This window comes from Trematomus bernacchii, unplaced genomic scaffold, assembly GCF_902827165.1.
Source record: "Trematomus bernacchii unplaced genomic scaffold, fTreBer1.1, whole genome shotgun sequence".
Lineage (NCBI taxonomy): Eukaryota > Metazoa > Chordata > Actinopteri > Perciformes > Nototheniidae > Trematomus > Trematomus bernacchii.
In genome coordinates this window covers 379,765-504,893 of record NW_022987735.1, presented here as the reverse complement: position 1 = coordinate 504,893, position 125,129 = coordinate 379,765, and the positions used below count along the sequence as shown (strand labels likewise).

Genomic DNA, 125,129 nt, shown 5'->3' with positions numbered 1-125,129 from the left:
GTCTTACTGACATCGCTTTCTGTTATATAGTCTTACCTCTGGAGTCAATCTTGACACTTCAATTTGTAAAAAAATAAAACCTTGGTTGCTTCATCATTCCATTTGGAAAGTTACCCCAAAATGATTCTCAGTCTCTGGGTAAAAGTGTTTGGATCAAGACTGAGCAGTTGTTATACGTTTGTTTTGCTAATGCCTTATCGTGAATTTCTTACACAGCCCTGAAGAAATCCAATCGCTACGGATCATCCAGCCAGCAAAATAAATTACAGTCAATTTGTCAAGTGGAACCAAAATCTAATCTGTTTGTTTAATGATACGAGGCCCCTTTCTACAGGGCCCACTAAACAGCCTGTTTATAAGTCCCTTTGCCTTCATTGCTTATAACAACCAACATTTAAATTCCCCAAGGATCACACCTAACACTTTCAGAGATATTAACATGGTGTTCATCACTGAATGGCTTTTAATGTGTATTCACAGAGAACATTTGTATTGTATAATGTCCCACATGATTTCAAATACGACAATGTGTATTTGGAAACTATCAAAGAGTTCTCTATATAATTTACCATGATAACGTTACCTTTTATTTATGCGTTTGCTTTTGCTTGCAATTGAGGGCAATACTGCAAATCAGTGGAGAAGACTGCTTCATGCACAGAATAGCCTGGTGCCGAATTGAAAATCTACCGCACATCATTACTTCCCAGATGGTTTGGTATCATGACTGTATGCACAGCCCAGTCTGCCAGTTTCCTCCATAAGGCATTGACCAAATAAACACAAATAGCATAGTTAATTGATAGGACAATAGATAATACAATAGATTCGAGTGGCAGTGCATTTTACATTACGTAGTGCTGGAGACATGGCCTGTTGAAATATTTCACTGTAAATTTAGATTTCAATCAGAATAAACACAGAATAATAAATAATGTCCATGTTTTTACTCTCGTTTGAATTTCAGCCCTTTCACCAACCACCTATTTTAAAGGGGACCTGTCATGCAAAATGCACTTTTGTACGTCTTTTATACATGAATATGTGTCCCCGGTGTTCCAGGGAACTCACCAAGTGTCAGAAAACACGACCCTCTCTATTTTCCTCCATACCCAAATCTCTAAAAAAGGGGCTGCAACGGATCTGATAAAAACTGATCCAGATTTGAACACTTTCCTGACGTCAGGACAGTGACGCTACGGCTATTGGGCCAACTCCACCAATCAGGAGGAGACAGCCACGGCCATTGCCGTTCGAAAGCGCTGGAGACGCTGTAGTACATATGCCAGGCCTGTAGGTGGTGCTGTTCTCACAGAATCAGCCCTTGCAAAAACAGGGGTAAAAAAGTGCAAATTGAGCAAAATGAGGCATGGCTAAAATGCATGATCTGTTTGGTATTTTGAAAAAAAAAAAGTATAAATATGCCTTATATAGGTATGGTCCTACACTATATTATTATAATATAGCATGATAGGTCCACTTTAAAATTCCTCCCCTCAGCTAAATGTCCAAGTCATCCCGCCTGGATTTCTGCCTGGATAAAGTACGATCAATTCACATTCTGCAGAGATGAGTAAGAGCCTGAGAGCATCACCATCCTGCGTGCTGATAGACAGAGTTATTCACAGTGAAGGCAAACATGTTTTAATGGGAAATGATCACCAAATAACTAAACGCCTCAGCAAGATCTGAATAATAATCTTGGTTCTTGATACTTTCGAATGAACTACTGCTTGATTTTCTAGTACCGGAAAGAAGTGTTTCATCAAAGGATCAAAAACTAAGCACACAACACGGGATGTGCATGTTACAGTGCAGGGTATGAGTCAGCCACTGTGGCATCTGCAAAGACGCATTGATTATATAGAAATAGTTTGGCAATCTACTTTACCATGACTCATCGTGATGCAAAGCAAAACACTTGGGCAGCAACATGCTCTATATAGCATCTTCCGTTGTACATGCATCTACGCACAAATACCCACTTTCAGTCACCCAGTGGTGTTACAGTGTGTGCCTCGTCAGTAAAAGGTGCTGACAGTAGTGACCAGCCCTGTGTTACCTTGACCCTGTGCCAGACCATCAAGGGCAACAGCCTGGTTTGCCTATAAGCAAGGCCACCTACTGCTACCACCCACACAGGCTGTCACACTCCTGAGCAACACTCAGCCCACTGACGCATGGTGGACTAAACCAAACCTGGTGTCTCTGCTGCTTTAAAAGGCTAAATATTCGGCTGTGATCTAAAGACACAAGACTAATATGGAAAATGGCAAAGAAAGTACTTTATTCTACACCTGTAAGAAGGTTGATGTATCTTCCCTTAGGTATAAGAGCTCGATTCCCTGCTACACATGCTCACTATAGCATACAGAATAAGAATGAGCACCTCAGTGTTGCATATAACTCCTGATTACACATGATTGACATCTATTTCCTTTCATTCACACATTTGAGGAGTAACAGGATCATAACTCCCTGCCGTACAGAATAAAGTTAGGATGATACCAAGGGTTTGCTTTTCCCTTCAGTTCACACTTTGAAAAGGGAAGGGGACTTGCGTCCAAGCGCGCTCCCACCATCCCACCAGGTGACAGACACTGGGATAAAGGTACTGATCTCTGTGCCACAGTAGCTCCAGGCAAGCCTTAATGAAGAGGTAGTGGCGGAAAAAGAAAGGGTCATTCTGGCTGTCAGAGCCAAGGCAGCGGCCCATTAGTGGAGGCCTCGCTGACACGGTGTGACTAGGGACAGGCACAAGACGACAGCTAGCACTGGCTAATTATTGTTAGGTGCTAGTGAGGGAAGAGAGAAGGAAGAGACCCATGCGAAGGCACAAGACAGGGGGTGGAAAGAATTGCAAATTTAAGGGGGTGGGGGACAACAGCAAAAAGCTTGTGTCATGTCGTCTATATTTACAAGGTGTGATACTGGAACACTTCCCTGGAGGCATTACATTTCATTTGCAATAGGTAAGTTGTCAAGCGCCAAATAAATCACGGTGTAGGGAATCTGCTCTTGGTGTGGAAACACGATAGCAGAAATACCATAGTTGGCTGTCTTTTCATTTTTGTGGGAGGGTCGAGCTTCCTCAAAAACAATAGTTTACTGTATATCTTGATAAGGATAACGTGTGACTGTTTATAGACAGTAATGTACAATATATACTAATTTAATTTGTTTGTCTGTAGGCCATTTTGTGAACACATGCGTACGTGTAGAAAGAAGAGTGTCTCAGCTTATAAGTGGGTCTAGTGTTGGTGTTCACTGGCCTATCTATTTGAGGTTGAGCCCTCCATCCCCCCAAAAGACTCAACTCAAAGGATACAGAATAGAAAAACAGGCTTGTTTGGTGCTAGTAACCACAAGGCCACAGAGTTCAAACTACAAAGTCTCCCTTGGATGTACATTATTGGAAGAACTGATCGGCTCGTATGATGTAGGCATCTTTTCCCTCCAGTGCAAACTCCCATCTATTTATCCTCATAGGACCTTTAAGCTGCTACATAGCAATCAAAATATAGGGATTTTCTAGATGATAGAATAAAACCAGACCCAAAATAAGAGATAACAATGTGTTCCTTAAGGTGATAGGGCAGAGCTAACTTTAAAGTAGAGAAACTTTAATAGCACGGACATTTTACTTGCCAAAACATGACTCTATAATGGCGTTCTAGTAAATGTCATTGTGCTCCATTAAGAAGTCCTTTGTCTATGTTGCTCGGGCCTTCAGTGCCTAATGGTCTTCGTGGTTCTCCTTGGCAAATTATTTCTTTCAAGACGGGAATTCCCTCTCCGTCGGGTCCCCTGTGGGTACTGAACACAGGGGTAAGGCTTTGTATGGGAGACAGTCAGTCAGAAAAGCCAATGAGGCAGACGGGCTTAAACCACAGACAGCCTCATGGTCTTTGTAACATAGACGCACCAAGACAGACATAAACACACGTGCACACAGATATACAGCCTCAGGGGTTGAAATGTCCTTTGCACAAAGCATGTATAATCAACATCCTGATATGCATTTGAAACATTTGAAACACAGGCAATTCACAATCTGCTGATCCATTTACATACAAGGTAGTCAATGAAAAATAAACTGGTTACTGAAGTCTTTAATCTAGTTGTCGAAGGCTGTTTTAAGAAAACTGTGGCGTTTCCTGTAACATGAACTCCCTGGGGCCGCCACATGAACAGATGAAATGAGATGACAAACACTGAGTGCTCTGATGGCCGAGTGCCTGTAGGGAGGAGCCACCATTTGTGTGTTTATCTGCATAGTGTATGGTTGTCCTCTACGTGCTTCCCCATGATTCAGCCTTCCAGTGCACTCGCACCTCCCTGTGGGTGAGTGTGGGGTCCCCCGCGCACTGCCTTGCGTTCCCACGCCTTGGCCGATGCTCTTTGACATGACTTGCGTAAACAGATGTTGCGCCTTGACAGGAAGTGGCCGACTTCTGAGGCGCTGATGGAAAAGAAGCTGTTTGTCTCCGTGACAGAGAACAGTGAGGAGGTCACAGTACAGCAGGAAACAGCAAAGAATGCATCCCAGGCGAGTGTGTGGTTTGAGGTTGGGGATTGAAAAGGCTACATTTTCAATCCCTAGCCCCATGGTCAGGGTTAAACAGCTGACTACACCTAGTTTGACTTTATGGCTCTAACCTTACTGACACGCAATACCACCAGGACTGTAAATCAATTGCAGAAGGCAGAGCTCATAACTAACCGAAGCAGAAGGCAGGACGAGTCATTAAATATGAGAGAGAGAGAGAGAGAGAGAGAGAGAGAGAGAGAGAGAGAGAGAGAGAGAGAGAGAGAACTATAACAATAAAACACATTAAATGACATGAACTAAGAATATTACAGCAAATGATAAGCTATATATGTAAGGTGCACTTTATAAAAGATAGGCAATACAAGGTAATTCAACACGGTTGCAGAAACATGGCAGCCTCTAGGGGGTAATGTTGTAAATAAGTCTTTTGCACTTCTTATCACACTCAAAAGCCCAGCCAGTTACTACAGGGCCAAGGTTAATCTGCTGTAGTGAGGTTGTGTAAAAAGCATGTTGTTCCTGTTAGTAAAGACAAAAAGGGTAAGAAGATAAAAAGTGTTTTCTCTGAAATGAGCAATACAATGTATTCTTATTTTTGAATGCGTCCCAGATTGAACTTTGACAAATAGGTCTCAATGTGCCCAAATAGGCTACTAACGAACTGCTGACCACCACAGGCACTCAAATCACTCACTATAGAAATACTATTGCAATGTTTGGAGACTCTGGATAAGACGTCACCATACAGTATGTTTTGTCTCTGTACTTCATGAAGGAAAGATAACATCTTTGTTTGGTTCAAAGAAAGGATGTGTCACATAACGGAACCAATAACCCCATCATAATACAGTTGTATTTATAGTTTGGGCCAATGTCCAAAAACAATCATAGTTGTCAATTGAGGTGAGATGAGGCAAAACAATTCTGACAAGTTAGTCTTTCTTTCGGGACGTCGCAGTGTCTCTTATGCTGTGATGGTTGTTTTGACTCTTAAACAACAAGCTTTTGTCTTGCTCAATATAGCTATAGTGTAGATATGTCAATGAAAATCTTAGGTCACAGGCTTCTCCAACAGTGCAACATAATAAAACAGATAAAATAGTGCAAGTAAATACCAATAAAATAGAAACTATCAAGCTGATACTGTGTAGTCTAAAGCCTGCATTAGACAAAGCTTGATAGGTTGAAGCTGCATTTGGCAATACTTATTGTACACATAGAAGTCAAATGCAAGCAGTGACATTAAGATAATTAATTATGTAAATAATTAAGATGATTACCATGGAATGTGTCGCAAGTAAGATATTACACCCATGGCTTCTTTGGCATCTAGTAAATTACCATTTTCTAATACAATATTTGCTCTTTACAGACTTTTCTTCTATATTAGTTCCTGTTTTTTCCACTTTTAATTACATTGTAACACCTCTATATTCCACAAGTGTATGACATAATTGAAAACTAATTACACAATACATTGAGGGCTCTAATCTTTTGTGTAACCAAATGAACTGTATTTCCCTTTCACAATGTACTGCACTAAATGTCACACACTAATAAAGCCACTTCAGCACTAATGAACCTGCATTGGGATCGAAGAGGATCCGTTAACATTTCGACATTAGGACGGATGTTGCAATTCATTATTAGCTGTTGCTCATCCATCTCATCACTGCTCAACATAGGAGGAGGCGAAGATGGGCTTCTTTTATTCTCCTAGTCTTTTATTCGATGAAGGTACTTTCATCTCTTACTGAGCATGAATGTAAAGGGCTCTCAAATGGGACTGAGGCCAAAGCAAACTGCCCTGTAATAAAACCATAGGCAAGAACCAGAGGACCTTAGAATATGGTCCTCCATTGTTTTCTCTGTCTCTTTCTTGTCTGAAATCAACATAGGAGCATCTCAAGAGACCTTGTTTTTCTTTTTCAATTCCTGTATGACTGCCTAGGTCCATGTGTGTTTGGACCTGAGGTTCTTCAGGGTCTGGGAAAAGGACAATTTAAATCGATCAAATGACAGCAGACCACTTCAATATTTGAAAGCAGCTATTCCATCAGTGCTGGGCTTGCACTATTCTAGAGCAATCCTGAGCAAATCACAGTGGCACCAAATGGAAGTTCAGGTCCCAGCTGCAGAGAGGAGATAAAAGTCTGAGTGCTGGGTCCTCAGTGACCGAAATTGCCTGCTGATGTTTGGCATACAAAGCATGGGCTTGAAATAAGATAGTTACTGACGGCACATCTGCATCTTTTTTTATCCTCTTTGACTTATAAACCACGGAAGGTGTGCAATAAGTGTTGGATTTGCAAAGAATCGCACACACTTTGACATGTACACATAGATAGAGCATATCCATGGACATCTACAGGCACTCAAGATTGAAGGGGGAGAAAAACTGTAGTGAATATCAGACAGTGGAGTCTAGGGACAGATTGAAAAAGCTGAATTAAATATTAAATGGGAATTAAATATTTACACCATTCTTCAAAAATGTTGGGAATGCAGTGTTTTTGCGGCAGTTTTTAACCCTTCTCTAAACTAAGAGGATTCCTAAATAGCAGTGAGAGGGCTGTCAAGTGGCCAGTCCTGTCTTTTCATAAAGAGTACATAACATGTCCCCTTTCTACTGACTTCAGGAAGCTTCTCATGAAACCCACAGTTATGAAACCTTGAATTGCAGACAGTGACAGAAAATCAGTTTTGAACGGATGTGCTGTATGATTATATTCTGACAGCCAGAGGCGTACAGATGGATCTCATTCAGGAAACAGGTACTTGATATTGGGTGCATACATAGAAGGAGGACAAGAACATGCAATCCTAAGGAATTGCATGCTTGTGTCCTAAAGGCACAAAATCAAATATTTATAAAAGCTTTGCACACACTATTCAACCCAACCTCCACGGATAAACGCTCTTTCTTCCCCGCCCCCTATCCGTTAAACTTCTCATCTTTCCTCCATCCATACTCACGCAATTCCTCTGGACATGAATGCTAAGCTCCGAAACATGCAACGTTGAGAATTAGAGTGGTGTACATGTTTTCCCTTCTTAATCCCCCTATAAGTGGTGGTGTTCGTATTGTCAAGTGAAAGAGACGCGCGTATCTGTATGATCTGGGGAATCCGATGCCCTCAATAGTACCAGGGTGTGATTGAGGTTTTCCCCTTGACCTCAAATGTGTATTACATTGGTACAGCACCAAGGGAATAAGCTGTTTCCTCACTGCCAAGGTAGTAGCTCGACAAAACCCTTGTCGACTTTTGATCCTTGTTCCGGCGCAGAAAGTCAATTTAGAAATGCCTTGAAGACAAACATCTGCCTGGCAAGTTTCAATGATCAATCTGCCACCATCAGAATAAAACCTGATTTATTTTCTGTTGGCTGTAATCATTTGTTTATCAAGTAGCCCTGCCAGTGCGACAGATGCCCCTTTATTCTTTACTGGAGGCTGGCAGGTCCCAAGATGCCCTCTGGCAATAATTGCACCTGACAAATGAGCCTTGACAAAGGAATGGAGGGTGGTCAACCACTTTCTGATCTGACAAGAGCAACTTAATTGAAACTATCAATCAGAAAGCCACTATCCTCGATCTCTTCTTTTCTGACTTTCATTGTCTCCTGCATAATCAATTTCTCCAATTCACAGCTGAGAGAATGTATCCCCTCGATGACAGTCTTGCTGCCTCTCAAACTCTTGCACATGCATATTAAGACCCACGTGTGTGCAAAATGAATACAACAAAAAGATTGCTTCCCTGAGTCTGCCCTCTATCCTCATCAATCCACCTACGGTGCACAAACACATTACTTGTCCATTACATTGAGCTAATTAACACATCAATCTGTACTGCTGTATTTTCTGCTGTTTTTCCTTCAGCAGTCTGCCTCTGCAGCAGGTTGTGTGCTAAGCGCAGTGTCATCTAAAGCTTCCGTGCAAAATCGTAGTAGAAGCTTTTTCTTTTTGCAAATCACTACAGCCACAACTGGGTTGTCACACAGTCACTGTCAGGGAAGAGAGGATAGTCAGAACAATAGGAAATACCTCCCCTCGCCGGAGAGTAAAGGGTTAAGCCTATTACAGAAGACCAATCAGGACTGGGGGAGCACTGCAAACCTCCGCAGTAAGAGAGAGAGAGAGAGGGAGAGAGAAGAGAGAGCAGAGCGGGAGATAGAGAGATACCATGAGTGGGATGGTTTGCACTCCTATCCAGACAGTTGGGAAGAGAGGCAGCGCAACAGAGAGTTGCTGTGATGAGTATTCACAAACCTGCCCATATGGATGGATAAGAATTAACAAGGAGAAAAGGAGAACAACAAGAATACAACATTCCTGTCAGGACTAATCTCTATGGACTTTTTGCTGTTTCTGTGTGGGACTCCGGTGGGAAAGAACATCTGTCATTTGTGTGACCCTTGTATGTTCGTCAATATTCAATCCAAATTGTGGGATTACTGCTGGAAGGAGCAGAAGATCAACCAGCAGTTTCAATCGGGCAACCTGGATTGTTGCAGAGCTGCACTGAGAGGGGACAGCGTGGTTTAGGGACCAGCTCCAAGGCATCTGTGTTTACCCTGCATGGTGAGCTCCGCTGTGTTTTGATGGGGCACTCTACTTATTGGTTTGATTTACAGCACTAATCCGAGTAGAATGTGACAGCTAACAAAACTCAATGCCAAACATCTCCACCACAACCAACACATGTGATTGGAAAACTAGCAGTTCCTATATACTGTCATTCATAATGTAATGCTGACTTTTTTTTTAGAAACGGTTGAGTAACGTATTTGTTACTAATAATATATATTTGGTCTTAATCTTGTAAATCCAAGTAGCTGTTACTGAAAACATCAAACTCTAAAATGCATTTTGGTTTATGCATTAGGATGCTTTACATACTGTGATAGCATCTGTTTGTATCTTACAGCTAAACACATGTACTATATTCCAAAGTGTCAGGCTGATAACAAACTTGATATGCAATTGTACACTTGGCTCTTCAACACACGCCTGGTGTATCATAACCTGCCTGGTACTGTAGCGTGGTGTCATTGATCATTTCTGCTGACATTGTGGCACAGTTAAGTATGGCATCCCTCACTGAAACAACCTTGGAGAATGACCGACCTGCTCCTCTGAAGAGAATAACACGGATCACATATTGTGATAGAAGGGGGGGCATCGATGTCCTTATGACAAGTTCCCCGTGGAATCACATTGCACTAAAGTCCTTAGCGGGTCTGGCCTATCAAGAAAATTGTAGGACCATTTAAAAGCACCACTGAGGGTTTTGAAGTGACATTCAATAATTATCATTAAGCAATTTCCTCTAATAATTTAAAAACAACAAGCATAGAAAGATATTACTACAGTTGATCTTTTATCTCAAATCAGGAGGCTTGTATATTGTGCCAGCCCTTTATTAGTGCTACTGTTATGTTAATGAAATTACAAAGATGTAAAGTGAATCAAGCGATGCACAGGAACATGATAAGACATCAGGGGCTTGTTGCTATGCTAATGAGACTTTCCTTGTCGCCTCTCTGCTCAGGATATGTTTATTTTCACTAACGCATCCCCCACTCTTCTCTCTCCTACTTGCTCTCTTCCCATCTCCCTCTCTATCATCCACTTTATCTTTTCTCTTTAGGTCACTGTGAGAGAAATATGTGGCATTGAAGGACAGACAGTGTTGTACGCAGCTCCTGATAAGTCCAACTCTTGTCTGGGATCTTCTTGCAAATCTATACAGGCTTTTCATCTGATTAACTCACTCCTATCTCATGAGGATGACCTTCCCCGTGAATTGCTGATTCAACCCCTATCCCATGCACATATAAAAACACATGTCATGGTGATTGGTCTCGCATGCTCTCTAATAATCTGCTCCACTCACGCCATCTCCAGTGATTTAGGGATCAGCATGTCGAGGGGAAAACTGGGGACCTTTGCTGGATTAAGAAGTCAGTGGCAGCTGGAGCCATGCGTACAGAGACAATGACAAACATGGAGAACGAAGATCTTTTCCATTAGTGCTCCGAGGGGGGACCTCGGCCTGGATGCTGCCCGGACTGATTTCTGGACATTATAATGTTTACACCGAGAACACTACATGTGCAACTGACACACTCTGCCTCTTGGAGTACGACCTAATGGATGTTACTCTTGTTCTGTGTTTACAGAGCTTCATAATATCTTTTCACTGAGGACAAAAAAAAGCAAAAGGCAAGGATTTGGATCATAGTACTATGAGCAGTACATTCCAGCCCTACTGAGGGGTCTGTATTTCTTTGTTTTCTTGGTTGGCTTTTTTTCTCCTGCCTGGGAATATCATGATTATAAACAGGAGGTGGCTCCGACATCTTATCCCTGTTCCACTCATCCATCAGAGCTCACACCATCACCAAAGCAAACGTACCAGAGGACAGAACAAATCTGCAGAGGACACTAGCGTATAAATTATTCTCTGAAATCCACTGCCTGTATTTGACTGATTCCTTAGCTTTCTTACCATTGAGGTCAGGAAGAAAAAGCTGGCAGCTCATAGATATTCTTTGGCGCGACGGACAGGTGTTTTTCTGGCTGTCAACCTCTCGGGGAGGGACTAGCAGTGAAGGGAAAAGCCTCGCTTTGGGGCTCTGCTGGAGCGGAAACACTTCCACTGGCTATGTTTGGATGCGATGCTCGTCTCTGTGGATGCAACATGGACTCTATGGCCTGATTACACAGCCCTGATACTCAGATAGTGCTGGAGGCAAGGGTAAATATTAAAATAAACATTTGTTTTTCTACATGTCATCTAGACCTCTATTCAGATTGAATGTATTTCATTGGTGTGGGTTGTTTGATTTCCATTTATTTTGAAGTACAAGTTTTTTAAATTCTTATCCTGAACCAATTATTAATTATAAATACCAACTGTTATTTTGGTGCACACGTTATTACATGAAATATTGAAGTCCTGTCTGAACAGACATCTCAGAGTTGGAAGCCTGCTGGTGACGTAGTAATCATAATTTGACTAAGTTTCTGGCAGAAATGACAAGTTTCTTATGTAAGACCATAGCACTCATTTTACTCATCTCCTCCCTATAAAATTAATCCCATCCAAAAAGGGTTTATATAATCCTTCATCATTGCCTTCAGAACTTCTAGTCTACATTTAGTATATTTACAGTAAAGGTTCATATATTAAAACAATGTCAGTGTTAATGTTCAGTTCAGAAGAGCCCTAAAGAACACCATGCCACAACTAGCCACTTCAAAGCCTTAACATACAGTACTCTGCTAAGCCTTTACGGCTAAGAGGTGATTAGACTTGAATTTGTTCCAAAGTGTTTCTGTTATGAAGCACTGTGGATAAAACCATCTGATCAAGGATGGTGATAAAAGAAGAAGAAGATGATTAAGGCACGATAGTTACTAGTCGTCCCATGTGCGTAGTGAGGAAATCTAATCAGCAGGGCATGGCAGAAAAAAAGTTCCAGCACTATTAAAGCTCTGCTCTCAGCATTTCTCATTTAAATCACAAAAGGCTTTCTAATCATTTGATAACTGGCACCATTACATCGGACAAGATTTCTCAGATGTGTGTTAATCACAACTTTCCAGAGATGCCACAACACACTTCAAAGATTCTCCTTTTACTTTCCCCCCTTCATAACGTATCTTCCTTTCTTCTCCCTACACACAGGATAATGCATATCCTTCCCTGCTGTGAACAAGAAGCCACCATGAGCAACGTCACGGTCACCGACGACACCGAGCCCATCAGCCGCACCATGAGTCCGGCAACTCCCGGCCCGTACCCCTATCCTGTTAGTTTCCAGGTCTCCCTGACTGGCTTCCTCATGTTGGAGATCCTCCTGGGCCTGAGCTCTAACCTCACTGTGCTTGCCCTTTACTGTATGAAGTCAAACCTCATTAGTTCTGTCAGTAACATCGTCACTATGAACCTTCATGTGTTGGATGTGCTCATTTGTGTGTGCTGCATCCCTCTCACCATTGTGGTTGTGCTGCTCTCCCTGGAGGGAGACACTGCACTCGTCTGCTGCTTCCATGAAGCCTGCGTCTCCTTCGCTAGCGTCGCCACTGCTGCTAACGTGCTGGCTATCACCCTTGATCGCTACGACATTTCAGTCAAACCAGCCAACCGGGTGCTGACAATGGGCCGTGCCCTGACCCTGCTGGCTGGCATATGGGTGTTATCCTTCATTAGTTTCCTGGTACCATTTATTGAGGTGGGTTTCTTCGCCCAGGGCCAAGCTGATCTGAACCAGACAGTGGTGGAGAATGTGGTCCACACTAACCAGTACTACACAGAACTTGGCCTGTATTACCACCTGCTGGCTCAGATTCCCATTTTCTTCCTTACTGTCGTTGTCATGCTCATCACCTACTCAAAGATCCTGCAGGCTCTCAACATTCGCATTGGCACGCGTTTCCACGCTTCACAGAAGAAGAAGGCTCGCAGGAAAAATCCATCCATGACAGCCATGACACCACAGCAGGAGGCCACAGATGCATCACAGAGCAGTGGCAGCCGCATGCCCACACTGGGTATGCGTACCTCCGTCTCTCTCATCATCGCCTTGCGAAGGGCTGTCAAGCGCCACAGAGAAAGGAGAGCGCGCCAAAAGAGGGTTTTCAGGATGTCCCTCCTGATTGTGTCTACCTTCCTGCTGTGCTGGACACCCATCACAGTGCTCAACACAGTCATCCTGAGTGTGGGCCCCAGTGACCTAATGGTCAAGTTAAGACTTGGCTTCCTGGTCATGGCTTATGGGACCACTATCTTTCACCCTTTATTGTATGCCTTCACGAGGCAAAAGTTCCAGAAAGTCTTGAAAAGCAAGATGAAGAAGCGAGTGGTGTCAATCATTGAGGCAGATCCCACTCCTAATAATGCCATTATCCACAACTCCTGGATCGACCCAAAGAGGAACAAAAAGGTGACATTTGAGGACAAAGATGCCCGACAGAAATGTCTGTCTTCTGAGGATGTGGAGTGAAGGAACTCCTTATCTTTAGGGTATACATTCAACAAATGCAGCTAAAACTGACATCAGGTCATGATGGAAAAGGGAAAATGTTAACCCAAAGCAGTAATGTAAATAATATGTGCAATAGAATGTACAAAAACAAGAGGTGGATAATTTATTACTATTTATTGAAAGTAGGTTTCAGATACACCATATACTGTACTGTAGATATTGCATGGCTTTTTGTAATGGTAGCAACATACGGTGCATTGTGTATATACATAATACATGTACAGCATAGGGTAAACAAGGTATATAAATAGAGAGAGCATTAGGAATTATTATGTTTATGTATATTTATAATAAATCTCGTGTTCACTCACCTAACGCAGCAAAAGGTTTCGTATTCTCCTCTCCACCAAGTAAAGTGTTTTGTGATTCTGTGACAACCGTGAGATTACTCCCATCCATCACCATGCCACTTGCTCCGACACCAGACCTGCAATCCCCACTGACCACTGACCTTATTGCCTTTGAGCCCTCTGAGGGAAGGCACACGGGTCAAACATGGAGACACAGGAATGGAAAGAAAGTCATAAGTAATGTATGTTGTGTTGCTATAGCTGAAAAGCTGCAGGGGTATCGTTCATAATCACTCTTTGAGAGTTAAAGAAGAACACTTGCATTCCACAGACACAACAGAAGACCATGGTTCTCTTCACCTGGTTTGAAATAAACCAGATGTAATCAAAGCCTAGTCTGTTTCCCTTTAACAGTCATGTCTTTGAGCCAAATGGAAAATCTACAGTTGCCTTATTTTGGTTTGATGCATTGAGCATTACTTTATGGTGGGACAGGGACTGTGACAGTAAGAACACATATAGAACAGAATGAATAAATAATAACAAATATTGTTATAATTCTCAAAGTGAATAGATTTCTCAGATGTTATGTTTTCACAAAGAAGTTATTTAATCAAACTGAAGGAACATTTTGAAAATGGTTGTATTATCAAATTGTCTGTTTTAATAACACTAGCCTAACGACAATACTCTCCAAATAAGCAAATACATAACTGCAATAAAGAACTACTGCAAAAATCCTAAAGCCTAATAAAAGATTCTGTTTACAATCCATAATAACAGATAATGAAGTTCTTCTTCCCTTCCTGTGTTTGTCTACTAATAGTGCGTGTCCTTTGTTTATCAAGGAATAAGACAGTGAAATTGTATTTCCCAGGTGGCCGCTGCTGATAGATAATAATTCAGACAGCCTTGTATTTTTAGCTGAACTTGTCTATGAACTAAGTTTGCTCTAAATAAATAAGAATAATTATTTCATATGGTTGCAAATAGGGCTGCTTGATTATGGCAAAAATCATAATCTCGATTATTTGGGTCAATAATTGATATCACGATTATTAAAAACGATTATCCATTTACTTTGAAAACATCCATTTATTTGACAAAAAAATGTGAACAGTATGTTTTGAACAGTTGATTACCCTGAACTTTAAGTATAAATCAACTGAAAAACCAATACAAAAAATAATTAAAAAATAAATAAAAAATCGTTTTATTTTGATGTTGTTGTTTTCATAATCGTTGCAAGCCAAAATCGTAATTGCGATTAAAATACGATTAATTGAGCAGCCCTAGTTGCAAAATGATTTCAGTATTGATAATCTACAAGAAAGAAAAACTAAAAGAGCTGTCAGCATATTACATTTAGTCTCTAATACCATATCTATATGCAAAGATACTTTATGAATTAGCATATGAAGCTACGCTCAGCTAGCCTGGCAGCTCACTTCATTTCAATCCCTGGGTCAAGGTTTACATTCTTTTAAGATCTGTAAAGTACATTCACATGCATGCATTAAAGCACATATACATACAAATGTATATGCACACTGTACTCCACGGTATATCTCAGTAACAAGCTTATTAGGCCTTTGCCGTCTCAGGTAGAGTAGAAAAATGAAGAGCCCTTTAGATCCTGAGAGCACAGGGCTGTTGGCTACCAGAGCGATAACACAACCTCAATCAGATGCTTCCCCGGCAGCCACCGAGTGTGGTTTGTAGCACAACAGAGAGGGCTGATATGGGAATATGGATGCAGGCAAGGTTCTTTATGACCCTGCTGTAAACAGGCAGTGTGGATGTCACGCTACCTCGAGGGCATGTCTGTGATTGAGAGTGGAGATGGGATCACAGCCAACAACAGATAAGCAGACAGGGGAGAGAAAAATATCCTGAAAGATGAAACATTGAGCCAAAGGATACATTTTACAAACATACCATACCTATATATATGTACTCTATATAACTTTACAGGAGTTGTATCAATACAGAAATCGATTTATTTCTGTTAGCAAACTAACAGTGATACAATACTACCCCGCTATGTTCCAGTCCTGAATACATAATTTAGACCACTGCTCGAATGTCAAGTACTTTTCCAGACTCCATCAGTGCTACTGACAAAAATCATTTGTATTGATTACCTTCTAAAATTACCTCTCAAAGACCAATACTATTTACACTAACTAGACTTTGAGGTCACAATTTGTTTTTATCCTGAGGTGCCAAAAAAGGCCTTTGAAGGACAACCGATTGTTCCGATTGAACTGCCATTTTGTTAACACTATTATTTAGTCCAACATCGGTTTCAAGTTTTCATTTTCTGCTTGGAAGGGGGTATTTTACTTGGCACTCACTTATCACCAAGACGGATGTATCCATTCTCTTGAAGTCATTTTCAGCCAAAACTGCAGCTGTGCGAGTACTTCATAGAATCAATGAGCCTCAAGATTAGAAAAGACTCACTACTTGGCCATGATAAACACTCTAGTGGAGAATGGTTCACACCTTCAATGGATGACATGGCGTCATTAAAGAGCTTTTTTCGTCCGTTTAATTTACAAGCTCGATAGCCACACCTTCTTTTCATCTACGCTTGTTGCTATATTTGTTTTGATCCGGCTCTGGCACAGTCAGATGATGTTCCTAACCTTGGTCCAACCTATAAAAAAGGCACTGGATCAGTCATTGATGAAAGAAACAACAAGTCTGTAGATCTTATGCCACAAATAACACAAAATGAAAATGAGAGTGGATGCACTTGTACTTAAAATATATATATATATATCTGTCAAAAAGCTGCAAAATATGCTGCAGTATTCATTTGAAATATGAATCTCTAATACTTGATATAAACCAAAACACTATCCAGATCTTTGGGTTATATTCTAAAATATTGAAGTAGGAAATAATCGGTGACCTCAATTTCGTCTCAATCTAATTATCATGCTAAAATGTAATTTAATTGTAATGCTTCATTAAGCAATTATTGACCACCCAAGACAAATGAAAAGCAACATAGCCTGGACATACCCATGCTTATCAAATAAATTAGTTTATTAAGGGCTTACAATTTTGTAAAACATAGGTTAATGAAGCTTCAAATCAATGTGGCGTGCATGACCATGCCCCGTTTGACTGATAACTTACAGAAAACAGGACAAATATACAGTTGGGCTAATCTTCTTTGTCCTTTTTAAAAATTCAAATAATCTAATATTCTAAGGGGCAAGCATTCATAGCATTTGTATTTACTGTGGCAGTATGAGCTCCCCTTATTGTTATGATTGCTACTATATTGACTGTATGCAGTATAAGTTTCATTTCGACCCCCATGGGACCATTTTATTTAAGAGACAGATTTACGAACAGCCACCATGTCAAGGTCAGCATTGCTGGTTAGCATATTGGATAGGCTAGCAGCCCACCACTACATCTCTAACCCGAGGTGACCTACAGAGAAGAAAATAGGTCAATATACTACCATACTCAACAGCAGAGGTTCACTAAGGATTCACTGCAAGCCTGATTATAATCCCTTGACCCTGATGTGTCCTTCTTTCCCCCCCCCCCTATACTGCACATCAGGGCTGCCACTTGCTGCCCTCCCCATCACATACATTAAGCCCCCTCCTCTCTCGCTCAATGGCAGCCTCTCTCAGGCAGCCGTACCCAATTCAGATGCCATCTCTTCAGGGCTCCTCTCTATCCAGCTGCAGACACAGAATAAAAGCTTCGGAAATCATATTACTGGGTCCATATGGAGCCTCTATTGCATTAGGTCAGCGAACACTCAACTGTAATTCTGCTATCGTGGAGAAGAAGAAAGTGAATTGAGCACACCAGCCAGCACAGCTTGACAAATTGTTGCTTGTGGTCATTTTCCAAATGTTACTCTCACCAAGCCACATTAAGAGAGATGAAAGGACACTTTACCGAGCTGGAAGATGTACGACTCTGATATGTACAACCTATAATCTCTGTACAAGAAAATGTATTTCCCGGGTAGAAACCAGGAATCAAATGGCAGCCAAATGGAGTATGACCTCTACCTGCTTTGACCTTAATGGCATCATTGTGTGGTATTGGAGAGAAATGGCACACCAGACAGCCTTTAAATCAATGCTGTGTAGATAACTGTTCTTATCAGTTGATAGCAGACGTTTAATGACACACAAAGTGCTCTTCTCTATTATCCAGTTTACAGTTGAAAACAAAATAATCCTTTGGGGGTAAACAGAGAAAATCAACTTTCCATGCATGACAAGTAGACAACCTGGATTATTGTAATTTAAAAAGAATCTTGGTTTTTCATAAAGACAAATTGGACTGGAAAAGCATATAATTTCAAGATTTGTTACTGAGATGTTTAGTGTGGAAGAATTTTTACATTTGTTGAAAAGAATGTGTGATTATCTTGTGCAATTATCTTTTAGAAAATGTTGCTCAGACAAAGGGACTGACTAAATGATTCTTATTGCACGAAAGCCAAAATATGAAGGACAAAAAGACATCAGAAGTGCCGGTGGCTGCATGCCTGGTGACGGTGTGACGGTGCGCACCTGCCAGTCAGTGTGTTTGAGCCTGCATCTATTCAGCAATGTGTGTTAACTCCAGCCCATACAGCATGTGCAGGCAGCTATGTGTGAGTCGAATTGTTTTATCAGGCAGTGACAGAGTGTCAACCACTGTGTCTGAGAGGGGAGGCAGCAGAGGGGAGGCAGCAGAGAGGAGATTGCTGCCCTCCAGCTCTCCCCACAGTGATGACTCCTGTCTGCCGATTATACCGCCACTCTTATCCACACATGGAAAGATATGAATGGGACCACCACAACAAAACTCACTACCACAGCCCGGCCTTTTGAGCCTGACACAACAGGGTGTAGATTTGTATTGAGATAAGACAAAATGTTAAAAGACTTTAACATTTAAACAGATTCCAATCTCCTCTAAGTGTCCTCTTATAACAAATGAAATGCAAAGAGGCAGATGTTAGTTTCTGTGTCCAGTGCCCCATTCATTTTCTGAATAGACAATATCGGGTTCAGATTAACTTAAAAGTCATTATGGTTGAATCATCAGTACAAAAGGTTAGCACTAGCTGGCTCTTCAATACAATGTCCAACACCAGCCTGTCCTGCATACTTAACATTCAAGCTAAAAAGAGGAAACTTGGTATAGATCCAGTAAAGAATTGACCAGTTTGTGGGATCATTTTGGAGAAATACTGTTACTATTATTTGGGCCACTGTTTTGTTCATGATCGGAATGATGACACATTTCTGAAAATTGCTGTAAAACATTTCAATGTTGAATTTTACAAGACACTTCTGCATTAATGCTAATATGTTTAATGATTCATACTCTATTCTTAGTTCTCCATAAAGCCTGGTGAAAACTACTGCTAGTGGCCAAAACATTTAGAAACAGTGTGCTGCTTTACCTTAAACCAGAAGTTTTTTTGTTAACATGTTCTGGGGAAAAAGCTATTCTCAGGGATCTGACCATATCCCTATATTCATATAAATCATGCACTCTGTAATGAAATGTGTTCATCTTTTCAATACCGAACAGTTACCACCCATCATTTTAACAATAACTCCCCCTCAACTCCTCTCACAGTATTTCTGTGAAACTTTGTTTACCCATATCTGTATGCACATCTTGAAATAGCGTTGCTGGGAAACAGTCAATAGCGAGTACAAGATATACTGTGAAATTATTATCTGGCATTATTTCATTATTCAAAAAACAAAATCTGTATATCACAATCCAAAGAGAGGCATTGTTTAAACTGCAACACCCACAGTTAGTGGGCTGCTTAAGAGTTTGGACACAGAATCTCAGAATCACTTACATCCTCCACATTTTAATACAAAAAGAACAAATTGTAACATTTGCCTGTGGTCTGTTCTAGAAATCTTCAGCTGTAGCTCAATATGGGGTTGCAACAGCGGTTAAAACTGTTAACTTACTGTTTAACTGCTGACACAGTACATTAAGTGCGTTGTTTAAACGTAATTATGCAATGCTGTAATTGTGAGTGATATGGTTTATTTATAGTTAACAAGGATATTATAAATAACAAGTCCAAGTCAAGTCATAAAATAAAAGAAGCCCTAAATTCCAATATAAAAAGGGGGTGTGTCTTATTTGTGCAGTGTATTAATAATATCTGGAATAGATTTGGAGTCACTGGGTCATATGACATGAAATATTTTAATAAAATAGAAGGAATAAAATCCAATAAAAAAGGGGGAGTTACCCCTCGTCCAAGTAATAATATAGTGCTGCATTGATTTGCACTCATTAAGCCACTTCACATGGAAGCTATTCAAAAAAACTGAAATGATCTTCCTATAAATATTTCATGACACATCTGTAATCAATAAGGGTGTCCCACATTAGACACATGATCATTTTCTAGCATAATATGCACTTATATGGGCAATTTATCACAGGGGTATTTAAAATAAACCATGATTTTGTGTAAAACGGTAATTTATTGATGGTCCCCAAGAGAAACCCAGATAATAATACAGTTCTGCATTGATTTGCACCCTTTAAGTCACATGACATGGAAGCTAGTAAAAAGATCAAGAATAAAAAAAGGTAACTTTATATCAAACTGAACCATTAAAACAAAAACACAATGTTTTTTTGTCCAGTGTAGTAATATTATCTGGTAGCCTATAGTCACTGTGTTACAGAACATGGAAGCTATTGAACAAAAAAGCAAATGCTCTTCCATTTAAATGTTTTCCTTAAATAAACTCATGACAGGTCAGTAATCAATAAATGTGTGCCACATCAGACCCATTACATATTTCTGCATAGTGTGCACTCATTTGAGAAAAAACCATCAAACAGTAATTTATTGATGGTCCCTAAGTGAAACCCAGTAGCTCAGAGAGAGGGCTAAGAGGTTTGCTAACCATCCTGACTTCAGACAATCTGTGAAACTGAGTAAGAAAACTCCAATTGCAGACAGAACTTTGCGTTTCTACAAACACAATTGACAACAAATATATGCTGAAAAGCAAGACTATTTAACGTTAAGCAAGCAGCCAACCAAAACTACAGTTAGCCAAACAGCTAGCTAAAAAAACACTCACCTGCATGGGTGCGTCCTTGATCCTGATAACCCTTGTGTTTTGGGATCTCAGTTCTTCCAGAGCAGATGCAGCACAGGTATTCTGTTGAAGAGAAGTTCCAGAATCCAAAGCTTAAGATTTGGCTGCAGCATGCATGAGGATCCAGCCCAACAAAGCTTGGTGGCTGTATCAGTCCAACTTCACCTGATATCTTCACACACCTGGTGTGCACTTCTAGAAATGCGCCACCAATAGTCAAGAAAGGGAATTACAGCGCTTATGTAGAATAAGGCCACAGCTGCTTTTTAACACTTGTATCGTGAAGAAATCAGTTTAAGTGTTTCTGTGGCTGTTAGTTGAGTTAGACCCCTGTAAATGTGCTGCAGGCAAAGAGGCCAGTCAAAGAAAAAAAATCCTCTGACTCTTCCTAAAGACTAAATATAAAGTCAGCTACATCACCAATGTATTAGTCAAAATTAGTCCATTAGTCCGAATTCAGATTCAGAATTTGATTTATTGACAAGTTGATTTTCACAACCAAGGCCTTTACTTTGCCGTAATGGTGCTGGCAAAAAAACAATAGGCTAAGAGAAAATGAAGTTAAAAAATAAGGGCAAATGTCGAAAATGTTATACACTCTATGGTCTATGGTTAAACCAATCTCTCTTTGGTTTTGTTGCCTCATTCCAGATATGTGGGATCATCCAGACAGGATTTTAATCTTCTTCCGACAGTAGACTCACTCTCACCTCTTCATTGTTCTCCCTGTGTGTGAATTATGTCCTTGTCTGACTCTCCTTCTCTGTGTATGGTTTCATTATGTCTTCTCCCTCTGTGTGAGCAGTGTACTTGAATTTTGCTTTTTGTGCAGTATGTTTGTTCTCTTTCCAAGTCTTACTCACAAGCCTCCAGCTGAGTGTTCAGGTACCAACAAACCAGAACACAACTTCAAACTCTGCAATTGCAGAAGCAAAAAAGCTCTAGGTGGTCATGTACTAGATGTCTCACGAGGGGACACTGTGCTCAAGCATTTTCTGTAAAGGTGAGAAAAAACTGACTTTGTCTGAAGTGTAGGCGGGAGAGTGCACTATTGAGGAACTTTTGTCAGTAGTTTTGGTAAGTGAACAAAACAGGAAGTATTTTTGAAACTTGAGGTTGTTTGCTCATAATGACCCAGCAGGTAGTTCACCCTTGGCAACGTGACCAATAGGGAGTTCATGATGGTCCTAACCCATGTGTGTCTGTGTTTAGCATTCAAGCAGGGACAGGCAAAAAGGGTTGCCAAATTGCATAAAGGTGTTGGATGCCGGGCCATTATAGCGACAACAAAAGCACCTGAGCCTGAAGGCAAAGCTCTCAATTTAGAAGTCGATTTACTGTCCAACCTTTAGCTATAGTCGCACGTTTGTGAAGTGACTGGAATGATGAGATTCAAGGATAAAAGCTGTTGAATTGAATTTATCCTGCAGGGTTGGAATCTGTGCTACCCCTCAGAGACAGGGTGAGGATCTTTGATATACATGACAAAAGTTGATGGACACTTTCTTGTGGAGGCTTTTTCTGGGCACAAACAGCAGTGTGCAGACCCCATGTAACCCACATTATACTTTATAGGGCTTATATTTTAGCACGTGGTAAAATGTCCTGAGATCCCAAAGCAGACAGTGGTTTGATCTGAACTGACAATACATCAAATGGATGGAGTTCTCAGGTTAAAACTATCCACCACCATCACTGTATGCCTGGCCATCTGCTTATTGCAGGCATTTTGCTGTAATGACTCTTCAGTCTCCTGAGCTGCGACCTCTGAAATGGTGAGGAGAGGAGAGCAATCAAAGCACATTCAGTTCTGCTACAGTCATTTGGCCACTCTCAAAAAGCTATCACTGGGTGCAGCTGTAAACATTTTGCTCCTCAGCACTCCTGAGACATGCAGTCAAAGAGGATAGCAGCTATCAGTCTCTTCCACATAGGAAGCCTGTGAATACACTCTGCAAGCCGAATGCAGTGGAGTGGGGGAAAATACACTGAATAGTCATTGGAGCTGAATTTGGTGAAAAGAAAACTCATTATTCAAAAGAAAGAAGAGTGTGCCGAAGGCTGTGCTCCAGAATTTCCCTCAGTCTCAGTTGTTGATGAGCAACACACCCATGCAATTTATATGTTTATAAGCTAGATGAGCAAGTCAATAGCTGTTTGTGTTCCTTTTTAAAGGGTGCACAAATAGACAAAAAGAGGAATCCTTTCAAGTCGTTTTGTATTGAATGAGCTTTTGAAATGAGTCTTTATCTGCTATTTCGGTGACACCTATTTATATTCAGCTGGTATGTAAACTAAACCCTTTCTCCACACTGTCGGCTGTCTGTATATCTCCTTGGCAAAGGGAATACTTGGATTTAATTCACTGCAATAACTGCAATACATACAGTACACGACTTCCTGTCCCCTGTGCAAAAGCAATATTATGTAATTAGATAACATCGCCCCCTTGTGGACCATTGTTTGGTTTCCTCTGTAGAAAATGGCCTGAAATAGTTATAATTTCCACAGATATTAAAAATACTAAGTATGCTTTGTTTAAAATGCTTTAGGATAATTAATAAACAACAAGGCTTAATTATTATAAAATAACTTGACTGAGTGTCCTTTCGTCACATGGCTATTTTTGTACCATGACATGAAATGTGAGAAGCTATCAGCAAACATGCTCACACACAAGGAATACAAAAAGAAAACACCTTGCACTTTCTGTAGACTGACAATAAAGCTTGCAGTTAGGTTGGTAGGTCAGCTTGTAATTTTTAACAAACCCAAAGGGGCTGACAAATGATGTCAACTCAGCCAGCAGAGATGTATTTAGATCTGCAGCTCCTCAGATGCTCACCAGCAGCTGTTGTGAACGTGTGTCAGCGCATGCGTGTCTTCACTTTCCCATTCTTCTGATCGTGCAACTTGGTCTGGTAAGCCAACAACTCTGTTTATTGCTTTGAATAGATTGACCTCCTTTGCTTTTAAACAAAATAAGGAGCTAGAATATATTTCAAAGTAAAAGCCTATAAATAGCAAATGGACTGAATGCCTGTCCCAGATTGCCTGTTTTATATTGTAGGCCTAGAAACGTTTTGTGTGTGTATGGACTTCCACGGCACTTGTTTGGGGAAATGTTTGGCCTATTTGAAGCCAGAGCAGTGGCACTTAGCCACATTAGTATGGCGTTTTGAAGGCTAATATACCTGCAGGATTCTTACTTGTTGAGCTTGTTTCTTCATGGTGGACAGCACTTACTGTAAGTCACTTTGGATAAAAGCTTCAGCTAAATGAAATGTAAAGTAAAGTAAAAACTGTGTTATTATTTTTAATGTACTTGTTATTATTCAATGGAAAATAGTATGATATCTCTCAAAGTTATAGTTGTATATTGCAGTCCAGGTCCAGTCATTCTATACATGGATTTAATTAATCTCCTCAGGAAATCACAGTCACAATGACGCTCCAGTGGACGGCCGTGGCTTTCTTCCTCTATGCAGAGATAGCATTGAACCTCATCTTGTGTATACCCTTCATATCAGCACGCAGGTACTGCAAAACAAACAAAAACCCCATATATAAATCAAAAGTTCATTCATCAACTCATGCCTAGCTTTCTGTGCAGAGGATGATGGTCTGAATAAATAAGACAATAAAAAAAGAGCCCTTTGCAAGAGTTGATTGTAAAATAACAAACATGAAATAGACACTTCACACAAACCACCAGCAGAGTGCATGCATGTCCTTTCTGGGAAGATCTATTATGTTTCACTCACATGTCCTTTTTACTTATTTTGCAGATGGCGTTCTGTTTTCAGCTGGAGAATATGGAACTGGTTAACTCCATATTGGAACAAATGCTTTTTTACCATGATCATGGTTCTTATTGTTCTTTTCCTTGGTAAGTGCCTTGCTGTGAGTGACAGACAGTGACTGACACTGAGTGGACTGACAGCATGTTGTCAGTCCAGCAGAGCCAGCATCATCATTCTGTCCCCCTGCCCACTCAGACGCTGTCCGGGAGGTGCAGAAGTACTCAGGTGCTGAGCCCATGCACGATGTCAAGATTAACCCAAATTTGTTCGACAACGTCCACATGAAGCTGTTCAGAGCGCAGAGGAACCTCTACATATCTGGCTTCTCTCTCTTCCTCTGGCTGTTAGTGTCATTATCTTATACATGTATTAACAGAATGTGTTTGGGACCTCCTGTCCACTTCTCTTTCTGATATCCTGTCTTGCCCTGCCTTTTTTTCTGTCCTTCATCACAGTATCATGCGCAGGACTGTCACCTTGCTGAACCAGGTTGCTGTCACCGTGGATAACAGTGCAGGTCTTCAGGCACAGATGGACAGTGCTGTCAAAGCAGCAAAGCAGCATCAGGATGACAACCTGAAGCTTAAGCAAGTGAGAATTAATCTGAGTCTGATGACAGAACTAAAACTTGTTGTAGTTTTAAAGCGTGTTACTTTCATTTTATTCCAGAAATGTGTAATATCTATTGCAGGGTACCTTCAATGTAACCTAAATGTGCATTATTGACTCATGTCCACCTTTTAAAATGTGTAGGCATTAATTCATACAGTATTTTTCAGAGAACTATTTCTGTGATTTGTAATTTGGAGCTCTGTGGTCTTCTGTTGGTAATTAAAGATAATTATTTGTTTTCTCAGGCTCTCCTAAATGAGGAAAAAGCCATGTCAGCAAAAAACCAGGTACTGAAGCTGGACAGTGAGAAGCTGGCAGATCAAGTGAAGACTTCTGAGCAAGGTAAGTAAGCATCACCTCTTTTATATAGTATGATCATGAGTGATACTTTTCAAAACCAAATAACTGTTCTTACTGTATAGTAAGGATTATGCACACTGTGACACTTTTAAACATTCATAAAGTGTAAACTTCTTCCGACCCCTTTTCGGACGTGTAATTAGCTAAAGCTTTGTTGTTTATTGATATCAGACAATGATACTACAGATTATTCAATTATTAATTAAATGTTTCGTTTTGTTATTGCATTCATTTGTATAGTACTGTATCATGTCTGTATCACCTTTTGTTTCATTTGTATTTTCTTTGGGTTTACACGCTCGAAAAAAAATAATAAACTAAACTAAGCTAAACTAGATCATGGACCATCACTGATCTTACATAAGCTGTAGTATTATAAAAGAAGCCCATTCTAGGGGCATTGGAGATATACAGAGCATTTCATAGATGTAGTGCTGTTTGTGTGTGTAGCTGTGCGTAAATCTTATGCTGAAGTGGAGGCCATGAAGAGGCAGGCTAAAGGTCTGGCACAAGAGTATGACCGACTTTTGACTGAACACAATCAACTCCAGGTAAAAAAGTCACACACAGCTCTACTTCATGTGTGCAAGTAGATAAAAAATCTAACTGTATATTAACCCCCGTAATACTGGAAACATTCTGTTTTTAATCCTCTGCTTGATCCACAGAATGTCAAGAGTGGAGATAAAAAGGATCTGTAACCACATGAACACAGAGACTATTGTTGTAAGGTTTCTCCTCAGTACAGGGATACCTTTTCTTCTCATCACATTAAAACTGTGTGTTATATGCAGAGTGTTTGTTTAAATATGTTTTTGTAGTTGCTTTGCATGTAACTAAGGATTAGAAGTGTACAAATGAGTTTAAATGTTGTCTCAGGGACCCATGCTAACGTTGGATTATGACTGAAACAACATCCAAGAAATACATTATGCTATTATGCTTAACTTTGTGTCACTGCAGAGAGATTGTTAACCGGTTTGTGAATTGCTATGCATTCTGACATTTGTAAAGGGAAGAGAGCACTCAACTTGTTTTAAAAGATGTTCAAATGTTTTGAATAAAGTGCCTTTGAATATTACTGAGCATTTTGGAATGGTAGATCTATCTTCAAGCCATAATACCTTTAATATACTAATTACATTTAAAATAAAGATTGCTGTTCTGGCTTCTCTTGACATTTTGTAATTTGTTGACAATTTGGTCCTGTATATGACACACAAATAAACACATAAAACCCGCAACAATTGCCATGCTGAGATCAATTATGACATTACTTGTTTATTTTTTTAAAGAGGCACATTGACACCAACAATGATTAAATGTAAGAGAGAGGGCAGAGGGCAGCTGTTTTCTGTGCTGCTCTTGCTCTGATCTGCTTATTGAGTCTATTTGTTCACAGAAAATATTGTCTTAGCCTGGGTGTAGCAATATCAACAGCTGTAAAAGTCTACAAACCTGTTCAATAACGTATCTCTTCTGAGCTAAAAGCAAAGCCACAACTCCCATGACAGCGTTTAACCATCTTATTCAGGCACCATAATACATCATGAATCCAAAAATCTATGTTATCAAGTTTAATCAAAAAAACGAGAACCAACATAAAAACACAGCACAATTACATTCTTAAGATGACTCATTGTCTAACAAATCCTGTACAAATATATACTCTGTGTGCTATGAAAAGAGTCCACAGTGTGTTTTCCTCTGTTCATCACAAGCGAGTCTCTCGGTCAGGAATGCAGTCCGAGGCCGGAATAAACTGCTCACAGTGTGTGGAGCTGTTCTCCTCTTTTCTTAAAGACTCCAACTCTGCACTGCCATTGGTCAAAGCATTTCTCTCCTCCATCTTAATGTGTCTTTTAAGTAGAGCAAAGCCTGGATAACATAGGAAGAAGGAGGCTGTCCGTAAGCCCAGAGTCAGGCCCAGGTACAGTGTCCTGCAGAAAAAAGGAAGCAATACAGTAAGGGGACAATCAGCAATTGGCAAAATATGGGTTAAACTATTATTTTTGAATCACTAGTGGTAAGGGTATAGCAACAATAACACCTTATATATTTCATCTATCTAATACTTTTTAAATAAGTATTGCAGCCTACCAGGACAGCTGCCTTGGTCATAGATGTTTTGTCTTGTTTGAAAGTGATCTCTGTACAAGATATTCGATTGGATATTCCATAAAGCGTTTAAATAAAGTTCTACTAATCAATTTACCTGTAAGCTGAGGTGTTATATATTCTGCACGCTCCTCTTCCTCCACACATCTTATTCCCCCATTTGAGGCAGGTTGTGTCGATTATGGCTCCAAAGTATATCGGGGCAGGTATTCCAGCTGTTTTGAAATTCAAAATATGTTGTTACTTCAAACAAAGAACACATAAAGGGTTGCTTCGAAGTGAGATATCATTTGTGACATTATAAAATGACCAATCATACTTATTGTATTGGTTATAATAAGGGTTCATATAAAGCTTTTTAATGGAAAATATGTGCCTAAAACACTTGGTGACAGAAAATAATCTTTAAAATATTTTTTTTCCATACACACACATTAGTCCATCTGCTTCTGAATGTCAGCTCTTAGGAGATTTCTGTTTGTTTGACATTTGCACTAACTAGACAGTAATGTACAGAATACCAAAAAGCTTCTCACCGAAGGTACGAGTGGCCAACGAGTGGATTCCAAGAGCAAAGCATTTCAGCTCAGGCCTAATACACCTATAGAGACAATAATGAGGCGGTTAAAAGGAAACTCAACTTGTAACCTTATAACACTTCAATAAGAATAATGATACACTTTTTGTACGAGAAGACATAAAAAAAACTCTAAGAAATAGCATTACAAAATGCTTTCATGCAAACTTCTAATTCCTGACTTTTTATTTTATTTGTGAAATATCTCCATTGATGAGACTGTATCGTATTCAAGTTTCAATCAATTGGAGATGTAAGAAAGACAAGATGAGGTGTTGCTCCAACGTATTGCTGTATGTGGATTGAGTCCAATGATTCCACAAGGGGTTTGAAGACGAACCTGACGAGCAGCATGAAGCCTGGTGTTCCTCCCAGAGAGATGATGAAGGAGCTGAGGACTGACAGGGCCAGGAAGTAAGGAAAGACTTTGTCACAGCTGTCACTGCGTGGACACTGTCCCAGAGAGGCCGTCAGGTTGACTTGTTGGGTGTCAGGCAGTGCTACACAACTGCAATTCGCAAACACCTAAACAACAAAAGTTCATGAATGATAGATGACACACTTTCAAGGGAAAAGTAGTGCAAATACATCTGAAATGTCATTTGTTAATCTGTAGGCCTCAGGGAAAATGGGTATGAGATGAATAAAATGTTGCAATTAGGGAGGGAGGCGTGTGGTTCAGTGGGTTGTGTGTTGGTGTTCGGATCAGGTGGTCACAGGTTAAAACCCCACTGCAGTCAGCATGTCGTTGTGTCCCTGGGCAAGACACTTCACTCCAAATTGCTCCTGTGGGGATTGCCCACAGTATTGAGTATGTAAGTCGCTTTGGATAAAAGCGTCTAACAAGTGACATGTAATGTAATGTAATTAAGCCAAAATATTGAGCTCAATTTGTAAATAAATTATACTCGGAAATCTGGATGTGACATGAAATCAGTAGTGGAGGTCCCACCGTATATTTGCCGGAGCCAGTGGACGAGGAGCATCCGGCCAAACAAGGGGACACGTAGGTGATCCCGTTCTCTCCGCACACTGGATCCCAATCCCTTCTGGAGCACAAGCAGCCCGAATTACATTCAGAGAAGAGAGACTGTTCCTGATAAGACAAGCCTTCGACTCTGCATGGGACAACATGAAGAACATGCATATATTATTGACAGCTCATGTGAAAAATTCATCAAATATGAAGCTACAACCATTAATGTGCAAGGAGTATGAAAATAAAGGCAAAGAAAGGCAACAAAACACGAAAGAGATGCGTGTTGGCTGTACTGAATAATTTTAGAATTTCCCCAAACTCAAACCCACTGTAGCTCCTTCTCTCTGATGTTACATATTCCACTAAGACATGAGGAAGTGTATCCAGACTTCACATACCCGGTATATGAGACTGTGACGCCTGCCACCTTGGAGTTCTCACAGCCCATGGCGAAGAAGAAGAGCGACAGGAAGAAGCCCAGCAGGGAGGTCCCAAAGGCAAATTTAGCTGCTCCCATGATACCCAGCTTGTACTTCTTCATGACAACCCCTCCAGAGAACATCCCAAGGGCCACAGCCGGGATGTTGATCATGCCTACACAAACCACAGAATATAATAGATTCTTAAAGGAACAGAGGAGGAGGATATAACATGAACTAGCAGTACCAGGCAGCAACATTGCTCCCTAAAAGAAATCAAAGTCAGAGCACTTATTCATATGATAGTAGTAGTCTCATTCATATGTAATGCAAAGTGTATTGAAGTCATGGCATGAAACATGAAAATGACATTTGATGTTAGAGAAAATAATAAATGCATTTCTACTCGTCTAACTTTACTTATGCTGTTATGTGGGTTGACTAATTAATGAGTCTTATTAAGAAAAAAGTGCTTTTTTAAATAAATGCCAATAAACAGAAGTACTCAATGTCCAATGGTTTCATTAAACCTGGCTGTCATTTAGAAGCTGCAGTGTTTACTTGAGAGGGATGTGGGAGTCAGCACATACAAAATTCATCAAACACTGGCTCATGAAACCATTATGATGATCATACAGCTCTCATTTCTTTGCATTCCTTAAATACTTGTCTTACAGTGAAGCAACACAGGCTCATCTACCAAGATGAAATGACCAGACAGACAGACAAAACATATTTTTAAACATTGGTAATAAACAGTCTGCTTACCCATGAGGAAATTGGCTTTTGATGCTGACTGGCCGTAGTGTTGCTCGATGTATTTGGGTTTGTAGGTCACCATCCCGATGAGAGAGTTGAACTGAATGATGGTCACGCATAAAAAAGTGACGTACACAGGATTTCCAAGGAGGCTCTTCAATGTGGGCATAAATTCTGTGTGGGGAAGTTAATGGAAACCACTTAAAAATAGGCTTTGATTTACTTACAACTAAGATTTTTGATGCTTTTCTAAACCTTTTAATCCTTTACAGATTACAAATATGTTGAATATAACAGACCTTAAGTTTATTTGAATAGTGTTTTGTTAATGGATATAAGGAAAATATAATTTTTGACAACCTTTAAGATTGACTTAAGACTCCATACAGATTATGGTGCCACTACTCACATTCAAAATGTACATCATTTTAACTTGGTGTGACTATAATCATACCTTTGGCCATCTGCTGTAGATTAGCCGGCTCCTCAGGTCTGAACTTGTGCTCCATGGTTGGGGAATCTTTGATAAACCTGGTTTGCTCGGGGGTGCAGCTGCTATCGTGTTTATCCACGGGCATGGGCAGTGATTTTGGCAGGAACCAGAAAGGAACTGCAGACATGAGGGTGATGATCCCAGCGATAAGGTAGCCCAGCCACCATGCACCCACCCAGCGGGCATCACTAGGGGTAATGGTCAGCGTCTCTGAAAAGATAAGACTCCTGTTAGCACATATGTTCATCATGAAATGTAGTTTGCTTTATGCGTGTCAGACGCACTCCTGCCTGCCTACTCCTTTTTAATACTTCAGGACTGAAATGGAAATATGTCATGGGACTTTATTGCGACATCTTGATGAATTTTAGTCCTGTTTTATTATTATTATTTTACATATATTATATATTTAAAAAGCAGAATTTATACATTTTTAAAGTGCCTTACATACACTTATAATGTTCAAAGTCAAAATGTCTAAACATGAGGTGTGTATTTGTTATTAACTGTAAATGTATTGTATGTATGAGTTGATTTGGAACCAAAAGATTTTCCGTATTGGGGATTAATAAAGATTTCTGATCTAATTGTGTTTACAACAGCTTTAATGCGTTTCCCAGTCAGAATGAACTGTATGACAGGATTTACTCTGCTCTAAATCATTTCCACTTGGCAGGTGTGTTGTGTCTGGCACAGCTCTAGCATCCCCATGTACAGCAACCTATTTCTCAATCCAATTCTTCACAGAGTGCATTTCTGCAGCGTGAAGAAATGATAATCCACAACAACAGTTTACAAATCTTAACATTGTCATGAATCAGTCACGGTTATCAGTCAGATTACATACCCAAGTCAACATAGCCAATGTCAACGTAGATCTTGGCACACAGAGACCCCAGCAGATACCCAAAGACAGGACCGATAATTGATATGGTTTGGACACATCCTAGAATATACAACAAAGAAATGTATTTTAATTTATCCACATCTAGCACCTACAAACATAACATCCTATGCCTAATTATTATTCTGTATTTGTACTGCAATACATTCCCTTTTTGAATACAATCAATCCAAGTCTGTTTTCTTTTAGCAAAAGCATGTACACTATGCATTAAACATGTAGTCATCTTATCCCCCTATAGGACTCATCATTGCAAACTGTATAGCCTAACTGGATGGTCCTCACTTACTATGCGTAGGATGCAGCATTGGTATTTATTATTGTATAAAGCCATTTTAGGTAAGCTTCCACTGTATATTTGTGCCAGATTTGCTCCAGTTAGTGACTCAGAACCAGTGCCTGGATATGGTTCCAGGTTCCTGCTGTGCGGACTGAGGCTGGAAAAAGGAGTCTTTTTTATTATGCTCCTTGGTCTTGGAATGACCTTCAATCAAGCCTCAAACTGAGGGCACTTGTCCCAATAGCCTGTTTTCAATTGAAGTTGTCTGAGGTCCTTACCACCAGCTGCTCTTGCAGTAATAAGTAGTGTACCTTACTGTCCCAAATGTGCACAATGTAGTGACTGCTTTTCGTCTTTCTGTTTACTTAGTTGTGTTTTCTGTATTTTATATGTCTGTGTTATGTGTAAGAACGTGTAACGTTGCTGCCTTCTTGGCCAGGTCAGCATTGTAAATTAGATTTTGTCTCAATGTTTTCATCTGGTTAAATTAAAAAAATCCCAATTCATCCTTAGTACATCCTATATAGCTGCTGAAATAGCCTAAAATGTAAAAAGCAATTGTTTCTTGGTTGCCTGAACATAAAAACCTCTTTTCTTATAACACAAATGTAATGGAAATCCACTTATTGAAGGAACGGCAATGATAATGAAGTGACCTTTATTAATGATACCACATGAAGCTACTAACATAGCAAATGAGTAAGGTGCATTACCAATATAGAGGGCAGCATTCTCTGTTTGTGCGTAATCATCAATATAGGAGATTCCCAAAGGCTGTACTGGAGTCTCTCCAATTCCCCGCAGGATATTTCCCAGAAGCACATAAATCCACATTGAAACACTGGACTCTCGCTCACAGCCTGCAGTTCAAAAAGACATTTGAAGTGGATTAAGTATTGAGAAGTCAAACCCTCTTGAAAATGGTAAAAAACTGACAATTAATTTAATGTATGCATTCTCTTCTATATTACTTCGTTTTTTTGTTAATTCATATTATCAACCATGATGAGAAATCTGGTTTTGGTGCATCATATCTCAATGACAAAACTCTAGGAAAGTCAGAGTAAAGTAGAAAGAAAGAATTTGCCAATATTCCCATTTTTGTGTTTTTTTTTTTTTACTAAGCAGCCTAATCTTACCTCTAGAGTTCAGTAACGAGGGTCTGTCACCTGCCCTGGTGGACTCAGGTGAGCTTGCTGGACATGGAGAGAGGTTATTGGTTGAATTCACTGACCATCTAACTGATGTTTCGATCTTATAGCTGCGTACAAAATACCAATGTGACTGTTAACAAGGGAAGGGAGAAAGCATCAGGTATCGTTAGATACTCACATAGTGAAGCACAAATACAAACATCATTTTAAAAATGCATTACAGTCAATACATTGGCTTTGTGGTGCTTGAATACTTAAATGAAATAAATACTGTACATGGGAGAAGTTTGTGAGCTACAATGCATGCATGCATACAGATTTGACATTTATCTTACCGGCCAATGAGGAAATGGGGCATGGCGATCAAGAAGGTCCCAAAGGACATCAACACACAACCAATTGCTATGATCTTGGGCCGGTGGAGTTTGGCACCAAAATAACTCACAAAGGCAATGACCAACAAATTCCCTACAAGGTTGAGATGATCAGTAAAGAAGACAGAGGTGAGTCAATGTTGAACAAATGTATACTAGTATAGTATTCTTCAGAGAGAAAATACAGAATAAATTATCTAAATGATACAAGTTGATGATTAAAACCTCTTGTGAACCCTGTGTATTGTTCTGATTAAGCTGCCGAACCGCATGAACGCTATCTTCAAGAGATTTCAAAACAAGGGATATTAATTTATATTTAGACAACCATAACAGACATTCACCTTGATTTAACCAAGGGTATATTAGTAAACAGCTAATTATACCTCCAAGGTGGGCACATTAATGCTTTTTTGTGCGTCTACATACCACTGCTAAATGGGTGTCTATAATTCACAGTATCAGTATTTGACCTACCAGAGAACTGTATAGGTTTTGATCAAAGCCAGTGTGAATAAACTTATGTATCTAGAGCATAAAAAGGCAGTATTTGAAGTCTAGTCCCCAGTCTGTTGTGCATTTGAACCAACCATCACAAAATCCCTCCATTTCCAGCCTACAGTAAATGTTCTACCCTTCAAAGGGTTTCTGGCTCATTAAGAGTCAACTAGGTACTCAGGTAAGCTCAGAGGGCGTTGTGCGGATGCTTTAGTGCTCTCAGGCATGCAAATACTTATTCTTGGTTTATTCGCATTAGCATCTTAATGCTCCAAAACTATTTTGTCAGTAAATAGAGAGACACATTTGCAATAACGAATTGAGATACTCACCTACTTCAAAGCTCCCGTCTATGATTCCGATCAGATAACTGGGGATGTCAAATCTTCTTTCTAGTTGTGTAATTGTGCTCTTCATGTAGCTGCCAGATAAAGCCTTGGCAAAGTAAGCGAAGGACAAGGAAGCAATGAACATCTAGAGAGATACAGAAAGAGGAAACACAACAATGTGTCAAACACTGTGGCCTTGAATGACTTATGACTACATTTCAATTTGAAATCGTATGTTTACCTGTTATATTACATTATTTTAAATCCTGTAGCCTAAACATCTCAGCGCAACAGTGGAAAGGAAAACAAAAAAGGAAGGTGAACTGAAAAGAGAATATAAAGACATGAAAAAACAATGAAGGGATAGAACGTATATCTAAGCACTGTGACATGTGTGTATGTATGTATTTATGTGTTTGTGTGTATGTGTGTATGTATGTTGGATAGGGCTGTGCGATTATGGCAAAAATCATAATCATGATTATTTTTGGTCAATATTGATATCACGATTATTAAATACGATTATTCATTGACTTTGAAAACATCAATTTATTGAACTTTTTAAAAAAAGGTTGTTCGTTGTTTTTAACAGTTGATTACCCTGAATTTTAAGTATAATTCAACTGAAAAACCAATAAAAATGAATTAAAATTAAAATTATACATTTATATCTACATTTAAATAAATAATATCAAAATAATAAATACCAATAAAGATCAACAAATATTTTGGAGCGCACTTCCACAACCTACTAAACATATATTATAAATATGATAACTAATGTCACTCACAACCTGTCATGTTTAATTATACTGCTACACGCAGTACTCTTATTTTGGTAACCCCTTATATTATCCGGAAACCGGAAGTAGCGAGCTAAGAGATGCCGGTTTGACGAGGTTAGTAAAAGTTGACTGAACGCTAGAGACCGGAGCATGGAGGACCGGAGAATAAAGACATGGCAACTAAAGCTTCCCTTATAACGTGTTATATGGATTTATTAAACAGACTGCAAGTCACAACACAACCTGGCCGAGAGGGCTTTTAGGGAGGGGTGAAAGCGCACGCGCGGGCAGGATGTATAACGCAACACAAATTGAGAGCATCATTGCGAAAGGGAATACAGCAAAATAATCGTTTTATTTCGATTACGCTGTTTTCGTAATTGTTGCAAGCCAAAATCGTAATCGAGATTAAAATACGATTAATTGCACAGCCCTAATGTTGGATGTGAATGAGTAAAGGGAAAGCTGGCTGTTAAAGCTTGGGCCAGAGAGTGTATTAAGCTAAGCCACCCATGGACACTGACAGTCAGTAACAAAGGGAGGATTAGAGAAGCCAACCCCACGAGGACACAGATTCATCCACTGCACTATGAGCCGACAGCCCCTGACTGACATGAAGCATAATTGGAAACAGGTGAGAGGAAACCATAGCCTGCACTCTCAGGGATGAAAATAGCCTGAGCTCTAAGGAGAAGCACAACCCTACAAACCACCTTTCTTAGTTAACTGAATGTCGTTTAGAGGCAACTATGAATTCACATATCACATCGTTTTGACATGGTGTTGTTATATATATTACAATTCACAGATGAATTTCAAGACATCAACATTGATGCCCTCTCTCTCTTCTCTCTCTCTTCTCTTGATCGCCCTCTCTCTTCTCTTGATCGCCCTCTCTCTCTTCTCTTGATCGCCCTCTCTCTCTTCTCTTGATCACCCTCTCACTCTTCTATCACCCTCTCTCTCTTCTCTTGATCGCCCTCTCTCTCTTCTCTTGATCGCCCTCTCTCTCTCCTCTTGATCGCCCTCTCTCTCGGAAACGGCATATGATGACACCCCATAATTGACGTAGAGCTGTTGAGGGCAGGACCATTAACCATTATCTGAAGTCTGCTGCTCTGAGCATGTCAGTTGGAGTTATGACATCATCGTGTTCCATAACACAGGTGTTTATATTTGAGCTAACGACGTGTCAACGTGCAGTAATCAGTGAGAGGAGAGCATTTGCATTGTTCTGAATGAGAGATAAACCTGTTACATGTGAACGTTTTGTTGAAGAACCGTAACAGATATCGGTGAAATTTCAAAGCGTGAAGCATCTCAAGGACCTTGAGTATCTGAAGTGTGCTTTTTGTGTACTTTCGGGTCAATAATGTGGCCTTTTTGGCAGATTAACTAAAGGTGTGCGGCTGCTGCTGTGAGGAAATATCAGCCTGAAATTACAATGGGCTTTAGACATGTTGAACGTTTTTGTCACTTCATGCCCTCAAGAGGCATTTTTTTAATTATTTTTGCTTAATTATTTGTCATTCTTCAAGCTACGAGATGTTTTCCTACGTTTGTCATGAAAAAGTATGTCTCAGGAATGTAGGGTTTGGGAATTATGGCAGTTTTAAAAAAAAATATGAAGGCAAATTTCAAGATTTCCTACACTCTAGCTGTGACATCACGCACTCTAGTTAATGTTAAAATCTGAAGAAGGCCTCTGTACCAAGGTCTGAACAATGTTTAATATCTCTAAAAGTAAGAATCAGATTTAAAAGTTGTGTTACACGAATAATGTCAGAAAGATGTGTAACATTTTAAAGTTGGAATGAGATTTCTGAGTGAAAGTATGAAGGAACAGTTAGCAGTTGAAGTCGCATGAAGATTGTTCAAGTCTGAAGATTTTCTCCATTGACTTCAATGGTTAAAAATGTGATGAATTATGGGACGTATCTCTGGAATTATGAAAGTTATGAATGAGAAAAGTAATAGCCATCGATTCCCGACCGAGCTGAACGTTTGGACGGAGTTTCTGCGATGTGGAATGTGGGAGAAGAAGACGGACAAAATAACGGGCGGAATCAAGATTTGGAATAACATATAGTTGGAATGCTGTATCAGCATTAACTTGCTAATTAACTTGACAGCTTAAGCCAGGATTAATACAGTGGCTCAAAAACCAGCCTGCTTATTAAAATCCCAATGACCCGAAATTCTGCAGCAGTCATACTGTGGTTGTGGGACACGGCTTGGATCTTACATCTTGGCAACACATTCAAACTTTAGGTCATGTGAACATTTGACCAGAGCACGGCAATCACATTACAGCTGAGCAAGAAGTTAACCCAATCAAAAAAACACATGATTCGTCTTAGGAGTAGTGCTGATAATAAACACAGAATGTTTTTTTTTTGTGGAAGATATTGGTCAAAGAGATGCAAAAAAAAAAAAAGTGTCTCTTTCCAGCAAACATGACCTACATGTAATCTTCAGTTGTTCTTGTGTGCAGATTTAAGAATGAACTATTTTTTGTATACCAAACTACCTGTGAACTAGGGAGCATTAGCTATTGTCCATGAGAAAATGCACACTTCCTGTGGCAGCTGTAGATAAATAGCACACCAGGTAATAAGAAAAATATGTATTTCTGATTTGGGGTGAACTGTCCCTTTAAAAAACAGTGGGGTCTCTGCGTAATGAGGTATCAGTGTAGCTATGGCAACAACCTGGGTGGTTTGCAGCTGAATAATAAGCCTCTCAATGTAAGAGCAGGCTTCGCTCTAATGTCAAGTGCATAATTACGATTTAAACCACAGTGGATACAATGCTACAGCAGAAAATCTGAAGCACAAAGCACACATTCATGATGTTGACTTTGGGCTCTACACTACCATCATGGTGTCGGCATTTTGCCTGATGGCAACATTTAAAGGAACTGCCTCCACTTTTTGACATGGGGATGGTATTGTACAACAGGGAACATCCTTCAAGATGTCTTCTTAAAACATACTTTTTTTAAAATTGTCATAGATCTGTTGCCTCATTGTTGCTATGGACACCACGCTGCTACGGCTATCTATGTGTTCATCCATTTATCTATAACTGCTATTAATAATGTTTACATTTGTTACACTGTTTTTCTCTTTTTAAATATGGTTGGACCAAATCCTTTGTATTTAGGAACCAAAAATGTCCTGTCCAGTTGTGATGATATAGGTGTAATTTATTTCTGATACTATTCACCAAATGTTTAAAGGTTCATTAAAGTGTTTTACTTTTAAAAACTTGGATGTAAATATCAGAATGCCTCAGGGTTCAAACATAAAAAAATAAAAAATAAATAAATACTATGTCATTCTCTCCATCTAAGAAATTGCTCATGTTAGAATGAAATACAATCCTAACACGGGCTTTACAAACCTATATTGGCAGCATTTATGTGCTACAAGTAGTATCAAAAGCACCTCAGTTAGGTTTATTGTAGGATTACCCCACACGGAAGGAAAACCCACAAAAAGGCAGCATGACTGAAATTCCTTGTTATTGTTGCCCAAGTATTTCACTAAGCAGCTTTCTAATGATCTATGATCTAATACTAATCCAATAAAGAGGTACAGACCCTTTATTCTGACCTCTTTTACTGGAGCTAAAAACTTTGTCCAAGGAATTTCTCACAGTGACTTAATCAGGTCCAAAGGGAACCGAGAGCAGCTGCACTCAACACCTCTCATGGACACCAACTAGGCTTCACCAGGAACATGCAGCACCCGTTACTCAAACTTTAAGTAGGTGTTCATGAATTAAAACACGAAAAAGATACCTAAAGTTTCAAGGCTCTTTAAATGACATCTATAGCTTTAAGATATTTACACACTTCATACTGTATGTACACTGTGTCTCTCTGACATACATGTGATCTCGATCATAGGAGTGGTATTTGTGTGACCCCCCTCTAGGCTAGTCAAATGACAGGCTTGCTCGCTGTCCTTTGAGGCTGAAACACTTCATACATGTTCTCACACAGTTCTCGAGTATATAATCCGGCCCCAATTAGCCAGCTGTGGGGTGAGTTTTTGCCCCTCTCTGCCACTTTAAATATCAGATGTGTGCATGGTAAAAAAACAATACATTTGACATAGATAAAGAATTTTGGAAATAAAGTTATTTCTAAGGAAGATCTAAATAAAAACCTTCTTATAATTGTGGTAGTCCTGTGTTGTCTTTACGAAAATGTAATTTGTTTTAACGCCACATTTTGTACTAATTTAGTATTAGGAAAGCCATTTATAATAGTGAAGTGAAGTACAACAAAACCCAAATTCAAAACATGCATCTGACTTCAGTTGAGGTTGTGTTATGAATTCAGAAGGGCTTGTCAGGGCAGAGCTAGTTATTTTATTATATTTTACAAAAACAACAGTACCTTCAGGTTGGGGTGGCAGGAGTTCTTCACTGTGGGGGGGGTGGGGTTGTCATCAGGAGTCCAGCTGCCTGCGGCCGTGTTGTCCATTTTCTTCATGGCAGCCTCCTTCTTTACTTCACTATGGCTGTCTTTACTCACACCTGTTGGATCAAATTTAGATTTAAAAAATATGTCAAGCTCATTTTCATTAACCCAAATTATTATTTTCATTAAAGGTACAGTAGGGTAGGTAAGTTTGAGAAACCGGCTCGAGATACACTTTTTGTTATATTCCATGGAACGCTCTTAACATCCCGATAGCAATGAATATCTTAAGTGCTTTGACAAAAAATCCATAAAAAAATGTCATCTGTGGAAGCCGTAGTACTGTAAAAAGCACGACCAATCATTTTAGCCGGGCCGGCTAAAATGATTGGATGGCCTACCTGCCTGTCAGCCTTCCATCTGTGCACAAACTTATCTCGTGCCCTCATTGGTCATGTGCGCGTTCGTGTGTGTTGGAGGAGGGGCTCTATAAGGAAGTGGCAGATTTTCTCCGGTTGTGTATTTTCAAATTCTAGCGATCTCGAGCCGGTTTCTCAAACTTACCTACCCCACCTTTAATAACAGTTTTTTAGTTTTCGAAATAGATGGAAATATCACTTGATGCAAGTCCAAACAAGATGAGCAGAGCATTACATGTTCTTAAACATCAGTGGCATTAGTGTTTTAGAAGTTTTTTTATTCTGGAGGTTAAGTACATATCATGGCATATAATTTACAGCATGACTCATATCAAATGTAACAGATGGCATACTCTAGAATCTTCCGGGAAATAAAAACAAGCCTTAACAAGCCAATGTGAAGCTCATTAAATACAGTAAATGGTATTTTTCATACCGGGGAGCAAACTGTATTTTCACAAAAACATTCTTTCCTCTAATTGCTAGTATAATTTCTCCTTAATAGCCATAATGATACTAAGAGATTATGAGATATAGTGAGGGTTGAGAAAGATCATTGAAAAAAAAGTAATGAGTGACAGAAAAATGTGCAATGAGCTTCGGGGCTTTGATCATCGAGACGTTTTCCTTCGGAAGTTCTGCTGAACTTGCCATGTGATGAGAAAGATAGAGGGATCAGAAAGTCAGAGAGAAAACATCACCATGTTAAAAGTGTATGTGTTTTCACTATGAAATGTAAAAAGATTTGTATACAAGAGAGATCAGAGCTGTGACACTGTCTAAAAGCCGGGGTGTTTATTCACTGACAAGAAAAGTCCCTATGGATCCCTCCACCAAACCACAACATGGCTTTGAACTGTGCATGAAAGAAAGGCAACTGCTGACATAAAGTATTTCATACTTATCTAACCAAGACCTGTATACCACATGCGGAGACTGTGAGGCAAGTATTTCAGAACAACAGTCAAAATATTTCATCAGAGTGTTTTGAAGCTTGTATCTCCCAGACAGCTACATAATCTAATGTATGCACCATTAAACTGCCTTCCTGGAGAGTCATAACAGGATAACCTATTCATGTCCACATAGGAGGTAATATTTTGCATATAATAATGACACTTATTTGATCATTGTGTTCAAACTGGAGAAAATACATACAGTACCTACCATTTCCATGAGCAGCTACTGTATAGTTCAATCTTAAACTCCCTGTTTCTTCAAAACACTCCCGGGTCTGGTTATGAAATGTTTTGTTGGTAAACTCATAAAAGAATCAAATGTGCTGTCTAGTGCCCTACTGTAAATATAATAATAATAATAATAATACTACATGTTATTTATATAGCGCTTTTCCTGGTGCTCAAAGCGCTTAATATAAAATGTGTTATCCAGTAAACCTTTAGAGCTTGGCTGCTGTTAAGAATAATCCTGCATATAAAATCAAAGAGGTGCATAAAAGGCCTTAGTACACTTCATGGGCGTAACTTAGTAAAACCCACTGATAAATACTTAGATTATTGGCAAATTCACTATGATGTTAACTTTGATTAACTATGAGGCCTACACCAAGAAACAGGGTGTAAACGTTGCATTATGGGTGATACCACATGCACTCAGGTCAATTAGTCAATGCATATTGAGTTACCAGATAGATAATGCAAAGCCCCTGCTGTTTCTCAGCTGTGTGCACTGTCTGTAGCGGTTAAAAGATGAGCAGTCAGTCGGCCGTTTTCTTCAGGAAGATGCAACGACATGACATATTGAGAAGTGTCAAACATAGAAAAAGTTTATAAAATAGACAGTGTGTTTCATACCCAAACTACCATACTATTTAGAAGGCTAGAAAAAATACTTGGTATCCCTATATGTCAAATGCACTAGGCAAAAAGTACCAGGATATCCTTAAGCTTCTGTCCCATTATATAAAATACATACGATAACTTTATTTGCAAGAAATATTGTTTAGGTTTTAGTTGTTTTCGACCGGAAAAGACTATTATAATGTGAAGTTTGATTTATATGTGTTAAATGTACCCAACAAAAAATAAATTAAATGTTGGATTTCATTTTGTCCATGTTGTTATTTTCAAAAATGAATCACTCCAATAAAGCATATTGAATTGACGTTGACATTGCTTTGACGTCAGCCGCCAATTGTTGTCCCTTCAGTGACGTTTAAATCACATGTTTTTTGGTGGCGTACGTCATAAATAATTGGACGCAGTTTTAAAAGTATTTTATCGCATTTTTGTGTTATTGATAAACACACTTTTCAACATCAGTCAAGCGTTGAACGTTTTTAATTTATTGTATCTATTTTTTAAGTTTTAGTTTTTTGAGCCATTAGTTCTAAGTTCTAATGCGCAAATGAAAATGCGCATAAAAAGCAGGTGCCCTCAAACACACCTGATCCCGGATAGTTCCTGTCTATCACTATCACATGCATTTTTAATCATCTCAAACCATATCGCAGCAACTTCACTTAACTGCAGTTTTGTAAACAAAGACGTAAACTGTAAAGTGAACAATACATGCGTAATTGTCAGTGACAGACAGAGTATTCACTAAAAAGAACATCATGATACTTACCCAACTCAAACCCTTTCCCCTCAAGGCGTCTTAAACTTCCTATTTTAAAATCGGTCTACAAATTGAGGCAGAATAATCCTGTTCTGTCACAAAAGCCTTCACCGGCACACAGTCTGACCGAGTCACCTGCTCATGCTGCACTACATGCTCCTCTGCCGCGGTGAAGAGTGGGTTTCTGGGAGGAAGCGACAGGGAGGGAGAGCCAGATTGAGCAGCGTGTTCACAGCGAGGCACGTGATGCTAAACAGAGCTGCGAGCACAATTTACCAGACAGTGTCCCACATTCTCACTTGGCTCTAATACAATTTAAGCCAATACATGTTATTCCAAAACATCTGCAAAGAAACGGTCAACAGATAATTATAAAAAAAAATCTGACAAACACCTTATTTATTTTTCAATATATACAGCCTGAAACGTTATACCAGCAGTGGCGACTGGTCATTAGGCACAGCCCCACCTAGTGTCAGCAGAAAGTATTACAAATAATGATTACAAAAATGCAAAAAAAAAAAAAAAAAAATATATAAAATATATTTTAAGATCATGTTTAATCATCTGATTCGTCTGTACATTGCTGTTTTAGTCTGTGTTCTTCTAATTAGTGTGTCTACAGTCACAGTGTGTGCCTATTGAGCTGTTTAGAGCCATGTGGGACAAAACCTGATTATGCCCCTTCCTCTCGCTGTGAAGTCAACGTGACTGTAAAAACTACACTGCGCATGCTCAGAGTATTTTGTAATGTAATGTGTGTGGCAAAAAAATAATGACCAGAGGGGCACGGAGCTACCATCCCCACCACACGTCATCTCAAATCATTCAGAGCTGATTGGCTGTAAGTACGTGTGCCGCGAAAAGTGTGCTGTGTGAAGAGGAGACGAGAGAGCTGCAGTGGCGCGTCCTAAAACCAGGAAGTAAGCACAAAAAAGCAATGAGATTTCTCCAGAGGATTTTAGAAAATAGCTCAAAATAAGATCTGTGGGAAACGTACCTGTTAGATAAATGCACGTTTTGATTAGCCGGATAACATCCACATGTCTACCCTACTTTTATAATTTTTTTATCATAAATCTATGGATTAGATTTATGATAGACTTTTGAAACTACAAGAAGATAAGGAGGACTTTTACAAAAAAGTAATAGAAATGTTTGTCCAGAAGGATAGGAAAATGGACTTCATCTTCAAGTCAAGGTAAGACCGCCATTTTATTGAAAATGGGATCTTACTAAGAGAGAACAATTCAATATTTAAATGATAAAATGACATTTTTTGGGTATCCTTTTGTTGAACTGTCTGTTTAAAATTAATCGAAGCATCAGACAAAAAAAGCTTTTGAAAATAATATTATATTTTGGTTTAGGTCAAAATATAATATTTGTAAACCTGAAGAGTCAGTGCCAGTGCCTCACCAGCCATGAACCTCACTGCACGTCACTGCAGAAGCTTATATATAGACATCTAAGTTTTTTGTGCCCCACCACTTTTGTACATATAAAAACGCCACTGTATACCAGGTTCAGGATTCGAACCCTCGGTCTCGCAGTGATGTGGATATGGAGTGCCTGCCTTAACTACTGAGCTACACAGCAGCTTGTGCAGGCAGGATTGATTTGAAGCGACTCGACCACATGACCTGTCACCTTTAGGCTGGCCAGGACACTAAAACTCGCAAAACATGAAAACTCAGAAAGATAATAAAGGAAATTATTTTTTGCAAACATTTTGAATTCAATTTGTATATGAAAATATAAAAAAACAAATTGATGTTTTAATGTTTTGAATTGTTATTATTATCACTGTATCTTTTTGTTTTTCATATTACATTTCTTTATATATATTTTTTCAAGTTAATTTTTATGATTTTATTTTATTATGATATTTTTCTCTCTCTCTCTCTCTCTCTCTCTCTCTCTCTCTCTCTCTCTCTCTCTCTCTCTCTCTCTCTCTCTCTCTCTCTCTCTCTCTCTCTCTCTCTCTCTCTCTCTCTCTCTCTCTCTGCCCACCAGTACACGTGACATGCCTGCCTGATTTTTGGTACCAACCGAGAGTTATTTTTTGTTACCAACCAAGAGTCCTTCTTAGTCCCAGTTTCACATTGTCACATCAGGTCCAGAGGTCTATGCATTGGTTTTTCATGCAGGTGCTTAAGGTTCAACACCCAGGGGAGGGGCATCTTTTGTCTTCTGCTATGCTGATGTTAAGTCTGGAGAAATTGTCCCCACCACTTTTTCGAACCAAGTGACGCCCATGCCTAAACAAAGGTTTTCCTCAACTCACCTGAAAGCGACAATTTTCATGAAAAAGGAAGGAATTCTTATAAAAATCTACAAAAACAAGAGGCTACTATTGCATCTTTATTTCAGGGTTTATTCAGGATGACGTCCCACTTCCTTGTTGGAGCCCACTGACACACCATGGTGGTCAGACCTCATGTCTCAAGTTTCTCTGTTGCCAAGGGGATACCAGTTCAATATGCAGCAGACCCTTTATAAATGAAACCACTCGAAACAGATGCCTATTAAGCACCCAGAGTAAGATGCAGAATTAGCTGGTACCTCACTAAAAGTGAAGAAAAATGATAATACATACTGTAGATTGTGAGTACATTAGGCAATATCAATTAACATGTTCTGCCACTGTACATGTTATTGTAAAAATGAATATTAAACTATGTGTTGGGATACATTTGACAGAATATCAATTGAAAGACATTTAAATAAAAACATTTAAATAAAAAATGTTTTTGGCAAATCCCCAAAATGTAATACATAAAAGAAGTTGTAGGTACCCAATACAAGGGTTTTTCATAGTCTTGGTCTTCTTGTTACTTCTGGCCTGGATTTCTTAACCACTGCTGTCTGCTTCAACTGGTTTTCCTTTAAAATAACATCAACAGTAAGGGTGTGTGTGTGTGTGTGTGTGTGTGTGTGTGTGTGTGTGTGTGTGTGTGTGTGTGTGTGTGTGTGTGTGATCCCTTAAGCTTCACCCTAGAGAAGGAATAATTCACGATTTCTTTATCGTAAATTTAACGTTAAAGAACTTTTTTCTGCAATTGTTTTTTCTGCAAACACTTACATTGAATATTTAAGAAATCTCTATAAACTATAAATAAAATAAAATTGTAATCAATTTCGGCAAATTTCTAATTTAAAGAAAATCTTTCTCCACTTTATTTTAAAATAGACAAACATCTGTGCTCAAAGGGGGACATGTGCATTACAAAACAAATATTTGAGGATTGCAAATAAATAACGCTTTAAAATACAATATAATAATAGAAAAGATAAAATGTTCAGGTTCAAGATCTAAACTTGATCGAAAGCGTTGATGGTCTTGATGAAGCAAAGCACCCAGAACTTGTATCAAATTGTATAATAATGTAGTTTGTGTATTTTAATGTAAAGCATATTCTAAATATAGATTAGAAGCTGAAAGAAAAACACAACACAGAGACGGGGATACCACAGAAATTATAGTCTTGTAATTCAATGTATTCACATTACAACATCCACATGGTTCAGTTTGTGACGACTTCTAATGATCTTCAAATATATTCACTGTATGATACATAATACCAATATAGGCACTTCCAGTAAGTCTGGCAATATTGAAGCTACAGTATAGTGTCTAAATTACAAAATGGTAAAAATAAATAATGTATATCTAAAAGAGTTTTTGAAGTTTTAAAATTTCTTTACTGTACAGCATATATGTATATTGTACAAAATGGAGCATCAACCTGCAAGAAAAGTAATTATTTAACGTTCACAAATACTGTGTATTTGGATAAAGTCTTCCTTGTGTAAGTATTAGTACATGTGGTAAGTGCAAGGTACTAGTGAGAAGAAAGCAATTATTTAATCATGTGTCAACTATATAAAAATACTCGTCTCATTTTTTTTTTTTTTTACATAATTGTAAAGCTCGTTTGGTTCCCATGGTTACAATTATGCTACACGTGTGAATAAGTATGACACTCAAATAAACCAATGAAAAAAAAAAGTACACGAACAAAACTGATATACTGGATCAGCTCAAATGCAAGTATTGACTTAAGACTGATGTGACTAGGGGAAAAATGCATATATAGTCCACTGAAAAAAGATCATCAACATACTATCACAGTGGACAGAATCCCATCGTCTTTAGTGATGAGAGACGTGGGATGAATGCTACTATTATTGTATTACTACTGTTGCCAGTGAGGATCTCTGATCTGCACGCTAAGCAGATCAAAGTGGAAGCACAAGGAGAAATATGCAATAGGTCCTTCTGCGAATAATTAGTTCATCTGAGAAGCATTGAAGAACTACATACTGCATCACTTTACCCTTCATTTTTTCACCACCTCTACTTGTGACTCATAGCCTCCTCTACTTAACAGTAAACGCTAGCTAAATACAGGAGTCACATTAGAGAGGCCAATGGAAGAATTCAAATGGACACAAACACACCATCTTTCTCTTTCACACACACTGTATACTGTCTCTATACATTCACAAAGGAGAGTTCGAGTTGATGTAATTGTATACTTTTAGAACCTGGTTGGTTGAAATATAAACAAGTGGAAGTTTCATCATCGCAAATAGTGATAGAAAAAAAAAGCGTTATTTTATTTTTAATGAATAAAATGTATTCATTGTGTCTGTAATGGTGATTATAGCTCATTAGAGAGGGGTTGCAGGCAAAACATACAAACAACAGCAGGCATGTTGTTTAGAATAAACAATGAGGGCGGCTACATGTGATCATTAGAGGCCAGGAAAAAAAGTCTGATTCAGCGGCTGCTAGCAAGTTTGGTCTGATATAAATGATTCTCTGTCCGATGTTTTTCTAATCAGTGAGTCGACTTCTGTGGCCTAAGCTGCCGTTCCTGAGTTCCTCCCCCCTCCCCACTGAGCCAGAGATAACAGGCCATTATGGATGAAGTGCGCTATTCACCACAGCCAGGAACATCGGGTGGTAAGTACGCTAATGCATGATCCGCAAGGACAAGATGTTCTACACCCAATGTTATTTCAATCACAGGAAGACTCCATTATGTCTAATCTACAGGATGTTCGATGTGCAGTTTTTAAAGAAATTCGATGATGGAGGAGAGCAATGGTACAGTGAGAGGAGATACCAGTGGATAATATATTCAGATGAGCATGTAGGTCATGAGAACTCGACAAGCTTATCACTGGATAATTAATTACTTATTGCCTCACTGCACTCGTGTGTGACAAAAAGTTGACCCACCAACTCAACTTCACTTATTCAACTCAAGATCTACCTACGGTTTCTCAAACACGTTTTTATATGCAACTGTGAATTATTAAAGCAAAGTGGAATACTCTTCAGAGACATTTTGAATGCTACTCCAGCTACTGCAAAGTTGGTTTTGTAATTGCTTTTCCTCATGGCTTCTCGTTGTTGAATGTAGGGTTTATGATTTGTGTTTTATATTCAATTTACCAATTATTAAGTCATGTTTTAGAAACAATGTTTTTATGTCTTTTGGAAACGTTTCAAGAGCTCTTTCTTTTTGTTGAATGAATCATTGATTTGAACAATTACAAATTTGGGGTAAAGATCGCAAAAACTAACATATTCACTTCCTTTTTCCCAGTGATAGTGAAACATAAGAAAACAACAACTCTAAAGATGTGCACATGTAAGTAAAAACTCTCAGGGAGTGAATGATTGAAAAACATTGGGTCATGGTTATTTCCAAGTGACAAATCTGATGCTTTAGTGCTTGAGTAAGTGATTCAATAACACATTATGCTGCAATTACCGTCAATTTGGCCATCACTGAAAAGGTAGCTTTTATTGCAATCCAATTAATGAAATAAAAAACATTATTTTTCTAATCGTTTCAGCCTTGCATGAGCACTTTGAATTACATTAACCTTGACTGCTGTACATGTCAAACTACATTTTTCTTGAGTGATAACATTTTTTTTATCTGAATGATTTCCCTCTGTATCATCACAGAAAAAATATGTGATAAATCAAATTGTAAATCCAGACGCTGGAGCTCTGAGAGAATGAATGTCGCCCTGAGGTGACGGGGGAAGAGTTCAATGTGTTTATCGGCTTTGTTGTGACATAAACTGCAGCCTTTTATGAACATATTCTAAACTCATGTACTATCCCTGCATATTTGTAACGTACTGTCCTCACAGGTGGTACAAATGTTTACTTTGAATTTCTACAGTTAAGGTTTTCCTGAGGGTTAACGGTCAGCATCATTTGCAGGTTTTTTTTACATAATGAGGAAAGTGTGTTGAGACTATAATACAGCACACTGAGTCCAAATACATAGTCAGAGAGTTATGGGTTGCAAAGATAATACAAAGGAAAGTGTATTAGTTAGTCTCCCTGATGTGTGGACCCTTTTCAAAGAATATTGTAGGATTTTCCATCTTAATTATTTTAGGTAATACATTTATGGTCCCTTTTTGTTGTTATCTCCCGTTATATTGTTCCTAGATACTTTGGTTGTATTAGTGTATGTTCTCTGTACTGACGTTCCCTTTTTGGTCTAGTATTGAGCACAAATTCATTTCCAGCCACCCTCTAATGCAGTCTTAGTGCAGGCCTTGGGAATACAACAATTAGGACAGTGAACCCTGTAAAGACCTCTATATCTATCTCGAGGCTGGAGACCAGAGATGGCACAAATAAATCGGATAAATATATCTATATCCTCTGGAGAAGAACTTATATAAACATGCAGACACACACACGCATACAAATACAGAATGTGAGGAGCCTCTTGTCTCTTTCCTTAAAGTAATATGACTATACCTATTGGTATAAAGTACTTACAGTAATTTGGCAACAAATGTAAAAAAAAAAAAAGATTAGTTTTCATATGCTTAAGCCTAAGGGTGAGTGATTTTTTTTGGCAGAAGTAAAAAAAAAAAAAGATGCCAATGTTCTTCAATCGATTGACCCTTTATAATCCATATATAGAAAAAGAAAACATAATATGGCCCATGTCTGACCTCAAAAACTCTTGCTAAAATTGAAACACAAGTACAAGTAACTGTGATGTCTATATATAATTGCATTCAGAAAATAATTATGTATAAATTGGCAGCGAATGTCTGCAGTCCCGTGTTACCACATTGGGTTGAGGTCTGTGCAAGCAGTCTTCCTCTTCTCTTGACAGTAGCAAAAGAGTCTGTATCCCAAAGTACACAAATGATCCTGTATTGCAATATGGAAGGCTCCTTTAAATGTTTGGTGAACCCAGATATTCAGATACAATGTGTAAAGCACATATTTCCCACCCTGTCTTTTGTTATGTATAGGCACACATTTCCCAAACATCTACAGTGTTGTGTCTAAGTGATGTGCTGGCAAAGATAGGAGTCAGTTGATAGGATTGGAAAACAAGAAATACTTTTTCACATCCTTGCCCTGACTGACGCCATATTTCCCATGAGCTGTTTCACTGTGGGTCCTCCTCCGCTCGTTCCTCTGCAGGTTTACAGTCTTCCTGCTCAGTCACGGGCCACTCCGGTTCCTCCACTCCCTCCTCTGGATCCTCTCCTTCCAGTAACTCCTCCCTGCTGCCTGGCTCCTCTTCCTCCTCGTGAATAGCCAGGATTGGCTCAGCTACATTGTTTAAATGGACGGTTTCTGCTCCCTGGCCCTGTTTCGGGGCCTCCTCTGCAATCACCTTCTTCCACATCTCGTGGTTCTCCATCAGATGGTGAGTGATCTGGCAGAACACTTTCCTTCTCTTCTTGGAAATAGCTTTCTCTGAAGACAATAGAAAGACATTGTGAAGATTTTCTTTTGATGAATTAATGTAAGTCAATGTAAGTCAATTATTCAATTGCAGATAGCAGCAAACCCACTGCATTGACTCCCTGAACATTAATTGTTCTCTCTGTCAAACTATGTGGTCACACATTTTGACAGAAGCTGCACAATTACAGGAGACCACTGTCACAGTGTCACACACGCACCACTCTCAAAGCCATTTAAAGGTCCCCTATTATACTGTTTTTCATCAATATATTATAGGTCTCAGATATATATAAAACATGTCTCTGAAGTGTTTGGCTCGAAATACCAAACAGATCACGCGTTGTAGCATCCCATAATCCCCTCTGTTTCAGCCCTGTTTCAAAAGTGCTGATTCTCTGTCTGTTACTTTAGATGAAAATAAGGAGCCACGCCCCTCTGAGAGATATTGGGTTTATAGTTTTTTTTTTTTTCAGACAGGTTTTTATATAAATGGATCAGGACAAAAAGAGTGTGAATCTTTTTTCCTGAAACTTTCAGAGTCTCTTTACACAGAGGGGGGGGGGACACATGTTGATGTAGAAGAGACATGAAAAAGTGGATTTTGCATAATAGGTCCCCTTTGAGATGTCTTTCCTCTCTGTTTCTTCATATGCTATGAATAATAAAGCTAGAAATCTAGATATGTTGCATAAATTATACATGCATACGACAACATGCAAAGTGTTGCTTGCAGGCTCCTGCAGAGGCTTACTAAAAATAAAACCTCACTTCTCTTCTGCTTTAATGTGCTCTCCTTGTTGCTTTGTGATCCAATGTTGAAGTGTAATGTATCTAAATCTGCCAAATAACAACATTTGTATTTTTAAGAGGGGAAACACTCTTGAATGTCCTGCTGTAAATTACATAATAAAATAAAATCCATACAAAGAGAATAAATGGCATTAATACAAAATGGTTATCATACAAAAGCAGGCATTCTAATTTGTTCTGGTCACTTCCAGAGCAGGCTTGGGCCCCTTGTTTAGTTATAAATCTTTGTTTTTGACCATAGTGCTTACGTGATGCCTCTGAGCTGGTCGATGCATCTTCCTCTGCAATATCCTCATCCTCATCCTCCTCCTCCTCCTCCTCCTCCTCCTCCTCATTCTCCGTTATCTCTGGCTCCTCTCCCTCTGGGTTGGGATCCACCCATCGTCCAGGAATGAGGAAAGCTGAGTCATAGGAGTTGCACAGCGGTCCCACAATGTGTGTGATGAACGACTCCTGGAGTTTGGCCAACTGTGGTGCCGCTCGGTCCATGAAGGGGCTGATGGGAAGGCCCTGGCTGGACTCCTCGTCGCCCTACATAAAGCATGAACCACATTAGTGCATGAAGGCCAATACATGGCGTGACACACATTTCAATACTTCAGTCATCAGGCCGGAGGGAACACGTGGGATAGATGTCACGCTTATCAATGTCCAAGCTGTTTGCTTTTCGATCCAAAACCCACAATGTATAGAAGGGGCCTGCTACACCTATAAGTAAGTATCAGAATGGCGTTATCATTTATTTACATGGTTTCTGACCGATACAAACACAAGAAGGCAGTGACCTTTAGCTGCTGTAGCAATAATAAAGGAAGTGAAAGAGGAAGTCCGGTAACTGTGTGTAGACAGATGAAGTCCAATTGGTTGGATCGGGAGGGAGAGGTCAAACTAACATAGCAATTTACCCAAGAGTTTTTTTTTTTAGCCTGTGTGAAAGCAACATTCTCAATTTATTTTAACGAACGTAGCCTTGGTGATCAAATGGACATAACATGCGTAATTGCTTTCCCTTACCTGTAGTGTGTTATACAGATTTGTGTGCATGTAAATGGTCTGAAAAACACTTAAATCCCAAATTTCCCCTCGAGTGAGTTTCTCTAGACATCACTCAAACTCTACAAAACCCTTTCATAAAGTTAGATATTTACCTTCTCACCTAATAGTGGGTGCAGTTTGGCTCTTTTGAAGAATAAGAATAGTAAACAATTGATACTGGAAATGTACCTGCCTGATAACATTTGAAACAGCTAAATAAAGAATATAGTATGAAGGCTGTGGAGCAGCAGCATGTGTGAGTCGGTGACGTCTGTATCGATGGCAATGAATAACAGCTATAACAAGGTTTCCTTGTTGTCTTGGTAACTGACCTCACGTGTCATCCCATACAGTTTACAGTAGCAAGCCTTTGTTCCTGTTCCTTGTAATGTACAGCACAATAACAGGCATCAAAAGGCGGTATCTGGGATTGATCTGCTAATTGTTGGTAAAGTGATATCAGTTGGATGTTGACTTGTGTTGCATTGCATTTATTGTTAAACTTTAACCCATGCATTTACCAAAGTATATTTATTTTAATTTTATAACAATTATTATAATTTATGTGGTTTGAGGGGGTTTAAGTATGGTTTTGTATGTTATTGTGTTTTACATGCATGTAGGGGCGTGGGGAGCTATGGCAATGTTAAGTGATAATACATCTCCCTTATATGTTGTTTCACTGCTAGCTTAATATGTTATTTTTCTCAATAAAACATAGGAGAAGCTGCTCTGAGATCCAGCTTCCTACTTCCTAAAAATATGTATTGCAAGGTTAGCTGTCTTTGAGATAAGCTATCCAAATAAATAAGACTGCTCATATTTGGTAGTAGGATTTACAATATATATATATATATATATTTAAGAGTAAAGCCTCTGTAAGCCCAGAGATTCATCCAAGATTCAAGATACCCAGATCTTAGGTCACACATCATAATCAATTTCAGAAAGCCTGGAAAACAAATCTTATCCTCAAGGCTCCGTCAACATGTTTTTTTGTGCTTGACGACCAAGTGTTTGTGTATGATGACGCTTTGTAAGCCTGAACAAGTTCTATATCGAGGGGGAGCTTAATTGTTTTGCTGGTTTTCTGAAGGTTGCTGGACTCTTAAGGCTGTCAGAGTAATCAGGACGCTGCTCCACCTGAAGGACAGTTGCCTGGGCAGCCTGCCTGCGTCACTACACATAGCAGCCCTAAAACTATTGTCAATGAAGAGCGTTTCCCCTGCAAGGCTCCTACAATCTGTTTGTCCTGTTTTTTAAGTAGCGGGGCACAAAATGGCCCCAGCTAGACTCAAAGGCCATTAGGAGAAATTAGCAAGTATTCAGAACCAAGTGGACAAAGTATATCGGAGGTCATTGAGGGCGGCATTAGGCTGAACGGATAACTATTCAGGTAATTATATAAGCACTGTACACTATGGCAACTTTATTGGGTACACAATGTACAATGTAAGGCAATCCAAGGCAGCTATTTTGCCATAAAGCCTTCTTTTAACATGCCTGTATAAGTAATTCAATAACACCTTTTAGCATTGTCGTCATTGTAAATGGTTGTGTTGTACTGCACTGAATACTTTTCGGAGGTGTTTCTGTAAAACCATTTTTTTACGTAGAATTTATAGCAGAGCTGTTGTGTTGAATTTATATAGATTGGACAGGTGTACGAAATACTGTGGCCATATCTTACTGTATGTTATTGTAGTAGTAAAATGAGGGAACACCTTATTCACTGACAACAAAGTCAGACATACAAAGCGTCCATGTGAATCCCAAGCCCATTCTTACAGCCAAAACTAAGACTCCTTTCCTATTTAACCACTGCATGGCTCATGTAAGTAACATGGACATTCATAAACCAAAAGTAGAATACATAATGAACAGATGCATACATTTCATCATGAATTCATGACAGCTCCTCACACAATAGCAGCTCTCGGGGGGAGCTCTGCCATTAATATCTTAATACGTCAAAAAGATTGAATGGAAAGAAAACGCCTGAAGCCAAAAGTCTACAGGGAGGAAGAAAAACATATAGAGGAGGTGTTTCAGTTTTTACTGTCTTCTATGGAGTCTGAGGAAGAACAATTATGTTGTCTGTAAAACTTTAAATGGTACAGTATTTGACACATTTGACATTTGTCAAAAATGCAGTTCTGCTCCTCTGCTCCAAGAGAAAAACGATTTGATACATTCAAGCAGTCTAAATACATTTACCAGCTGTGTAAATATGTTTGTCACCAGTTAGATTTTAGGTCTGAAGAATTATGTGATCTGAATAAGGGTGTTCTGTTTGGTTCTCATTAAGGATCTAATTAAGATGAAGGTTCAGAGGTTGGCTTTAGGGTTAAAAGTTCCAATTATGTTTAAAGTAGGAATGTTAAGTGTAAGCCTCCCTATATGATACATATGTTTTACTCTTTTATATAACCGTAAATATGTTTTGACTACAATAGCTTATAAAATTGTTTATTTGTTCAACATATTTTGAGTTGTGGGCTATGACACATGGGTTAGTCAGTATTTGCAGCACGAGGAAGGTGTGTTGTTTGCGGGATGGACTAAAAATAAACTCTTATATATCTTAGTGTTGTAGGAGTACTGTTATTGATCATGTGTAACAGTATACTGTGCAGGTGTTTGTTTTGTTGTGTTCCCCCCTGCACCTAAACATGACAGGCCATTGATCTTTAGTTTACCAAATACATTGGGTCCCCATCAGAGACGTTTCACACACCTGTTCGTAGAATTCGTTGACGATGCCCTCTGTCCACTGCAGATGCAGCTCCTTGCACTTCAGAGGCCCGTTGATGTCGGCCAGTTTGATGCACATCTGGCACACCAGCAGCCTGTCATTCTCATTAGACCAGTCAATACCCGTGGAGGGATCATCACCCACCTAAGGGATCACAAAACACACATGTTGACATGTCACAAATTCAAATGTGTAGGCAGACGAAGCATGTGATGTACAGATGTTATGTAAATGTGATGCCATTTATCTGTTGTTCAAAGATTGTGTATTCATAGTAATGTCTGGAGGGTTTATCAATCAGGGAGAAGGCACACAGCAGCACTGGAATACAATTTAAAAGACAAAAGCAATGAGGACAATAATATGTGCATACTTTCTTTTAATGCGCTTAATCCAAAACTGTAGAGGTTTTAATTAATATGCAATAAATATGTCAAGACCATAGACTGTTTATATAGGTTATGACCAGTTCTTATGTGTATGAGATATTATTAATGATGAATTCCTCTGAATTGAATCAGTGAAATCTCTTATTATCAACTCTACCGATGTGGCACGCTCACACACATGAAGTTTAAGCTTGCATTTATCTTAACAAGGTTTGAATCAATTTGTTATCTCTAGTTATCTTTAATGAGCTTCAGATCTGAAGAAGGAGCAGCCCTGACTCCCAGAGTCTTATCTAACCTAATAATCCAGTAGCTAAAGAGATCAAGTATGAAACTTAGTACTTCACAGAAAGCTAATTTGCTTCCAGGAACAGCAGAGTGGGGTGCACAACAATGAGAGAGACATCGCTGGTACTTTTGCTGCCAAGGCCGGAGAATCAATGCTTTCTGGCAGGTCCTGGACATCGAGCACCACGACTGTACTAATGCTCACAATGGAAAAACCCAAATCCCTCATCCAAAGCCAACATTCTGTCTGCACTTAAATGAGTTCTTGAAAAGCTGCAGGGCGCTTTGTGTTGTTGACGTCAGCTTAACATACTGGAACTGCTGAAATGTTCTGCACAAACAGACTTGTTCTTTGGAAACCGCTGGATATTTCCCCTTCAATAACGTTTATTTTTTAGTAAAATAGTTGAGGTATGAATGTATGGCAAGCCCCTCTAAAGGATACATTTGACTCAACTAGAGAATACTGCTGCCATGTGAAGCTACATGACAATTCGTTATGCAATCAAATCTTGTTTCCAAGAAAAATAAAATAAAATCACTATTCAACGTCAATAATTCACTTTATACTATGTAGACCCAGTGTTGGCTTAAAACGACTGTATAATCCCTAAAGTACTTATTAGAGGCCAAATCAACTAAATGAGAAGTTTTTAAATGTATGATGTTGTCAAAATGAACATTTTCCAGTGATTTTATCAACCAAACCCGTAAACTCTTCACACCAGAAAGTCACATCTTTTCAGTACTTAAAGGTGGGGTAGGTAAGTTTGAGAAACCGGCTCGAGATACACTTTTTGTTATATTCCATGGAATGCTCTTAACATCCCGATAGCGATGAATATCTTAAGTGCTTTGAAAAAAACCATAAAAAAATGTCATCTGTGGAAGCCGTAGTACTGTAAAAAGCACCACCAATCATTTTAGCCGGCCCGGCTAAAATAACTGGATGGCCTACCTGCCTGTCAGCCTTCCATCTGTGCACAAACTTATCTTGTGCCCTCATTGGTCATGTGCGCGTTCGTGTGTGTTGGAGGAGGGGCTCTGTAAGGAAGTGGAAGATTTTTTCCGGCTGTGTATTTTCAAATTCTAGCGCACTCGAGCTGGTTTCTCCAAAATGTCCTACCCCACCTTTAATGTCAAACAATTGTGTTTTTAGATCTACCTTGGCATTGAACTCAGCTAGGAAGTCGAAATGTTTCTTTAGATCAGTGGCCAATATGGCCTCAATGACCAGGAAACGGAAACGCTTGAACTCCCCATGGTCCAGGTTGACGAGGAAGTTGAACTCTGGCCGCGACATAAAGAGGTTCCAGGCTGAGGCTGCGTGGTGGTTTTCCAGAACCGATCGATCATTGTAGAGCACTGCCTGCAAACACACAAGCACTTTACATAAGCTTTGACTAGTATAGAAGTTCCTTTATTTGAATCCAGCAATCCTGCACATATATTACTAACAAAGAGGGACTTGATGATCCAGATTATTTAAATGTTGCTGGAATGTAACTCAGGAGACATTGAATACAACATAAGAATTTAAAAACACATCACGCTTGTACCATGTTCAAGAACATTATAGCCACTGTGCTATATATATATAGATGGATGGATGGATGGATGGATGGATAGATAGAAAGAGCAATTTTTCTTTCTTTGATTTTATGACAGCTTTTTTTTGGGTGATATGTCTAGACAGATATCCTATAAACTACTCAATAATAGATCTAAACATAACGTTACAAACACAACCACAGCACCCGTCAATTTCTGACAAACAATGAGCAGCTACTGTAACTGGTGATGGTTTGATTATGCTGACAAAGATGATTTGCCTCAGCGTTGCCAGTGCATTTTGGTGGTGCTAGTCAAAGTGGAGGAAAAACGGCCAATGAAATAATCATCTTGTTGATTACAAAGAAGAACTGAATCTAACAGTAAATCAAGCAAATTAACTTCTACTGTCTTTGATACATCTGTTTTCTACAATAGGGTGCGCACGAGTACCTGTGGGGCGCTGGTGGCCACGAGGAAAGCGTTGGTCCGCCCAGGGTGGTCGTAGTCGTGCATTGCGGCAGCCACGTAAAGGGCCATGAGCTCCAGAGCAGGTATGAGGCCTGACAGGCATCCGTAACCATCTTCTGACACAGTGTAGGTCTTTGAAACCAGGAAGCCCATATGACTGTGTGTTATTCCACTGTCGGAGTCTAGCCGCGGGGGAACAGACAAAGGGAGGACGGTGAAGAGCAGGGTGGAAGAATTTACACAAACACAACTGCACTTGCATGTGCCTTACCACACACGCACACAATCTGGAGCACAGACACACACTTCAAATCCACTTATATGTGGATCAAAGGGATGCCCTAGTAAGGCATACAAATGAGGTTATGGAAATATGGGTGAGAAGGAACTCTAATCTGCCTGCAATTTCATGCTGTTCTAGACTTCAAATAGTTTGTGATACATAAATGCAAGTGCCAAAAGCCTGAGTAAGATAAGACAAACTGTGAGAAGGATAAGAACACACACTCCTGAAGGTTTGATGCCCAGACATAAATAAGATGGCTCACGGAAAAGCTGCAGGCTGATGGAAAAATCTAAATAAAAAAGTCTGGCCTAGATATAAACAGATTTTTATGGTATTAAATGGCTTAACAAAAGTTTAGAAAAAACAAATAAAAGGGCATTGAGAGCTCATGTGTTCCTATGTGACATTTTCCATCAGTGTGAACTGATAGATTCACATACACACACACACCAGCACCCCCACCAGGACAAATGAATGTATGTAACCATGGACACACCTGAGTCACTGGCTGATCCGTGGTCAGTGATGAGGCTCGGCAGGCCGGGGACAGGCTGCGTCGTGAGGTACCAGACTGCATGAAGCACATCTGTGGCGTGGATTCTGTTGTGATCTGGGTCAGGAAATACAAGTCAGTTCATTGTGTGTCATCTTCTCCACCAGGGTGCACTGTGAGGTTGCTTATGTAATTCCATAAACGCTGAACACAGTCGTATATGTTTGATGGTATGACATTTCCCTCTAGTGGCTGCACTCAGTGTTGCAGCTGCAGTAACCATAACCTGAAGGAAGAGTAAAAACATGAGCAGAGAGATATTAAAGCTTACATGGTATGTCTCTGTAACCATTCTCAAGGGCATGGAAGTAGTTCATGAATTCTTTTACTGGGATCTTGAAGGTTGCAAACAGGCCGGTGTCTTCGAAGAGCCTGTACGAGACCTGAAACAGGAAAATGAAATTGTCTGTGAACATCATCAGACGTGGATGATCAACAAATTACATTTATAAGGGGTAAAATCATACAAAAAAAGGAAAGAAAGGAGGAAATTGTAATCAGTAAATATTAAAATGTTGACAAGTCTATTCATTTATGAATGCAAAAAAGTCACTTTGTATCTTCTCACTTTTTATTACTTTCAAGCAAATTTCCCCATCATTATGCAAATATTAAACTGTTTTATTGTCACTCTGGCCGACCTCTGAGCTTTATCGTTGTCGCTCTTAGATGTGCTCACCTGACTGAGGATCCGTCCACATTTCCCGTTGGTCTTCTCCATCAAAGTGAAGATGGGGAAGTTCCAATTATTTAGCTGACTCATCAATGGCTCCAAGTCCTCCATTACTAATGGTTCTGGAGCCAGAATTGGTTTGTCCTGGGCCACAAGATGAAAAGCAGTAAGACAAATTAATTCAATGATAATACGTTTTATCTTTCTCGTGTTTCATTAGCAGAGTTATATTGTATGGGAAGTCATTTCGCCTGGCCTCACCTCTGGAGGTATTAGTGGGAGGAGGATGACGTTTTGCGCAGGGTTCTTTCCTTCTTCTGCGTCCTCCTCTGTGTGTGCTACATCACTGCTGTCACTGTGGTTGGCTTCGTGGGTGCTATCATAGTCTGATGACGCCACCATTGGGTCCTCTGCTAGAGAAAGAGAAAAAAACAAAGAGATGTCACACTGTAGCCCAAGGGAAAAAAGATAGACTGATACACAACATCAGTCTTTTAAGGGTGTTTAATCTAATTCTCTGGTATATCCACTTCCTCTAATCCCCCTTTGTTCTATACGTTTTCTGCAAGTCTGAGAGATGGTGAGGGCTCCTATTCATTATCAATGATGCATTTCAGTGATTGCAGGCCTCTAACTCAAAGCATGTGTAACAGAGTATCTGCTGGCAACAGTGCTTTATACAGTGGTCTGAGTATGTATCATCAGAAAGACTGGTATTTATGTATTTACAATGGTGGATCTTAAAATGTATTGGTTGTTGAATACTAGTGCAAATAATATAATAATGAATGTGATTGCTTGCCCTAACATTTTAAGTGACTGAAACCGAAATATGATGTTCTTCGTAAAATAAAAAAATATAATTATCTTGAAATTAATTGATTTGAATAAAGAAAATGATCATAATATAAATATATAAAGACATAATATAAATTGGTTATATAGCTTGTACTTTTCCTGTCACACCACTACTAATATAGAAGTTATTAATTAAGACAGACATTTGTTTGTATGTAGAAATAATCTGTATTTTTGCTGTTTTGAATATCTCTTATGTACAGCACATTGTAACTGGCACAGAAAGAGGGAGTTACAACAACTCTACAATTATTTTGTATGGACCTTTGTTGTATATAATTCCCCTACCCTCTTTCTGTCTTTCCATCAAAAAAAAAAAAGTAAAATACACTGTGTCGTAGTACGTATGCCAACAAACACTCTTGCACTCTCTAAGCAGCTTGGAGGTGGTGGTAGAAATAGTAAGGAAGAAGACTGAGAGCATACCTGACCGTGGTATCCTGTCTCCCTTGTCCAAAGACCCCTCCCCATGGCTCAGTCTGATGTACGGTCTCCCACAGCTGTAGACAAGAGGGGTTTAACAGGTTACAGATAAAGTGAACAAAAAAATGGTTTTCATGTAACTCCATAGCAAATGACGTCCCCTGTCGTAATGCTGTTCTTCTCCATGTTTGACGACTACATATATACAGTATGTCAGAATCAATACACTCAAATCATATTTTAAAGAAAAACATGTTCAAATGTATGGAGACTACACACTGAAATGTAAAAAATACAACAGTTTAAGCTCAGTAATTAACATCCAAACAAGTTTTCAACATATGCTAATGCTATCTTAAATCTGTTTTGTAGTTTTGAAGGATAAGATGAATTGTGGGTGTTTATTAAAAGTCTTAGTAATCTGTTTGGTTTGTCAGAACTGATGGTTTGAAATTCCAAATCACCACAAAATGTTAAAATACAAAGGAAACAGGGACAGATTATAGCAGAATGTGCGAGTTTTTGCCGGCTGTAGCTGCGCCAAAGAATTGGGAATCATGCCATTCATCACATCTGTCTTTGATGTCTAACCAGTCGGCAGAAACTGTCAAGAAAAAAAACCTAATGGGAATCCTACTGTGCTGTCCTCACATGAAACAGGCGTTGTACATATGCTTAAAATAAAATACTCATTAATGAACTTAATGGATGAACACATTAACACGATGCAAAGACGATAAACAACACAACACATTTGAAACAGTTGTAATAAATGACTTCATAAATGGAGCCCACCCTCTTTGGGCTTTATGATATATCAGTGTCAGCCTCCCTCGCTGCAGATTTTCCATGTTCCTCCATTGAGGCCACTGTCAGGCTGTAGGTGGTTCCAATTAAAATACCTCTCCCTAAATGTTGTAAAACCTGCCTTCTCAGGGCAGGAAATGCCTGCCGTTAGAGCATGGTGTCACAGGGAGCACAAAGCCCTGTAGTGTGTCTATCTCCTTCTGATAAATTGTTTCTTGAACACTTTTGAGCTGTACCCACCCTGCCTAATGGTCCTGAGGCCCCAACAAAGGCTGTTCTGTTGTGTTTGCATGGCCAGGTTGGACCACTGTGTGTAATGCCTAGCAGGTGTGGAATATAAAATAGTTTGATAGTTTGGCGGGCGAACAGTTACTACATTATTGTCAGGGGGGTCTGGGCAGGCAGCAGCTCTTGGCTTAAAAGGTTTACTTTTAATGAAAGCTGAAGAGCTGGCAGACACTCTTCCTATTCTGCTAATGCAGCAGAATAACCTCGGCTACTGACATTGAGCCTTAAGCAGTGAATGTAAATAAAAAAGGCCGACTATTTTCACTCGGGGAATCTGTCAGTCACGTATCAAGTGACTCTGCTTTTATCACAAAAAGCTTCTTAAGAGTAGTAACAGTAGTTAGCACTGTGGTTACAGTAATGTAACTGACCCTGTGAGATATGCCTACAGTATGAAGACAAAATACACTCTGCTGTATCTTTTGTTTCCACCCTGTGTCAAAGAAATGGCTTTTAAATACTAAAGATTTGTTTGGATTAGAACCTTAGGGTTAGGAGAAGAGCGTGGTTTCAATTAGATACTGAGAAACTAAACCTGCCCTGTCTCATTTGTTAAATCAGTGAGGAGTTTTGAACCAAGGACACAAAGGTTTTAAGGGTCTCAAATGTATTGATTAACAATCAAAACATTGATTATGCTGTATTGATTACTGTATTTAACCATTAACCTACAATTTTCAGATACGTTGATTGTATTATTTCACTATCTTTTAATCTGCTTATTATTTTCGTTTGGTTCATTAAGTGTCAGATTATAAACAGGAAAATGATCCCAAGACTTTTCAAATTGCTTCTTTGTGATTTCAATACACCAACATAGCCAACAACGTACATTTAATTTTCAGCAAGAGGGATGTTCCAATACTCCGATTTCAGAAAATCATAAATACTATGTGTATTTCTGAATGACTTTTTCTGTCAATGGACTAGCTGATTTTTCATTAGCTCTAAATAATTTCGTTATAATCCTGTAGTGACTTGAAAGAGACTTTTCCAAAATAAAATAAACATTTTAGATTTAGGACGATTTTACGTTTGTTGTGCTTATGCTGACACAAATATCATCCTGCAATGTTCCGAATTGGTTTTCTTGTCTACACATTATTTAAATATACAGTAAATACATCCAAAGTGAACTGTCAGCAGTCTATTTGGAGTCTTTCTCTGAAGTAAATAATGACTCCTGTTCTCCTGGAAAAGCACCTTTCCCCAGAATAAACCTTCATCAAGTTAATTATCCTGCTAAAGGAAATACTGTGTAAATTGCTATATTGTCTGTTTTTTCAGCTTTCTCCTTCCATGTAGCTTATCTTAATAGTCTCGAGCCATGCAATAACCCGCTCCCTTCCCGCCACAGTTAACTCCCAGATATTAAACTCAACCACTCACGGCAGGTTGACAGATTAACTTTGGTTCAGAGCCCGAACGGACAGTGTCCAAGCCACGATAAACAAAGCAGTCATTATTTCTGCTTCCAGTAATCTACCTACTCTCAAGCCAGATGACGTGAAGAAGATAACAGCACAGTGGCCGGGGCTGAGAGAAATGGAAGGTATTCAATCGGCCCCCTTTTTACCGGCTGTGTGAGATAAAAAAGCAGATATTGTAGCTTTGAAGTTAGTGTTATTCCTTCTTAACAATGTACGTCATTGAGAGCTGACAAGATGGAAAAAGGAGGGAGAAAAAAAGAATCCTAATGTCCTAATTAAGATCGTACAGATTTGATGATGGAGCAGAGAGAAGGCAATTGAATCCATGTGTTCATTTTCTCCCCTCCATGTGTTCTCACTCTCAGTCCCTCTACCGCAAACCTCTCACTTTCCTAATGGGACTCTTTACATATCGAGTATGATAACTGGTGTTTTGTTTTGTCTGTATGAAAAATCACATGTTACTGTGTTTCAGATCTTAATTCCAAATAAAAGTTATAGTCCATCAATTAAAACAAAACTCCATTCTACTTCTCAAAACTGGAGAGATGTTGTGATGGCAGGTGGCTGATATTAAAGTAGCATCACAGGTTAACAGTAGGTTAAATAATTGTCAGTGGACATGAGACCTGTTTTTGTGTTTTCAAGCTGGACACTTGAGTTTTACCAGCTCTCTTTTTTATTTTAGACATCTGTATAAAAAGCCAGATGCCTGAAACTAAATTGAAATGAAGTGTTACTCGGAGGAGAGCCCTCTCAGCTGCAATAAACCAAACCCAGAGACTCTCTCTGCTCTCCAATTGTGTCTGTACAACCCCTGCCAGAAGAAGGAGCTGTGACAGTGTTTCTAAGTGTGTGTGTGTGTGTGTGTGTGTGTGTGTGTGTGTGTGTGTGTGTGTGTGTGTGTGTGTGTGTGTGTGTGTGTGTGTGTGTGTGTGTGTGTGTGTGTGTGTGTGTGTGTGTGTGTGTGTGTGTGTGTGTGTGTGTGTGTGTGTGTGTGTGTGTGTGTGTGTGTGTGTGTGTGTGTGTGTGTGTTAACTGTGTGATGTTCTGGTGACTGGGGAGAGGCCCAGGTGTTTGTTTATACTCACACCACCATAAGTGGCCATAGCTGGGGCCTGCTGCTGGGCAGTGCTGGGCTTTAAGACCAGGCGACGGAGCTTTGTGTACAGAAGCTGCTCAGTGTGCTTACATTTACAGAACGTGTTCAAGTATCACACTGTCATTGTGCAAACACACCCAAACAAGCCACTGGCAGACGCAGCCCACACAGTTAGATGGCTCGAGACGCAAAAGAAAAACAGTGTGCAGATTATTCTTTTTTCAGTAAACACACAGTTGCAGTGCACAATATAATAAAAAACTGAGTGTTGAATTTACCATAGTCATCAGTTGTATCATTTTCTATGAGTTGTCTACTATGTAGTCTCATTTTTCAATATGGATAAACAGTGAAATGTCTACCTCAAAATGAATGGATGTCACATGTCACTTCCCTTCAGAGAAAACATTCAGGAAACTTGAATGAAAGAAAGCCTTATTCAAAATGTTGTTTGGTGTTAAGTTATCTAACTTGAACCTTTCAAATCTGTGTAATGTGCTTTCTTAGTGGTCAGCAAAGAATGTCCTAAATGCACACAGATATGTGCAAAATATGCAGGGGAAATCCCCCTACAGCAGACTTCAGGCCAGATCATACATACACAGAAACAGAGGGAACATTGCATCTTTAATATGCAATTACTGGGTAGATGAAAACATACAATACATGGAGAAAAGTACATGGAAACTAGCACAAAGTACTTCATCTGCTGCGATATAGGTCACCAGGAAAGCTTTCCACAAGCTTTTTGAGTAGGATTTGCTCCTATTCATCCACTAAAGTTTTACTGATGTTGGGCACTGTCTTGAGAGATAACTCGCCATAAAGGTTATGTCGGTTTAATTTATCCAAATAGTCTTTGATGGGTTTAAGGTCAGGGCTCTGTGCAGGGAAACCCAGAATCCCTCCTCTGAAAAACATATATTTGCAGACATTGTCTGTGCATTGGTCTGCCATGCTGTAAAAGGAGGTTTTCCTCAAACTGTTGCCACGAGGTTGAAAGCAAACTACTGTCTGTATTTAGCTAAATGAAGGTTTTGCCATTTGAATAAAGGGACTCAAACTGCCACATACTAATGGCCTTATAGTGTATTTAGGGTATTAGGTACTGTATATCAAACACTTTGTATCACTCCTTAGAGCAGGACAGTTGTGGGCATAAGAGTCTATTTGTATTCCATACACATTATTTTGACAATCATTCACCTTCTACTGTATGTGCAAGGTAAACTGTCATGGAAGGAATATTGCATTTGCATCCAACACTACAAGGGTATCAGATGAGGGCAATAAACTGAGCAAATACTTGAGGTGTGTCTATCTACCATGAGCTGCAGGCATTGTCTCTCTCACATCTTGGCTTAAACAATTACCTTGGAAGAGAGGAACATCACGTTTTTACGGGAACAGTTAAGTCTTACGGAGCAGCCATAATCAGGTAATAGCCTCATGAAATACATCTCCTCAAAACATAAAAATACTTTGCAACACACAACCAAAGGCTAGAATCTTTTACTGGAAAACCCTGGATGAAGAAACTTAAGAAAGACATCATTTCATCAAGCTGTCACTGACTATATAAGCTTTATCAACTCAGTACAAAAAGTTCCCGTTCTTCATTTGGTCAACAATAACACCTGGTGCCCTGTGATTGGATATGCTTCTAAAATCCAAACAAAACAGAAACATATGGCAACTCTTCTGGAAACATCACATTTCCGCAAAACTATCCACCCAAAATGAATCTGTAGATTATTACGAGGTGGGGAAGAGGGCATGCAGTTGCAGAGTCATGCCTCATTTAACAGCAGTGGGCTAGTTTTTATCTAAAAGTTCACTCCCTGTTCTTGGAGTAAGTATGTGAGCGAGCTGATATAAAGTGAAAGTTCCAGACATGAAGCTTGTAGTAAAAACCAAGCTAATGAGATTTTAGTGTCTAAAAAATACGTTTTTTTATTTTGGTAATAAATGTGCTTGTAGAATTAAACATGTCTCAATACTATACTATATACTATAATACAAAAAAGGTTCACCTTTTGTTTTGATCTTCATGCTGTGTTTTGTATTTGCAGCATTTTTTATTTGCAGCATTTTGCTTATGCAGCGCTTTGAGTATGTTGGTGAACTTTCTCTAAATGCTGCACATGTGTTGTGAAGATGGTTGTATGTGTTCTTGCACTTTAGTGTTTTATTATTTGAAACCTTTTTTGAAACGGCAGCGTGTTTCTCCCAATGAAAATGTTTTGGGCCGTGACAATATACAATACTTTAATATACAGAAAGGGAGATACAATAAACATATATTGTTGTCATTCATGTTTCAAATAATACTTTCAACTGATTCTACTAAACAACATAAAGGTTGTAACTGAACTGCTTGAATCCATGCAGTAAAGGCTGTTTTCTGAGTTGTTTGAGTCAGACATCAGACATGGCTTTCTGAAGCTCTCTCTACACATTAATAATTTAGCCCCAGCCCCAGTTTAAAAATGTGACAAAAGTTATTTTGCAACATATGAAAATAAACTTTGAACAACAACAACACACACACGTTAATACACAAAACTACAATGTGTAACTGTCCCCCTATGTGGAACTCGACAAGCAACTGTGATGCTACATGGCAGCACAGAGACTCAGAAGCGTCAGTGTTTGCAGACAAGCGCTGTTCTCCATCAGAAGACTTTCATGCCTGTGATACACACTCGACAGGGGAGAAACTGAATAAAGTAGATGAAACACAAAGACACTCTTTCTTGTTGAGACACAGTTAATATTTAAAGATGTGGGGTATGTGCTGTCTGCTACAGCATCACATCATAAGAATATGTTATGCACAAACTAATATTCAAGTACACACCAACACCTTGAATGTTTTTCAGGCTGAATCTCCATTTTTCACCTCTTTGACATTCATAAAAGCAGAACAAAAGCTGTTCTAAAATAATCCAGACATAATGTCACAAAATTACAAAGTAATTGTAAGGAATGAAATCTCTGCACTGATCACAGTAAATGATGCTGAAATATGTTCCTCAGTAATCATCATAACGACTCTCATAAATTAAGACCCTGTGTTTATTCTAGATTGAACGCATCAATGTGAATTACTAGCCAAACAAAAACAGCAGAAACGAGATATTTGTTGTGTTTTCAACAATATGGGCCGGTCTTGTCTTGACATTTCTGGTGATTCACTGCATGTGCATTAGTCCTGTCTGAACACCATGAAATAACCAGGCCAGATTTTCTCAACAGCTTTTGCAAAACAAAATGCATCCAAGCATAAACCCCACCACACAAAGACATGCTTTCATGAACACAAAAACACAAATGCACACAAACACTCAGCATCACTCACACATATCCTGTAATCTTCTTCATCCCACAACAGCTTTCACCAAATCATAATGTAAGTTCTGTAAAGCCTGATCCTCATGCTATCATCAGCACTTCTGTGCTGAGAGTGGATGTGTCTTAGTTATTCAGGTTAATGCATTCGCCTGTGGGGCATATTCCCATTCTGGCTCCCATTGCACACACATCCTCTTCCGAACTGCTGCGCCATTACTGTTCACTCACGCTGTCTTTGGTATAACTACAGCCACACTGCTGGGAATAAACCTCTTAACCTTCAAAAGGATGTGTCATACTGGGGCAGCCATAGCAGGAGTCCCTCTTAAATCATTTGTTCCACAGTTAGACCTACAGTGCAGTGTTGCACAGTAGGACCTTATTAGTGCATTGAAATACAACATTTTAGGGATTTTATTCTAAAGAGCTACACATAATACAGCAAGAAAATAGAAGGAACAAATAGTACTGTATGAAGCACAAGTAAAAGCGTGTTTCTGAGGATAGAGAAGTGTAGGCTGAGAGAGAAGTGGGACATCAGTCATTCAGCTGTAGCTCAGGTACCTGCAGGTGAGTGCTTCATGGAAGGGTTTGATGCTGGCGCTGCGGTCCCTTCGGACAGGTCCGGGCTCGATGGACGGCAGGCCTGTGGCGGAGGTGGTGGTGGTCCACGTGGAAGAAATCCTCCTCAGAAGACCAGGGTGGAGACTCCGCCTAATACGCTGCAAACACAGAGAAAAATGTGTGAGATGTCCTATTTAACATTGTATTATGTATAACTTCTGTGAAATGCCTTGTAAACATGCTGCCGCAACAAACACAATGTAGACATTTGGGATCAATAAATATAATCTAAAGATATTGACACTTACACACACAGTTACTAACTACACTAATACACCCATCTTTTTATAAATAAATAACATCCTAACCCTTAATTTACTGCCGTAATAAACAAAAAAGGCATATCTGTAATTGTGTTGGCGCTGAAAGAGATAAGGTTATTGCTTTTACGCTTTGTCTGGAGTCAAATTGATCATCTAAATGAAACGGTTGTTTTCAGGAATCTGCCCAAGATGAAACAAAGGATTCAGCTGATAAAACCTTGAAAATGTTTCATGATTTGAGGCATTTTAATTGTTTTAGCTCTTTGGATCCAAAGGGAATCAACACAGTCATGACTGAATGGAGGACATTTGCAGGCAGCTGTGGCAATGATGCCCCTCATGGCACAATGTTTAATACTTTGTGAGTATTGCATTGCAGAGATACACTTCATCAAAGGGAATCTGCCTCTCTGCTTCTCATTCTCTTTGTGAGTTTCTTATGTTTTGTTCTCAGTCTCTTTCTCTATCTGTCTTTTCTGTGCTCTTTCTCTGGGGTTCCCACTGGTCTGTGCCCTTGTGCTGCCTCCATCTGCTCAGTGCCATGCAGCAGCTTGGCACAGCAGCGCTAAACATGGCAGGCTCTCTCCCTCAGTGTTCTGCAGGATGACCTAGTAAAGAACGCCTCAGAATCCTGAATGAGCCCATTCACAGCAATGCGTCATGTACTGAGTGCAAGCTTACACACTCCTACGCGCCGCTGGTTTAGGTCACTTCAACGGACATTTCACTGACTTCCATTTACTCTGGAGCCTTTACCATAACACTTGTTCATGAACAATAAGATGGCATGATTTTAATTAGATTTGTAGATTATCCAATTTGTAATGGCACACATGCGTGCAGCAGCCACACCTTACATAAAATACTGCACGAACAAACAAGATTTTAGACCAAGTTTCTCCCCAAAACATCCTGTGTGTAATGGTTTTGTGATGAGAAAATGTATTGTATTGTATTTTGTATTGGATATTAAAACTGCATAAAAATATGCCATTAACTCTCGACTTTCAAAGCGGAATAATGATGCTGTGGCACAATTTTGAAGCAGCATATTTATATCCTTTGATAAAAGCCCTGTAGACACACACCAAAAGTAGAAACACACGAGAGAAACACACACATACACACATCCCCATCGGCACCAACAGCATGGTAAAAACCAGGCCATCTTCATAAAAAAAGAAAAACAGAAAACAGAACTAAATCCGATTCCTGCTGCTGTCAGTTTTAATCAAGGTCAATACATGGTTAAGTGAGAAATTGTAAAAGTTTAAACATTTTATAATTAGTCGTGTGTTTTGTTATCCATGTTTGATACAGTATGGGCTTCAGATCTAGTGGCTTTTTTTACAGCACATAGAACATGCCATGTGTTTGGTTTTTGGAAAAGTGCTTGAATCAGTATGCATCACGATGGACATCAAACTCTTGGCCAGGAGGCAGAAAAGCAAGCGCAGGGCTTTCCACTCCGCACTAACCACCTTCACTCCTCCTGAGCCGGCACGTGGTCTCTGGGGAGCCGAGTCCTAATGAGTGCAGCCTCACTCGCCACTCCACAGGCACACTTTGTCTTAGCTACTTTTTACAAAGTTCAGACGTTGTAAAAAGGAAAAAAAGCACCTGTCAACCAAAAAGATTGGCTCGATTGCAGCGCAGGCATCGACCAATCGCCAGCTTACAAGACAGCCAGGACAGGAATCTTCCTCAGATTGATAACAGGATCCATAACTGTGGTGGGGGGTCTAGTGTTGTTGACACTTACTCGTCCCTCTTTGTAACCTTTTGAGAGATGTGTTCACCTTCATGTTGCCTCTCCTCTTTTACACGACACACACACACACACACTCATACACTCTGTCTGGCTCCTCACATCTGTCATGTTGACACAGCTGTGGCTATGAAAGGGAGAACAGGGCTCGGAGCAGTAGAGGCGCTCTATTTTTCTTCACTCAACTCTATGAAAATACACTCCTTTATTTGATGCTAAAAGGAAGCACTCATTAGCTGAAACATGGGCTAAAAGATTAACATGTGTGTGGAGGGCTGTGTAAATCATTTGTCCTTAATAAAGTAGACTTCACTTTTTATTTTACGATTATTTCAGCTGTTTCTTCAAAAAAAAAAAAGACTACTCTGAACAATTCTGACTTTTTATATTTTGAGTAAAATTCCTTCCTAGCAACTAGGCAAGGCAAGTTTATTATTACAGCACCTTTCAGCACACGGCAACCCAAAGTGCTTTACAAAATAAAATAAAAGACATTTAAGAATAAATACAGTGGAAGCACATAATAAAAAGGCATTTAAAAAAAAGGCATTTTAAAAAGCAAAGATAATAAAATAAACACAACAGGTATAAAATACATGGATAAAAGCCAAACTGCAGTTTGAATTTGAACAACTCATCCAAATGCAGCGTCAAAAAGATACGTTTTTCATCTCGATTTAAAAGTATTAACAGTTGCAGCTGACCTGCAGGATTCAGGGAGTTTGTTCCAGATGGACGGGGCATAACAACGAAATGCTGCTTCTCCATGTTTAGTTCTGACTCTTGTAACAGAGAGCAGACCCGTCCCAGAAGACCTGAGACTCCTGGATGGTTCATACTTTTGCAGGAAATCGTTAATATAATTTGGTCCTAAACCATTTAGTGCTTTAAAAACCAGCAGTAGTACTTTCAAATCAATTCTTTGGTAGACTTGAAGCCAGGGTAAAGACTTCAGAACTGGACTGATGTGATCCACTCTTTTAGTGTTTGTGAGGACACGAGCAGCAGCGTTCTGAATCAGCTGCAGCTTTCTGATGGATTTTTTTGTGAGACCTGTGAAGACACTATTACAGTAGTCGAGTCTACAGAAGATAAAATCCTGTTGTGACATTAGTCTTTTAATCCTAGATATGTTCTTAAGGTGATAGTATGCAGACTTAATAACTGTTGTAATGTGACTGTTACATTTCAGGTCTGAGTCCATCACTACACCTAGAGTTCAAGCTTTATTCGTTGTTTTGAAGTCTGCCGACTGAAGCTCTGCGATGACTTTTAATCGTTCGCTCCAAAAACAATAATCTCAGTTTTCTGTTTGTTCAATTGGAGAAAGTTCCTACTCATCCAGTCATTGATGTGCGCAATGCACTTACTCAGTCTTGTAATCGGAGAATAGTCTCCTGGTGAAATTTTTAAATAAATCTGGGCGACAACTAGGTGTCCTACCGGTGAAATGTAAATCATGACACTTCCTCTTCATTTCAGAATCACAAGGAATGTGCTTTGGTGTATAATGGCGCATTTAAGATGTAAAAAGATTAAACACATTTTAGAACTGTATTTATTGAAGTACAACTGTGAAAAAAAGAGAATGTGTTTGCAAGAAATCTTTACAAAATAGTAACTAACTACAGTACAAATATTACTACTAACTTAAAAATAAGACATATATAGTAATCAGAATATCAAGAGCTGTGCAGCTTCAAACAGGGTACAATTGAACAGAAATGTGAAAAATATACAGAGCAAGGTTCACAGTATGAATATGAGGAATTGCTCACATGATGTATGTTCACGCAGCATGTAGTATCTATTGGAGGAGTTCTGAGTTTGAAATGTATGTCCTTACCTTATGGATGGACGTTTTCCCTTCTTTCTCCGGTCCCTCCTCTGAGTCGGAGAAGGTGTAGGCATCGCTGGGGTTGAGCAGGGGAGCAGGGCGCGGCCGGTGCAGCGGCTGGAAGGTGAGCTGGGTGGTGAGCAGGTTGCTGACGGCCCGCAGCGAGGTGCAGGTGTTGGGGGGCAGAGAGGGGTCAGCCAGCAGGTCTGAGATCAGCCCGTGGGCCTCTCCCATCACTGCTATGTCCACCATCACAGTAGTGCCTGATGACTGTAGGGAGACAGAGAAAGGAGAAATGAACATCATTGCTGCTGGGGCTAATGTGAGTTGATGCTAATGAATGATAGCATCTGATAGTGGCTGTGTGCAGCTTATTGGCAGCAGTTGTGAAGAGCAGGTGGGTAAGCTATGTCAGCAGCTCCCATGTGAGGACATAATGTGGTTAACGGAGACATTGGCATCACTTGTGTTCTTTATCCTACAGAACTGAAGGTGAAAGTATGCTGAACTTATACGTTTTAGTTTAGGCACAGAGACAAACTTTTTTAACTCTTTCTATTGGAAAAGTGCAATGACTCCAATACTAATTTTTAAGTATAATCCTAACTTATTCTTAAACGTTCACCAATAAAGGTTTTTACATTCTATTTTACCTCAAATCTACACAGGATTTGGCATCTCAAGCATATTATTTTTGCGTTTCTTATTTTGATTTAGTCTCGATGCTCTCATTAGTGTTGATTTTGGCAACAGAAAGCTAGGAGTTTTGACAAACCGAAGGGACACTACCTACCCAGCGCCAATCCGCATAAGGACAAAGTTAGTGACTAGTAACTAGTTGGAGAACATGGAGCAGCTACTGTTAGATGTGTATTTCTCTGGTTGACAGAAAACATTGAACAATTAGCCCAAGTAGCAAAAGAAGGGATGAATGCAGGTTTGAGTATTTTAATTCAATGCGTCTTTTTACATCTCTTTGCTGGGTTTTGAAATGTGATGCATATCTACAGTACACTCCACAGAAAAATATCAAATTAGTTTAACCCACTGCCTGTGACAAAGAGTAACTTTACAGCAGCTCTAAAGGTTGTTATTCTGACCTCCAGTTGTCTAACCTCTCACCTTGCTGCAGTGAGGATGAGGTGTACTGCATCTACTACAAAGTGCGACGGAGCACACTCTGCAAATACAACTACACTCCTTACTGCTGCTGACTGTTGTTGTACACATTTAACACCATTTATAATAGTAAAACACATATGTGGTTCAGCCTGCAGAAGGACTACTAGTACATTTCCATTTTGCTGATATTTGAAACATACTTTTATTTACAAAAAGTTTTGAATGCAGTACTTTTACTTGTCACGGTTAGAGTATAGTACCCTGCCTTACTGCTACTTTTTCTTAAGTAAAGGCTCTGATTAAATATCTCACTTCTAATCTTTCTTTATTCATACAACAAAGACTTGGTTTAAAACTACCACAGAACACACACAGCCATTTAGCTCAGGGAAAAAACAATATGGAACAAATTAAAACAAATGATACCTATAAACAATTCCCAAACACAACAATAAGTAAGTAAGAAAACAATAGACACTTTACTTTGGATTCCTATCATAGGAGACATATTTAATTCCCCGTGTGGGACTGCGATCCTGCCAAGCTTTGTAGACTGTATTATAATTGTGGTATCACATGCACTGGCACACTTACATCCACTCGCACATCAAAGGCTTGATTCTGTACCTTATATGGTTCCTTTTAGCTCAGAGAAGCAACAACGTGAGGAGGAGTAGGGAGTGGTACATCACAGTTGTAGGAGTTGACATACTTTTAGACATCCAAACAACAACATGAGGTTGACACATGTTCAGAACAGCTGTGCAATACATAATGCTTAATGAATGGCCTCATTAGCACTGTCTCCGCTAGAATCTGACCTTTGACCTCCCCACTCCTGACCCCTGAGACATCTAACAGCCATAATGTGTTCCTGATCGTCTGCCCTAATGCTGTGAAGGCTTCAGCACGCCTTGTTTTTGCAGGGAAAAGTGAAAAGTTCACAACTAGGTCTTAATTACCAGTGCCTAGAGCAGCTCCACAATGACAACTACACACAGGTCTGTCTCGGCTGCCAAGAAATGTATCCAATAGGATCGCGAGTTCCCTTTTCCCCCCGAAGAATGTTATCAGATTTTTCTCCCCCAATGTCCCATTCACTCAGACACCAGCAGCCATGCACCAGACTTGTTCTGTTTACACTAAGTGGCAGGAGGTTTACCCCAACAACCCATGTGTGAACACCTTTCATTTGTCTCCAGCTGTGGGAGCAGTGCTGGTTTCGCATTTTATTTTCCTTGTGGTATCAGATAAGTCACTGTATTTATATTTTTCCTATCGGACTGCAAGATTACAAAAGCCATGTGTTCAGCGTGTGTCAGGGCATTCCTCCACACGCGGTGATCCACACGTGATGATGACGCACATTTATTGATAAACCTCACACATGGTCAGCACTGGGACCGAGCTAATCTCTTTTTAAGATGAGGAGAAGTCCTGTGGGATGGCTGATGAACGTTAATGGACAGACAACTATTGTACTCCCCTCATCCCTCATCCCTCCTCTTCTCCACATCTTTTACTTCTCCTCCCTATCCTCTGATGCATGCTGTGAGGATAACATATAAACACCTGTCTCTCAGCTCATTTACAGGCTGATTTAGGAGCTCACTAAAGAGGGGGTTTAAAAGAATATAGCTGCTGGAGAACATCTGTCTGTCCTCAGCATCTCCAAACACGCATGCGTGCACACACAAACAACTGATGTGCAACTCCTACAAACTTAAACCCCTAGTTTTCATAACACTGGCAATACAAAAGTTAAAACAAAACATATGTTGCAGGATATAGACTGACACTCAAATATATAGAGTATCCAGAGGATGCAGAACTAAGACACACATGTTTATCCGTTTAAGCACTTTCCAAGGACGACTAGAATTGTGTCACCAAGCTTGACTTCCTAATGAACTGGACCAAAGTGCCATACAAGGGGAGGGAATAATAAATGTGCTGGGTGTGACTATGCACTGTGAGTAAAAACGTAATACCTAAAACCTTAGGTTAAAAAATAAAACGCAATGAAAGTTCCAGGTGCATGGTTAGGATTTGAGATTTAGGGACACAGTGGGGACCTTGCTTCCAATGAATTTGTACTATACTTAATTAGCTGAAAAAATGGCAAAACCTGCTCTGCTACAAAAAAACAAGCCCTCTCGTCTCCACATTAAGACCCTCTCACTGAACCGCTCTACAGAATGTGAGATGATACAGAAGAGCTTTTAAAGAAAGCTGGCAGCAGGAAAAGCAGAAAAATGTAAAGTCCTGACCATCACTGGGATGAACTTTTATATGTATCGCTTTAAAAGTTGTGTTTGGCTGGAAGATACATCAAGATGTGCCTAATCTCCCAAAAGTCTGCAACCTAAAACTTGAGAATCATCAATGGACATCCTGCAACAGATCGAATTATAAGTACGTTACGATATCATAACGTTATATAAGCATTTCCTGTCAGGTTAGATGATCTTTTTCATTCATCAGCCACAGCTATCTCCGCAGCAGCAGGCTTCACTTGCTGAGAGGATAGATCTCATAGGAGCCCCATACAGTGACCTCTGTCTGGGAAAAACCACTGTGAGTATCCTAGAAAAAAAGCTTTTGGGCAGATGTTATGATGGAGCTTTTAAAATTCTTGATATTTTTCTGAAAACACCACGGTGCATGTGCTTACCTTGGACACTTCTGCAGTGTTTGTAAATTCTTTTAAACGTCATTAAAATCAATGTATTTTTACATTTCCTGTGAGGCTGTATATTCTGTGTGTTTAATTACTTATTTTTCTAAATGGTCTCCTAAGCATACATTCTCTTTTTACTGCTGCACTACACCACCTTCATAGTTACACACATTCACATCTGGAAACTGTCAACAGCTGTCTGCCACTGGCTCACACTCCTCTCTGTAGAGACTCTTCTGAGAAATACACCCATCACTGTTAGGGAGACTGCATCTCGGAATTGTGTGGAGGAGAGATGGGAGTAACCACTCTAAATTATAGAGAGGAGGCAAAGGTTGCTTCTTTGAACATTGAAACAACAGCTTCCTCGGTTTGAAAATGATTCATAATTCCTCTGTTTCTAAGTGAGACAGATCTTTGTTTTCAAAAGACATATACACACGAACTGTGGCCTTGAAGACAGCTGGCGTCAGCAGGCCTGCACGTTGAGAAAATTACAAATCCCTCTTCTGGTTAGTTAATATATACAGTAAGCACATGGGATGAGGGGCTCACCTGCAATCTACACTGTTTGGTTTGATTATTATGGTCAGTTTTGCCTTTGTGAATAGTGAAAACAACTAGACCCACTGTCCTGATAGAGTAACGCTTAGAAGGAGTTACTTTGACATTTAGCGGAATGACTTTTATTCACTTAATTGTATAGATATAAGAGGATGGTTTTTATTGTAGCCTAAATATAAAGCTACCATTATTAGCCAGTTAGGTTAGCACAGAGACGGGAAACTGTTGAGCCTGGCTCTGACTAACGCTGCATCTTTTTAAAGAAATAGGCTAGCTGTAAGATATTTGAGGCACCTTAACAGTTGGATCATTTAGAGAAATATTTATTAAACATTTTCTGTGCCATTGCAGATTTACTTGTGCTATTCAGGAAGTAATATTTTTGGAGCATGTGGATTCTTTCCTGCTTGCAGTCATTTGATATTTTCGGGGCTGGCCAATCTTTTGCATTTAACTGGAAGGAGGCAGACGGATTTTAAAAGGTTGAAAAGTTCCTGTTTCGGCTGATGCCAGCTCCTGACACACCCACTGATCCTCTCTTAATCCGGCCTCTTTGCCAGCACCGCTGGTCACACTTAAACCACAAATCTGTGAAATATTTGGTCACAAGCCCCCAGCTATGGTTGACATGCTACATTTGACAACACTGATTACCAGCATCAATAAGCAGACTTTATGACTCCTCAACAAGCCAAGCCATATATTAAAGCATGCATGAACAGGCTGTTATGACATCTTACTATGATTAACAGCAGTATGCATGACCAATGGTCTTAACTGCCTGTGTGAACACAGTTTGAAACAGTACGTCAATAGACATGCAATGGATAAGCACCGCGAAGCAGTTCATGTAAACCAAACCAAGGGCCAGTCAAAACAAACCGGCTATCACTCTGAAAAGTGAAACGCTGTTTGTCCACACAGCGTCTCTGTACTCATGGCCCGCTCCGCTGTATGTGCAGCTTCAGTTGCAGTAAGGTGAACCAAAGATTGATGAAATAATATTTGCAAATAAGTCGTGGTGCTGGTTTAGTCTGGATAGTGCAGAAGATTTAAAGACTGTCACTGACTAGAGACATTTTTTTTAAAGGTCCCATGTCATGGTCATTTCCACTGATCATAATGCCATTGTTGAGGTATACTAGAATAGATTTATATTGTGCAATTTTCCAAACTCACATTGGTTTCTCATACAGCATCTCTGTATAGTATGTGTATTCACTCTCTGTCCTAAACGGCTCGTTGGAGCTCCGGCCCCCCCCCCCCCTGTGAGCCCAGTGTGCTCTGATTGGCAAGGACGTTGTGACGTTCGCTGCTCAGTGAGCTGGCTTACTGGTGTGGTTTCCGGGACAGCGCGAAACTCATCCTGAGCACACACAAACACTCACAGCCGAAGTAAAAACAATAAGTGTGGCTTGATATTGAGTAAGAAAAAGGTATATAAACGCTGTGAGAATGGGTCTGCGGAGAGCATTTCTCCGCGATCCCAACTCGTCTATTACCAACCAGGGAGCTCTATGCAAGTCAATGGGACTCCCTGTTAGTTGAAAATGTATGCTAATGGTCCTGGTGTGTGAGGAGCTCCGCGGATTGGTCCATTTTGGTTCCCGGAAGAAACAAATGGAACAAGAGAAATCTCCAACGAGGCGTTCTGGGGCAGCATAGACAGGTATTTTCTGTGTTAGAGTTTTACTCGCTACAGGGTGTACTTTGAGGGTTTTTGACTCTGCACACCGTTTACATGCATAAAAACCTTCATAACACACAAGGGGACGGGTAATAACCAGAAAAGCATGACACCTCTCCTTTAAAACCTTATTAACAAAAGGTTTATGATAACTATACTCAAACCACACTGTGTACACAGTGTACAATGCAGTCGTAAAAATACATTAAATATGTTACATTCTGGAGTGCATAAATCTACAATATTTCCTCTTGTACCCATTTACTTGATGCAAACAACAACATCAAATTCATCTGTTGCAACAACACTGAGTCATTCAAATATGATTATTGTTATTTCTGATGTTTCCACATGTTTTTGGCAAATAGCTATGCAGAAGAAAGATTACATTTGTTTGATGTAACAAACAAACTCTGATCCTCCTGTCTAATGATGGTTATTAATGGTAAACACAACAGAGATCACATTTTTGTAATTTCTGAGATGGTCCACTTTATGCACTTTTAACCCCTTGAGCCTCATCTAAACATACAGCCCTTTTAGCCTCTAGTAAAATACCATTGATATGAGGACTTTTAAAATTGTGCAATGGTGAGAATATAATGTATCCCACCGGAGCGCTAAAGACTGGACAAATGCCTCAGGGGCCTACTCCAGAATGAAAGGCATTTCATTCTCTTAGTAAACACATTTCAATAATGTGAGCAACTCTGGCTCTTTCTAAAGGACAGCACACAGATACATACACTTATTTTACAATTAACCTCCTAAACACATCCTCGCACACTTCAAGAAATATGGGAATGTGCTGAGCAAGAAGCTGGGGAATTTATTATTATTAAAATAATTGTTATTTTTTCTTCGGTTGATTTAATTTATACAGAACCCTCTGCATGTTTCAAAAATCATTACTATGCAGTTTTCTGTTTCAGTGGCAGTGCAGTTAGTGTAATGGCCCTGATTACATCTGTCGAGATGGATTAGTTGAAGAGGAGCCTGGGAGATGATGATGTTCTCTACTTAAAACAACAGAGCAATGATATCACAGCGCAACGGTAACACTAAACTCCGCCGAGACACTGCTCGCTCCCTGCCTCAGCTCCAACAGCCAAAACTACGCCCACCAGCTTCCCACTTCCCAACAAAACACTCACCCCCACCGCGACCCGACAACCCTCACAACCCCTCCGTCAGCTCAGACCGAAGCTGTGCTGAGCCAGGTCCTCGGCTGCAGCCAGGATCCAATTACACGCTATTATATATTTTATTAAAAGGGGGTGTGGGGGGGGGGATCAAAACAAAACAAAAAAGAATAACTGCCTCATTAAAGATTTACTGGGAAAGGTCAAGCCAATTGACCCCTAACATGCAGCCATCTCATCTCCAAAGAGAGGCTTGTTTTTCCCTGAGCATATTTCAGGGTGTTTGATTCCAGAAGAGAAGCCAAGTAAGATAAGATAAAAAAAAATACTGAGTAACAGAAACAGACACAGGCAGACCAGTATGGGTAGGAGAAACGCCAGCATGAAGGACAGGGCAAACAAAAGACATGCATGAGGTAAAACAGATTGCTTTTGCTAGACGATGAATGGGCGAGGATTAACCGCATGATACTAGTGGTTACACATATTATCCAGCAGCAGCAGCAGGCATAGTCACACGTTTTTTTAAACATCTTGCAAACTGAATATGCATGCTATTAATTAAACCAAGTTAAATGTCAATCTATTCATCTGAGAAATGGCACCAGCTTAGAGATGTTATACTTTCTGCACTTCATCAAAAGAAAGAGGCTGAAAACTGCTAATGTGTCCGTATCATTTGTGGCAGATCCAATTATCTCCCAGGCAGAATACGCAAGTCAAACCTGTAGGTAGTCTTTCAGTATTGCCAGAGGACCCCATTTAATTAGAAAATACTCTAGCCTATCATGATAGATCCAACAAGAAAAAGGTCAGTGACCTATTTTAACCTCCTAACCCTCAGTTTGTGAAGAGCTTACAGTGAGTTTAAGAAATCTTCAACATGACGGCAATGTCATGGCTTGTCTGCCTCACAGACCACTCTTCCAGCCTTTCTGTGACTTAGAATAACAGCCACAAGATCCAGGCCTACAAACACTCTTTTCTGCGATAATCTCCCGGGGTAATGTTCCAAAACCAATGTGTTTCCAAGTCGAAAAACAAATATTTAAATAGCTCTTTCCATACATAACTTCAGTGTCAATTCCTGAGCTAAAACATCCACGCATGCTTTGGACAGGGGTGCTCGCGAAGAAAAATAATAAAGATACGTGGTTTGGAATATGAGCTAATGTGTGCATTACTATGACACGCTGAAGACCAAGCAAACATTCTGGTCACTGACTAAAGAGCGGAGTGTGTGATTTACTCTGCGAGGTGCCATGGCACAGCGCAGCGCTACCAGCTTCTCTGACCAACAACCTGGTCCAAAAGAGCAGAGCCAAGGGAAAATAGCCACGAGATGGAGAGTGATTCCAACATAAGCCTCGACTTCTTACACATCTTCTCAGTCTCTGGACTGTTACAGGATTCAGGTGACGAACGCAGAGCACCAATCCAAATGAAAAAAACCTTAATGGCAGCTTAGGGAATGCATCAATCAAAGGATATGTGCTTGCCTACTAACCACACATAACAAATTGATATGAGCCTTGGACGAAGTTTCAAAAGTGTAACCGGCTCTTTGAGAATGTCTCCCCTCAAAGGGGATAATGCTCTAAGGCCGATATTGGGAACAGATATATGAGTCTTAGCATCTCTAGGAAATTACAGTCTGTAATTTAATTTCAAGCCAAATTGTGTGCTGCACTATGATCGCTATTCAAGAAAAATCCCCTGATTTTCACCCCAACCACAACTTTGCAGCATTTATTGCTACCCAAGCACACAGTGTCAGCACAGACGTGTTGCCTATTCATCATTTCTAAAGGATATCCTCCAGATAGTAGAACATGAAGTACAGAACACATACTGCATATGGCCATGCCAAAGCCAAGGGCATTGTTTGTTTTTCCTGTACTACAGAGCCATGCCATGTCGCTCTGTAGCAGCTCAATACACCAGTTCCCAAACACACACGCATTCTCCCCCCGAAAGATGGGAAATGTAATCTCAAAGATGTGTCGGTGTGTGTCTGCCCTCTACAATCTGTGCCCTCTGTGTCCGAGTGCCTCTAGAATCAATTCCCTTGCCTTTAATGGCTCTTGCAGCACCTTACAGCCAGATCACAGACCTGTGTCCTTTAGTCCAACAGAGTACAACAAGGACTCCGGTGGGAAGTGACACCTCAGGACATGCTGTTTAACCAGGGCTAAAATGAGTGGGTGAACGGGCCTGTTAGTTGTTAACATTTCAGCCATTTGCGTCATTTATAAGGTGTGTGTAGGCGAGTGACGGAGATCAGGGAGCTTGTTCCTATGTGTGTGTTTTCCTGTCAGCTGTTTATGATTATTATTGTTAGTGTGTCTCTTCTTGTGTGGACAGCACTAACCTGTGATCCTCGGGAGCCTCTCTTGTGGTCCCACTCCGAGCGGGGGAGCATCTGTGGGAAAGCAGAGACAGAGACATGTTCAAAACCACAGTCAAGAACATCCTGTTTCTGTTTGCGTCCTACAACAGAACTTTAACACCGTAAGGGAGATACACTGCGCTGTGGAGGAGGAGAGGAGGAGCAGGAATGGTGATGCAAAGAGTCTGGGAAGTGTTGGGGGAATGGAAACGATCATAAAAGGCAAAAAAGGAATTTGTCTATTTTTTCCACTTTCCACTAAGCACAGACGTCTAATGCAATTTCACAGTCAGGTTTGGTTTACTTTAGCTCCTTTTCACTGCCCAAGGCCTGGTGGAGGCTGAGGATTTTTACGCTGTCTAATTACCAGCCACAGTGTCCTCCCACAGGCCTCGTAAACGCGCTTTCCACTTTCTTGGGAGTCACCGAAGGCATCAGTGCAGCTCTGTCACTGATTTTCGCGTTGCAGGAGAGCCAAGTCAACATTAACCCCCCCCTCCCTCCCTCCGCCTGTGTTTGGGCTTTCTGCCCCAGAACTGAGAAGCCCTGAGAAACCCAGCGTGTCGCTGTGACAAATTGCTGCTGCACAAACACAGAATTAGAGCCAAATTGATAATTCAGGTGTAATTTATTGTGTCAGAGGAGGTCATTGAATTGTGTCATGCTGTGAGTGAGAACATTAGGAAACAGTGGGTTTCCGTCGCCAGTGTGACGGCCTGTCTGGACTTAGCTGTTGTTTTGTTGAGTGTTTTCCAACTGTGCTGTTTTTGTTTAAAACAAAGTAGTAACTGCTCCTGTGGCCTTATTATAAGGTAGTTTAGTTTGTCTATATTTGACAGCTGAAAACACAGGTATATTTGTGCTGTTTATTAAATATGTAAGTTGACAATTAATCAAGGAAATGTCTTTTCACAGCCTTTAAATACCAGTATTGTAAATCAAGTAAACCTTTTGTATTGCATTTTTGTGATTTCTCAACAAAACTGTGGTGATCCTTACAATAAACAAACAAGCACCACTAAAGCAATCACACACAACACAATGTACACATATTCATTTCCAATGTTTGACATTTGGTTTAAATAAAGAAAATACAATAGATGAGGGGTTTGCCCTTTTTCATCTCCTTCACTTATCTTCCATTTTCCAGCACGTGGACTGCAGCTCTGAAGAGCTTGGATTCTCAGATTGTCAGCATGATAATATCTGTGAGTCACTGTAAAGCTCCATCAAGCGTGCATGTGCCTTCTCATGCATGAAAATAACCATACTAGATGGAAAAGGAAGACAACAAGCAATCAGCTGTGTAAAAGGCTCATGTATGAGATGTAAATGACTGTGAATGATAGTATTAACCAGCCAGTTGTGCTAGTTTACTGCTCTGACGACTGGGTTTTGCTTTTACAGCACCGAGCTGGCAGCAGCTCCTCCATGGTCACGGCAGAGTCCTGCTCCATTAGAAGCTCCTAGTATCAGTGAGGCTCTCCAGGCGCACTCACATAAACAGCCTTTTCGTTCTTACGTAACCCAACCTTTCATCTCCAAGCTCTGAGAGACAGAACCAGACTACATAGAAGTCTACATGGGCCCTTTGATGTGCCAAAACAAAAAACCCACACAAAATCAAGGCTGAGTGTCGCAGATAGCCTCTTGCACAGAGGGACTTTATAGGCCACAGTGGAGTTTGTTTCCTTTGAGACTCGGTCAAAACATTTGATCAACAAATACATGTGGATGGTGTACTACTCACTTACTAAACCAAACAGTGGATGCAGTCTGGTGCCACTGTGTTGAATGTTTGACAAGTGCTGGAGAATTCGTAAATAAAGCTTTGGTGTTAGGGCTTTCAGGCTTCAAACCCCTGGTGTAAGAATAAACAAGAAATTACTGTAACACAAACTATTTATTCACCTATTTTTCAAAGACAAAAAGCAATAATATAAATCACGAGATACAACATAAACCAAGCAGAACTTGACAATGAACCTACAATGTATATATCACTGCAAACAACCACATCAACAACAATACAAATACTAGTACTATACTGTAATGTGTGTTCAGCTAAAACTTTAAGAAACAACACTGACACAAAGCAAGGAAATACATTCGTTATTACCTTGTTTTGCCTCAGGAAGACAGAGGAGATTATACTTAAAACATATGATAGTTTGCTGCCAATATTATGTCTAAAGAGGTAAAACCACACATGAATGATTCCGTAGATGTCTCCTGGTTTTTCATGGACACCCTCCAGGAAGCAAAAAAAACACAGCCGAGGCAGTAACATTTCCAAATGGAATTGTTTTTGTCCTAAAGCTCCAGTGCACCTACTGGGAGAAATAACAACTTTGTAGAAGTTATGCCCTTTGTTTCACCCTCTGCTAGATTCATTATGACGCCCAATAACTAGGAATACTTCAGGTCTAGCAGTGGCTTTCCATGATTTACAGCAATGCTGGTAATTTATAGACTGTCTTTAGGAGATATGTCTTTCAATCACGGCACAACATGACACACTCAATAAGGTCCAACCATTTTTATGGGACTCTCGCTCCATTGTGAATGCATTGTGGAGATTTTCTCTACTTCTTTCCACCCGATTTAAACTGTTGAGAAAGAAACAAATAAGAGGAAAAAAATGATAACAGTGAAGTTCAGCTTACAGCAATAGAAAGTGCTGCCAAGTAAAAGGGAACCTTCCATAAAATAAATTGGAGATGATAAAATCATACTGAGCTCATTTGAACCATTATTTGTGTACCATATCATATTCAACATTCCTCAATTTAGTTTCATTTGAATACTGATACAAATATATTTATAATACAAAGTGATTGTGGCATTGTCTGTATTGAGGTTTTTATCATTTTAGTCAAGTTTGCATTCATGCTCCAACAACATGGAGTGTCAGAGACTGGAAGCTTGATCAATATTTTTTCTACTTTCCACTTGTTTTTAGACATTTGTATTCAATCAATTTACGACTGGAGTGTTACCTCCTAGAGTTGAACTTCCCCTTGTTGCGAAACAATGACTAGACCCCATTACGGTGCCCACAAGACTAGAGAATAACATTAAAGAACTTCAACAGCAATGTTTTTTTTTCCAGCCCAAAGAACTCACTGCCCACATATTTCTTTGAAACTATTTTCCACCTATGAAGCCTGCACAAAGTGAATCACCAAGTCAATGTTCCTGGAAAGACACATTGCTGTTGAACACAAACAAAATTCCTTTCACTGACACTGTATTGGGGTGAAGGTGGAAACTAAACCACAGTATACTGAATGGATACCACAACAAGTAAGAAAGAATCAGAAAATACTGCTATTATGTTTTTTTTATGATTTGGATCAATTGAATCCTTGAAGGAGACTCCAGTCTGAGCAACAAATAGAGTGAGTGTTGTTCATGCAAAAAATCTTCTTTGTCTTGTCCAGGAAAGTGATTAACTGCGAATCTGTGAACGAAGGATACTTCATAGTTGTTACAAAAAGGGTTTTTGCAGGAACCAAACACTAGAAATTGACCTTCACGTGCCTACCAGGACAGATATAGAGACTGATGAAACCTTATATAAGTTGAAAATGAGATTTAGCATCCTTTATTTCATCACACAAGGACACTGGATTTTGTCCCAAATATCTTACAAAAAGAATAGAATAGTTTATGGATAAGGGGATGTTTACAGATTAAGATTATAACCTGTGTGTTCATACAAGAAACCCTGTCTCTTACTGTCCAGCATGATGACAGTGTGTTTAAATGTATATGCAATAAGGTAAATAAAGGAAAGGATACTCCCAAGTAGATGATGTGAAAATGTCATATGAAGAAGCCAGCCAAAACATGCCTGCTGCCCTCTGTAAATGAGCACTCTCATGACTCAAAACAGTTGCAGCCGAGTAAACTACCTGCCTGCCTCAGAGTGTTAAGAGGGCAGCAGCGTGGATGCCAGTAAGCAGCCGGGCCCTGTCCACCACCATGGCTCCGAGCCACAGCCCACAGCAAGCTGCCGTGCCTCTGAGGTGCTGGGTAAACACCACGGTGTCAAAGCACAAACAAACTACTGGAACCTGCCTGTTGTTTGACTTGCTCCCGCCAGTAACCAGTTGAGAACCACTTCCCCTGTGGGTGTGAAGTGGTGGGAGCTGCAGCACCCAGAGAGGGGCTCCACTTTCACACTGATCATCCTGAAGCCTCCCAATGAGCCCCTGTCATCGACTTACTACTGAGCACTTTTCTAAATCTGTCTGGAAAGGGAACCGGAAACTGCCTCGTCCTAATATAACCCAGTGATAACTGCTAGCGATGTTTCTTAATCATTCACTCATGATCGGGTCTTCATTCTTCTTTGCCTCCTTCATTCTTTCTCTGTCTCCCAAGTCCTATTTTGTCCCTCATTACTGGCTTCATATGAGTGGAGTTGATGTGTGTCTCCTTGGATGTTCAGTATCTATGTTAGCTTGTTAGTGCACTGGATTTCCTGGGACCCAAATTCAGAGTCCATCGAGGACATAACACCAAGTGCAAAAAAGAGATCTCGTGGTTTAGAGGAGGGAAGGAGCAAAAGAGAGAATGCTGATCTTACAGTATGTTTGGGATAATTAAGGCAGTGTTGAAGGGCCAGCAGATCAGACTGGAGGATTTCCTATCAGCTTGACCCAAGGGTTTCATGCACCACCTCCCTGTCCAATTAAATTCACTATGCTCTCACTTACAATCGGGTCTGCAAAGTCATGAATTCACACATCTGCTTACTTAAGTATGTGCACACACACACATACATGCACTATGTCTCACACTTTCTGCCTCAAGGTCTTGGAATATTCTTTTACTGATTCCGCCTTTGTTCTTTTATCACTGCTCTCTGTCAAAGATATTCTGACGTATGCAGTGCTTGACTCAGAGAACCCCGCACCCACTTGAAAGTAGGTCAGATTTGACTCTTACTATATGAAGGCTTCAGAATTACAGCGGCTTAGCCGTGAGGACACCGTCAAAGCAGCAACCAAAGATCCTTGTTCTCACTTTCATGGTCGTTAGTGCCATGGTAAACTCTATATTGCTCATCATGGCTTTTCAAATCAGTTGTAATTTTCTTTTGCACCCACAGGTGGAAGCATTCTCATGACTGGTGTCACATCCTCTTTGGAAAACAGTCCTTTTTGTTTTATGAGTGTTCTTTAAAAGAATTATGACATGTATATTTACATGATTGCCTTCGTGGTTAATGGTTGAATTTGTATGCATCAGTTGGAGAAAGTAATGTTGTATAAAGTAGCTTGATCTGCAGGAAGCTGATAGATGAACCCTCTAGTCTACCTGGTGCTTTTCATCTATTTCTCACTCTGAAAAGAAGACAGATACAGACTTTCTGTCAGCCTTGAAGAATTCTATATTTAGCATATGGACTACAGAAACGGTCTATTTTATGTTAACTTCACTGACAATATAGCAGGCTAAAAAAAGCCTAGATTTCCACATAATGAGCAATATTAAAGAAGTGAATTAGTGTGTGTGTTCGTATTCTTTCTATCTTTAATGTTTTTACTCCCTGTATTTTCCACTCTTGCATTTACATTTGCGCCCTCTTTGGAAAATCGCTTCATAGGCTGTCCTGAATTTAATTGGACACAAGGCAATGGTAATGCTAGAAGGCAAAAGGAAAATAGACATTACAGTGCTGAGAATTAATAGGGCTGCAGTATTCAGTCAAACTGAAGGAAAAGACACTTAGATACAGGCAGCCAGAAATGTCTGACCCAAACTGTCTGGCTCTAAGTCCAGGTGACTCGGAAAGCTTGGCCACGCCTCCTGCTCTGCCACATCCACCTGGGGAACAGCAGCCGGCTGGCAGGACACTTATAAATCCTTCCCTGCCTGCTGAAGGGGTAGGGGGGGGGGGGGTAAGGAGAGCCATTCCTATTCACGCTGGCTAATGTTTTACAGGTTTTACCGCGGGGGTCAGTCATTGTGGGTCATTTGCGTCATCACCGGAGGAAAGGGAACTATTTAGGGGGGGCTGCCAATGCAGAGGAGGCCATGTGCAGGGAATGAGGAACACACTTGTGTGTTTGTGAAGATTAGCACACATAAAAGCTGGCTGGCATCCACACACACTCGCAATCCCTGTCTCAGGCACCGGCCTGTAAAGTTAACACTTAATGAAGAAAACCACAATTGCATGTCCGTTAACAATGCACATGTACATCAATATTATCCCATGATATATTTCACACTCTGCTCTCTGTTTTCCCCTCCCATACTCTTCACACTTTCTTCCTCAGACTCGGCTAATTTCTGAAGTGTGACTAATGGGATTTATCATCTTCACGTTTCCTGGGACAGACTTAGCCTGATCCTAAAAGCTCAGTGTTTGAGTCTCTACCAGAGATAGATCTGTCACTCTCCCAGGGTTAAAGCACGGGCAAAAAGGATGCCATGGCCTAGAGAAAACCACAATGGGAGTACTCCATATTCTGACCTCAAAAACGACGGCACGAAATGTGTCACAACCACTGACAAAGCAAATATCTTCCTATTGAAGCCTAAATGAACAGTACAAAATATTTTGTATAACCTCATGTGTTTTGTTTTGTAATATTATCTATGTATAAGCCGTTATTCCTTGCGTATGCTCTCTGGACGACTCCTTCTCTAGCACTTTAGTTCCCAGCTCTGCACATTCAGCAGGGTGAAAAAGAGGGGATCTGGCTGGGTAGACCTGGCAGCCCACCTCAAAACAGCATGCCAACGCCATTAGTGTATAATGGTCCAGTCAGGATAACTGCTGGGGCCTGGAGAGCGCAGAAGGGAACACAGCACTCACTTGTTTGTTTGTTTAACAAGACTCTGCTCATTTCAGTCTGCAAGGTGCCAGTGGGCTTTGTGTGGTTTAATTCCCAGGTGATTTAAACAATGCACAGTATGACAACAATAGCAGCCACTCTAAGGCCACAGCACACTTGTTTGGAAGAGTTCTGTCAGAATAAATAGGTTATGACACTACAATTTAGTAAGTCAAATCTAACATAACTTGGCGCTGTCACTCATCCTGTGGTCCAGACATTTCCCCAAAGGTAACTTATTTGTTGATCGGCTAATTATGGTAAGGGCTCACTTTCTGTCTACTTTTCATATGTCATTGGATCATGTTCATCAGAAAACATGGACAACATTAACCATACAGTACATTGACCTGGTACATTTCATAAAGAGTGCATTTGCCCATCATCCACCAACTCTAATTTAACCACTTGAAAAAATGAAATGTTAGTATTGATGTATATCTCTACTTAAAGACCTTTTGTCACATTTATGAATTACATAATAAAAGGCCATAGGATCAGTAGCGTACATTAATAAAAAAATAAAAAAGGTTCGAGCCACATTTGTCTCTATTTTGTTGCTGACACTTTAGGTCTTATTTAAGCGATGAGAATTTGATAGATGTGTTCTGGTTCAGTGCACAGTGCATGTCTCAGACAACAGGGCTGGGTGTAACAGTTCCACTGTAAAATGTTTTTATGAAGCCATAAGTCTGACTGCGACAGAAGGCAATATTTCTTTTGGAGCAGGCGATCTACGTCAAAGAGGGGATTTAAAAGTTAATGAACAGTTGAATAACAAAACAATTTGGACCTGACCTTGGCATGAGAACTGAAGCAACCACTCTGAGGTTTGTTTTGGCGTAACAGTGACGTGTGGAAATGTACTATTTGATATTAAAGTATTCTAGCTTTAGGATCCGACTAAGGCTTTGCTATAAAATTATAACGTGACTAGAGAATAAGAATTGGAGAACAACAGAGTTCAGTCAACGGCAATTTTATTAAAGCAGTATGAAATTTGTTCATGCATGCTGCCTCCAGTGCATACATTATTTCATCTTTTATTCACAGCCCTGACGCAGCGAGGCCTCTGTTCTGTGTTTTGTGTGTGCTCATCAGAGAGGACTGCAAACACACATACCCACACACAAACACACACACATTTCCCCCACTATTTTCAGCTGCACCTAGAACATTTACAATCCCATCAAGATTCCCACAGGACTCCAGTAAACAAACAGACAGTGACTGCTTGCTCAAGCATATGCCTTTAAATCACATCCCTACATCCTTTATAAATCATCAAAGACATATAAACCTACAGTCGGGACAGCACCTATGTTCTGACTGATGTACTCAAAGTGTGTGTGTGATAATAAACAGCATGTGTACCTGTGTAGCGCATAAATCTCTGCTTCCTCTTTTTGCAGGTAGAAGGATTTGCATCACAGAGCCTGTTCCCCTAGAAGAGGCTCCGGCCAGCCCCATGGGCAGGTTTTACTCCATTAGCTTGTAAACGCTTGCTTTGTCAGGAAAATTCCCGGAAGGCTCTAGTTCCCAAGGTAGAAGGAATGCAGGGGTCTGCGGGGACCAGGAAGGTACATGGGAACGAGAGCCTTTCCTGATAAACTCTTCTATCTGGTGGGCTTCTCTCTATAAGGCACAGCATAAATCCATTAAGCATGGACCATCACGCTGATAGCCACCCTGGAAACCTGGCTTAGGGCAAAGCAAACAGGGAGATATAGGAGAGGTTGGTGTGCTATGGGGGGAAAAAGGCTGCAGGCTTCTTGAGTGACAGCAAGTTATCTTCTTTGATGACACCCGCACTGGAGCTCACTGAGGCTTAACAAGCAATACACAATATAAACTATGTTGTCTGCTAACCCTAACCAAAGACAAAGTAGTTATAATATGTTGTCACTGTTTCCGGGTCTTTGGCAAAGGTACATGATGTATGGTTTCAGTAGAACTCTTCTGAGAAGCGCCAACAGCTCTGTGACTGGACCACCCAGAGTTATTGTTCAGAGGAACATCTATTTCACACTGTGACTGGGAGGGATACATGCTTTATTTGTGCTTATAAGTATGTAAGCCAGGGATGGAAGTGGTAAAAGTGGTAATAATACCACAATGTTAAGTTATTCAAAAAGAAAAACATTTGTTTATTCGCCACATGGGGTAGTTCAATGGGTTGTCCACACAATACTGACATTATAACATTGTACAGTTACTATTAGTTTAATCAGCACAGTGCGCTTTGTCTAAACAGCCCTCTTACTTACTCTTGGATCTGTTTATGGGTTTTGTATGTGACAGATACACGCTCAGAGGTCAAAAGTATATTTCCCTATAAAATGTAGCAGAGAAGACATATAAAGGAGCATACAATAAAATATTTGATTAATTGTACTTAGATACATTGTGCGACTGGTTTTATTAGCACATGAGGGAGTTTAAATTCATACAGTCATATATGACTGACTGATACATTCATCGCAGTATATCTAACTTATAAGAAGTTGATTTTCTGTTTGTACACACTGTATGTTTGAGTGTATGGTTGTAGGGTAAACAACCTTAACTATATCCATACATATATATGTCTTTGCAAGGCTCAGTTCTCATGTGTGTGTGTGCATACAGATGTGCAATAGTGTCCATGTAGGCACATGTGCTCAGGATCAGAAAGAGCATTAAGGTCTGCTGTTTAAACATGGAAGGAATCCTAGTAAAAATACACAAAGCATTTGTTTTTTTATTCGCACTCAAAAACACGGAGCAAAATCTTTCTTGAAGGGACTTTTCCTGGTTCGTCTTGATGAGTAAATGGTGGCTGACCACGCACACGCACACGCACGCGCGCACACACACACACACACCAGGCCAAAAGGCTACTTGTGTTTACCTAGCCATGTGACTGAAGCTACGGTACTTCCAGTGACATCAGCTTACATTCCTCACATTCATCAGTCACAGTTCTCACTGATACTGTCTCAGATGCTTCAGAACAGAAGGAGCATAGATCATACACTATAAAAGCTGGGCCTGAGATAGCTATATTTATTTTTTCCTGATAAAATCAATAAGCAGAACATTATGTTTGCCATCCGTTTTCACAAGCTGTTGTGCGCTCATGAGCAGCTATTGCCTGAAATACTCTTCCTGTTCCACTTAAAAAATAGAACCCATAAATAATTGCAAAACTGCTGTCAGGAGATGAACACAGGGAACAAACAACTCACTATATAAATATGCATGGAAACTCCGGTTTTGTTTAGTGTCGTGTCTGCAGCTTATTGTTGGATTAGTGTACATTTTCTCTTGTTTTAGAGAACAACTGTGAAAATGAGTATACAACAGTTTAAGACAAACTTGTGTATAGCACTTTAAAATAAACAACAACTTTTACTAAAGTGCTGAACAGAATACAATAAAGGAAAATAAAAAATAAACTATTTCAGCAGAACAAAACATGTAATCTAGGTGTAAAGCTTAACTCTATCAAATGCCAACGAGGAGAGGTGGGTGTTCAGCAGCGACTTAAGGTAGGCTGAGCAGTTTTTATATGAATAGATCAAATGTTTAGGGGTGGTCACCGCAAAGGCTGTTTCATTTCAATCTGTACTATCAGTACAGCATGCAGCATCAGATTGACACATGGTGTTAAAAGTTATTGTTAAGCATATTTTTGATCAAATTGTGTTTATGCTGTGGGCTGAAAAGCAGGGAATGTCCAGACTAATACAGAAAGCATGACAATAATTTTCTTTGTCCATGAGATAAAGCTACTCATGACCTGTCATACCACAGATTTACATAATAGAAAACAGTTTGTGGTTGATTTGTTACTACAATTGTTTTAGCTATGACAAAAATAAATAGAATGCTTAATGGCCTATGCATGTGAATAATTTAGTAGTAACAGAAGGGCATGTCCTAATCAATAGGTTTTGACATTTTATAAGCTGTACACCATGTGCTCATAACAACCCTGTCTCAAAAATAATCAATTAATTTGCTTTAATATGCTTTCAAGGAAAGGTTATGCAGCCAGGACCGTTTCTATCAACCTAATGAGAAAGACCTCACTAAACCTATGACATCTCCCAAAGATCTAACTAGACAATGTATTAAAATTGCTCTCATCGACGCTTACAAAACAATATCTACTTGTAGTAACTCAAGTAGGGAAAACTGTTTTGGCACTCATAGCACTTATGATCTGAATGATATGAATCTTTGTCAGTGGCGAGCCGTGACTTTTATGCCCTCTGACCCCTCCCCCCTTCCCTAAAAAAAAAGAAGAGTTATTACGTCCCAGCGTATACTTCAGCGGAATATCAAAACAACGGCCCGGGGTGCAAAACGCATCAATGACAGCGACCCTCTACCACACAGAACAACACCATTTATATAAACACCTATCATGACAGGGCACCCACAGCCAAGTAACAATTAAAAATGAATTAAGTCGGCACGGCGGCCCACATTGAAAATTACTTAGGCCTACCTTTGATGATCAAATCACTTAAACACAAAGTCCATCCTGCTGTCCTTTTGGATGAAGCACTTGATGGCGGGTCATGCAGCTGATCCTTTGCCACTCCAGTTTATCATTGTAACTCAATCTTGAAAATGACTCGGTTAATCATTTTGCAACGATGTCATCACTATCACTGACATGAGACATCATGAACGAACTTATGCTAATCATAAATCTATCGATCATAAATCTATCGATTAGATTTATGATTTGAAAATTATAAAAGTAGGGTAGACATGTGGATATTATCCGGCTGAACAAAACGTGCATTTATCTAACAGGTTCGTTTTCCACAGACCTTATTTCCAGCTATTTTCCAAAATCCTATGGAGAAATCCCATTGCTTTTTTTGTCGAGGGAACCCGAGCGCAGCTTACTTCCGGGTTTTAGGACGCGTCACTGCACCACTTGCATAAACTTCACAGCGGGCTGAACTTGTCATAAAGTCCGCGAAAATAAAGCCCACCCATTTAGGGAAGATATGATTGGTCAATTGTACTGTCACTTGACATTACTCTCTCGTGGAGTTACTATAGCTGGCCCTCTGTGAATTTACAGCAGGACCACCAATCAGCTCCTGTCTTCACATAACTCGCAGAGACGGCTCAAGGAGCTTCTTTCATTTAACCCTTCACATTCAAACATAAACTGAACAAGCAGATTCAAAGGATTTATTTCTTTGGATATGTTATTTTAAATTAAATTAAATCAAGTTATTTTGGTAAAACTAATGAAAAATATAACTAAAATAATATTTAAAAAAAAGATATTTAAAAATAAAAAAAAAAATTTATGTTTTCAAATATTATTTTTTTGAATATCTTTGGCGCTCAAAGAGGGCCCTGACGGCTCGCCACTGATCTTTGTTTGATACTGAAAAAGTAAACAAAGAGTAGTTAAAGACAAGGGTTAAATGAGTTAAAATGTAACCAAAACCACACCTTAAGTTCATCAAAGTGTTTTTTATTTGCCAAAAGCAAATTCACAGGAGACTCATAATGTAATCCCTGGTGTTTAAATGTACATAAGCACAGGAAACACCAGAGTCCCTTTGTTGTGAAAACACTTGTCCGTTCCCTCTCCTGAATAGTTTTTCTGCCGAACAAAATGGTGGCTCGAGACCTTGCATTTTGGTGCTGAAAGCCACAAAACTCTCACAACAAGGGAAAGTTTAAGACAACATAACTCTAAAGGGGCTTTGAAATTCTCAGCCTGTCCTAAACAGTCCTCTCTGCGGCACAGCTGAGGAAACAATTTGCTGAGACCTTTGCCTTTTACATTCTGCTCCCCACGACACGGTCCAACGACACCGCAGAACAGCAGGCTCATCTTGCTACCATCTGAAAAAGCAGGGAAAACATGATGGAGAGTCTGATGGAGGCTGTGTTTAACCTCACTCCGTCATTACACTGTCCAACTCCGCGTTTGTTATTCTCTTAATTGGCCAATCAGTAATGGTGGCAGGACGATTAATCAAACAATGAAAAGAGAGATTAATCCTGGTTTTACGATCATGTTCAGCAGAGGTTCACATCCTGTACAAGTTCCACAAAGTTGGTCTGTAGCCTGAAGCTAGTGTGACTTCTCATCTGTTATTGCTGTAATTGCACTTTCCGTAGACCATGTAAAAGCAGAAACAAATAATGTCTGCTCCAGCTCTGGATAAATGAGGACCATCAGCCAAGATTGTTTTCACAATCCTGGCTCGAAAAATGCCCAATTTGAAAGGATAATCCAGTATAATGGGAAGTAGTTCAATTAATTAGGGAGGTAGACTAGAAGAGAGGTATCATAAAACAGAGCCATAAACAGCTTCAGCTGCACGGTTGATAAGGCTGTACCGTGCAAGACTTGTAAATACAAAATGGCCACCTTGGAGTTAAAAACTGTGGAAATTTGGGCATATGGTCCTTTTTTTCCATCTAAGAAATCTGCATGTTGATTATGTGCATGTGTGCATTGATTTAATGGAAAACAGACCCCTAAACAAATTAGTTCTCCCCATATAATTATTAGATTAGTCCAGCTGGGACAGCCTGAAGCAATGAGATCTGTTCAGAAAACCATCAAGAGAAGGAGTGTGTGTTTGTGTGTTTGATGGGGGGGGGGGGGGGGGGGGTCTGGCTGTCACTGCCACTGTCACACCGTAAAACACTGAAGACAACAATGGTGGAAGAAACTGAAGACAGACTTTACCCAACCTGCATCAACATCCAAAACATTTACTGTCAGTGATTACATAATTACAGAACTAATCAAAGCAACAATAACGAGCTGTCAGAAGTTGGAAGCCAAAGGCTAAATGGCTCCTGTCAGGTCGAAGGCAGATTGTTTTAGTAGAGCAGTGCATTTTCCATGTGTCACATTTCATTCCAATCTTTTTATACACTCTGATACCAACTGGTAGATTAACACTGATGGGCTCTGACACGACAGCATAACTGATGAGAGGGGTTCACTTAAAAGAATAGTTCAGTTTACAGTTAAATTACAGCGACTCTCGTCTCTCTCCGTTGGATGTAAGCCATTAGTCAGGAGACGTTAGCATTAAGACTGGAATAATTTGTTTATGTATTAAAACGAAAAAATATATAACATGTCAATCAGTGATCTTAAGAGATGATGGTAGAAGGACAGGCAAGGCAAGCTGTCCCACATGATTCAGTCTTTATGCTACGCTAAGCAAACTGACTGAAGCAGAGTCTTATCAATCTCTATCTGAACTATTTATTTGACAATGGATCTCCCACTTTCTAGACATTTTGCATTGTTTAAACCCTCACTGTCAGTATCTAAACCTCACCTTGTCCCTGTCCTTGGCTGGATTTGATACCTCTGCTGAGCTGGCAGTGCCATAATAAACCGTGCGAAACCAGGGGACCTGTGTTGGCAGAAAGGGCCTCGCCCCGGGCAATAACCCTCAACTGTGGCTCATTGGGTTATGGTTCGATAGTGCTTGCAAGCTCTCGGGTCAAAACTCCAGTCACATGCAACAACGGACTAATGGGTATGTCTCTGCTGTCCCTGGGCCCCAGGAACAAGGCAAGGACAAGTCAGCCAGAAACCCAGCCGTGACTCCGGGCTGAGCTGTAAGGCGGCACTTTTTTTTATTGCTGTCATCTGGAAAGGCTGCCTTTCTGGCAAACCACACAGAAACACACTCGTGAATTACCACTCTTGTTTCCTCTGTGTGTTTTTTCCCTCTCTCACACACTAACACAGAGATACTCAGCACACACACATACATGCACCTGTGTCAGACGGCCTGTTTTCCACTGGGGCATAATTGATTGAAAAATTAAGACGGACGCCTGTGCGCTGCGGGCCCTGTTGATCAGAGAGAGACTCTATTACACTGATCTGCTCCCGACCCAAACACATCACACAGACAACCAGTCAGTCTTCATTGTGAGCCACCCATCACGCTCCTGTCTGGAAGAGTGACGAAGACGAGTATCCACATGACAGAGCGGCAGTTAGATCACTGCTGGTTTGGCAGACCCCTTTTTGTGAGCAACTATACACCACTTTCAGTAGGGGAAGGAAATGGGTTGAAATGGGCAGTGTAATGCTTTCAGCCCCGGCCTCTCTGAGCAATGACAACAGAAACAACGCAGAGCCATTAACAGCTTCCCTGTGTGAGTGTCTGCGAGCCAGACAGACCGGCCTCGCTAGCTACAGATTTAGGCTGATTATTTACACTTTGACCCAGACTAACATTCAGGGGCTCGGAAAAACTCTGATGCTTAAAGGTGACTTAAACCATGAAGGAAACTGGTAATTGGATCCACAAATATCTGACCTAATGTGAAACTTAGTTCCAATTAATCAATAGAGTATTTATGCACTCATGCAACCCCAAAGTGATAATTGTTCACGTTGCTTCTAGAATATTCGGTAATAAACTAAACCTGAACTTGCTTTATTGTCCTCTGGCACCCTAGGGGATGGCTGGAGCTGAATTAATCTTACATAAGCACGGATACACCAGGGAGTATGTTTCCTTTTCATCCGAGCCTGTCCTCTCACCAGAGCGAGGAACAAGAAAGGAAAAAGGCAAAACTGTGAAGAGGAAGAGCCTTTAGAAAAGAGAGGGGTCGGCCGTTCACTGGAATTCAACAGTGCATGAAAGACGGAGAAAAATGAATACATCTGGCGTGGAAATAGGAGAGGTGGTTTGTCAGGCATTACAGAGTTTTGAGAAGAGAAGAAAGGGGAAGACACAGAGTAAAATGGGGCTAATCATGAAAGAGACAGAGCTGGGAGGCAAGAAGAGACAGAGGATGACTAAAATAGGGAAAGGGAAGTAAGAGAGGGAGAGGATCAGATTGGGAGATGGGGATGAAATTTAAGTGGAAGTGGAAGGTAAAAGAGAGCAAAGTGTGCGGCTCTAATCATACGGGCACATTGTGAAACTACAGATTAGGGGGAGGTGATTTTTAGCTCGAGGAGTAATGTCTCCATCCGGAGCCGGAGCTTCGAGCGCACATAGGACGAGATGTGGGGGAAAGAAAAAAAAAAATGAACGCACCTCCCCAGAGTGGGGAGCACTGTGTTACCATGGAAACAGCTCTGACGTCAGAGCAGGCATTATGTGATTACTCATAGAGTCTGTTGAGGAGCGGGCCAATAAAACAGGGACCATTACTCACACACAGGGAGATGGCCAGAGCTCAGGTTACACACATGCTTGCATATGCACACGCACTCACACATGCATGCACAAGACACACACACACACACACACAAGTTAAAGCATATGGAAACACATTTGTATACACACACAAAGTACCAACTCATTCTAGCGGCTCCACTTTAAATAAAAAGCAGACAGATGATAAACTGTGTGAACATTTTTACAATCCAAATTCGTCACACCTTTACAAGGGCTCCTGATTTGGAATGCAAATCGTGGAAATATAACGTTGGCTTGATAACGTTGGTGCAGAGGAATGAAGCAAGAAGAGAGGCTCACAACTTAAAACTCAACACGAGTGTCCCATCGATGACTGAGAAGTCTAACTCTTTGCCCGACAACAGGGAGCGCAAAACACAGCCTCATCGAACAACCACAACCAGGATATCGCTGGCAGAATCTGCGTGTTCTGCATTCCACACACTCTGACCCATGTCTGACAAAGTACATCAAACATGCACACTGACAAGTGCGTCACAACACACACACATGCACACTTCCTCTCGCCGTCTCCCACACATTCTCCACTGGGAGTTAAAACACTGTTAGGGCTGATAAGGATCCAGGCAAACAGTGTGGATAAACAGTCACTCTGGTAATTAAGAACCACGGGCCTATCAGAGACGAGTATGCCGAGACAAACATGTGATCCAGACTCCATTACTGGGGCCCGTATGCATTCCCACCACAAAGACCATTAGGAGGGTCAAATCAGACGGGGAGAGTCACAAGAACTGAAAAAGCCCAGACTGGCACCAGACGTTTCAGCTGGGGTCGTATTAATTGTGTCTTCAGTCAAAACATCTATTGTGCATCTCCGGTGACAAAAAAATGAACATTTTGTGACACATAATTCAACATAATATTACGTATGGATTTAAAAAAGTGTTTTTCTGTTAAAACATTGTTAAATAACTATCTTGCATGGGAGGCTCGTAGGATGTAGGAAAAAATGTAGGAAAGGCAGCTGCTGCTAATGTGGTTGTACCAATTTAGTTTCACTAATTGTGTCCTGGACTGGAGACGTAACAATGAACAATTACAGTGCTTTAAATAAGACGAACAAGATGCATCACATGACTGAAGTGGCTTGCACGTTGTGTTGAGCTTTTCTAGTCACCCGTCTGTTAAGTACAGTGCTTATAATAGACACAAATATATTCCTTGTTTTATTGAACGATAAAATTAAAAAATTAAATGAGCAATGAATTTGAGCAAATGTCTTTCCATGTAATCAATACTTAGTAAAATAGTCTGCTGTGAGTGAGACAGCATTGGCCAAAACTGTAGCTCCTGTCAGAATATACATGTCTCTTGTATTTGTATATTAAGATGTAAGTGTGATCTTTATTCAGCATCAGTCTATCTTCACATGCAGTCAACTGTCCTTAACCTGTTAATGTGCATGACGCAAGTTCAGTTATTGCATTTGGGACAATCGCTCCATGTCATTTCTCTGCCACAAATATGACTGAGCTCTGGCCAAAACCTGATATACGATACTCTGCAGCATCACTAATTTGGTTACAACGATACCATATCTCAGTTGATCTGATTACAAGCCCAACAGCTCTGTCCCTGCAAAGTGTGTAATTGGGCTAATTTGTGCAACCATTAGCAAGCACACATGGATACATGCATGCATCACGGTTTGAGTGTGTGCACTATGTGCGTGAGAGTGTGCTGAAACAAGCTGCAGTCCACCTGGCAGGACAGTAAACTTAATGAGTCTCGTTTTCATGCAGCATGCACAGCCACATCCACCGCCCGAGGCTCTGACCAGGTGCTCTGACACGACACATATTCAAACAACGTCGTGAGCAGGATCTCTCTCGCATATCAGCGTGACCAACAGCATACCACCCAGAAGGAACAGTTCTCTTTAAAAAGTTTTCTGTAATGACATTACCTGACTATAACTAACTTTTTTAAATGTGGGAGGCTTACTGCCAAAATGATTGGAAACAGGGTGATTGTGTTACTTTTACAAATGTAATTTATAACAGACTAACTTGATTAAGACTAACTTAAGTAAAACCACATTGATTTGCTTTCAACTGTATTTCCAACTGTAAGTTAAATTGAGTTAAATGGGCTATCTACTCCAATTTCATGGCAGTAAAATTATTGATGGTACTTAAACTACCAACTACCAACAATAGTGAATTCATTATTTATGTCAAATGTTGAATATTTTACAGAGAATTTGTTACTGAAAAAATAAATCTGATTATTTATTTATATTATATTGACAATTATGCATTGAAGGTGTTACATTAACCTGAGCCTGTTTTTGTTTTTGTTTTTCAGGTTTCAGGCAAAAAAATGACATGCCCAGAACAAATGAATATATATTCACTTCTAAAAGGGGTACATTAATAATCTTTGTTCTCAAAGCAATGATACACCTGTGAGTTGGATGTAGAAAAGTCAGAATCAATATAGATGTTTTTATTTCAAAGTAAATTCAGATTGAACATACAGTAGTCAAAAAATGTAAATTATTATAGTTTCCGTCCAAAAAACCCCAGTACTTAATGAAAACCACCCTTGAATGATGGGATAGTAGCTTTAGGAATCCAAACTATAACATATAATAAGTACCCTGTATCAAGATTGATGCAAAACAAGTGCAATTTGACCATTTTTAGAGAGATTTAGAAAAAGAAAAACACCTCCCACGGGGGCACCGGTCTTAACAGGTTAAGACTGAATATTAGTGTACATGGGTCACAACATCAAGAGCATTACTGCTTCTCTCTGCTGCAATGATTTTATAACCATGAATTACCAATGTAGTAAAGAACAAAACATCTGCTGAGCTACAAACAGTTATATCAGCATGTGTAACTGTGTAAGCCTCACAAGATGATTTCTTATCAAAACAAGGATGACCCCTCATCAAATCACCTTCCTCAAATTCACCAGTTTGCAACTACAGTAAAATATCTGTCAAATAAAAACATGATAAATATACATAAAACACGTGGGAGCTTTATGTTCAATAGATGATCCATAAATGCAGTAAAATACAATCCAGTTTTATCCATTACACTTGTATTAAGAATGCCTCTATGTTTAAAGATAAGGGGGCAGAACATTGGCACAGTCGGAAGTATCGCGGCCTGACCCGGGTCCATACATGGTCCAGTCAACTCAGACATAGCAACACAAATATACTAATGAATCACAGCTGCAGGGTCGAAAGAGAGGGACTCCTCTTACTTAACTTCCCAAAAATCTTTGCAAAACAATCCCTCACTCCTCTCCTCTCATTCTCACTCGCTCCTCTTCTCTCACTAAAGTCAGGGACCTGCACTCTAGAGAGCCATTTCAGCAGCCATTACAGTAGTGGAGACTTTTTCTGCAATAATAACTGTGTTGCTACTGATGATAGGCCTTTCAGAGTTCACTCTCTCCCACCCCCTTTACTCATGAACATGTGTCAGACCTTTTTTAGGGCTAATGATTCAAGAAGTGACCCAGGAGGGGATGAGTGTTAGAATTTGTTGAGGCTCCAAATGTGTGAGAGTGAGAGTTTATTTTGTAGCCCACAGGGTATAGCTTCAGCTTGCTGCCAGGCCCAGCGGTTATAAACAAGTTGGCCAGAGCAATGCAACCGGGGAAGCGGTGAAGGGCACTACAGGACTTTGAAAAGTGTGTATGTGTGTGTGTGTGTGTGTGTGTGTGTGTGTGTGTGTGTGTGTGTGTGTGTGTGTCCACCATGCATCATCTCCCCTAATGTTTTCTCTCAAATGTGACCTCTGGTTCCAGTTCCTTTCCAGCAGCTGACCACCATATGTAAAAGGCCCGCACAGGTCCACTGAATCCCTGTCTAATGGGCTGCACAGATGCCACTTTCCTGGAACAATTACTCCTGTGTGTGTGTGTGTGTGTGTGTGTGTGTGTGTGTGTGTGTGTGTGTGTGTGTGTGTGTGTGTGTGTGTGTGTGTGTGTGTATGTGTGTGTGTGTGTGTGTGTGTGTGTGATCCTGTCTTTCTCCGTGCAAACAGACCCTAAAGTTCCACACACTTTCCTCAATATGTTTCATCACTGTCTGGAAACAATGAAAGGTGCTGGGTAAGAAGTGAGGAGGGGGAAAAAAAAGAGAGAAGGAAGAATTATGGAAAATGGCACGGTGGGAGAAAGGGAAACACATAAGGGGGAAAGTTATGCTGCTGTTTGGACAAGCGTTGTTGAGGGTAAGTAAAAAGGGAAGTACGTAAACTAACAGCAGGTCAGTGGTGAGGGGAGGAGGAGAGGGAGAGAGTGAGGGCAGATTATTGACTTAATGGCAGAATCGAGGCTGTCAAGGGCTTCAGAGACACTGTTTGTGTAGTTTGGACTGGGCCTGGTAGAGTGTGCGGCGTGATGATGGAAATCTTACACTCACTCAAAACAAGCCTGCTGACCTTTTCATCTAGCGGCCCCTGAATCAGTCTTAACATTCTGCCATCGTGGAAATGAATGAGGGCTTATTACATCTGTGGCAACATCACAGGCTCCGGCCCCCTTTACGCAGGTGTGTGTGTTTCATGAATGTGTGTTTCATGAATGTTTGTGCTTCCTTCGACATCCAAGTGCATTCCTGCCATGAAGCAACAATATGGGCACATGTGAAATGAACCAGGAATGATCTCCATAAGTATGAAATGCTGTTTGGTTGGCTCTCAGCAACAGAGAATACAACTGCCACGAGCAGGGCGTGACCAGACATCTAAGGACCTCAGACAGAGTAAATTGGGTTGCTTCTTGAAGGTGACCAATCTTCATCACTGACATTTCAGAAATAATGAGCTCATCAAAGACAGAGGGAGCAACTGGAGGAGCCACCATTTTGTTTTATGGACTTTGTCTGAATTCTGGAGAAAAAAGGCCCGACCCAGCTGCTGCCTGAAACCATGCAGCTTCTGACTATTCCCCGGGGAAAAAATAACAAATGAATGGGAAAGGTCTGCCAAAATGGAGCTAGATTAAAATCCTGTACAACATGTAGCGTATAAATAGCACACAGCCAAGCTTATGATTGAGATCAACAGACATCGATGTTTCCTTTTTCCATAGATCCGGGATACTCTACAGATTTTTCTCAGCAATTGGGAGGTGACTGCCAGCTGCGGCTTGGCAGACAGTGCCAAAATGCAATTTTTTGAAATGGAGAAATGCTCTGACCCCATTATGGACAGAGTCAGATAAGCAACATGAAATCCAAACAAATCAATCAGAAGTATACCAAGTGATCGCAATGCAAGAATCAAGGGAAAATAACTGGAAATGATCTGTTTATATATTAAGGCAAATGAGTCAGCCTCCAATGTGAGAGTCCATGTGATGTGTAAATGAACATCACATGGACTCTCAGATTGCAGGCTGGACCATTCAGCCCACTGCCGTCTCCAACAAAGATTCTTTGCGAGCATTACTAACATACTGTGTCCACAATTTAATTTGATAAACTGACATTTGTGAAATGCCAGAGGTTTTTTTTCGCTCTCATTACTACAGTTTTTGAGAGGATTGGTTACACCACAAATTGTGTGTATTATGTTTAGGAGGTGAAATCAGATTGGATTAAACATTATTATCTCCAACAGGGGAGTTTCAATTCACAAGTTGGCACGTAAAAAAATGAATGAATTGAGAGAAAAGCTTGATAGGAAACTAGAGGAATAAAGCGGGGAAAAACACTTTTTTAAAGATCCGGCAATAGAGTTTCTGGCCACTTAAGGCAGCAGAGACAAACTATAAATACACAAGTGTCTTAGTATCAGCATTTAAATTGATATGTATTTGTAAGCAAATGTTACATATTCATTTTAAACACTGAGCAGGCAGAGAGCAACAATGCATTTATGGGTGTCACGTTTGTGTCCACCTGACCAATATTCACTGTCATTTTAGCTTTGTTTCCGTCTCCATCAACTCCTGAGGGAACGGTCTGGTTCTTGAGCTGCTAAATGCTTTGCTATGTTAACAAGCTTGTCTATAACCTTGTCTGTCTTCTGTTTGGTGTTGGTCTGAAAAACAACTCTGTAAAAGCAAAACAGGACAGGGAAGTATTGGGTAAAACCAAAACAATGAGGTCAAGATGCTAAAACCATTTGCAGAGCTGAGTGACAGTTTTTCACTGGATTCATAACAACTACATACAAATGATAGGAAATACCAAGACATTTCAATTATTTAGCAGTATTCAAAACGTTCAAAGATGCTTTACACAAAAAAACACGTCATTCAAGCATACAAGCAAACATTTATTTAAATATGCACACAAAAAAAACACAACAGTCCCTTGTTAGTAAAACAATATTGATAATGTTTGCTTAAAATACAATTAAAAAAAGATATAGCGAGAGAGACGGTGCATTTTTGATGCTCAAGGGGGAATTCATCACAGCTTGGAGGAGTGTAATCTACCCAATCTTTTGGAACCAACACTGTGACAGGCTCCTTTACATTTTCAATAAAAAGTGCAAATGGAAGAGAGATACAGTAAGAGAGCCCATTGCACTGTCACACGTCTAAACAACTGACAGGCCAGAAAGAAAGGTATTATGTAACCTCTGAAAGTGCCACCGTGATGGCAGAGAGGAGGAGGAGGAGATCGCCCCGGGCTGATGGGCAGGATGGAGTCAGTGGGGAACTGAAGTAGCACTTTTCTTAGGTCCAAAATCGTCTCTTTTTCCCTACATCCACCTTACATAACAGGAGCAATGCAGCTGTAAAGCATACTGCTGAAGCTGCTTCAGGTTCCTTTCTTACCCTCTGACACACGTTTAAAGAAAACCCCTGTGACACGAACTGATTGACCCACTAACAACCTCCCTTTTCTCGGGCTTTACCTCTTTTTGCAAGTGCACACAATGAGGACCCAGCAGTGTACGTCTGTGCAGAACCACAAACCCAAATGAGATTCAGCCAAAGATCCCGTGCCAGTGATTTATTTTCTCTGTGGGTATTTTAACAGAAAATAAATGCAGAGTAGAACGTGTGCACACAGGGTAGGTGCGCATGTATGCGTGTGTGTGCATGCACCCAGGCTCATCTGTGCAACATCTGCTCAACCAGCCCAAGGCTCCTCGCCTCTTGAGAAGTGGGTCACGTTTCCAGTGACGTCAAATGTCCTTCTGCCTCTCCAGTTTGGGGAGCATTGCCAAAACCACCACATGCCATTCCTCGGCCTTATAATGAAAACGCTCTCTCCAAAAGCATTGATGAATCACCTACCAAACCTCTTAACTTAAAGGTCCCATGTCATGGCCATTTCTACTGATCATAATTCCATTGTTGAGGTCTACTAGAATAGATTTACATTGTTCAATGTTCCAAAATCACATTGGTTTCTCATACAGCATCTCTGTATAGTATGTGTATTCACTCTCTGTCCTAAACGCCTTGTTGGAGCTCCTGAACTCAGCCTGAGCACACACACGTGAGTGTGTGGCAAACTGTGAGTGGAGATCCACGCAACTGCGGCTGAGAAAAGATAAGGTTGAGTGTGCCGGCGAAACTCCGCGGAGTATCACGGCTGAGAAAAGATACGGCTGAGTGAGTGTGTGTGTGTGAGGAGCTCCACGGATTGGTCCATTTGGATCGTCGTTACGTCACTTGGTTCCCGAAAAGAAAGAAAAAATCTCCAACGAGGCGTTCTGGGGCAGCATAGACAGGTCTTTTCTGTGTTAGAGTTCTACTCGCTACAGGGTGTACTTTGAGGGTTTGTGATTTTGCAGAGCGTTGCATAAAAAGCTACATAACACACAAGGGGACGGGTAATAACCGGAAAAGCATGACATGGGACCTTTAAATCTTAACACCTGAGTGGATTTGACCATGGCAGCGAGACACAAGGTTAAGGGTTAATTATTCAGAGGAAAATAACAAGATCAAAATATCAAACCACTCTCTTACATTAGCTGAAACCAAGGAGAGATGTAAAACCAGAATTACAGACGGTTGCACTGCTCTATAAACAATTATCTGCAATGTGGTCTTCAAACCATGAATACCTGACACTAAACTCTTCCACTGTCCATGGAAAGGACAGATGGGGAAGACATTAAAAAAGAGAGAAGAGAAGAGGTGTCTGCTACAGTAGGTGTAGAGATTTCATTTAAGCTGTCAAGTCCCGGAGGAGGCGACGAAGGGATCAGCGAGAGTATGAATGGAACAGCAGCTAATGGAAAACATTATGGAGAGAGGATGTAGAGAGAAACCTGAAGCAGCCTCAGGCACAAAACCATTAAAATAAAGGCTCAGTACGCCTATTTTAACCTTAATCACATTGTTGTGAGTCCCATTTCCAGTTTCAACCTCTCTTTACAACACATAGAAACTTTTCAGAAACACACAGAGCATGTCTGTTATCTGGGTGGACGATGGGCTGTTGATGGGAATCCATTTGAAGTTTTCTAAAACAATGCCATGCCTCTTATCAGCGAGGCTCATATGTTGTCATAGCATGTCTTTTCTCACGTCTTGTTTTGCAGGCAAAGATGTGACATGAACCAGCGTCCATGTCTACGTACTCCAGAAAGCAATTAGCTGGTGAGCTTGGCTATCTTGGGAAGGAAAGGGGTGCCCACTATCTCCACTCCACAGGACTTGTCTGACCACACACACACACACACACACACACACACACACACACACACACACACACACACACACACACACACACACACACCACACACAACACACACACACACAACACACACACACACACACACACACACACACACACACACACACACACACACACACACACACACAACACACACACACACACACACACACACACACACACACACACACACACACACACACACACACACAAGTACGTGCTGTTCATAGCCATCGATTGTGGCCGAGTATAAACGGATGTCACCTACACAAGAACACGTCAGCCCTGACATCGTTTAGTGTCTCCAGGCAATGCAGAGCAAAGCATCAACAAATCAATGACACCTTGGCTTACCGGACTGCATGGCGTGTGCATGGCGTGTGCGTGTGCGTGTGCGTGTGTGTGTGTGTGTGGTTACAGTGTATAGAAAAGTCTTATTGGAGGGCTTCACTACTTTATTATACTCCTCACAGACGGAGAGTCAGCGGCCTAGGCATGGTTTTTGGACAACGGACTGAGGACAAGCTCGAGAGCATGCCTTCGTCTAACCAATTCTCTAACAACTGAGCAGAAACTCACGCTTCCAAACTCAATAATACAGTCTGTATAGTTGAACTCTTGCAAGTGTGGGAACATCTTGAGGCCCTCTGGATGTCTTGTCCTCACCATGCACCCGACAAGTGGATATCAATTTGAGATGGCATTCACTTTGAAAAATAAATAATAAAGGTTTGACATTCATTGCGCTTAGCATATTAAAAGGAAAAAAAGTTAATCAAGACTTTTCTTTTGTGTCCCACATCAGTGACAATGAACACACTTCAATACACGTTTTTCTTCAAGGAATGATGCTAACAAAAACAGATGAATAGGAAACAACAGAACCACGGACCAATTGGCTGTAAAAGTTGCTTCTTTTGAATTACTTCCTTGCCCATTAAGTGCTTTTATTTTGTTAACAAATGTCCTTAAGTCAGCCATTAGCGTTTTAGTTTGAGTGGATTCAGGAAACTGACCAATATGGTAAAAACACAACTCCATTGTTAACTGTTCGAACATGGTGTGTCCATAAAAATCCTTATCATATAGACATGGTTTACCATTATGCAAATGCTGCACAGCACTAAAACTATAATTTCCACTTTTAATATCTGACTAATTGAAAGTGACCGCTCAGAAACAGCCCTAACCCAAACCCTAAGACTCTCGCTGCTTCAAGGGGTGAAATAACCCAACTGATGGACAGATGTACAGACATTTTCTTTTCTTTTTTCTCCAACATATTTAGAGAGTAAAACATGGCATTGAGCGGGGAACAGCAGAAGCCTTGTTGGCTGCAGGGACAGACAGACTCACGGCGAGCCAGTGAGGGACGGGGGGGCTCACCAGGCAGAGGTTACAATAACACTTCTCCTCGCACCACGCCATCGAGCTACACAGACATGCAGCCTGCTGACAGGGGGATATCACACTCTTTGCTACACTGCGTTTAATTGAGGTCCACTAGTTACTAAGCAGATTATGAGTTGAGAAAGTTTATGAAATGTAATGCATTGTTACAGATTAAAAGGCTTACAGTATATAGTAAGTTATAAAATGAGTTTGAGCTTGATAAGAATTAACATGCTTCTCAAATGTTTATGAACTACAAATATTTACTTTGTATAACTCAGGGTCATACCTTCTGTTGTTTTTGATACTGCAAGTTCAATTTGGAGATAAAACTTGTAGTTGTACTTCTGTATAACTTTTATTAGCAAAGCAGTTTTTGTTTGTTGGAATGATACTTTTTCCCCAAGGGAAAGATACAAAAACGTCTTAATCGTTTATATCTGTTATTGAAAATGAATGAAAGTCCTGTTGTGAAATGAAAAAGTCCTAATGTTTACAGGAAAATGTTTGCTGCATGAAGTTTATTATGCAATATCCTGTCCAGTTGTAGCCATGAGTAACAAACTAGGCAGTGAACTGCTCAAATATATTATTAATCAACATCTTTGGATTTATTGGACGACACCAGTCAGTGAGGTTCAACATGTTCCTGCTTGTTAAATGAAGGGTGAAACTGTGTTTCTAGTTGAGACACAATAGCCAGAGAGATCCTTCTGTCCAAAATGTGCATGTGAACACTCGGAGGCAGGAAATTAACAGTTGTTTCTTCCATTTGTTTTTCACAAATTCAACTGACTGCAGTTATTTACATCTTGCACCACTCTTCCCTCCTCTCTCCGCTTCTACTCCCTCTCACAAACATGCACACATACACACTCACGCACACACTTCCCCGGGGCGATGTGAGAGTGTCTATTCATTCGGCAGAGGCCAGCTGCACACCTGGTGACAGCCCAGGATGGTGGTGTTGGCTCAGGTCAGGGCGTGCGGGAAGGGGAGGGCCGAGCAGAGCGCCCACAGGCCCGTCCTTCAGGCTCTGCTCAACCTGCACATTCCAGCTCATTTAGCGCCGGGGCCGGCACAGGAATGTCCCCTCATGTAAGGGATCACTGTCTAAAAGGTGGGCTCCTCGTGTGATTGAAAAGGCCCTTCAGGAGGATAAATAAAGATGAAAGCTGAACGTGCTGAGTTCAGTTCCCCAAAGTGATGTGCCCTCCTACCGGATATGTACAAGCACCCATTAAACTGCCCATCCTTTAAAGAGCAAAAACATTGCCTCAACATTGCAAACATAAATTCTTCACAAAGAGTTGGAAATACAACTTCAGTCCTTTTTGAGCACTGACCTAAATGTAGTGAGATTTAGCAAAAAATGTAATTAATTAAAAGTTGAGTACATTTTGTATCAGATGTTTCCTGTTAATAATAAAATGTTAGACTGTATTTGAGGTTTACCCTCTTGCACATGACTGTTCGTGTGAAAACATTAGATGTTAGACTTATTTGCTTAATAAAAAGGGGGATTTGGCAGACAACAATATTAATATATACCAAATATCAAGTATGAGATGTACCCATTTAAGTATACAACTATTCACTTTCTTTTGGTAAACTAAAAACAAGCCAAAGACGCATTGTTTCAAACAACCTCTTCAAGATGTTCCAGAAACTAGTGAAAATGTAAAACCCCAGACAGAGAGTCAGATCAGCGGGCGAGAACAGTGTGACAGACCTCCTCCTGAGCTGCACAACAAACACAACTTCTACTACCACTTCTGCTGAGATACTCTGCCACTGAAGATGCTACCTTTTGTACTCATTTCCTACTGTACAGTCGCTGTCTGTGAAGGTTGTTTGTCCAGATATTTCGTTGCTGTGTAGTTTTATAATACGTTTGCATGCCTTCTATCTGAACATGGTTACTTTGAGAGTGCTGAATATTACTATTTGTTTTTAAACATTTTATAAAATGTGATTTATATTACTTGTAGCATTTTCTGATGCATTAGGTATCTATTTTCCTGCCTGCGTTTGCCAAAAAATGCTCTGGTAACAATGCTCATGTATCATCATATTGGCCCAGTCCTATTCACACTTAACCCAACATATCCACATATGCAAATGCTCTAGTTCTTCACAAACACACATTGTTTTCCTCTCTCTACACACACACACACACACACACACACACACACACACACACACACACACACACACACACACACACACACACACACACACACACACACACACACACACACACACACACACACACACACACACACACACACACACACACATACACACATACACACATACACACATACACACACACATACACACACACACACACACACACACACACACACACACACACACACACACACACACACACACACACACACACACACACACACACACGTGCCAGGAACATTCTGTTCACCTCCACTGAAATAGTCGGTCTCTTTTGGGAACACAGACAACTTGAGTGACATAATTGCCTCATTCTAGAAAAGACAGCAGGAGAAGAAAGTACAGCATGTAATATACCCTTCATCACATACAAGAGAAGAAAATTATTCGCTTCAGCTTCTGCTGTTCTTCTCGAATGTGAGTGAGGATCTTGAGGTGTTAATATGTGTGCTGTGTGTCAGGACTGGAGGCCTGTGCCTGTCTAGCACTTCCAGCTGCGTTGGGTTGAGTCTGTGGTTTGAGGCCCTCCGTGTTTCTACGAGCAGATTCAACCTCTAAGCCTGCAGCAGCTGGCAGCCATCAAGCTGCTGGCAACACACACACACACACACACACACACACACACACACACACACACACACACACACACACACACACACACACACACACACACACACACACACACACACACACACACACACACACACACACACACACACACACACACACACACACACACACACACACACACACACACACACACACACACACACACACACACACACACACACACACACACACACACACACACACACACACACACACACACACACACACACACACACACACGTCCTTCCTTCCAATTTCCATGGTAATCAGTGGGGAGCCAGATCTTGGTGGTGCCAGGAGGGAGGAGAGCGAGGGGAGGCACTCACCTTCATCCTGGACCTCTGGTAGGGTTGGCTTAAGAGATCAGAGGCTCAGGGCAACAACTAGGATGTGAGCTACTCTCGTTGCTGTAAATGAAGTTAATGCAGGAATTGGACACAGATGGGTGAGCAATGTAATGTAGAGTTTAAAGGATAATTCCGTTTATTAAAACTTCCTGCTATGTTCGAGGGTCTTAGTTTCGTACTTTTTTCCGTTGTAACAATCGGTAATACCAAGATTTTTCCTACACAGTTGATTCCTTGGATCAAATAAGACAGAAAGTCAATACAAAAAGTTCAGATGCGGAAATAATAAGGCAGTCAGTGATTACACTGTCATTATAATATAAAGCTACAGACAGCAGCTGATTGTCTTTACTTAGCATAACGACTAGTTGCTATATCATGGTAATCTTTATATTATAACAGAGCCAGCATGCTGTTTCTCCCTGTTTATAGTCTTTATGCTTAAGCTACTTAAATCCGCCACTAGGTGTAGCTTCATATTTATTCAACATAAAACTTTTGTTGTTATTGTCGTTGTGAATGCCGTTTACAGAGGACTCCAGGAGTACCTATTTTTACCAACATTTTAGGTGCCCTTTGTTAGAGTGATGTTGCCTAGTAAACAGATCGTATCATTTTAGTTGGTGAAAACAATGTAATCATAAGGAAGTAAATTGCATCATTCTTTAAACATCTGGAAACTAGCCATAGACGCACTCCTGTCTTTTTGGAGAGACAACAAATGTGGCATGAAGCTCTTGTTTATGCCGCCACAGACCAAATCCCAGTGCAATGTGGCTTCACGCTGCATAATCAACAACGTGGTAGAGGTACTACAGTACACAAACAAATCTGGAGCACAAGCTTCGGCACGCTTAAAGTTGCTACGCTGAATCAGTAAGACCAAGACCCCTCCACCATGCAGGAGCGTACGAGTGAGCCTGCAGTTTTGCCTGGCTACTCAACAAAACCTCGAATGACCTACTTTTGATTTCTACCCCACAAACACACATCGCAGTTCATACAACAGGACTGAATGGGGATTGTAAGTGTGAAGTGGATCGACCAATCACAAGTCACACAACTTCATGCTGGTATCAGCTACCTTTCCTAATGCAGAGTAAGGTTTTCAATGAAACCCTTTCCAAACCAAGGCAAGTCCAGTTAAATGATATCCCAAGAGGCGATGTGTTTAGAATACAAACAAGCTGTTGGGATGAGAGAGCGCAGTGGCCCAGTGGTAAATCACTTCCCTACAGGCTATCAACAACCTCCTCCATCCAAAACACAATTCAATTATGGATGGTGCAGCAAAAATAGAGTAACAGGAAACATTTACAACAGCAACAGTAATTGTGTTTGGATCCCATTCCACAGGAAGTCATTACCATAGATTTCAAGAATATCTTTATCATCCAAGTTAAGAAAGAATTTCCTCCTCTGGTTGGGATAATATTTGTGTTGGTGTCAGTGAGAGGACAGAGAGCAGAGCACCGCGGAGAGGGATGGAGTTACTGACAGAAAAGGGAGGGGCTTCCAACGCCTCCTAAAGAGAAAAGTCTGAAAAGCAGTGTTTTGCTAAAGTCCACTCCCCTTCCTGGCCAGCCAGCCCTGCTCAGACTTTGCAGCTCAGGTAAGATTAGTTAACAACATTGGATAAGAGCTGGCAACATGGCAGACTGGTTTCCTCTGCATGAGAGGAGAGGAAGTTCTATGACAGTGCTGATGTCTGCAGACGGAGAGCCTCGGACTCAAATTTCCTTACACACTGTGAAAAGCAATCCACGCCACAAGTCCACACCTCTTCCTCCAGTTCAATATTCCCAGCTGAAACACAGTAGACCGGCCTGTCATTTTGTATTAACCCAAGAAGGAGGACTATCCCGCAGAGGCCCCCGCTAACCGCTATCAGATCAGCTGATAATGACCTTCTTTTATTACGCTCATGATGGGAAGGACAACATGCATCTACTTAGTGAGCTGATAGATGCTGGCAGACAATGTTCTAATCAAAAGGAGGGAAAATGGCTGTTTATTAAATCCACAAATCGCCTCGGAGCATGGCTTTGGCAGAGCGACGAGGGCAACATGGCAGCTTTGAGGCTTCTGAGGAAGAAGAGTCAGAGGGATAGCTCTCCGCTCTATTTATTTTCTAAATAAACTGTTTTTACACAGTGCCTATCAATCTGAAGAGCATTTATATAAGACTCTAAGGTCTGTGAGAGACGATTCCTGAAAAAAAACAAAGTTAAGTATACGTAAGCCGTAATCCCTTCTTCAACCTCACACCATTCTTCAAACACTTCAGACGCACGGCACTAATGCAAACATTGTCACGTTAACAAAGTGCAAATCTACTCCTTGTTAAGGTGCTCTTACAGCTTCCTTTAAACATCATAACTCTGCTGAACACGGCAAGGGTACAGAAGTGTAACAACATCATGTAGCCTCTTTAGGTCATCTATAACTGACAAGCAGTACCTGGAGACATATGGCCTTGTTACTGTCATGCAGTCATTTCGTCTCCCAGGGAGAGGCAGTTAGACACTTTTTGCTGCCTACCGTCTCTGCTGTTACCGTCACCATGTGGTGGTTGCATTGTGGCCCCCAACATGCGTCTGACCCCCCCCCCAGGGAGGCCAGAGCCCTGTGTGAGCGAGGTGATGACTAGAGAGGGTCAGCATGGGCTTGTTTACACATTACAGACCACACAGACAAGACACGGTTAAGACAGCATATGTACACCATGTGTGTCTCAATTACAGGCAGGCCATGAAAGCTCAACTGCTTAGAGATGAGAGCGGTTGGTAGCTCACTCAGGTTTCGTTACAGAAAATCTATTATATTCTTATTTTCACATACTATGAAGACAGTTTGAGCACTGCTGTCTTCATCCCACAACAGAAGCGTGTAATAGAGATCATCTCTCAGCAGAGGGCTCCAGCCTGGCTGAGGTGACAGAGCAGAGGCAGAGAAGTCTTACATCCATCTTTACAATATATTCTCTGTTTTGTTCATCTTGTTGTTCCATTCTGCTCAGCTGTTATTGGGATATGACTTTAAGAAAATAAATTGGAAGCAGAAAAATGTGTTAAGTGCCGTAGTTGCATCAATGAGAGTTGTTTACAACTAATCTCTTGCTTTTAGGGCTGTTTTCATTGTTCTCTGAGAAACTCCATATTAAATCCCCTAGAGTTATGGAGTCTGAATTCAAATGTAATTCATCTGACATTCATCTTCTGCGACAGCAAAGAAAATCATTTTTTGGTTTGTTGATTAAAAACCTGGTAATGTTCACGATTACCAAAATGGAAACACTTCTGTAAGCAATGTTGTTTTTTTTAGCTATATACAGTTTTCTTCTTGTTTCTTATCATATGAATATGAGATTACAGATAAAAGGTATAACCTTAATGGAAAATGTATATAAACAACAATGCATAATAATTCAATTGTCTTTGTATATGTAAATACATATGACATTCTCTCCATCATGTGCATCATAGTACTTTTAAACACAGCAGTTTAAAATAATATGCCATCAGTGCACATTCTTGTTTATGACCATACAGCAAGTATTCAATGTAAACAATGCAACCATCTTCCAGCTCATCCAAAAGAAAAAGATACATCCTCACTCCCTTTCTGCAGGAAACTACTTCATATTAAACTAATAATGATTGACACTTGGATTAGCTTCAGCTGAGACATCAAACCTAAATCAGAATAAAATGTAAACTGTAAAGTATCTAAGAGTCTTTTCATATCCGATGTGTGTATGCAGGAGTGTGTGAGTGTCACCACAAAGAAAAACAAACAAGCACACTACAACGCTAACTAGCCTGAGAGCTGAGGGCATCTTTCAAGTGGCCGGCCGACAGAGCAGCCTCTCATCTCACAACCTCACCGCACTCACAGGTCACAACGAGAGCTTTGATCACTGCAGAAATCTGTTTCCCATCCACATGCTCAGCATGCTCATTGATTTTCCATAAGGAGGGCCGAGGAGCTGATAAGTCTGCTTGAGTGAAGCCCCCCATCTCCTTTCAACAAAGGTATGCATGTGTTTTAGAACTAGAGGAGGTTTAAAGCAGAGCTGCTACATTCCAGGAGTTTACGGACGGCAATCCCCGATAACTGATGAGGAGCAAGTGGTTTTAAAGTCCAGGACAGAGAGATAATAATGCATTTGTCGGTTTTGTGGCAGTGGCTTAGAGATCATCCGGGGAGAATGTTTGACATAAATAATTAGGGATGAGATGAATCATTGACATCGTGTCCTCAGCTTCCCTTTCTCATCAGCACTTGAAAGCTGTTTCCAAAATAGCATCCCTTCAGCAACTAAATACCAAATTTGGAATTTTATTTGAAGAAAAGAGCTACACTTGCAATTATACTGTATACATTTGCATTAATAAATCATCAACTCGGACTGACTGGAGCACATTTTCATAGGAACATTTCAGACATGTGGAATAATTCATAACTTTAGAAGAAGATAACGTAACATAAAATACAAAAATAATGAAGCATTATGCAACAATTTTAGAGAGATGTTAAAACAGAAAATAAAATATTATAAATCGTTGTAATTCCTTTTTTGCCAGCCAATGGCTGTAAGTGGATCCACATAATATGACATGATATCAGTCCAAAGACGATCTGAGCAACAACAACTGAGCAAAGATAAAAGCAAAATGTCTTATCCGCACTGTAGTGTAAAACAGAGGCATGACATGTAAACACGTACTGTAATACAAAAAGAGAAAAGAAAAAGAAAATCTACAACTACTACTTTTTTAAATGATTATGATCCAAGTAATACTATTGTATTTTCATTATTATTACAATTATTAGCCTATTATTGTTGTTGTTGATGTTGTGGTGGTGTGTTATACTACACATAGAAGAAATTAAAAAATACACCTCTCTAATCCTCAATCAAATATGTATTTACAGTAATAATATTAATAATACAAATACAAATAAAAATATGTTTTTAATAAATAATAATAATAATAAAAATAATAGTAATAATAATTGTTATAATAATAATAAACAAGGCCATTTTGTATGATTGTTTTTGCTATATCCCTTCTCCCTCCTTTCCTCCGTTTCCCAAAAACACAAATCTGGTCATTGTAAGCAGAAAACAAGGCAAAAATAGAAAAGTTGTCTGGGACAGAAACTTCTTACCTGGTCCCTCTGGATGCATGGCAGAGAGGTCCGGCGATGTGACTTACTGTTGGACTGACTGTGTGCCATCTCTGAGGCTATCACAGAACTGGACCTCCTGCGCCTTTTAAATACAGGGATCTCTTCCCTGGCTCCAGTCACGGGGGTGCAGCCCTCCTTGTGTCTCCCTTGGTTGGGAAGGAGCTTGTCAGCATACCTCGCCAGCAGGATGCCCAGCACTCCAACCAGGTACGCTACGTACGGTCTCCAAGTGGACCGAACTTTTTGCAGCGAAAAGAGTGAGATAGTCCTGACAAAGCTGATGAAAAATATCAACGATATGCCCTGATTCAGCCGTGCTACCATGAGTGCACCGGTGGCCACGCAGACGAGCACGACCACGGCTGCTGTCGTGAATGAAAACAGCTGCTCATCTGTCCCGTACACGAGAGACCACGCCGCTGATTCGCCCAGGTGGCACAAGGTTAGAAAGGAGAGGGCGCTCTGGATGAGCACTCCGCAGCGGATTAAGTAGACACCGACCCAAAAGAAGGCACAAACGAGGGTAAACAGTGGGGAAACAACACTCCAGCAAGTTTGCAACAGCTCCGCCGCGCAGCCTGAGACGAAGTGAAGGGGAGACGATGAACGCGAGAGTGTGTTGTCAGCGCTGCTGCTGCTGGCTTCAGCTTTCCAGTCTGCACATTTGACCAGCAGAGCGAGAAAAACCGAAAGCGACCCCACACACACCGCACTCCGGAGTCTCTGGGAACTCCATATTTTTGTGAACATTAGCCTCACCCACGACTCGTAATCTCGGTCACGGCACAGTGGGATGACACATGTTTTCACATAACCATTGCTATCCGGTGCGCTGAAGCTTTTTTCACGAGTGCTGCTCTGCGCACCGGTACTGTCAGATTCTGCAGGCATCGCCATCACTCATGGCAGATATGAAGTATGAGGAAGTCTATATTGCATCTATAGCAGTGTGGTCATGGGACAGGGCATGAGTAGGTGACAAAACAAACATCAATTATTGTACGCATAATGAAAAAGTACAGCGAATACGCGCCCATGCGTCTCCAGTTACGCATGGAGATGGGCTGCCACTGAACGCATTCCCTTTGTTTATCCAGGTGCGGGTGGAGAAACTTGTGCTCGAAACAGCATAAAAGGATCCTGAATGACAGAGTTACTCAGATGTTATTCAGATCTAGGGCACTGCTTCTCTGCACACACGCGTCCTGCTTTGCCCTCCTTATTGGCGTGTCTTCCCTTTGAGTTCTCCTTCTCCTCGCTTTGTGGCTCCACGGCCCCTTCCGTGCAGCAGCAGCAGCAGCAGTCTTTGCAAAACATCAGTCCCGTTCCGTGAACACTCAGTGACAAAACGCGCTCCCCGTGTCCATTGTGTGAGCACTTCCCGGTCTCTGATGAAACAGTAGAGGCTCCCCTGCTACTTTCGAGGATATACGCTGCTCAGGAATTTAAACAGTTTGAGCGAGTGTCCGTCAGGTTACTGCTCTGCGTTTTGTGGGGCAAATCCGGAGTGTTTGTCACCAGCTCTCCAACCAGCTCTCAGCTCATTCACACCCCCGAGTTCCCACTTCACACAGGGAGCAAGATTACAGCAGCAGTGAAACCCCCAAATCTGATCTCAGCCAGCCCAGCAGGCGTTGTCCTAATTAGATCTGAATTATGTTTAGATTTGTTATCTCTTCTGAGTCTTACATCATAAAAAAATGAATTATTGTTTTTTTTAATACAGCAGCAAAACCAGTTTTTCTATCAAATATGGTTGACCTATATAAACATTTCAGGCCATTTGTATCTCAATTGGTGCCCTTTTGATGTGTGGTTTTAAACTACATCGACACCTCTTGAACTAGGTAGCAATGTTTTAGATGTTGATGAGAAAGATGTTACCTCTTCACACACAAAGCTTTGCTGTGAAATGTTCAGAATATTCCTGTGGTTGCCCACCAGCTTGACTCCTAATGTCCCCACTGCACCAGGTCATTGAAATATTCATCGTACTTTAAGTGTCACTGATGATGTGTTGCGTCACAGTGGAACGGTCTCCATCAATGTTTCAGTATGCAGGTCTTCCGTGTGCATAAGAAATGTGTGCTCAGTCCAGGAGGCACACGTGTGTACCCTCAGATGTAAAGCTCTCCTGGGATCACACCTTCGCACATATATAAACATCTAAGCAAGCACATAAGAATATGAAGTATACTGTGCACAGTATACTTCTCGACCCTCTCTCGTACATATTTTTATACATTTACCCCTGAAGCTTTTCAACATCTGGTCTTCTCACAGCATCCAAATGAAGTCAGAGCGTTCTAATTGACAATGCTCTGTCATGCCATGCTCTTGCAACCTCATGTCCTTCATTAATTCATGCAAATCCTGCAGCCTTCAAAACTGAGAAGCAGCCTATTTAGCAGGTGATGCAGATGTTCTTGAAATCTGTCTTTTTTTCCCTGTCTCTACCTGTGCTCTTTCCCAGACAGCTCAGCACTCTCTCTATCAGTGTGTGTAGACAGAGTCCTGTGGACCCCTTGTCAGTTGTGATTAGCGGGAAGTACGGGAGGAGAAGAAGTGCTAACAGGGAGCGATAGGAGCAGGAGGAGGCCAGATCCTGTCCGTCACCTCTCAGCACATGCTCACTGAGTGCCAGACAGCCTCTTTCAATGCAGTGTATCACACAGGACGGCTGTCGGCTCCAAGTGCGAGCAGATTGTTGCGACAACATCTGTTTTTTTCACCTTATCAAAACCCACATTTGTAACTTTTCTTTGGAACAGTTGAAACAATACTGCTTCATCTGAATGGTTTATTTAAGGGGTGACAGGAACAGAAACGTTCTCTTTTTACAAACAGAAGATAAGAGCAAGACAAAGGCGAGAGGTGTTGAAGACAGCCAGAAAACTGGGATATGCAGGCATTCATTTTTCTTGTAGGACACGGGTGCACTAATGTTGTGACATTGGTGTTCCTCTTTTATATTTCAGAGGCAAATTCATCATGTCAGGGGCAAAAGGTTGTTCAAAATAACTTTATCTGTGTGTGGTACGGTGATATGAAATGACGCAGGTTATAATATTTTAAAGGCTGGAAAACAAGAGAAAAATTACAGTTATGCCAGATGTGGAATATCTGGATCAACTATGAAAAGCCAAAACAGCTGTCCTTTTTTTCCTGAAAACTGTCAATGGCCAGGAGGAATGACACCCAGCATAACTTGCATTTTCTTGTATGAAAAGCATCACTTTCTGGTTCAGATGAAAACGAAAAACCACAGTTACAGCAGCCACGGGCAAGATCATTGGGCACGGGTTGTATCGACAAACCCGTCTAGAGGCCTTTCTGAATTACCCGGAAGAATTTTAACGACTGGGGAATGCTCACGTAACCATCTTACCCTATTTGGCTGTGTCACGGTCCACTGTAAAAGAGGAATCTTTTTATGAGGAGCAATTCATCAGACATCTGGTTTGGGTGTAGCATGGGGGGCAGTGATCTGATGTGACCTCGCTCAGACCCTCACTGGCCTCTGGGACTGCGGCTGACAGATATGATGTATACTCAGGACGTGTGAACGTGCTACACAGTTGTTTACCATTGATCCACCGCACACTGCACCACCTACTGTACATGCTCTAAATGATCCCATAGGAACATGAACAGATGACCTACCTCACACTAAATTACATTTCAGAAAAATCTGGTTGCAAATTACTTTCAGTTATCTTTAATGTAACTCTACAATAACAGCCGTCGGTTCAATCACACTTGGCAGGAATTGTAATGAGGCACATGAGCTACCAAATGTGGATTATCTGTACATGATTACACATACAACACAGGATGATTTAGAGTCCTTCAAAGACCAAGCGAAGAAGAAGAGCGAGCGGCTGAATGGAGTGATGGAAACAAGTTTACATTGTGTTTGACACTCCATCGCAGCGTGTTTACCAGCCCTCATGGGCAACGGTCGGCTCATGGCCAAGTTTCCACTGAGGTGCTGTGGACACCACACACACACACACACACACACACACACACACACACACACACACACACACACACACACACACACCACACACACACACACACACACACACACACACACACACACACACACACACACACACACACACACACACACACACACACACACACACACACACACACACACACACACACACACACACACACACACACACACACACACACACACACACACACACACACACACCACACACACACACACACACACACACACACACACACACACACACACACACACCAGGAGGAATCAACAAGCTTCCCTTCTCTTCAGAAACACGGATCTGACCTGACGTTGTTTCCCAAACTGTAATTAGTCCGTGCTATCTTGTATTACTCAATCAGGACAAAAATGGAGCAGGAACCTACATCAGAGCCAGCTGCATTATGTATGAGCCTGGGTCAGTGGTTTCAACATTTGCGAAATGTTCCCATCAATTTTCCAATTTGTACAATCCAGTGAGTCATTGGCACAAGAGAGCTTTAGGATTTAGATGTCTTGTAACAATTTTACAAATCCTATATCCATTTACTCAAGATAAAGATGATGAGAATTACCCACTGTTGTCAGAAACTGTAATTACCCTCTAGTTTAATGACAAGTACAACAATGATGGGATCAATAAAAGATTCATCTGCAATAATGGCTAATAGATTTGTCTGTCTTTGAACAAACTTGCCAAACATGTCATGTTCCCATCAGCTTTTCAAATGTGTGGACTAGCATGACGAATATCCAATATTTGTACAGTTTTCTACTGTTTTAAAATATAATTACTCAAGAGAAAATGATCTTCAGTTGAGTTATTAATGCAAATATTCCCCTGCTTGAAGTCCAATACTGTCTACTGTTGAAGAGAAAAGGCTGTCGCTACCTTCCTCCTGTGTTTGTTGGTAAATAAAGCTGCCGACTCTCTAGGCATGGCAGACTGTAACATACTGTATCTAGAAGAAGTGTCGTAAAATGTCACACCAAAACAGGTGTCTATATACAGTACAGAACATGCAAACCAACACAAACACACACAGGGGTTAATCGGGGTAGATGTTTGAAAGCTGATGCCAATACATATAAGAGAATGGGACTGCCAAAAGTTGTTTTGGTTTTGCTCATTTTCATGGCAGAGAAAGTGTCACCGCCTGAATATTTCCTCAGAAATCACATTCAACCAGTGGGACATAATCTCTTAACAAAACCAAGACTAATTAAATTCTTCTGGCAGCTCTAGGTAGGATTAACAGAACAGCAAACAGTAAACTGTGAGGTCTTTAACAGACTTTAAATAAAAAATGGATTTGTAGAAACTACTCAAGAAATCAATCAATGGCACCATGTTTTAGTCTCCACACCATAACATTGTCGAGGAAAATATACTGCATTTATCTAACATTACAAATTGAGATTTGAAAACACATAAATGATGTGCTACAACAAGGGTTTGCAGGGCCTTAACTTGTAGGCTATAGTAGTATTTTTACTTTGTGGTGGTGTTACATTTACTTTAAGGGGATATATCTTAATAACCTTACTGTTTCTGTGCTTGTTCACATACATTTGGGTATCTGGAGTGCCTACCGAAACACCACATGTGAAACAACCCCGTTTATTTTGCCCCAGTCAGAAAACATGAGTTTCAACAAGCTGTTAATATTTGATTCGTATCCTCTTTCTATGTCACATGCAGGCTCATTAAAATATACCTCTCTCCCTCTCCCCACAATTTGAGAATTATGATTTTGCAAAGGTGATGGAGAAAAATCATGTGTTTCTTGAACATTGAAGCATGTAAACAAGAAACCCAAAATACAAGTATGAACCTGAAAATGAGCGTAATCTGTTTTCCCATTACTGTCGAAACTCTTTCAAATAAACTAGATGAATGTTTTGGCTTGGAATGACAGTCAAGATAAAAACAAGCCCAATTTTGTTTAGGCTTTGATCTGTTGACATTTAAGAGAACCACATTTTCACTCTGTAGTAACACAATATAGTTGTTAGATGAAAATGAGCGTAATGTGTCTTCTTTAAGCAATATAACATGTGTTATTCATACATACAGACAGAACATGTGCACACTGGCAGGGCTCAGTTTTTGGAGAATGACGGGGAAGAATATTGGGATTGAATTAGAAGACGGAGACTTAATTCACTGGTGTGGGTGGGAGCACTGCGGGCAAAGAAAGAGAGAAAGTTGAAACACTGCCTCAGATGAATAATGCAATTCCAAGGTTTGAGTGGGAAAGGAGCCACACATTTGATTGCATATATTCAGGGGAGTTAGGAAAGTTGCATGTGTGAGTTTTGAATATTTCATATCAGAGTTTTCAAAGCTGCTCTGCCACCGCAGCTCGCTCAGACCATGTGGCAGCTAGCTGGCGTGGGAACGTGCTGCTTGTCTTAGACACTGGATATCAGCTTGAGCCTGGGATTTATGCTAACACAGGGAAACTGCAGGAACTTGTATTATATATCTCTGTCTCTCTTGTTCTGTGGAGTATAGATTAACTTCCTGAGCCTTCTCAAATAATGCAAAACAAAACTGTAGATCATGGCTTGACACACCAGGCAGCCCAGTGCAATTGGTCTGTGTTTGTTCAGGACATGCCAGGGAAAACACCGGCCGTCCACCTTGTATGAGAGTTGTCCAGCACACAAAAGTCAGCTTTCATATGGGCATCTGGGCGAGAAAGGCCAAGGGAGCTGACTGCTCACTTTTATTTTTTCGACGTCAGTTTACATGTTTTCCTAAACATGAGGAATGCTGCCGGGAGCTCAGGCCCAGAAACAGATCCTTAGGCTCTATTCACTTGTTAGGGAAACAGGGGGTCATGGGTAAAGTGCCTCACGGCAACTTTCCAGTCAGGAAAAAGGCTGAAGGTAATGGACAACCTTTTCCAAAAGCATAATCACAAACAACAATCAAACAGATCCTTATTGACTGCAACATGCTGCCTTGTTCTGTATGTTTAAGTAACTAATTACCTGGAACAAACCTCAGGCGAGACACTGTGCTACTTCAGTTCTGTTGATTTTCCTTTCACTGAAAGATCACAAGGGCTTTAATGCGATGACAACATCCCATTACTGTTGAAACTCTCTCCGAGCTACTAGATGAAGTCGAAGATGAAGATGAAGTCTGCCTGTTCTAAATGTTTAAGCTTGAAATGACTGTGAAGATAAAAAACAAGCCTGATTTAGTTTAGGCTTTGATCGGTTTAGAGATCCACATTTTTACTTTGTATTAACCCAACACAATTGGTAGATGATCTGAGATCTGTTAAACATAAATGCTACATTTTAGAGTTGTTTTTTTTTTCTTGATATGGTAAAATCCCAGACTATCAAGACAGTCTTGTAAACCGTATTTAGCAATATTGTTAAAGCAGCTACAATAATCTAGGGGGATCATACGTCAACTCTACTGCTTCAGTTCACTCCAGGGTTCATACACTTTTTCACCAATGATTTTCCATGACTTCTCCATGACCTTTACCTAATTTTCCATGACCAAAGAAATGACTTTTTCTCAGCGGTACCACTGAAAATGGTTTATTTTAACATGGAACAGGAAAATAAGGTCTGCATATGAAACATGTTGTGCCTATCTAAAACAAATCCAATAGGCTTACTAGCTTCTACATGCTAAAGCAACTCAAATCTCTCATCAGCAAAATACCTCGTCAGTTAAATGCCATTTGACGTTTCATTATTATACGATACAGTATTTATTATCATTACAGTATTACTATTTTGGCGATTAGATAAAATATAAATTATATTTGATGCAACTTTAGTAAAATGTCCATGACTTTTCCAAAACTTTGGGAAAAATATTGTTTTCCATAACTTTTCCAGGGCCTGGAATTAGCCTTTTGAATTTCCACGACTTTTCCAGGTTTTTAATGACCGTAAGAACCCTGTCACTCTCATTTGTGTCCTTTCAGGCAGCAATGGGCAGCTGTTACTGCTTAGTGGAAAAAGTGGCAACAGTTAATGCTGGTTAATAAAACCCCAAGGCTAAACTTGTATCTGTACTCTGTATTGGCTGTGAGTTCAGAATTAGTATTAGGAGAGACAAACTCAGATACCAAATACTGTATGTAATAATTCAGTGACATTGCAGGCTGGCAGACCACTTTATTCTCCTTCGGTGTAAATATGCTATTGGAGAATGTGTCTGGCTGCTTAGGGAGGACTTGAGAGGAATCTGAAGTACACGCTATTGGTCTTCCAAACGGCAGACACAAACACGGATGAAAACCTACGGAACAATTTAGGGTACCACTCAGAACCAGCCAACAGCTGCGAGCTTTCACTGAAGCACGCAAAGCAACTTTCCTCTCCTGTGGCCAAATTCTCCAAACTTCAGACATTCACAAAAGTCAGTTTTTCTGAATCACTTGTCGATGTTGGCTGACCTATGAAGAGTTGGCACACAGAAGACACGCACGTAAACAGAGGGAGAGACGGAGAGAAGACAGGACACCACGGCAGACTTCCTGTCCTCCAGAAGCATCAGCAGCACCTTCTGCCTCATCCTGCCTCCGTCCAATCAGATCGCATCTCACATGGCTGGTATTCATCTCTAGATTCTGACAGCTCCTTTCCCTGTTTCTGTTTTTTTTGTAATTTATATTTGGGACAGAGGCTTTTAAGCTGCCATGAATCCCCCGCTGTTTGTACCGTTTGTCCTGGTTGCCATCACAGAGCGCGGCGCCGGCACACGTCAGGCTGATCCTGGACCAGAAGAGGAGGAAGTGATCTCTGAAGTGTGTGGTCCCTCAAGAGGAAGCAGGCAGAACATTTTATGGGAAACACCTACATGGTTGATACACTGAACAGA

General features: G+C 40.4%; 4 protein-coding genes across 8 annotated transcripts; 2 read left to right on the top strand and 2 right to left on the bottom strand.

Moving 5' to 3' along the window:
• Positions 1-8,759: 8,759 nt before the first annotated feature.
• gpr22b (G protein-coupled receptor 22b) lies at positions 8,760-14,639 on the top strand. Its single transcript, XM_034145948.1, has 3 exons — positions 8,760-9,137; positions 10,207-11,316; positions 12,250-14,639. Exon 3 carries the CDS (start codon positions 12,254-12,256, stop codon positions 13,565-13,567), a length of 1,314 nt encoding a protein of 437 aa, XP_034001839.1. The 5' UTR covers positions 8,760-9,137; positions 10,207-11,316; positions 12,250-12,253; the 3' UTR covers positions 13,568-14,639.
• A 9,099-nt stretch (positions 14,640-23,738) lies between these two features.
• LOC117494924 (B-cell receptor-associated protein 29-like) lies at positions 23,739-27,077 on the top strand. 2 transcript variants are annotated; one of them, XM_034145929.1, is made up of 8 exons: positions 23,739-23,953; positions 24,463-24,569; positions 24,821-24,921; positions 25,031-25,178; positions 25,291-25,426; positions 25,693-25,789; positions 26,258-26,358; positions 26,476-27,077. In XM_034145929.1, exons 1-8 carry the CDS (start codon positions 23,870-23,872, stop codon positions 26,506-26,508), a joined length of 807 nt encoding a protein of 268 aa, XP_034001820.1. In that variant the 5' UTR covers positions 23,739-23,869; the 3' UTR covers positions 26,509-27,077. The 2 variants fall into 2 exon arrangements, with proteins under 2 accessions (XP_034001820.1, XP_034001821.1); XM_034145930.1 differs by lacking the exon at positions 26,258-26,358.
• LOC117494923 (solute carrier organic anion transporter family member 1C1-like) lies at positions 27,069-43,126 on the bottom strand. Of its 3 annotated transcripts, none has more exons than XM_034145928.1 (15): positions 42,917-43,126; positions 39,885-40,024; positions 34,695-34,836; positions 33,826-33,958; positions 33,476-33,597; positions 33,050-33,196; positions 32,000-32,098; positions 31,114-31,362; positions 30,669-30,833; positions 29,880-30,075; positions 29,455-29,551; positions 28,843-29,027; positions 28,462-28,526; positions 28,023-28,140; positions 27,069-27,747 (listed from the first exon to the last, which is right to left on the bottom strand). In XM_034145928.1, the coding sequence occupies exons 2-15, from the start codon at positions 39,978-39,980 to the stop codon at positions 27,522-27,524; spliced, it is 2,040 nt and encodes a 679-aa protein (XP_034001819.1). In that variant the 5' UTR covers positions 39,981-40,024; positions 42,917-43,126; the 3' UTR covers positions 27,069-27,521. The 3 variants fall into 3 exon arrangements, with proteins under 3 accessions (XP_034001819.1, XP_034001817.1, XP_034001818.1); XM_034145926.1 differs by having other exon boundaries at positions 27,522-27,747; positions 29,455-29,620; XM_034145927.1 differs by having other exon boundaries at positions 27,522-27,747; positions 29,455-29,620; positions 43,043-43,099.
• Positions 43,127-46,376: 3,250 nt separating this feature from the next.
• LOC117494997 (cGMP-inhibited 3',5'-cyclic phosphodiesterase A-like) lies at positions 46,377-117,795 on the bottom strand. 2 transcript variants are annotated; one of them, XM_034146053.1, is made up of 14 exons: positions 116,230-117,795; positions 81,798-81,848; positions 72,241-72,501; positions 68,304-68,461; positions 60,762-60,835; positions 59,739-59,890; positions 59,484-59,621; positions 59,076-59,187; positions 58,748-58,861; positions 57,948-58,147; positions 57,109-57,312; positions 55,249-55,410; positions 51,725-52,007; positions 46,377-50,675 (listed from the first exon to the last, which is right to left on the bottom strand). In XM_034146053.1, the coding sequence occupies exons 1-14, from the start codon at positions 117,145-117,147 to the stop codon at positions 50,362-50,364; spliced, it is 3,141 nt and encodes a 1,046-aa protein (XP_034001944.1). In that variant the 5' UTR covers positions 117,148-117,795; the 3' UTR covers positions 46,377-50,361. The 2 variants fall into 2 exon arrangements, with proteins under 2 accessions (XP_034001944.1, XP_034001945.1); XM_034146054.1 differs by having other exon boundaries at positions 59,739-59,887.
• Positions 117,796-125,129: the final 7,334 nt, after the last annotated feature.

What these genes read in the sequence shown, in the direction of transcription:
- gpr22b (XM_034145948.1), top strand. Translation starts at nt 12,254, where the DNA reads ATGCATATCCTTCCCTGCTGTGAACAAGAAGCCACCATGAGCAACGTC.
- LOC117494997 (XM_034146053.1), bottom strand. Translation starts at nt 117,147, where the DNA reads ATGGCGATGCCTGCAGAATCTGACAGTACCGGTGCGCAGAGCAGCACT. An exon ending in GGAAAACGTCCATCCATAAG is followed by an intron (nt 68,462 to 72,240) that starts GTAAGGACATAC and finishes CTGTGTTTGCAG; the next exon opens with CGTATTAGGCGGAGTCTCCA. An exon ending in CATGAAGCACTCACCTGCAG is followed by an intron (nt 60,836 to 68,303) that starts GTACCTGAGCTA and finishes TCTTGTCTACAG; the next exon opens with CTGTGGGAGACCGTACATCA.
- LOC117494924 (XM_034145929.1), top strand. Translation starts at nt 23,870, where the DNA reads ATGCTCACCAGCAGCTGTTGTGAACGTGTGTCAGCGCATGCGTGTCTT. An exon ending in TCTTATTGTTCTTTTCCTTG is followed by an intron (nt 24,922 to 25,030) that starts GTAAGTGCCTTG and finishes CTGCCCACTCAG; the next exon opens with ACGCTGTCCGGGAGGTGCAG. An exon ending in TTCTCTCTCTTCCTCTGGCT is followed by an intron (nt 25,179 to 25,290) that starts GTTAGTGTCATT and finishes CCTTCATCACAG; the next exon opens with TATCATGCGCAGGACTGTCA.
- LOC117494923 (XM_034145926.1), bottom strand. Translation starts at nt 39,980, where the DNA reads ATGAAGAAAATGGACAACACGGCCGCAGGCAGCTGGACTCCTGATGAC. An exon ending in AGACGGGAGCTTTGAAGTAG is followed by an intron (nt 33,959 to 34,694) that starts GTGAGTATCTCA and finishes TCAACCTTGTAG; the next exon opens with GGAATTTGTTGGTCATTGCC. An exon ending in TATAACACCTCAGCTTACAG is followed by an intron (nt 27,748 to 28,022) that starts GTAAATTGATTA and finishes TTTTTTCTGCAG; the next exon opens with GACACTGTACCTGGGCCTGA.